At 44.6% G+C, this 144,179-nt stretch overlaps 3 protein-coding genes and 1 long non-coding RNA gene across 5 annotated transcripts in view; 2 read left to right on the top strand and 2 right to left on the bottom strand.

Moving 5' to 3' along the window:
* Nucleotides 1-19,249, top strand: part of LOC141091494 (myelin protein zero-like protein 1) — a 30,116-nt gene extending 10,867 nt beyond the window's left edge. Inside the window, exon 5 of the mRNA XM_073577109.1 lies at nt 19,049-19,249. The gene's annotated coding sequence lies outside the window, so the exon portion shown is untranslated. The remainder of the gene's footprint in view (nt 1-19,048) is intronic.
* On the bottom strand, nt 2,263-52,363 carry LOC141091495 (uncharacterized). Its single transcript, XR_012232525.1, has 3 exons — nt 52,235-52,363; nt 31,670-31,726; nt 2,263-3,734 (listed from the first exon to the last, which is right to left on the bottom strand). It is a non-coding gene; the product is annotated as an uncharacterized lncRNA (long non-coding RNA).
* On the top strand, nt 52,235-76,899 carry LOC141091493 (myelin protein zero-like protein 1). 2 transcript variants are annotated; one of them, XM_073577108.1, is made up of 6 exons: nt 52,235-52,386; nt 65,462-65,628; nt 65,998-66,211; nt 66,293-66,428; nt 70,711-70,825; nt 72,957-76,899. In XM_073577108.1, exons 1-6 carry the CDS (start codon nt 52,257-52,259, stop codon nt 73,056-73,058), a joined length of 864 nt encoding a protein of 287 aa, XP_073433209.1. In that variant the 5' UTR covers nt 52,235-52,256; the 3' UTR covers nt 73,059-76,899. The 2 variants fall into 2 exon arrangements, with proteins under 2 accessions (XP_073433209.1, XP_073433208.1); XM_073577107.1 differs by having other exon boundaries at nt 70,708-70,825.
* Nucleotides 76,900-81,352: 4,453 nt separating this feature from the next.
* On the bottom strand, nt 81,353-138,448 carry TMEM39A (transmembrane protein 39A). Its single transcript, XM_073577106.1, has 9 exons — nt 138,192-138,448; nt 110,790-110,975; nt 107,406-107,628; nt 105,948-106,031; nt 87,895-88,049; nt 85,206-85,554; nt 84,836-85,023; nt 84,638-84,758; nt 81,353-82,053 (listed from the first exon to the last, which is right to left on the bottom strand). The coding sequence occupies exons 2-9, from the start codon at nt 110,900-110,902 to the stop codon at nt 81,820-81,822; spliced, it is 1,467 nt and encodes a 488-aa protein (XP_073433207.1). The 5' UTR covers nt 110,903-110,975; nt 138,192-138,448; the 3' UTR covers nt 81,353-81,819.
* Between the last annotated feature and the right edge of the window lie 5,731 nt (nt 138,449-144,179).

The following is a 144,179-nucleotide window of genomic DNA, read 5'->3' as shown; positions in this document are numbered from 1 at the left end:
TATATACTATGTGGCTGTGTTATGTACCATGGGGGGGTACATTATATTCTACAGTCTGTATGTCTAATAGGAGGCCTAATAATAGGCCGACAGTCTGTATGTCTCATAAGGGGCCTAATAGGAGGCCGACAGTCTGTATGTCTTATAGGAGGCCTAATAGGAGGACGACAGTCTGTACAGTGGGGAAAAAAAGTATTTAGTCAGTCAGCAATAGTGCAAGTTCCACCACTTAAAAAGATGAGAGGCGTCTGTAATTTACATCATAGGTAGACCTCAACTATGGGAGACAAACTGAGAAAAAAAAATCCAGAAAATCACACTGTCTGTTTTTTTTTCATTTTATTTGCATATTATGGTGGAAAATTAGTATTTGGTCAGAAACAAGCAATCAAGATTTCTGGCTCTCACAGACCTGTAACTTCTTCTTTAAGAGTCTCCTCTTTCCTCCACTCATTACCTGTAGTAATGGCACCTGTTTAAACTTATCAGTATAAAAAGACACCTTTCCACACCCTCAAACAGTCTGACTCCAAACTCCACTATGGTGAAGACCAAAGAGCTGTCAAAGGACACCAGAAACAAAATTGTAGCCCTGCACCAGGCTGGGAAGACTGAATCTGCAATAGCCAACCAGCTTGGAGTGAAGAAATCAACTGTGGGAGCAATAATTAGAAAATGGAAGACATACAAGACCACTGATAATCTCCCTCGATCTGGTGCTCCACGCAAAATCCCACCCCGTGGGGTCAGAATGATCACAAGAACGGTGAGCAAAAATCTCAGAACCACGCGGGGGGACCTAGTGAATGAACTGCAGAGAGCTGGGACCAATGTAACAAGGCCTACCATAAGTAACACACTACGCCACCATGGACTCAGATCCTGCAGTGCCAGACGTGTCCCACTGCTTAAGCCTGTACATGTCCGGGCCCATCTGAAGTTTGCTAGAGAGCATTTGGATGATCCAGAGGAGTTTTGGGAGAATGTCCTATTGTCTGATGAAACCAAACTGGAACTGTTTGGTAGAAACACAACTTGTCGTGTTTGGAGGAAAAAGAATACTGAGTTGCATCCATCAAACACCATACCTACTGTAAAGCATGGTGGTGGAAACATCATGCTTTGGGGCTGTTTCTCTGCAAAGGGGCCAGGACGACTGATCCGGGTACATGAAAGAATGAATGGGGCCATGTATCGTGAGATTTTGAGTGCAAACCTCCTTCCATCAGCAAGGGCATTGAAGATGAAACGTGGCTGGGTCTTTCAACATGACAATGATCCAAAGCACACCGCCAGGGCAACGAAGGAGTGGCTTCGTAAGAAGCATTTCAAGGTCCTGGAGTGGCCTAGCCAGTCTCCAGATCTCAACCCTATAGAAAACCTTTGGAGGGAGTTGAAAGTCCGTGTTGCCAAGCGAAAAGCCAAAAACATCACTGCTCTAGAGGAGATCTGCATGGAGGAATGGGCCAACATACCAACAACAGTGTGTGGCAACCTTGTGAAGACTTACAGAAAACGTTTGACCTCTGTCATTGCCAACAAAGGATATATCACAAAGTATTGAGATGAAATTTTGTTTCTGACCAAATACTTATTTTCCACCATAATATGCAAATAAAATGAAAAAAAAAAACAGACAATGTGATTTTCTGGATTTTTTTTTCTCAGTTTGTCTCCCATAGTTGAGGTCTACCTATGATGTAAATTACAGACGCCTCTCATCTTTTTAAGTGGTGGAACTTGCACTATTGCTGACTGACTAAATACTTTTTTTCTCCACTGTATGTCTCATAGGAAACTTAATAGGAGGCCGACAGTCTGTATGTCTTATAGGGGGCCTAATAATAGGCCGACAGTCTGTATGTCTCATAAGGGGCCTAATAGGAGGCCGACAGTCTGTATGTCTTATAGGAGGCCTAATAGGAGGATGACAGTCTGTATGTCTTATAGGAAACTTAATAGGAGGCTGACAGTCTGTATGTCTTATAGGAGGCCTAATAGGAGGCCGAAACCCTGTATGTCATATACGAGGCCAATATGCCGTACATACCGCAATATCGGCATCCTATATAATGTACAGACCACACTCTCAGCCTCTTATAGAAAATATCTGTTATAGGAGGCTGAGAGTGTGGTCTGTACTATATATAGAAGGCTGAGAGTGCGGTCTTTGCGATATATAGGAGGATGAGAGTGCGGTCTGTACGATATATAGGAGAAAGGGGGGGAGTGGAAACCACTCAGAAACGACCACAGATCAGATATAGAAAAATATATATCTTTATTGGGACATACAAACAGATCCTAGACAAAACAGTGCTAAGTGCACAGATTAAATCCACGCACCATGGAAAATACCGCAGGCCTCCCTAGAGCATACAGATAATACAGTCCAATAAGGACATAAAACTCTCCTCACCAAATCGCATATACCATAGGGGCACTCTATTCCCTCTAACTGATTCATAGGTCAACCAGTCCTAATAATATAATATATACACATATCTATATAAAGTAAATAGATGAATATAAGCAAAACATATATGTGTATATACATAAACGCTAAATAAGGCAATAATGTAACAAGAACATATTGTCAAAAAGGCCGCTATAATAACGGCTAAAGGATACCATCAACATATAACACCAAATAGTGGTGTAACATCCTCATTATAATCATTACATATATTGTAAAAAAGCCTTAGCAGGGAAATACAAAAAACGTTTGAGAGAAAATCTCTCAGACCCTCACCCTCTATAACCATTGTGTGGTGACGATTGCTACCATGTTCAAAAATAGAGGCAGCAAAAAAATCGGTAATTATTACCAAAATGAATGATGGTGAGAGAGGAGTCTCAGGGGAGACCATGCGCGTACCCCGACGCGCGTTTCGGAAGCTCGTCCTTCGTCAGGGGGCGTAACAAACAGCAGAGCCAGGACGCTAAAAAAGGGCCGTGACCGGAAATGAGGAGGCGTCAACCGGAAATGACGCATCCGCCGTTATGGAAACCAGGGACGCGGAGCGGCGCCGGCGTCACCAGCACGTACCCGGCGTCAAGGTCGCCATGGCAACATACCGGAGGAGACGCCAGAAGCCGCGTTGCGGCCCCAGGCCACAACGCGCATGCGTACAGGTCAATCATCCTCCCCATTTGGCCGTACATGGATTCAATACAAAAGAATAGAACAAAACATAAAAAAATGAATGAAAAAATAGAAAAATAGAATAATCACATACCATGGGCACAATTAATAGCATAGAACATGAGAAACACCATTACATATTAATATGAAGTCTAGAGCATATTATCCAATAACATCGTGGAAAATCCTGATATACAAATTTGGACACAGACATCTCACGCATTACAGCATGAGTATACCTTTCATACTGTAAACATTAAAACCGGTAATACCACAAACCATATACAGATTATCATATGATATATATATCCAAACTCATTCGTTCATAACACATTAGATGGCACATAAGACAAATTGTTCCATGGATTGTAGATATCGCACAGTGAGTAATGCATGATAAATAGCCGTGTCCACACAGATAAACAACTTAAGATCCAATGGTTCACCCGATATGACTCCACGATGTGCAGTCTTGATATGATGGTATAGATGTCCCATGCTGTATTGGACAAATGCCCAGACTTCAAATTCAGCTAAGAATGTTCTCCAATACATGACCCAATGCTGGAATGAATATTAAATACGTGGCCTAAAGTAAAGATGTATTTGAAAAAATGATAAGTAAAACATCAATAAAAACACAAATTAAAAACAACCACGTACACGTGGAAGCAATTCAATGCACTTAACAGTACAGCCAGGAGGTGATCATAGAAACTATGTAAAATTTAAGGATTCATTAAGCCCATTAGGCTGGACCGTATTTAGGGTCCATATCCATCTTGCCTCAATTTGAGCCAAGCGTTGTGAAACTCTACCTCCCCTGATACCGGGATCCAATAAATCAATCCCTCTAACTCTGAGGGTCCTACCATCACACTGGTGGTATAATTTAAAGTGCCTAGGTATAGTCTTAAGCACTGATATATCATCTTCGCCTGCCGCAGCCTGTATACCTAAGACGTGCTCCCTGACCCTGACCTTTAACTGGCGTGTGGTCAATCCTACATAGATCAGGGAGCACGGGCAGGTGGCATAATATATCACATATTTTGATAGGCAGGTAATCCTCTTTTTGATTTTGTACACTTTAGAGCCAGATGAATCCGTGAAGGTCTCACTTCGATCAATGTTAACACAAGCCACACATTGACCACACGAGAAACACCCATACCGTTGGGCACCACCACGCAAAAATGTCAATGGTGGATTAGTCTCATAATGACTTTTGATTAAATGCCCTCGTAGGTTCTTCGCCCTTCTATACGCTATTCTTGGTTTGTTTGATAATATCTTGGCTATTATGGGATCAGTTAACAGAATAGGCCAAGACTTCTCCAAGATCTTACTTACTCTATCCGATTGAGAATGAAAAGTAGTTATAAATCTTAATTGATCCAATTTAGATGTAATGTCCTCATTCTTATACAGTAAGGCATTACGTGTACTATGTTTTGCACGATTATACGCTTTTTTAATAGATCTATGGCTATAGCCCCTTTCTCTAAAACGCTGTATTAGATCATCAGCCTGTTGTTCATAGTCAGAATCAGTCGAACAAATACGCCTTAGACGAAGGAATTGTCCTATCGGCACTGCACTAATCATATAGTTAGGATGAGAGGAGGAGGCATGCAACAGAGAATTCGTGGAGGTTGGATCATATCTCTGCCATCCCTCCTCAAAGTAACATCCAAAAATTCAATCTTGTTCACATCGTGAACAAAGGTAAGCCTGATGTTCAATGTGTTATCATTCAACTGCTGAAAAAATTGCTCCAATAGACATTCAGAACCCTGCCAGATCAAAAACACGTCATCTATGTACCGCGTCCAAGACAGGACGCGGTCCACAGATGCGTGCAGATCCGACTGGAAGAGGTCCCTCTCCCACAGGCCCAGGAACAGATTCGCATAAGAGGGCGCATAGGCCGCTCCCATGGCTGTCCCCTGGGTCTGCAGGAAAAAGGACCCCTTAAAAGTAAAAAAATTGTGCGTTAACGCAAATTCCAGAATCTCTAAAGTGAATCGTTTAAGACCCGTCGGCAAACTAGAAGTACCTAGAAAAAATTCCACTGCTCTTAAACCATCGGCATGTCGGATACTAGTATACAGTGACTCTACGTCAGCCGTCACCAGTATCGCATCTCTATCCAGAGAAAGCCCATCAACCTTCCTCAATAACTGGTTAGTATCTTTAAGAAAAGATGGCAAAACCTCCACAAATGGTTGTAATACTGAGTCAATCCATCGGCCTACATGTTCAAGATAGTTGCCCCGGCCTGAAACTATCGGCCTACCTGGTGGACATTGTATATCCTTATGGATTTTTCATAGTTGCTGGTAGCGACTGATCTATATTTAGGTCCAACACTTCAGTGGAGGCATCTAGGTGTAATTTATTATGCCAGGAATATGTCCTCCTGTCTGAGTGTGTTTATGAGTATTTTATTTTATTAGATATATAGGAGGCTGAGAGTGCGGTCTGTACGATATATAGGAGGCTGAAAGTACGGTCTGTACGATATATAGGAGTCTGAGAGTACGGTCTGTACGATATATAGGAGGCTGAGAGTGCGGTCTGTACGATATATAGGAGGCTGAGAGTGCGGTCTGTTGTGAGTTCATTTTTCCCTTCACCATTGAGGTCTGATGAACTCCCTCTTCTGGTGAAGGAAGGTAGTGAAGCTGATTACCAAACACCTGAGCAGATAGATCATGACTGGTTGGCAGGAACTGCAGACTGGATATAAGGCAGCCAACGCCCTTCTGCCTCGCTGGTGATTTTCCTGCTGGATTCTTGGAGACCAGCCTGATTCCTGCTTCTCAAAGCTAAGTTTTTTGCTCTGCGTTTGTACACTTGTTTTGGTGTTGTTTTGCTCTGTTTTTTGGAGTTCAGCCATCCCCGGCCGGGGGTGACCTGAATTCCATTTTTGTCTCTGATCTTTTTATCTCTTGCTCTGTCTTCAGAATATACCTGAGTGCTGATATAGTCTTTTGAAGTCTAGCGACTTCAGGGCCTGTTTTTCCTATCAGTCGGCTTGGTCATTTTTGATAGGGTTTTTTGCGGATTGCAGACAGCAGCTTTCCTATCCTGTCCTATTTAGTTAGCTTGGGCCCCATCATTTGCTCAACCTATCTTTTTTGTGTTAGTGTTTTCATCTTGCCTCACCGTCATTATATGTTGGGGGCTGCCTATTGCTTTGGGGTCTGCTCTGGGGCAGTTTAGTTTTCCCCTTTCTGTCTTTAGGCTATTTAGCTCTCCGGCTGTGATCGAGGGGTCTAGGGCACCGTAGGAACCCCCCACGGCTACTGCTAGTTGTTGTGATAGGTTCAGGGGTCTGCAATCCGATAGCTGCCAACCTCTCTGGTTTTTCTGGACTTAGCTAGTATTTTTGTTTTTCCTCCTTCGGTGACTCATCATAACAGCGGTCTGTACGATATATAGGAGGCTGAGAGGGCGGTCTGTACGATATATAGGAGGCTGAGAGCGCGGTCTGTACGATATATAGGAGGCTGAGAGCGTGGTCTGTACGATATATAGGAGGCTGAGAGCGCGGTCTGTACGATATATAGGAGGCTGAGAGTACGGTCTGTACGATATATAGGAGGCTGGCTGAGAGTGCGGTCTGTACTATATATAGGAGGCTAAGAGTGCGGTCTGTAGGAACCCCCAACGGCTACTACTAGTTGTTGTGATAGGATCAGGGGTCTGCAATCCGATAGCTGCCAACCTCTCTGGTTTTTCTGGACTTAGCGAGAATTTTTGTTTTTCCTCATTCGGTGACTCATCATAACAGAATCACCAGCCATACCGCAGATCCTAGGGTACTCAATAGCAGGAAAGAATTGTAAAAAAAAAAAAAAAAAGTGTGTCAGAATTTTTTTGTGTGCATATTTTTTCCTCTATATCTCTGAGGCCGAAGGAGGAATTTTTCTCTCAATGGGGATGAAGCAATTGTCTGATCGTGTGGAGCAGCTCGCTGCAGAAGTGCGGGGAATTTCCGCCTATCTTGCTCATTCACATGCTGCTGAACCAAAGATTCCTACTCCTGATGTGTTTTTTGGGGATCGGTCTATGTTTTTAAATTTGAAGAATTATTGTAAATTATTTTTTGCCTTGAAGCCTAACTCGTCAGGGAGCTCCGCGCAGCAGGTTAAAATTGTCGTCTCTTTGCTGCGCGGCGATCCCCAGGATTGGGCGTTTTCTTTGAAACCTGATGATCCTATTCTGAATAATGTGAACGCATTTTTTCAAGCCTTGAGGTTGTTGTATGATGAACCTAATGCTATTGATCAGGCTGAAAAGACCCTGTTGGCATTAAGCCAGGGTCGGGATTATGCAGAGTTGTACTGTCAAAAATTCCGAAAGTGGGCGGTCCTTACTACCTGGAATGATGGTGCCTTGGCTGCTCTCTTTCGGAAGGGTTTGTCAGAAACCGTAAAAGATACTATGGTGGGATTTCCTGTTCCCTCTGGTCTTGACGATTCTATGTCATTAGCCATTCAGGTTGATCGGCGTTTGCGTGAACGCAAAACTACACGAGAGGTGTTACCACCTGTTGAACAAATGTCTGAACCTATGCAATGTGATGGAGTTTCGTCTAGGGCGCAACGTCAGGAGTTCAGAAGGCGTAATAAGCTGTGTTTCTTCTGTGGTGATGCCTCGCATATTATTTCTCTGTCCTAAACGAGAGAAATGTTTTTCACACACGTTTTCTGTTGGTGGTGTTCAACCTAAGTTTCTTCTGGCAATTACTCTGATCTGCTCCCTGTCCACATTTTCCGCCAAGGCTTTTGTGGATTCAGGAGCAGCGCTAAACCTAATGGACTTGGATTTTGCTAAACGTTGTGGATTTCCTATGACGCCTTTGCGGACGCCTATCCCTTTGAGGGGTATTGATGCTACTCTTTTGGCGAAAAATAAACCTCAGTTTTGGACCCAGGTGGTAATGCGGGTCGCCCTAGACCATCAAGAAAATTGCAGATTCTTAGTGTTGCATAATCTGCATGATACCATTGTTCTGGGATTTCCCTGGTTGCAAATCCATAATCCAGTTTTGGATTGGAAATCTGTGTCTGTGGTGAGTTGGGGTTGTCGGTGTGCCCTTAGTGAGGCTCCGTTTTTTTCCACCTCTCCTCAGTCGCATGATGTTCCTGACTATTTGGCGGACTTTTATGATGTATTTAGTGAGAATGAGTCTGCGTCTTTGCCTCCTCATAGGAGTTATGACTGTGCAATTGTGCTGAGCCCGGGGTGTAAATTCCCCAAGGGTCGGCTCTTCAATTTATCTGTACCCGAGCACGAGGCTATGTGATCCTATATTAAGGAGGCGTTGGAGAAGGGTCATATTAGACCATCCTCTTCACCATTAGGTGCTGTTTTTTTTTCGTGGCTAAAAAGGATGGATCATTAAGGCCTTGTATTGATTATCGTGCCCTCAACAAAATTACTGTTAGATATCAGTATCCGTTACCCCTGATTTCGGATCTATTCTCTAGAGTTAGAGGTGCTTGCTGGTTTACCAAGCTTGACCTCAGTGGGGCGTATAATCTTATTCGCATTAAGCAGGGGGATGAATGGAAGACGGCGTTTAATACTCCGGAGAGACATTTTGAGTACCTGGTGATGCCTTTTGGGCTCACTAATGCCCCTTCTGTCTTCCAATTCTTCATGAACGATATATTCCAAGACTTTGTGGATAAATTTTTGATTATCTATCTGGATGATATTTTGATCTTTTCCAAGGATTGGGATTCTCATGTGGAACATGTTCGGACTGTGTTCCGGATTTTGAGGGAGAATTCCCTGTATGTCAAAGGATCGAAATGCCTTTTGGGGTACAGAGGATTTCATTTTTGGGATTTATTTTGTCTCCGTCAACTATTGAAATGGACCCGGCCAAGGTGCAGGCCATTTACGATTGGGTTTCATTTTTGCCCTTGGCCGAATTTGCTTTAAAATAATAGAGCTAGTTCTGCCACTTTGATGTCACCTTTTTTTTGTAACTTTGGGTTTCATCCTCGATTTTCTTCAGGGCAGGTGGAGCCTTCTGCCTGCCCAGGTGTTGACACTGTGGTGGAGAGAATGCACCAGATCTGGGACCAAGTGGTGGATAAGTTGTCTCTCTCCCAGGAAAAGGCCCAGCTGTTTTCCAACCGGCATAGGACCGTTGGTCCCCAGTTTAAAGTGGGTGATATGGTTTGGTTGTCATCTAAAAATATGTCTATGAAAGTGGCTTCTCCTAAGTTTAAGCCTAGATTTATTGGACCTTACAAGATTTTGGAGATTATTAACCCGGTCTCTTTTCGGTTGGCTCTTCCTGTCACATTTAAGATTCATAATGTGTTTCATAAGTCCTTGTTGAAGAGGTTTATGGAACCAGTAGTTCCAGTGGTGGCACCTCCTGACCCTGTATTGGTTGAAGGTAACATGGAATATGAGGTAGAGAAGATACTGGATTCCCGTCTGGCTAGACGGAGACTCCAGTATTTGGTTAAGTGGAAGGGTTATGGTCAGGAGGATAATCCCTGGGTCTCTGCCTCTGAGATTCATGCCGAAAGATTGGTGCGTGCCTTTCATCGGGCTCACCCTGATCGCCCGGGTGGCATGGATGAGAGTTCGGTGACCCCTCCTCAAGGGGGAGGTACTGTTGTGAGTTCATTTTTCCCTTCACCATTGAGGTCTGATGAACTCCCTCTTCTGGTGAAGGAAGGTAGTGAAGCTGATTACCAAACACCTGAGCAGATAGATCATGACTGGTTTGCAGGAACTGCAGACTGGATTTAAGGCAGCCGACGCCCTCCTGCCTCGCTGGTGATTTTCCTGCTGGATTCTTGGAGACCAGCCTGATTCCTGCTTCTCAAAGCTAAGTTTTTTGCTCTGCGTTTGTACACTTGTTTTGGTGTTGTTTTGCTCTGTTTTTTTGAGTTCAGCCATCCCCGGCCGGGGGTGAGCTGAATTCCATTTTTGTCTCTGATCTTTTTATCTCTTGCTCTGTCTTCAGAATATACCTGAGTGCTGATATAGTCTTTTGAAGTCTAGCGACTTCAGGGCCTGTTTTTCCTATCAGTCGGCTTGGTCATTTTTGATAGGGTTTTTTGCGGATTGCAGACAGCAGCTTTCCTATCCTGTCCTATTTAGTTAGCTTGGGCCCCATCATTTGCTCAACCTATCTTTCTATCTGTGTTAGTGTTTTCATCTTGCCTCACCGTCATTATATGTTGGGAGCTGCCTATTGCTTTGGGGTCTGCTCTGGGGAAGTTTAGTTTTCCCCTTTCTGTCTTTAGGCTATTTAGCTCTCCGGCTGTGATCGAGGGGTCTAGGGCACCGTAGGAACCCCCCACGGCTACTGCTAGTTGTTGTGATAGGTTCAGGGGTCTGCAATCTGATAGCTGCCAACCTCTCTGGTTTTTCTGGACTTAGCTAGTATTTTTGTTTTTCCTCCTTCGGTGACTCATCATAACAGCGGTCTGTACGATATATAGGAGGCTGAGAGCGCGGTCTGTACGATATATAGGAGGCTGAGAGCGCGGTCTGTACGATATATAGGAGGCTGAGAGCGCGGTCTGTACGATATATAGGAGGCTGAGAGCGCGGTCTGTACGATATATAGGAGGCTGAGAGTGCGGTCTGTGCGATATATAGGAGGCAGAGAGTGCGGTCTGTGCGATATATAGGAGGCAGAGAGTGCGGTCTGTGCGATATATAGGAGGCAGAGAGTGCGGTCTGTACTATATATAGGAGGCTGAGAGTGCGGTCTTTGCGATATATAGGAGGCAGAGAGTGCGGTCTGTGCGATATATAGGAGGCTAAGAGTGCGGTCTGTACGATATATAGGAGGCTGAGAGTGCGGTCTGTACGATATATAGGAGGCTGAGAGTGTGGTCTGTACGATATATAGGAGGCTGAGTGCGGTCTGTACGATATATAGGAGGCTGAGAGTGCGGTCTGTATGATATATAGGAGGCTGAGAGTGCGGTCTGTATGATATATAGGAGGCTGAGAGCGCGGTCTGTATGATATATAGGAGTCTGAGAGCGCTGTCTGTATGATATATAGGAGGCTGAGAGCGCGGTCTGTACGATATATAGGAGGCTGAGAGCGCGGTCTGTACGATATATAGGAGGCTGAGAGTACGGTCTGTACGATATATAGGAGGCTGAGAGCGCGGTCTGTACGATATATAGGAGGCTGAGAGCGCGGTCTGTACGATATAGGAGGCTGAGAGCGCGGTCTGTACGATATATAGGAGTCTGAGAGTGCGGTCTGTACGATATATAGGAGGCTGAGAGCGCGGTCTGTACGATATATAGGAGTCTGAGAGCGTTCTCTTTTGCACACTGTACAGCTTGCTATAAGGCACACGGTTTAGTGGGAGAGGCCAAAAAATGAACACGTAATAAAACAGTTTATAGTAGCCATACGGTGGGCCCCTAGAATCAATTCCCCTGGTGGGCCCTAGGCACCCCAGTCCGACCCTGTCTACCAGTATATGGTCACCATATGGCGGTAATATCAGTTGTTTTTTGTATAGTGATTTTTTTTTTCATCTGCTGAGGTTCCCTGTACCCACTATATTAGGGTGCGCCACCACAGTTGTAAACTCAGATACCTAGCTTAGGGGCGCCCTCATACTGTATGTTTCCCCAGTTATCTGTTTTGCACCCTCGCTATGACTCTGCCAATAACTGCTCTATACACAGTAGATAACACAAGATCCACTAATCACAATAAGTGATGTCACAGCTCACCTCTTCCTCCTCCTGTACGACTGATAACGTCTCTATATACAATAGATAATACAGGATCCGCCATTCACATTAGTTGATGTCACAGCTCACCTCTTCTTCCTCCTATTCAATGACTGATAACACCTCTATATACAGCAGATAACACAAGATCCACTATTCAAAATAAGTGATGCCACAGCTCACCTCCTCCTCCTCCTGTACAATGACTGATAATGTCTTTATATACAATAGATAATACAGGATCCACCATTCACATTAGTTGATGTCACAGCTTGCCTCCTCTTCCTCCTATTCAATGACTGATAACACTTCTATATACAGTAGATAACTCAAGATCCATTATTCACAATAAGTGATGTCACAACTCACCTCCTCCTCCTTAATGACTGATAACATCTCTGTTGTCAGGAACTGGGGGTGTGAGGTTGCCCCCAGTTGTCAGGGATTTATTATATCCCACCAATTGTCACAAATTTGCAATTTATTAGTGGTCGTGGGTCATATAACCACCCACAACTTTTGTTTCCACTTTCAGTTCTGGTTTTGGAACTCGCAGCTCTCTGGCGCCCCCTTACCCTCAGGTCAGTCAGGGAACTACACCTAGGATAAATAGTCGCCAGAAAGGCTGCCTTGCCGTGTACTAGCTATTGGGCATTCTACAGGGAGGGCGGTATATATGTCTCCAGCAGGTAAATCACACAGAAAACCTCCATTCCACCACTGCCAGAGTCTCCCAAATCCCCAGAACACTGTTCGGCCACCAGCTCCTCGTTCCACATTAAAATCAATATTGGGTCAGGAGCCAACTCACACAGTAGCGTAATTAGCGCAGAGGTCATGGCGGTATGTTATAGAGCAAGGAGAAACTAGTAAATTTATAGATTTACTCCAGAAAGGATAGGCAGTGTTTACAAAAATATGCAAGATGTTACAAAAAGAGACAAGATACAGAATATACAGAAAATTACAAAATAAAGTGGATTAAAATAAGAACTTATCAGTCCATGGCATTCTGTGTGGAGGAGGGGTATCTTCTCCAAGGGAAAATGGTCTATCAGCACAGCTTCCTAGCTGGCACCCCGGGCAAATGACAACTTCCTAACCGAGTATACTAGTCTTATGCCGTTCCCTGGCTGACCTCACTGGGTGGGTGGAGCTAGGGAATGTACTCCCCTTTTGAAAGTTACTAAGAAACTTCTGTGGGCCTTATCTCGGGCTGCAAGGCTCACAGAGTGATTACAGGAGTATTATAGGTTTGCTTACAGATTTCTCTTTCATTTAAGACCAATCATCCTGTATGTAGGTATTACTGGGAGGCAGATACCCGTTTCTCGATTTTTGGTGAGCACACAAGCTTCCAAATCCATCTGTGGATAGTTCTAACCATGCAGTTTCCAAAAAATATAAGTTTCCTGCCTTTATCATTATCCTGTATTATTATAATCGAGTTTGAATGAACAAAGGAACTTTCAAATCCATGTGCTACAGAACTGCTTTTAGCTAGTCAGGGTCATAAAAGGATCCTGTGTTGCCGTGCTGGGCATACCATGGTCTAACATGGAGACACAGATTAGGTATTAGAAAAAACTTTTTGACAGTGAGGGTGATCAATGAGTGGAACAGGCTGCCACGAGAGGTGGTGAGCTCTCCTTCCATGGAAGTCTTCAAACTGAGGCCGGATAGACATCTGTCTGGGATGATTTAGTTAATCCTGCTTTGAGCAGAGGGTTGGACCAGATGATCCAGGAGGTCCCTTCCAACTCTACGATTCTATGAACATTACACCAGCTTGTATAGCTAGTCCCAGGGACTAGCGGCGGACTGCCAGCAATGACACGGCCTCCACCGCTAGTCCCTGGGACCAGGGACTAGCGGCAGAGGCCGTGTCATTGCTGGCACTCGCACTGCGCACATCATACCGATTAACGGCCACAAGCAGCCTGCTCAGCTTCTGATGGCTTTTTTGCCTATATATTGAAAGCTCACAGTGCATCATAGGGTACATTGATGAAGGTCATACAGACCGAAACGTCATTGTATGTACTGTACCTTATTAAATCACCATTTTTGCATTTGAAATCACATGTGTGTGCCAAGTTTCTATACACAAGTTCCATGAAACTTATACTTTTATTAATCAAATGAGTTTCCAAATGAATTTAAAATCTAGTCCAAATATTGACAAGGTTAAAAAAAAAAAGATTTTTATTTGAAATAATAATTTTCTCCTTCAAACTTCGCTTTCGTCACAGAATGCTCCTTTGCAGCAATTCCAGCATTGCAGACCTTTGGCATTCTAGCAGTTAATTTGCGGAGGTAATCTGGAGAAATTTCACCCCATGCTTCCAGAAGCCCCTCCCACAAGTTGGTTTGGCTTGATGGGCACTTTTTGCGTACCATACGGTCACGCTGCTCCCACAACAGCTCAATGGGTTTAAGATCTGGTGACTGCGCTGGCCACTCCATTACAGATAGAATGCCATCTGCCTGCTTCTTCCCTAAATAGTTCTTGCATAATTTGGAGGTGTGCTTTGGGTCATTGTCATATTGTAGGATGAAATTGGCTCCAATCAAGCGCTGTCCACAGGGTATGGCATGGCGTTGCAAAATGGAGTGATAGCCTTCCTTATTCAAAATCCCTTTTACCTTGTACAAATCTCCCACTTTACCAGCACCAAGGCAACCCCAGAACATCACATTACCTCCACCATGCTTGACAGATGGCATCAGGCTCTCTTCCAGCATCTTTTCAGTTGTTCTGCATCTCACAAATGTTCTTCTGTGTGATCCAAACACCTCAAAGTTGGATTCGTCTGTCCATAACACTTTTTTCCAGTCTTCCTCTGTCCAATGTCTGTGTTCTTTTGCCCATATTAACCCCTTAACGACCGCCGATACGCCTTTTAACGGCGGTAATTAAGGGTACTTAAACCACAGCGCCGTTAATTACGGCGCTGTGATTTAAGTGAATAGCGCCCCCCAGTGTCGGATTTTCTCCGGGGTCTCGGCTGCCAGGGGTAGCCGAGACCCCAGAGAACATGAATCGGTCGGTTTTTACCGACCCCCGCTTTTGCGATCGCCGTTATTAACCCTATAACGGCGACCGCAAAAAAAAAAAAAAGCCGCGATTTTACATTTAATTTCTCTTTCCTCTGATGTGATCGCACATCAGAGGATAGAGAAATAGGGTCCCCGATCCCCCCGGTCCCCTCCCAGTACCTCTCCCTTGTCCTCCGTCCCCTCCCGGTGGTCCCGCACCCGCCGGTGTCATCCGATGGGCGCCGCCATCTTGAAAATGGCGGGCGCATGCGCAGTGCGCCCGCCGGGAATCTGCTGGCTCCGGCTGGCAGATTCCATTCATTATTTTGATCACTATGATAAACGATCATAGTGATCAAAATAATAAAAATAGTACATAACCCCCCCGTTTATCACCCCCTTATTCTGGCACACATAATGAAATAAAAAAAATATTTTTTTTTTCAGTTTTCCATAAGGGTTAGGGTTAGGCTAGGGTTAGGGTTAGGCTAGGGTTAGGGTTAGGCTAGGGTTAGGCTAGGGTTAGGGCTAGGCTAGGCTTAGGGTTGGGCTAGGGTTAAGGGTTAGGGTTGGGCTAGGGTTAGGGTTGGGCTAGGGTTAAGGGTTAGGGTTGGGCTAGGGTTAAGGGCGAACTAGGATTAGGGATTAGGGTTGGGATTAGGGTTAGGGTGTGTTGGGGTTAGGGTTGGAGCAAGAATTGAGGGGTTTCCACTATTTACCAACTTTGGGGGTCTAAAAATTGGGGTCTAAAAAATCACTTTTGTGGAAATAAAAAAGACTTTTTATTTTCACGGCTCTGCGTTTATAAACTTCTGTGACGCGCTTGGGGGTTCAAAGTGCTCACCACACATCTAGATAAGTTCCTTAGGGGGTCTAATTTCCAAAATGGGGTCACTTGTGGGGGGTGTCCACTGTTTAGGCCCATCAGGGGCTCTGCAAACGCAACATGATGCCCGCAGACCATTCCATCAAAGTCTGCATTCCAAAATGGCACTCCTTCCCTTCCGAGCTCTCCCATGCGCCCAAACAGTGGTTCCCCCCCACATATGGGGTATCAGTGTACTCAGGACAAATTGCATAATAACTGTGGGGGTATGATTTCTCCTGTTACCCTTGTAAAAATAAAAATTTGGGCGCGAAAAGATCATTTTTGTGGAAAAAAAATGTATTTCTTATTTTCACGGCTCTGCGTTTATAAACTTCTGTGAAGCACTTGAAGGTTCAAAGTGCTCACCACACATCTAGATAAGTTCCTTCATGGGTCTAGTTTCCAAAATGGGGTCACTTGTTGGGAGTTTCCACTGTTTAGGCCCATCAGGGGCTCTGCAAACGCAACATGATGCCCGCAGACCATTCCATCAAAGTCTGCATTCCAAAATGGCACTCCTTCCCTTCCGAGCTCTCCCATGCGCCCAAACAGTGGTTCCTCCCCACATATGGGGTATCAGCGTACTCAGGACAAATCGCATAATAACTGTGGGGGTATGATTTCTCCTGTTACCCTTGTAAAAATAAAAATTTGGGGGTGAAAAGATCATTTTTGTGGAAAAAAAATGGATTTCTTATTTTCACGGCTCTACGTTATAAACTTCTGTGAAGCACTTGAAGGTTCAAAGTGCTCACCACACATCTAGATAAGTTCCTTAATGGGTCTAGTTTCCAAAATGGGGTCACTTGTTGGAGTTTTCCACTGTTTAGGCACATTAAGGGCTCTCCGAACGCAACATGGCATCCGATCTTAATTCCAGCCAATTCTGCGTTGAAAAAGTCAAACGGTGCTCCATCCCTTGCGAGCTCTGCCGTGTGCTGAAAAAGGGGTTTACCCCCACATATGGTGTATCGGCGTATTCAGGAGAAATTGTACAACAAATTTTGTGGTTGATTTTCTCTTTTAACACTTGTGAAAATAAAAAAAATTGGTTCTGAAGTAATTTTTTTCCAAAAAAAAGTTAAATGTTAATTTTTTCCATCCACATTGCTTTCGTTCCTGTGACGCACTTAAAGGGTTAATAAACTTCTTGAATGTGGTTTTGAGCACCTTGAGGGGTCTAGTTTTTAGAATGGTGCCACTTTTGGGTATTTTCTGTCATGTACACCCCTCAAAATGACTTTAAATATGATGTGGTCCCTAAAAAAAATGGCTTTGTAAATTTTGTTGTAAAAATGAGAAATAGCTGGTCAACTTTTAACCCTTATAACTTCCTAACAAAAAAAAAATTTGGATCCAAAATTGTGCTGATGTAAAGTAGACATGTGGGAAATGTTATTTATTAAGAAATTTATGTGACACATCTCTCTGATTTAAGGGCATAAAAATTTAAAGTTTTAAAATTGCAAAATTTTAAAATTTTTTGCCATATTTCTGTTTTTTTCATAAATAAACACAAGACTTATCGAAGAAATTTTACCACTAACATGAAGCACAATATGTCACGAAAAAACAATCTCAGAATCAGCAGGATCCATTAAAGCGTTCCAGAGTTATAACCTCATAAAGGGACAGTGGTCAGAATTGTAAAAATTGGCCTAGTCATTAAGCTGCAAACTGGCTCTGTCGCTAAGGGGTTAATCTTTTCCTTTTATTAGCCAGTCTTAGATATGGCTTTTTCTTTGCCACTCTGCCCTGAAAGCCAGCATCCCGGAGTCGCCTCTACACTGTAGACATTGACACTGGCGTTTTGCATGTACTATTTAATGAAGCTGCCAGTTGAGAACCTGTGAGGCGTCGATTTCTCAAACTACAGACTCTAATGTACTTGTCTTGTGGCTCAGTTGTGCAGCGGGGCCTCCCACTTCTCTTTCTACTCTGGTTAGAGCCTGTTTGTGCTCTCCTCTGAAGGGAGTAGTACACACCGTTGTAGGAAATCTTCAGTTTCTTGGCAGTTTCTCGCGTGGAATAGCCTTCATTTCTAAGAACAAGAATAGACTGTCGAGTTTCACATGAAAGTTCTTTTTTTCTGGCCATTTTGGGAGTTTAATGGAACCAACAAATGTAATGGTCCAGATTCTCAACTAGCTCAAAGGAAGGTCAGGTTTATAGCTTCTTTAATCAGCAAAACTGTTTTCAGCTGTGCTAACATACTTGCACAAGGGTTTTCAAGGGTATTCTAGCCATCCATTATCCTTCTTACACAGCAAACACAAAGTACCATAAGAACACTGGAGTGATGGTTGTTGGAAATGAGCCTCTATACACCTATGAACATATTGCATTACAAACCACACGTTTGCAGCTAGACTAGCCATTTACCACAATAACAATGTATAGAGTGTATTTCTGTATCATTTAATGTTAGCTTCATTGGAAAAAAATGTGTTTTTCTTCCAAAAATAAGGGAATTTCTAAGTGATCCTAAACTTTTGAACGTTAGTGTACAGTAGATAACACAGGATCTATCATTCACAATAGGTGATGTCACAGCTCACCTCCTCCCCTTCCTGCACAATGACATTTGCACACACTTATTAGATGCTTCTTTACAAATTATACGTCCAGAGTCTGTGCAATGCTGTACATGTGCAAATAACAAAAAATTAGAGTCTAAAAAATCCTATTGGCTCATTTTCCGTTTTTATGCTTTTATTATCTTCCTTCTCTTTTTCCAAGAGCCACAATTTTTTTTTCCGTCATCAGGTTAGATCAGTACAGTGACATCGATACCAATCTTGTATACTTTGTTAAAAAAAATTGAATTTTTTTTTAGAAATTTATAAAAAAAAAATATGTATATTTTCCGACACCCAAAATGTTCTAATTTTTACACTGCCAGAGCTGTGTTAGAGCTTTTTTTTCCATGGCAAGCAGACTTTTTTTATTGTTTCGATCACCTGATACTGCATTTTTTGGTGGAATTGTGGAGGCTGAGAAAAAAACCCCTAAATTCTGGCCAACTCCAAACACAGTGACTTGACACAGGACGGACTATTATGTCTTATGTTGGGAAGGGGTTAATAGAGATTGTGATGTGGGAAAAAAAATTGTCAGAAATAAAAAAAAAATATAAAGACTTAACACAGAAACCTGATATAAACATTAAGTCATTTTCTGATAATTGTTTCCCTTTAGTGACTAAAATTAAAATATTCTACGTGTTTCTTATCTTTTTTTAAGAATACAAAAGGAAGAAGAGGAAATAGGAATAGGCAAACGGAGAATATTGTATCCACATTATCCATGTGTTGTCAAAATTCATGATATTCCGCTGCTACATCGCACCTTAATATAAGTGCATTCTGTTCACATGGCGAGTTTTGTGTTGGACCAAAGTCGCCTTGTTGCCACAGTTATTGAATAAAGTTTATTCAAATTTTTTATACTGTTTTTTTGTTTGTTACATCCTGTTGCTGTCACGACACAGCTGTCGGGTGACTCAGGACCAGAGGCTCTTTTCCTGTCCCTAACACTAGGGGGCGGCCTAGCTCACCCTACTCCCTGGGATACTTCTGAATGTGAAGATGCCGGGGCCTCCACCCTTGCTTTATCTCATAAGTTAGCCCTCCGTCTGTTCTCTTCCCCCACCCAGGGAAGAGGAGGCGCTACTATGCACCATAGTACACCAACCTGACAAACAAGACAACACAGACAAGGGTTAACAGAACACTCCAGGCATACAGAATATTCACTCACATATAACAGAGGAATGCACTGGGGCGTGGAGGCAAGGGAATAAACCAAAATACAGAAGGATATGGAATTACTACTCATACAATCCAAGCAATAGTCAATGATAACTCCTCCAACACTCATCATATGAACTCCTCTCCCACCGTTAGCCATGCAGCAAATGCTAGCTCTGACAAGGATTTGTATCAGAGCCCAGATTAGAAAGGGAAAAGGAGTGGTTAACCGAGCTCAGCTGTGAGCACAGGGATTTCCAACATGGCTGATTAACCCCTGTTCTCCCAGAAGTAGTAAACACCATTAAAATGAAGAAGTGCTTCTTTTCAGCACCGGAGTAGGAGCAATCAGATGCTGCGATCTTCTGTCTCCACACTGTCGCGGTAACCCCGTGACAGTTGCTCTCTCTTTATAGAGTGCTAGGGTGGTCCTCTCTCCAAATTAGAAGTTTCTAGGATTAAAAGATATAGTGAGCGCAGAAGAAGTATATAGGTATGTGATTTCTAACAGTCTCCAGAGGGTTACGGAGTGTTCGTATATGTACAGGCTTCATGAATAATAGATTTACATACATAAATTTAGGTAGTTCATCCTTGATTTCAAATAACAGAATTCATTACTGGACAAGGTAAACTCCACCTCCATAGAAGGTGCAAAAAGAAGAATCCAGCTTCCGGACACCCTACACCAAAGTTCATAGCATTTAGAAAATTTGATGGAAAATTGGCCTGAAACGAAAATTCTGTTCAGAAAATGACTGATTGTGTGCATGATGTTCTTATATTAAATCACTAACTAAAAAATAAATATTAGTCCTAATATTAAAGATTTCAGTTCTGTTTGGAAGAATTTTCAGCAATCTCATTATCATCAGAGGCAGGATGCCAATGACAGGTAACAACCTCTATATACAGCTGATGACACAGCATCAGTCCACCACAGGTGATGTCACAGCTCACCTCCTCCTCCTCTACAATGACTGAAAACACCTCTATATACAGTGGGTATGGAAAGCATTCAGACCCCTTTAAATTTTTCACTCTTTGTTTCATTTCATTTGGTAAATTCAAAAAAGTTCATTTTTCTCATTAATGTACACTCTGCACTCTTGACTCTGAAAAACTACAGAAATGTAGAAATTTTTGCAAATTTATAAAAAAAGAAAACCTGAAATATCACATGGTCATAAGTATTCAGCCCCTTTGCTCAGGCACTCATATGTAAGTCACATGCTGTCCATCTCCTCGTGATCCTCCTTGAGATGGTTCTACTCCTTCATTGGAGTTCAACTGTGTGTAATTACACTGATAGGACTTGATTTGTAATGGCGCACACCTGTCTATATAAGACCTCACAGCTCACAGTGCATGTCAGACCAAAGGAGCATCATGAGGCCAAAGGAACTGGCCAAGGAGCTCAGAGACAGAATTGTGGCAAGGCACAGATCTGACCAAGGTTACAAAAGAATTTCTGCAGCACTCAAGGTTCCTAAGAGCACAGTGGCCTCCATAATCCTTAAATGGAAGAAGTCTGGGACCATCAGAAGTCTTCCTAGACCTGGCTGTCCAGCCAAACTGAGCAATCGTGGGAGAAGAGCCTTGGTGAGAGAGGTAAAGAAGAACCCCAAGATCACTGTGGCTGAGCTCCACAGATGCAGTAGGGAGATGGGAGAAAGTTCCACAAAGTCAACTATCACTGCAGCCCTCCACCAGTTTTTCTTTTTTAATAAATTTGCAAAAATTTCTACATTTCTGTTTCTTTCCATCAAGATGGGGTGCAGAGTGTACATTAATGAGAAAAAAATGAACTTTTTTGAATTTACCAAATGGCTGCAAAGAAACAAAGAGTGAAAAATTTAAAGGGGTCCAAATACTTTCCATACCCACTGTATGTTATTGTACATAGGGGCAGTATTATAGTAGTTATATTCTTGTACATAGGAGCAGCATTATAGTAGTTATATTCTTGTACATAGGAGCAGCATTATAGTGGTTATATTCTTGTACATAGGAGCAGCATTATAGTGGTTATATTCTTGTACATAAGGGCAGTATTATAGTAGTTATATTCTTGTACATAGGAGCAGCATTATAGTAGTTATATTCTTGAACGTAGGAGCAGCATTATAGTGGTTATATTCTTGTACATAGGAGCAGTATTATAGTAGTTATATTCTTGTACATAGGAGCAGCATTATAGTAGTTATATTCTTGTACATAGGAGCAGTAGTATAGTAGTTATATTCTTGTACATAGGAGCAGTAGTATAGTAGTTATATTCTTGTACATAGGAGCAGTAGTATAGTAGTTATATTCTTGTACATAGGAGCAGTAGTATAGTAGTTATATTCTTGTACATAGGAGCAGTATTATAGTAGTTATATTCTTGTACATAGGAGCTGCATTATAGTAGTTATATTCTTGTACATAAGGGCAGTATTATAGTGGTTATATTCTTGTACATAGGAGCAGCATTATAGTAGTTATATTCTTGTACATAGGAGCTGCATTATAGTAGTTATATTCTTGTACATAGGAGCAGTAGTATAGTAGTTATATTCTTGTACATAGGAGCAGCATTATAGTAGTTATATTCTTGTACATAGGAGCTGCATTATAGTAGTTATATTCTTGTACATAAGGGCAGTATTATAGTGGTTATATTCTTGTACATAGGGGCAATATTATAGTAGTTATATTCTTGTACATAGGAGCAGCATTATAGTAGTTATATTCTTGTACATAGGGGCAGTATTATAGTTATATTCTTGTACATAGGGGGCAGTATTATAGTAGTTATATTGTATATAGGGGCAGTATTATAGTAGTAGTTATATTCTTGTACATAGGGGTAGTATTTTGGAGTTACAGTGGGGCAAAAAAGTATTTAGTCAGTCAGCAATAGTGCAAGTTCCACCACTTAAAAAGATGAGAGGCGTCTGTAATTTACATCATTGGTAGACCTCAACTATGGGAGACAAACTGAGAAAAAAAAATCCAGAAAATCACATTGTCTGTTTTTTTTTCATTTTATTTGCATATTATGGTGGAAAATAAGTATTTGGTCAGAAACAAAATTTCATCTCAATACTTTGTGATATATCCTTTGTTGGCAATGACAGAGGTCAAACATTTTCTGTAAGTCTTCACAAGGTTGCCACACACTGTTGTTGGTATGTTGGCCCATTCCTCCATGCAGATCTCCTCTAGAGCAGTGATGTTTTTGGCTTTTCGCTTGGCAACACGGACTTTCAACTCCCTCCAAAGGTTTTCTATAGGGTTGAGATCTGGAGACTGGCTTGGCCACTCCAGGACCTTGAAATGCTTCTTACGAAGCCACTCCTTCGTTGTCCTGGCGGTGTGCTTTGGATCATTGTCATGTTGAAAGACCCAGCCACGTTTCATCTTCAATGCCCTTGCTGATGGAAGGAGGTTTGCACTCAAAATCTCACGATACATGGCCCCATTCATTCTTTTATGTACCCGAATCAGTCGTCCTGGCCCCTTTGCAGAGAAACAGCCCCAAAGCATGATGTTTCCACCACCATGCTTTACAGTAGGTATGGTGTTTGATGGCTGCAACTCAGTATCCTTTTTCCTCCAAACACGACAAGTTGTGTTTCTACCAAACAGTTCCAGTTTGGTTTCATCAGACCATAGGACATTCTCCCAAAACTCCTCTAGATCATCCAAATGCTCTCTAGCAAACTTCAGACGGGCCCGGACATGTACAGGCTTAAGCAGTGGGACACGTCTGGCACTGCAGGATCTGAGTCCATGGTGGCGTAGTGTGTTACTTATGGTAGGCCTTGTTACATTGGTCCCAGCTCTCTGCAGTTCATTCACTAGGTCCCCCCGCGTGGTTCTGGGATTTTTGCTCACCGTTCTTGTGATCATTCTGACCCCACGGGGTGGGATTTTGCGTGGAGCACCAGATCGAGGGAGATTATCAGTGGTCTTGTATGTCTTCCATTTTCTAATTATTGCTCCCACAGTTGATTTCTTCACTCCAAGCTGGTTGGCTATTGCAGATTCAGTCTTCCCAGCCTGGTGCAGGGCTACAATTTTGTTTCTGGTGTCCTTTGACAGCTCTTTGGTCTTCACCATAGTGGAGTTTGGAGTCAGACTGTTTGAGGGTGTGCACAGGTGTCTTTTTATACTGATAACAAGTTTAAACAGGTGCCATTACTACAGGTAATGAGTGGAGGAAAGAGGAGACTCTTAAAGAAGAAGTTACAGGTCTGTGAGAGCCAGAAATCTTGATTGCTTGTTTCTGACCAAATACTTATTTTCCACCATAATATGCAAATAGAATGAAAAAAAAACAGACAATGTGATTTTATGGATTTTTTTTTCTCAGTTTGTCTCCCATAGTTGAGGTCTACCTATGATGTAAATTACAGACGCCTCTCATCTTTTTAAGTGGTGGAACTTGCACTATTGCTGACTGACTAAATACTTTTTTGCCCCACTGTATATTCTTGTACATAGGGGGCAGTATTATAGTAGTTATATTCTTGTACATAGGGGCAGTATTATAGTAGTTATATTCTTGTACATAGGGGCAGTATTATAGTAGTTATATTCTTGCACATAGGAGTAGTATTATAGTAGTTATATTCTTGTACATACCAGTATTATAGTAGTTCTATAGTACTGCCCCTATGTACAAGAATATAACTCCTATAGTACTGCCATAGGGGGCAGTATTATAGTAGTTATATTCTTGTACATAGGGGTAGTATTATAGTAGTTATATTTTTGTACATAGGGGCAGTATTATAGTAGTTGTATTCTTGTACATAGGGGCAGTATTATAGTGGTTATATTCTTGTACATAAGGGCAGTATTATAGTAGTTATATTCTGGTACATAGGAGCTGCATTATAGTAGTTATATTCTTGTACATAGGGGGCAGTGTTATAGTAGTTATATTCTTGTACATGGGGGCAGTGTTATAGTAGTTATATTCTTGTACATAGGAGCAGTATTATAGTAGTTGTATTCTTGTACATAGGGGCAGTATTATTGTAGTTATATTCTTGTACATAGGAGCAGTATTATAGTAGCTATATTCTTGTACATAGGGGCAGTATTATAGTTATATTCTTGTACATAGGGGGCAGTATTATAGTAGTTATATTGTATATAGGGGCAGTATTATAGTAGTTATATTCTTGTACATAGGGGCAGTATTATAGTAGTTATATTCTTGTACATAGGGGCAGTATTATAGTAGTTATATTCTTGCACATAGGAGTAGTATTATAGTAGTTATATTCTTGTACATAGCAGTATTATAGTAGTTCTATAGTACTGCCCCTATGTACAAGAATATAACTCCTATAGTACTGCCATAGGGGGCAGTATTATAGTAGTTATATTCTTGTACATAGGGGTAGTATTATAGTAGTTATATTCTTGTACATAGGGGCAGTATTATAGTAGTTATATTCTTGTACATAGGTGGCAGTATTATAGTAGTTATATTCTTGCACATAGGGGCAGTATTATAGTAGTTATATTCTTGTACATAGGGGCAGTATTATAGTAATTATATTCTTGTACATATGGGCAGTATTATAGTAGTTATATTCTTGTACACAGGGGGCTGTTGTGAGTTCATGCTCTGGTTCACCAGTTGTGAGTTCCCCTTCTGGACTCCCTCTGGTGGTGACGGGAGGTGGTGCGGCTGGTTTGATCGGTGGAGATCTGCCACCTGAGAATGAGGATGATGATTGGATCTCAGGATTCTCAGATTGGATTTAAGACAGCCGATGCCCTATTCAGTTGCTGGTGATTCCTTCTGGCTTGTCAGCTTTTGGTTTTCAGCTCTGTTCCAGTCATCTAAAGCTAAGTTTTTCTGCTAATGTTCACACTTGATTTTGTTGGTCTATTCAGTTCTTTGTGTGGTCTGCCAGCCCCGGCAGGGGGCTGAGCTGAATTTCCACTCTTATTTATCAGTATTTTCCCAATTGGCTTTTTGTCCCTTACTAGTTTGGTCTCTTTTTGCTCTGTCTCAGAATATTTCAGAGTGCTGATATAGTGGGAGAAGTCTAGTGACTTCAGGGTTAATTTTGCTACCAGAAGTGTTGGACATTATTTTTGTAGGTTTTTTTGCAGGTTGCAGACAGTGTCTTCCCTTTCCTTTCCTGTCTAGTTAGTTTGGGCCCATCATTTGCTCAGCCTATTTTCCTGCCTGTGTTTGTGCCTTCATCTTGTTTCACCGTCAATACATGTGTGGGGGCTATCTAGTCATTTGGGGTCTGCTCTGGGGCAGTTAGTTTTCCCTTTTCTTGCTTTAGGCTTATGTAGTCCTCCGGCTGTGACGAGGCGTCTAGGTTCATCGTAGGAACGCTCCACGGCTACTGCTAGTTGTGTGGTAGGATCAGGGATCTGCAATCTGCATAGTTACCAACCTCTCTAGTTTTCTGTGGCTTAGCTTGTTTTGCTTTTTTCTCCTTGGTGACCCATTCATAACAGGGGGCTGTATTATAGTAGTTATATTCTTGTACATAGGAGCAGTATTATAGTAGTTATATTCTTGTTCATAGGAGCAGTATTATAGTAGTTATATTCTTGTACCTAGGGAGCAGTATTATAGTAGTTATATTCCTGTACATAGGGGGCAGTATTATAGTAGTTATATTCTTGTACATAGGGGCAGTATTATAGTAGTTATATTCTTGTTCATAGGAGCAGTATTATAGTAGTTATATTCTTGTACATAGGGAGCAGTATTATAGTAGTTATATTCTTGTACATAGGGAGCAGTATTATAGTAGTTATATTCTTGTACATAGGGAGCAGTATTATAGTAGTTATATTCCTGTACATAGGGGGCAGTATTATAGTAGTTATATTCTTGTACATAGGGGGCAGTATTATAGTAGTTATATTCTTGTACATAGGGGGCAGTATTATAGTAGTTATATTCCTGTACATAGGGGGCAGTATTATAGTAGTTATATTCTTGTACATAGGGAGCAGTATTATAGTAGTTATATTCCTGTACATTGTACATAGGGGGCAGTATTATAGTAGTTATATTCTTGTACATAGGAGCTGTATTATAGTAGTTATATTCTTGTACATAGGGGGCAGTATTATAGTAGTTATATTCTTGTACATAGGGGGCAGTATTATAGTAGTTATATTCCTGTACATAGGGGGCAGTATTATAGTAGTTATATTCTTGTACATAGGGAGCAGTATTATTGTAGTTATATTCCTGTACATAGAGGGCAGTATTATAGTAGTTATATTCTTGTACATAGGGGCAGTATTATAGTAGTTATATTCTTGTACATAGGGGGCAGTATTATAGTAGTTATATTCTTGTACATAGGGGCAGTATTATAGTAGTTATATTCTTGTACATAGGGGGAAGTATTATAGTAGATATATTCTTGGACATAGGGGGCAGTATTATAGTAGTTATTTTCTTGTACATAGGAGCAGTATTATAGTAGTTATATTGTTGTACATACGAGCAGTATTATAGTAGTTATATTCTTGTACATAGGAGCAGTATCATAGTAGTTATTTTCTTGTACATAGGAGCAGTATTATAGTAGTTATATTGTTGTACATAGGAGCAGTTATTATAGTAGTTATATTCTTGTACATAGGAGCAGTATTATAGTAGTTATATTCTTGTACAGGGGGCAGTATTATAGTAGTTATATTCTTGTACATAGGAGCAGTATTCTAGTAGTTATTTTCTTGTACATGGGTCAGTATTATAGTAGTTATATTCTTGTACATAGGAGCAGTATTATAGTAGTTATATTCTTGTACAGGGGGCAGTATTATAGTAGTTATATTCTTGTACATAGGGGCAGTATTATAGTAGTTATATTCTTGTAGTATTATTTATATCTCGTAGCATTGACAGTTTGTTAGTGGTCAGATTCCAGTCTCTTATGTTCATCTGATTGGAGGTCAGTGTCAATGATGATTAATATATTTAGAGGACTCATATCTATTTGTGAAATATATAATTTAGTGACTCTCAATTTGTTTTACAAACTCCTGTTTTGTGTTTTATGCATTTTTTTTTTTTAATTCAGTGAGTGATTTGTGGGTGTTGTGTTGAAATCAGGAACATCTGGTCTCTAATGTCTGGTTGTAATAAGCATTGCTGGTGTCATTGGCCTCATCTTCCTGGTATGAGGAGAAAACTTTCCAAAGTTGTGAAATCACATACTTGAGATGTACAGTATACGGTATGAAGATTTTTGCTTCTGCATCACTACCCTCATTACTGTAAATAGAAAGATTAAACTCTGACTGTATGGAGTATAAATGGTGCGTCTTTATGGCTAGGGATTAGTTTTGTGCTGAAAAACCCTATTTAATTCCTGCCAGTGATTTAAGACCACTTGCTAAAATTTCCGCCCACTGAAATCTCCAGAGATACGTGGTAAAATTCTGTCTGCAGCCACCACTAGGGGGAGCTCCCTGTATACAGAGATACATGATAAGATCCTGTCTGCAGCCACCACTAGGGGGAGCTCCCTGTATACAGAGATACATGATGAGATCCTGTCTGCAGCCACCACTAGGGGGAGCTCCCTGTATACAGAGATACATGATGAGATCCTGTCTGCAGTCACCACTAGGGGGAGCTCCCTGTATACAGAGATACATGATAAGATCCTGTCTGCGGTCACCACTAGGGGTAGCTCCCTGTATACAGAGATACAGTACAGACCAAAAGTTTGGACACACCTTCTCATTCAGAGAGTTTTCTTTATTTTCATGACTATGAAAATTGTAGATTCACTCTGAAGGCATCAAAACTATGAATTAACACATGTGGAATTATATAATTAACAAAAAAGTGGGAAATAACTGAAAATATGTGTTATATTCTAGGTTCTTCAAAGTAGCCACCTTTTGCTTTCATTACTGCTTTGCACACTCTTGGCATTCTCTTGATGAGCTTCAAGAGGTAGTCACCGGAAATGGTTTTCACTTCACAGGTGTGCCCTGTCAGGTTTAATAAGTGGGATTTCTCGCCTTATAAATGAGGTTGGGACCATCAGTTGTGTTGTGCAGAAGTCTGGTGGATACACAGCTGATAGTCCTACTGAATAGACTGTTAGTATTTGTATTATGGCAAGAAAAAAGCAGCTAAGAAAAACGAGTGGCCATCATTACTTTAAGAAATGGAGGTCAGTCAGTCCGAAAAATTGGGAAAACTTTGAAAGTGTCCCCAAGTGCAGTGGCAAAAACCATCAAGCGCTACAAAGAAACTGGCTCACATGAGGACCGCCCCAGGAAAGGAAGACCAAGAGTCACCTCTGCTGCGAAGGATAAGTTCATCCGAGTCACCAGCCTCAGAAATCGCAGGTTAACAGCAGCTCAGATTAGAGACCAGGTCAATGCCACACAGAGTTCTAGCAGCAGACACATCTCTACAACAACTGTTAAGAGGAGACTTTGTGCAGCAGGCCTTCATGGTAAAGTAGCTGCTAGGAAACCACTGCTAAGGACAGGCGACAAGCAGAAGAGACTTGTTTGGGCTAAAGAACCCAAGGAATGGACATTAGACCAGTGGAAATCTGTGCTTTGGTCTGATGAGTCCAAATTTGAGATCTTTGGTTCCAACCACCGTGTCTTTGTGCGACGCAGGAAAGGTGAACGGATGGACTCTACATGCCTGGTCCCCACCGTGAAGCATGGAGGAGGTGTGATGGTGTGGGGGTGCTTTGCTGGTGACACTGTTGGGGATTTATTCAAAATTGAAGGCATACTGAACCAGCATGGCTACCACAGCATCTTGCAGCGGCATGCTATTCCATCCGGTTTGCGTTTAGTTGGACCATCATTTATTTTTCAACAGGACAATGACCCCAAACACACCTCCAGGCTGTGTAAGGGCTATCTGACCAAGAAGGAGAGTGATGGGGTGCTACGCCAGATGACCTGGCCTCCACAGTCACCAGACCTGAACCCAATCGAGATGGTCTGGGGTGAGCTGGACCACAGAGTGAAGGCAAAAGGGCCAACAAGTGCTAAGCATCTCTGGGAACTCCTTCAAGACTGTTGGAAGACCATTTCCGGTGACTACCTCTTGAAGCTCCTCAAGAGAATGCCAAGAGTGTGCAAAGCAATAATCAAAGCTAAAGATGGCTACTTTGAAGAACCTAGAATATAAGACATATTTTCAGTTGTTTCCCACTTTTTTGTTAATTATATAATTCCACATGTGTTAATTCATAGTTTTGATGCCTTCAGAGTGAATCTACAATTTTCATAGTCATGAAAATAAAGAAAACTCTTGGAATAAGAAGGTGTGTCCAAACTTTTTGTCTGTACTGTACATAATATGCTGTCTGCAGGCACCACTAGGGGGAGCTCCCTGTATACAGAGATACATAAGATTCTGTCTGCAGCCACCACTAGGGGGAGCTCCCTGTATACAGAGATACATGATAAGATCCTGTCTGCAGCCACCACTAGGGCCACCTTCCTGTATACAGAGATACATGATAAGATTCTGTCTGCAGTCACCACTAGGGGGAGCGCCCTGTATACAGAGATACATGATAAGATCCTGTCTGCAGCCACCACTAGGGGGAGCTCCCTGTATACAGAGATACATGATAAGAGCCTGTCTGCAGCCACCACTAGGGGGAGTTCCCTGTATACAGAGACACATGATAAGATCATGTCTGCAGCCACCACTAGGGGGAGCTCCCTGTATACAGAAATACATGATAAGATCCTCTCTGCAGCCTCCACTAGGGGGAGCTCCCTGTATACAGAGATACATGATACGATTCTGTCTGCAGTCACCACTAGGGGGAGCTCCCTGTATACAGAGATACATGAGATTCTGTCTGCAGTCATCACTAGGGGGAGCTCCCTGTATACAAAGATACATGATAAGAGCCTGTCTGCATTCACCACTAGGGGGAGTTCCCTGTATACAGAGACACATGATAAGATCATGTCTGCAGCCACCACTAGGGGGAGCTCCCTGTATAGAGATACATGATAAGATTCTGTCTGCAGCCACCACTAGGGGGAGCTCCCTGTATACAGAGATACATGATACGATTCTGTCTGCAGCCACCACTAGGGGGAGCTCCCTGTATAGAGATACATGATAAGATTCTGTCTGCAGCCACCACTAGGGGGAGCTCCCAGTATACAGAGATACATGATAAGATGCTGTCTGCAGTCACCACTAGGGGGAGCTCCCAGTATACAGAGATACATGATAAGATGCTGTCTGCAGTCACCACTAGGGGGAGCTCCCAGTATACAGAGATACATGATAAGATGCTGTCTGCAGCCACCACTAGGGGGAGCTCCCTGTATAGAGATACATGATAAGATTCTGTCTGCAGCCACCACTAGGGGGAGCTCCCTGTATACAGAGATACATGATGAGATTCTGTCTGCAGTCATCACTAGGGGGAGCTCCCAGTATACAGAGATACATGATAAGATGCTGTCTGCAGTCACCACTAGGGGGAGCTCCCAGTATACAGAGATACATGATAAGATGCTGTCTGCAGTCACCACTAGGGGGAGCTCCCTGTATACAGAGATACATGATAAGATGCTGTCTGCAGTCACCACTAGGGGGAGCTCCCTGTATACAGAGATACATGATAAGATCCTGTCTGCAGTCACCACAAGGGAGAGCTCCATGTATACAGAGATACATGATGAAATTCTGTCTGCAGCCACCTCCAGGGGGCACTCTTTTATGGATGTCTAGCTAATGTTATCCTTAAAGGGAAGTGTAAAAATCTCCGTGTAGTGATCTGTTACCAATGTTGGCTGCAAACAAAAACTGCAAGGAGTAGGAGAAGTTCAGTTCTGGGTCACTTCTCAAATTATTGGCCCTTAGAAAATCATAAAATTTGCTTCATCAAAAGTGTAATAGCTTCACCTGCCCATAGGATATTAGGATGTCAATATTTGCTGTGGTGCTACCTCTCCTTTATGTCCAACCTTCACATGGATGTATGAGTCGGATCACCATCCCCATGTAGCACAGGTTTAGAAGTAGCAGCATCAGAAAGGTTTGTGTTATACTGCATTACTTTTCAGTGTAACTGTAAATCCAGCTATAAAGTGATAAAACACTTACTACAAAGAAGCAGCATGGAGGACTTTATACATTACTACCGTGCAGTGCAATCCAGCCCTGGGGTGAGAGAAAAAAACATTTAATTGAACATTATACAGTAGTACTGAGTAGTATATCTCTGAACAAACACTAGGCTGTGATAAAACAGTTACTAGAAAGAAGCACAGATGCTCAGTTGTGAGCAGTGTGGTTTAGCAGATCTGTGCGATAAAACACTTATTAGAAAGAAGCAGCATAGAGGACATTATAGAGAGGTACTTTTTAAATGTGAATCCACCACTGGTGTGAGATAAAACATTTACCTGAAAGAAACAGCATAGAGGATGTTATCCAGCAATACTAAATAATGTAGCTGTGAATGCAACAGTGGGGTGAGATAAAACACTTACTAGAAATAAGTATGGTGGCTCAGTAGTGAACACTGTTGTTTTGCAATGCTGGGGTCCTGAGTTCAAATTTTCAGGGCAATATCTGAAAGGAGTTTGTATGTTTTTTGCATCGCTTTCCTCCCACACTCCAAAGACATAGTGATAGTTAAGTTAGATTTTTGAGTCTCAACGGGGACAGTGATGATGATGTCTGTAAAGCGTGGTGCAATTAACGGCACTGTATAAGCAAGTAAAATGAAGCAGCATGGAGCACATTATTCAGCTGCATTGAGCAGTGTATCTGTGAATTCAGCTCTGAGGTGAGATAAAACACTTATATGAAAGCTGTAGCAGCATGTAGGCTATTATAGAACAATTGTCAGCATTGTAGCTGTAAATCCATCACTAAGGTGAGATGAAACATCTGCTAAAAAGAAGCGGCATGGTTTGTGTGTGTATCTGCGACTCCTACCCCTTCCACTGTCCATAGACTTCAAAAGGAAGCTGTAATCTGATTCCTCAGTGAATTGGCATTTTGTCTGGTTTTGAGTAAGACTGATGTTAAAGACGTTTTCAAAGTGAATAATGGGTTAAAGAGGTGGGAGGAGAGAAATGGCTCCTAAGTGGAGAAAGAAGCTGATTTCTCTGATAAGATGTATTACAAAGTTTCTTATATTCGCTTGTACTATTGATTTATGCAAAGTTTCTACATCAACCATTTATAACTTCACGGGGCGACGTCGTTACATGACCAAAGGAGCAATGGATGGACTCTGTATGATCGGAAGCTGTCATTACAGTCCGAGCAGGAGTGGATGCAAATGTAACGATCCTGCAGCTGTGAGAAGTATTATACATCTGTGGCCGGAAAGAAGCATGTTCCTATTCACTGACAGTAAGCAGAGAACGGTGAGAATAGAGGAATGAGTCTATAAAGTGGGGGATTAAGAGGGACGAGCCAGTTCCCCTGCCGTCTGCGCTCCCCCGATGTCACGTGTATATATGTATACTCGGAGTAGTGCGTTACAGTCGTCCCGTGGAATTCGCGTCCCGTGGAATTCGCGTCCCGTGGAATTCGCGTCCCGTCGGCCACGTGTGCTTTTTGCGCCGCGTCCAGGAAGCAGATTGTTTGTGAGGTTTTCCGCTGGCTCCTGATCTGCTCCCAGGAGGGGGATGTGCAGCAAGTGACAGAACATCTGCAGCGAAAAGTGTAAAAAACAAACACAGTGTCCGACTATTAAAGGCACAGAACCCGTGATTTGTAAAAATGCAAGAAAATGGCAAAGGGGAAGTCAAGAGCCAGGGACCTGGAGACAATGCCCCGATATTGTATTATCACAACTCTTAAAAAGTTACAAAAAGGGAAAAAAAAATCTAAAATAGTTGAAATTCTTCTTCTACTTGCAGCTGTAGTGTAGACGGACGGGCGGACGAGCATAGTCACTGGTACTATAGCTATAATGTGGTCAGATCTCAGGGGGGCACTGCTGAGTAACGGGGGGGCACTCTCGTTACTGTAACGCTGGGGCTGGCATCATTATGGGGGCTCTGTAGTTATCTCTGGGACGGGGGGCTCTGTAGTTATCTCTGGGACGGGGGGGCTCTGCAGTTATCTCTGGTACGGGGGGGCTCTGTAGTTATCTCTGGTACGGGGGGGCTCTGTAGTTATCTCTGGTACGGGGGGGCTCTGTAGTTATCTCTGGGACGGGGGGCTCTGTAGTTATCTCTGGGACGGGGGGCTCTGTAGTTATCTCTGGGACGGGGGGCTCTGTAGTTATCTCTGGGACGGGGGGGGCTCTGTAGTTATCTCTGGTACGGGGGGCTCTGTAGTTATCTCTGGTATGGGGGGGCTCTGTAGTTATCTCTGGTACGGGGGGCTCTGTAGTTATCTCTGGTACGGGGGGCTCTGTAGTTATCTCTGGTATGGGGGGGCTCTGTAGTTATCTCTGGTATGGGGGGGCTCTGTAGTTATCTCTGGTATGGGGGGGCTCTGTAGTTATCTCTGGTACGGGGGGCTCTGTAGTTATATCTGGTACGGGGGGCTCTGTAGTTATATCTGGTACGGGGGGCTCTGTAGTTATATCTGGTACGGGGGGCTCTGTAGTTATATCTGGTACGGGGGGCTCTGTAGTTATATCTGGTACGGGGGGCTCTGTAGTTATATCTGGTACGGGGGGCTCTGTAGTTATATCTGGTACGGGGGGCTCTGTAGTTATATCTGGTACGGGGGGCTCTGTAGTTATATCTGGTACGGGGGGCTCTGTAGTTATATCTGGTACGGGGGGCTCTGTAGTTATATCTGGTACGGGGGGCTCTGTAGTTATATCTGGTACGGGGGGCTCTGTAGTTATATCTGGTACGGGGGGCTCTGTAGTTATATCTGGTACGGGGGGCTCTGTAGTTATATCTGGTACGGGGGGCTCTGTAGTTATATCTGGTACGGGGGGCTCTGTAGTTATATCTGGTACGGGGGGCTCTGTAGTTATATCTGGTACGGGGGGCTCTGTAGTTATATCTGGTACGGGGGGCTCTGTAGTTATATCTGGTACGGGGGGCTCTGTAGTTATCTCTGGGACGGGGGGGCTCTGTAGTTATCTCTGGTACGGGGGGCTCTGTAGTTATCTCTGGTATGGGGGGGCTCTGTAGTTATCTCTGGTACGGGGGGCTCTGTAGTTATATCTGGTACGGGGGGCTCTGTAGTTATATCTGGTACGGGGGGCTCTGTAGTTATCTCTGGTATGGGGGGGCTCTGTAGTTATCTCTGGGACGGGGGGCTCTGTAGTTATATCTGGTACGGGGGGCTCTGTAGTTATATCTGGTACGGGGGGCTCTGTAGTTATCTCTGGTACGGGGGGGCTCTGTAGTTATCTCTGGTATGGGGGGGCTCTGTAGTTATCTCTGGTATGGGGGGGCTCTGTAGTTATCTCTGGTACGGGGGGGCTCTGTAGTTATATCTGGTACGGGGGGCTCTGTAGTTATATCTGGTACGGGGGGCTCTGTAGTTATATCTGGTACGGGGGGCTCTGTAGTTATATCTGGTACGGGGGGCTCTGTAGTTATATCTGGTACGGGGGGCTCTGTAGTTATATCTGGTACGGGGGGCTCTGTACTTCTCTCTGACATGGGGGGCTCTGTAGTTATATCTGGTACGGGGGGCTCTGTACTTCTCTCTGACATGGGGGGCTCTGTTTTGAGCTCTACCATTGAGTGCTTGCAGTGATGACATTGTAGCAGTAGGATTTGCCATTTGTGTCCTGATTGGTCAGATACAGACCCAGAACGCGATCCTCCTAGCTTTTGGATGATCCACTTTCATATTGTTAGACGGCGCAGAAATCAGAGATTCCTCCAGGACGAGTTGTGGTCGCTCCGCTTTCCTGCCAGACATGGAGGTGGTCGTTTTTTTCTTCCTAGTCCTGATCTGCGGCCAGATCCCTCGTCACCATTATTGCCAGCACTGTCCCATCGTGTCATTAGTGAACAGGATTAGGGGTATTACAACCCTATTATTAAATCTTTAATTCTCCACTTTGGTGAATCAATCCCTATTTTCTTGACTACAAGGTAATCACAACGTGCTCCCAGCTGAGACCCCAGTGATCCGCTGTAATATGTGAGAAATCCTGCTAGTAAGTGCTCAATTTTCCTGCAGCGCCCCCACTGGATAACTGAAACATTACACAGTGTCCATTCACTGATCATTCGATCGCTCTGGATCCTGCACCCAGAATCCCTGGCAGAGATCTGATTTAGTCAGGGAAGCCTATCTTTTTCCTAGCAGCTACCCCTACAGGGGACATGTGGCATTACAGGTGACTTATGAGTATATCCCTTTAAAGTAAATTAAGTAGTATAATGACGTTATGACTACCCTAGTGAGTCAGATGGGAGGAGATATTAGGATCTCCTGACACTTAGGGGAGTGGTTTCATAATAAAAAAAAAAAAGTAACTGGGTGTGGCTTGATACAATGTATTTCTTAAAGAGATAGTACTCTCCTAAAAAGCAACCATGTGATTAGTTGATCGCCTTTTGTCCTGCTGATACTCAGGAACCCCTTTATATGACGTCCTTCCTTCTAGCAGGACACATGGACTGGAATTGCTGCATTTTCTGGGAGCAACAAGGATGAAGCAATAGTAATGACGGGGTCCCATCGTCAGCCCCTGAAAAGTGGAAATAAGCGTCCATTCAAGTCCTGTCCTCACATAACTCAGCCACCAACCCTCCCCCAACTAAATAAGGAAAACAAGATTCTTAGGAAAGTACCTGGCGTCCACACACGGCCACTATGAGGAACAAGAAAAACAAGCTGGCTGCTTCCTTCCAGAAAGAGCGCCACACCTGTCCACAGGTTGTCGGTGGTATTTCACATAGACCAGACCCGTAACTAAATACAGACCCCAGAACATACTTCTGTAAGGACAGACCCCCCCAAGCAAAAACTAACTATGAACAGATGGAAATTCTTTATCAACAACTTTTATTTAATATAAAAGGTTCTATAAAGTTTTAATATTCACTAGAGTGATCCTGTATTGATTATATATACACTTGGATTAGTAAATCCGACCTATTCTGCTAGTTATTCCCAACACACACTGGTAGAGGGCTATCGTAGCCACCACGACTGCAGTCCATGGCTTAACATAAACTTATCATGAATCGGATTGTCGATGATACATACAAGATTTTCACTAGAGCAACTGAAAAAAAATCCATAACCACACCAGCAAGTTTCGCCTTGACAGGCTTCCTCAGGGGGCTGGGGCTATATAGAGATTTGAAAGAATACGTTGGACCTTTAAAAGCTTTTGCTCTATTCTCGTTCGTCCTCACTTAGGCCAATGAGATATCTCCTAATAAATGACCAATACAGATCATATACCCCAATGGCCAGTCTTAGTGAATGTAACTAATCTGACCTCCTATCATTGGTCATTTATAGATATATATCCACCTCCTTCCCGACCCCGTCAGGAATCTAAAAAAATGGAAGGACCAATAGCCCTATATGGCGTCACACGCCGTTCGAATTGTCACTGCATCTAATTATAATATCAACTACCAGCTAATCAATAGGCAAGCTGTGGAGACACAGGGGTCAATACTCTCATCCGCTGGCCCGGGACAGCAGACGAGATCAGCCACCGACCCTCATATCTCCACACTTGGTGGCAGCGGTGGGATGAGATTAACGCTCATTGTTTGAGTATTTAATCAGTCTGCATAGTTCATCCTCCACTGCTTCAAACAGAAAGATACCAAAATTTAAAATAACCAATAAATTTTGTTCCACTTCACAATTGTGTCTCACTTGTTGTTGATTCTTCACCAAAAATTTGCATTTGGTATCTTTATGTTTGAAGCATGATGTGTGGGAAAAGGTTGAAAAGTTCCATGGGGGCCAAATACTTTCGCACGGCACTATATCCATTTTTCTTCCTCTTTCATGAAGAGCCTATCCAGATTTCACCTTCTCGGTCCAAGGTTCATTTTTCTAATACACCAAAACGCAAGGTCCAAAGGTCTTGCTGCGTGGACTCCTCTCATATGACGAGACAACGGAGTATCGGCTTCAGAACCCCCAACCACACGCCGCATCACACCGACCCCAGAGCAGAACCCTTAAAAATATACAGACCCAGAGCAGCCTTCCTAAATAGATACAAACCCCGGACGAAGCCCCCTAAATAAATACAGGTTGCAGAACATGCGTCTCTATTAACAGACCCCAAACAAGATCCCCAAATATTATACACCTCAGACCAAAAGCCTAACCAAACCAGCCCCCACAACAGACCCCCGAAATGTACATATACGTGCGTCTCACTAAATTAGAATCTCATCAAAAAGTGAATTTATTTCAGTTCTTTATTACAAACAGTGACTCTCCTCTATTCTATAGAGTCATTACACACAGAGTGATCTATGTCACGGGTTTATTTCTGGTAATGTTGATGATTATGGCTTACAGCCAATGAAAACCCAAAAGTCATTATCTCAGTACATTAGAATACTTTATAACACCAGTTTGTAAAATCCGGAATGTTGTCCTCCTGAAATGTATGATCAGTAAATGCACTCAATACTTGGTCGGGCTCCTTTGGCATCAATTCCTGCATCAATGCGGCGTGGCATGGAGGCGATCAATACCCCACTATTTTTATGTATTTTGTGCACTATATTTTTCAGGGTGCAGGCAAGCCCAGCACGTTTCATCTTCTATACAAGGGTGTTCACAATGGGATGCATTGAGAGAGAGCTACCAGCCCACCTAATCGAATAGTAGGGGCGTGACTGATAGGCTGAGAGCCCTATGCATTACCTTTATGCGAACAGCACCCTATACAGGCCTTTATTGTGCAAATGTATACTAAGCACTCACCCCCTCCATGAATGTGTAGGTGGTGAGTGGCTGCCTATTTAGTATTTTGCACCTGTGTTGCCCACATCTTGCTATATAGGCTGGCTGCATCCTGTAGTGCATTTGTTCAAAGACCAGGGCAGGTAAGCGATGCACCAGACTCAACAATGTAGACGAGCTGAAGGCTGCTATCAAAGCAACCTGGGCTTCCATAGCCCCTCAGCAGCGCCACAGGCTGATCGCCTCCAAGCCACGCCGCATTGATGCAGTAATTAATGCCAAAGGAGCCCGACCAAGTATCGAGGGCATTTACTGATCATACATTTCAGATTTTACAATCATTTTTCAAGCTGGTGTTATAAAGTATTCTAATTTACTGAGATAATGACTTTTGAGTTTTCATTGGCTGTAAGCCATAATCATCAACATTACCAGAAATAAACCCGTGACATAGAAGACTCTGTGTGTAATGACTCTATAGAATATAGGAGAGTCACTGTTTGTATTGAAGAACTGAAATAAATTGACGTTGTGATGATATTCTAATTTTGTGAGAAGCCCCTGTATATACCATCCACTAAATATATCCAGACTCTAGACCAGACAAGGTCAATGACAATATTTTCCTTTTAAGATGTTGACAAAAAACACTGTTTCCAGTAGTGATCCTGAGTTACATCCTGTATTATACTCCAGAGCTGCACTCACTATTCTGCTGGTGCAGTCACTGTGTATATACATTACATTACTGATCCTGAGTTACATCCTGTATTATACTCCAGAGCTGCACTCACTATTCTGCTGGTGCAGTCAATGTGTATATACATTACATTACTGATCCTGAGTTACATCCTGTATTATACTCCAGAGCTGCACTCACTATTCTGCTGGTGCAGTCACTGTGTACATACATTACATTACTGATCCTTACATCCTGTATTATACTCCAGAGCTGCACTCACTATTCTGCTGGTGCAGTCACTGTGTACATACATTACATTACTGATCCTTACATCCTGTATTATACTCCGGAGCTGCACTCACTATTCTGCTGGTGCAGTCACTGTGTACATACATTACATTACTGATCCTGAGTTACATCCTGTATTATACCCCAGAGCTGCACTCACTATTCTGCTGGTGCAGTCACTGTGTACATTACATTACTGATCCTGAGTTACATCCTGTATTATACTCCAGAGCTGCACTCACTATTCTGCTGGTGCAGTCACTGTGTACATACATTACATTACTGATCCTGAGTTACATCCTGTATTATACTCCAGAGCTGCACTCACTATTCTGCTGGTGCAGTCACTGCGTACATACATTACATTATTGATCCTGAGTTACATCCTGTATTATACTCCAGAGCTGCACTCACTATTCTGCTGGTGCAGTGACTGTGTACATACATTACTGATCCTGAGTTACATCCTGTATTATACTCCAGAGCTGCACTCACTATTCTGCTGGTGCAGTCACTGTGTACATACATTACTGATCCTGAGTTACATCCTGTATTATACCCCAGAGCTGCACTCACTATTCTGCTGGTGTAGTCACTGTGTACATACATTACTGATCCTGAGTTACATCCTGTATTATACCCCAGAGCTGCACTCACTATTCTGCTGGTGCAGTCACTGTGTACATACATTACATTACTGATCCTGAGTTACATCCTGTATTATACTCCAGAGCTGCACTCACTATTCTGCTGGTGCAGTCACTGTGTACATACATTACTGATCCTGAGTTACATCCTGTATTATAACTCCAGAGATGCACTCACTATTCTGCTGGTGCAGTCACTGTGTACATACATTACATTACTGATCCTGAGTTACATCCTGTATTATACCCGAGAGCTGCACTCACTATTCTGCTGGTGCAGTCACTGTGTACATACATTACATTACTGATCCTGAGTTACATCCTGTATTTATACCCCAGAGCTGCACTCACTATTCTGCTGGTGCAGTCACTGTGTACATACATTACATTACTGATCCTGAGTTACATCCTGTATTATACCCCAGAGCTGCACTCACTATTCTGCTGGTGCAGTCACTGTGTACACACATTACATTACTGATCCTGAGTGACATCCTGTATTATACTGCAGAGCTGCACTCACTATTCTGCTGGTGCAGTCACTGTGTACATACATTACATTACTGATCCTGAGTTACATCCTGTATTATACTCCAGAGCTGCACTCACTATTCTGCTGGTGCAGTCACTGTGTACATACATTACAGTAGTGATCCTGAGTTACATCCTGTATTATACTCCAGAGCTGCACTCACTATTCTGCTGGTGCAGTCACTGTGTACATACATTACATTACTGATCCTGAGTCACATCCTGTATTATACTCCAGAGCTGCACTCACTATTCTGCTGGTGCAGTCACTGTGTACATACATTACTGATCCTGAGTTACATCCTGTATTATACCCCAGAGCTGCACTCACTATTCTGCTGGTGCAGTCACTGTGTACATACATTACATTACTGATCCTGAGTTACATCCTGTATTATGCTCCAGAGCTGCACTCACTATTCTGCTGGTGCAGTCACTGTGTACATACATTACTGATCCTGAGTTACATCCTGTATTATACCCCAGAGCTGCACTCACTATTCTGCTGGTGCAGTCACTGTGTACATACATTACATTACTGATCCCGAGTTGCATCCTATATTATACCCCAGAGCTGCACTCACTATTCTGCTGGTGCAGTCGCTGTGTACATACATTACATTACTGATCCTGAGTTACATCCTGTATTATACCCCAGAGCTGCACTCACTATTCTGCTGGTGCAGTCGCTGTGTACATACATTACATTACTGATCCTGAGTTACATCCTGTATTATACCCCAGAGCTGCGCTCACTATTCTGCTGGTGGAGTCGCTGTGTACATACATTACATTACTGATCCTGAGTTACATCCTGTATTATACTCTAGAGCTGCACTCACTATTCTGCTGGTGCAGTCACTGTGTACATACATTATATTACTGATCCTGAGTTACATCCTGTATTATACCCCAGAGCTGCGCTCACTATTCTGCTGGTGGAGTCACTGTGTACATACATTATATTACTGATCCTGAGTTACATCCTGTATTATACCCCAGAGCTGCACTCACTATTCTGCTGGTGCAGTCGCTGTGTACATACATTACATTACTGATCCTGAGTTACCGCCTGTATTATACTCCAGAGCTGCACTCACTATTCTGCTGGTGCAGTCGCTGTGTACATACATTACATTACTGATCCTGAGTTACATCCTGTATTATACTCCAGAGCTGCACTCACTATTCTGCTGGTGCAGTCACTGTGTACATACATTACATTACTGATCCTGAGTTACGTCCTGTATTATACTCCAGAGCTGCACTCACTATTCTGCTGGTGTAGTCACTGTGTACATACATTACTGATCCTGAGTTACATCCTGTATTATACTCCAGAGCTGCACTCACTATTCTGCTGGTACAGTCACTGTGTACATACATTACATTACTGATCCTGAGTTACATCCTGTATTATACCCCAGAGCTGCACTCACTATTCTGCTGGTGCAGTCACTGTGTACATACATTACATTACTGATCCTGAGTTACATCCTGTATTATGCTCCAGAGCTGCACTCACTATTCTGCTGGTGCAGTCACTGTGTACATACATTACTGATCCTGAGTTACATCCTGTATTATACCCCAGAGCTGCACTCACTATTCTGCTGGTGCAGTCACTGTGTACATACATTACATTACTGATCCCGAGTTGCATCCTATATTATACCCCAGAGCTGCACTCACTATTCTGCTGGTGCAGTCGCTGTGTACATACATTACATTACTGATCCTGAGTTACATCCTGTATTATACCCCAGAGCTGCACTCACTATTCTGCTGGTGCAGTCGCTGTGTACATACATTACATTACTGATCCTGAGTTACATCCTGTATTATACCCCAGAGCTGCGCTCACTATTCTGCTGGTGGAGTCGCTGTGTACATACATTACATTACTGATCCTGAGTTACATCCTGTATTATACTCTAGAGCTGCACTCACTATTCTGCTGGTGCAGTCACTGTGTACATACATTATATTACTGATCCTGAGTTACATCCTGTATTATACCCCAGAGCTGCGCTCACTATTCTGCTGGTGGAGTCACTGTGTACATACATTATATTACTGATCCTGAGTTACATCCTGTATTATACCCCAGAGCTGCACTCACTATTCTGCTGGTGCAGTCGCTGTGTACATACATTACATTACTGATCCTGAGTTACCGCCTGTATTATACTCCAGAGCTGCACTCACTATTCTGCTGGTGCAGTCGCTGTGTACATACATTACATTACTGATCCTGAGTTACATCCTGTATTATACTCCAGAGCTGCACTCACTATTCTGCTGGTGCAGTCACTGTGTACATACATTACATTACTGATCCTGAGTTACGTCCTGTATTATACTCCAGAGCTGCACTCACTATTCTGCTGGTGTAGTCACTGTGTACATACATTACTGATCCTGAGTTACATCCTGTATTATACTCCAGAGCTGCACTCAGTATTCTGCTGGTACAGTCACTGTGTACATACATTACATTACTGATCCTGAGTTACATCCTGTATTATACCCCAGAGCTGCACTCACTATTCTGCTGGTGCAGTCACTGTGTACATACATTACATTACTGATCCTGAGTTACATCCTGTATTATGCTCCAGAGCTGCACTCACTATTCTGCTGGTGCAGTCACTGTGTACATACATTACTGATCCTGAGTTACATCCTGTATTATACCCCAGAGCTGCACTCACTATTCTGCTGGTGCAGTCACTGTGTACATACATTACATTACTGATCCTGAGTTACATCCTATATTATACCCCAGAGCTGCACTCACTATTCTGCTGGTGCAGTCGCTGTGTACATACATTACATTACTGATCCTGAGTTACATCCTGTATTATACCCCAGAGCTGCACTCACTATTCTGCTGGTGCAGTGACTGTGTACATACATTACATTACTGATCCTGAGTTACATCCTGTATTATACCCCAGAGCTGCGCTCACTATTCTGCTGGTGGAGTCGCTGTGTACATACATTACATTACTGATCCTCAGTTACATCCTGTATTATACTCCAGAGCTGCACTCACTATTCTGCTGGTGCAGTCACTGTGTACATACATTATATTACTGATCCTGAGTTACATCCTGTATTATACCCCAGAGCTGCGCTCACTATTCTGCTGGTGGAGTCACTGTGTACATACATTACATTACTGATCCTGAGTTACATCCTGTATTATACTCCAGAGCTGCATGCACTATTCTGCTGGTGCAGTCACTGTGTACATACATTATATTACTGATCCTGAGTTACATCCTGTATTATACCCCAGAGCTGCGCTCACTATTCTGCTGGTGGAGTCACTGTGTACATACATTACATTACTGATCCTCAGTTACATCCTGTATTATACTCCAGAGCTGCACTCACTATTCTGCTGGTGCAGTCACTGTGTACATACATTATATTACTGATCCTGAGTTACATCCTGTATTATACCCCAGAGCTGCGCTCACTATTCTGCTGGTGCAGTCACTGTGTACATACATTACATTACTGATCCTGAGTTACCTCCTGTATTATACCCCAGAGCTGCGCTCACTATTCTGCTGGTGCAGTCACTGTGTACATACATTACATTACTGATCCTGAGTTACATCCTGTATTATACCCCAGAGCTGCGCTCACTATTCTGCTGGTGCAGTCACTGTGTACATACATTATATTACTGATCCTGAGTTACATCCTGTATTATACCCCAGAGCTGCACTCACTATTCTGCTGGTGCAGTCGCTGTGTACATACATTACATTACTGATCCTGAGTTACCGCCTGTATTATACTCCAGAGCTGCACTCACTATTCTGCTGGTGCAGTCGCTGTGTACATACATTACATTACTGATCCTGAGTTACATCCTGTATTATACTCCAGAGCTGCACTCACTATTCTGCTGGTGCAGTCACTGTGTACATACATTACATTACTGATCCTGAGTTACGTCCTGTATTATACTCCAGAGCTGCACTCACTATTCTGCTGGTGCAGTCACTGTGTACATACATTACTGATACTGAGTTACATCCTGTATTATACCCCAGAGCTGCACTCACTATTCTGCTGGTGCAGTCACTGTGTACATACATTACTGATCCTGAATTACATCCTGTATTATACCCCAGAGCTGCACTCACTATTCTGCTGGTGCAGTCACTGTGTACATACATTACTGATCCTGAGTTACGTCCTGTATTATACTCCAGAGCTGCACTCACTATTCTGCTGGTGCAGTCACTGTGTACATACATTACTGATACTGAGTTACATCCTGTATTATACCCCAGAGCTGCACTCACTATTCTGCTGGTGCAGTCACTGTGTACATACATTACATTACTGATACTGAGTTACATCCTGTATTATACCCCAGAGCTGCACTCACTATTCTGCTGGTGCAGTCACTGTGTACATACATTACTGATACTGAGTTACATCCTGTATTATACTCCAGAGCTGCACTCACTATTCTGCTGGTGCAGTCACTGTGTACATACATTACTGATCCTGAGTTACGTCCTGTATTATACTCCAGAGCTGCACTCACTATTCTGCTGGTGCAGTCACTGTGTACATACATTACATTACTGATACTGAGTTACATCCTGTATTATACCCCAGAGCTGCACTCACTATTCTGCTGGTGCAGTCACTGTGTACATACATTACTGATACTGAGTTACATCCTGTATTATACTCCAGAGCTGCACTCACTATTCTGCTGGTGCAGTCACTGTGTACATACATTACTGATCCTGAGTTACGTCCTGTATTATACTCCAGAGCTGCACTCACTATTCTGCTGGTGCAGTCACTGTGTACATACATTACATTACTGATACTGAGTTACATCCTGTATTATACCCCAGAGCTGCACTCACTATTCTGCTGGTGCAGTCACTGTGTATATACATTATATTACTGATCCTGAGTTACATCCTGTATTATACCCCAGAGCTGCACTCACTATTCTGCTGGTGCAGTCACTGTGTACATACATTACATTACTGATCCTGAGTTACATCCTGTATTATACCCCAGAGCTGCACTCACTATTCTGCTGGTGCAGTCACTGTGTACATACATTACATTACTGATACTGAGTTACATCCTGTATTATACCCCAGAGCTGCACTCACTATTCTGCTGGTGCAGTCACTGTGTACATACATTATATTACTGATCCTGAGTTACATCCTGTATTATACCCCAGAGCTGCGCTCACTATTCTGCTGGTGGAGTCACTGTGTACATACATTATATTACTGATCCTGAGTTACATCCTGTATTATACCCCAGAGCTGCACTCACTATTCTGCTGGTGCAGTCACTGTGTACATACATTACATTACTGATACTGAGTTACATCCTGTATTATACCCCAGAGCTGCACTCACTATTCTGCTGGTGCAGTCACTGTGTACATACATTACATTACTGATACTGAGTTACATCCTGTATTATACCCCAGAGCTGCACTCACTATTCTGCTGGTGCAGTCACTGTGTACATACATTATATTACTGATCCTGAGTTACATCCTGTATTATACCCCAGAGCTGCGCTCACTACTCTGCTGGTGCAGTCACTGTGTATATACATTATATTACTGATCCTGAGTTACATCCTGTATTATACCCCAGAGCTGCACTCACTATTCTGCTGGTGCAGTCACTGTGTACATACATTACATTACTGATACTGAGTTACATCCTGTATTATACCCCAGAGCTGCACTCACTATTCTGCTGGTGCAGTCACTGTGTACATACATTATATTACTGATCCTGAGTTACATCCTGTATTATACCCCAGAGCTGCGCTCACTATTCTGCTGGTGGAGTCACTGTGTACATACATTATATTACTGATCCTGAGTTACATCCTGTATTATACCCCAGAGCTGCACTCACTATTCTGCTGGTGCAGTCACTGTGTACATACATTATATTACTGATCCTGAGTTACATCCTGTATTATACCCCAGAGCTGCACTCACTATTCTGCTGGTGCAGTCACTGTGTACATACATTACATTACTGATACTGAGTTACATCCTGTATTATACCCCAGAGCTGCACTCACTATTCTGCTGGTGGAGTCACTGTGTACATACATTATATTACTGATCCTGAGTTACATCCTGTATTATACCCCAGAGCTGCACTCACTATTCTGCTGGTGAAGTCACTGTGTACATACATTACATTACTGATCCTGAGTTACATCCTGTATTATACCCCAGGGCTGCACTCTCTATTCTGCTGGTGAAGTCACTGTGTACATACATTACATTACTGATCCTGAGTTACATCCTGTATTATACCCCAGAGCTGCACTCACTATTCTGCTGGTGCAGTCACTGTGTACATACATTACATTACTGATCCTGAGTTACATCCTGTATTATGCTCCAGAGCTGCACTCACTATTCTGCTGGTGCAGTCACTGTGTACATACATTACTGATCCTGAGTTACATCCTGTATTATACCCCAGAGCTGCACTCACTATTCTGCTGGTGCAGTCACTGTGTACATACATTACATTACTGATCCCGAGTTGCATCCTATATTATACCCCAGAGCTGCACTCACTATTCTGCTGGTGCAGTCGCTGTGTACATACATTACATTACTGATCCTGAGTTACATCCTGTATTATACCCCAGAGCTGCACTCACTATTCTGCTGGTGCAGTCGCTGTGTACATACATTACATTACTGATCCTGAGTTACATCCTGTATTATACCCCAGAGCTGCGCTCACTATTCTGCTGGTGGAGTCGCTGTGTACATACATTACATTACTGATCCTGAGTTACATCCTGTATTATACTCTAGAGCTGCACTCACTATTCTGCTGGTGCAGTCACTGTGTACATACATTATATTACTGATCCTGAGTTACATCCTGTATTATACCCCAGAGCTGCGCTCACTATTCTGCTGGTGGAGTCACTGTGTACATACATTATATTACTGATCCTGAGTTACATCCTGTATTATACCCCAGAGCTGCACTCACTATTCTGCTGGTGCAGTCGCTGTGTACATACATTACATTACTGATCCTGAGTTACCGCCTGTATTATACTCCAGAGCTGCACTCACTATTCTGCTGGTGCAGTCGCTGTGTACATACATTACATTACTGATCCTGAGTTACATCCTGTATTATACTCCAGAGCTGCACTCACTATTCTGCTGGTGCAGTCACTGTGTACATACATTACATTACTGATCCTGAGTTACGTCCTGTATTATACTCCAGAGCTGCACTCACTATTCTGCTGGTGTAGTCACTGTGTACATACATTACTGATCCTGAGTTACATCCTGTATTATACTCCAGAGCTGCACTCAGTATTCTGCTGGTACAGTCACTGTGTACATACATTACATTACTGATCCTGAGTTACATCCTGTATTATACCCCAGAGCTGCACTCACTATTCTGCTGGTGCAGTCACTGTGTACATACATTACATTACTGATCCTGAGTTACATCCTGTATTATGCTCCAGAGCTGCACTCACTATTCTGCTGGTGCAGTCACTGTGTACATACATTACTGATCCTGAGTTACATCCTGTATTATACCCCAGAGCTGCACTCACTATTCTGCTGGTGCAGTCACTGTGTACATACATTACATTACTGATCCTGAGTTACATCCTATATTATACCCCAGAGCTGCACTCACTATTCTGCTGGTGCAGTCGCTGTGTACATACATTACATTACTGATCCTGAGTTACATCCTGTATTATACCCCAGAGCTGCACTCACTATTCTGCTGGTGCAGTGACTGTGTACATACATTACATTACTGATCCCGAGTTACATCCTGTATTATACCCCAGAGCTGCGCTCACTATTCTGCTGGTGGAGTCGCTGTGTACATACATTACATTACTGATCCTCAGTTACATCCTGTATTATACTCCAGAGCTGCACTCACTATTCTGCTGGTGCAGTCACTGTGTACATACATTATATTACTGATCCTGAGTTACATCCTGTATTATACCCCAGAGCTGCGCTCACTATTCTGCTGGTGGAGTCACTGTGTACATACATTACATTACTGATCCTGAGTTACATCCTGTATTATACTCCAGAGCTGCATGCACTATTCTGCTGGTGCAGTCACTGTGTACATACATTATATTACTGATCCTGAGTTACATCCTGTATTATACCCCAGAGCTGCGCTCACTATTCTGCTGGTGGAGTCACTGTGTACATACATTACATTACTGATCCTCAGTTACATCCTGTATTATACTCCAGAGCTGCACTCACTATTCTGCTGGTGCAGTCACTGTGTACATACATTATATTACTGATCCTGAGTTACATCCTGTATTATACCCCAGAGCTGCGCTCACTATTCTGCTGGTGCAGTCACTGTGTACATACATTACATTACTGATCCTGAGTTACCTCCTGTATTATACCCCAGAGCTGCGCTCACTATTCTGCTGGTGCAGTCACTGTGTACATACATTACATTACTGATCCTGAGTTACATCCTGTATTATACCCCAGAGCTGCGCTCACTATTCTGCTGGTGCAGTCACTGTGTACATACATTATATTACTGATCCTGAGTTACATCCTGTATTATACCCCAGAGCTGCACTCACTATTCTGCTGGTGCAGTCGCTGTGTACATACATTACATTACTGATCCTGAGTTACCGCCTGTATTATACTCCAGAGCTGCACTCACTATTCTGCTGATGCAGTCGCTGTGTACATACATTACATTACTGATCCTGAGTTACATCCTGTATTATACTCCAGAGCTGCACTCACTATTCTGCTGGTGCAGTCACTGTGTACATACATTACATTACTGATCCTGAGTTACGTCCTGTATTATACTCCAGAGCTGCACTCACTATTCTGCTGGTGCAGTCACTATGTACATACATTACTGATACTGAGTTACATCCTGTATTATACCCCAGAGCTGCACTCACTATTCTGCTGGTGCAGTCACTGTGTACATACATTACTGATCCTGAATTACATCCTGTATTATACCCCAGAGCTGCACTCACTATTCTGCTGGTGCAGTCACTGTGTACATACATTACTGATCCTGAGTTACGTCCTGTATTATACTCCAGAGCTGCACTCACTATTCTGCTGGTGCAGTCACTGTGTACATACATTACTGATACTGAGTTACATCCTGTATTATACCCCAGAGCTGCACTCACTATTCTGCTGGTGCAGTCACTGTGTACATACATTACTGATACTGAGTTACATCCTGTATTATACCCCAGAGCTGCACTCACTATTCTGCTGGTGCAGTCACTGTGTACATACATTACTGATACTGAGTTACATCCTGTATTATACTCCAGAGCTGCACTCACTATTCTGCTGGTGCAGTCACTGTGTACATACATTACTGATCCTGAGTTACGTCCTGTATTATACTCCAGAGCTGCACTCACTATTCTGCTGGTGCAGTCACTGTGTACATACATTACATTACTGATACTGAGTTACATCCTGTATTATACCCCAGAGCTGCACTCACTATTCTGCTGGTGCAGTCACTGTGTACATACATTACTGATACTGAGTTACATCCTGTATTATACTCCAGAGCTGCACTCACTATTCTGCTGGTGCAGTCACTGTGTACATACATTACTGATCCTGAGTTACGTCCTGTATTATACTCCAGAGCTGCACTCACTATTCTGCTGGTGCAGTCACTGTGTACATACATTACATTACTGATACTGAGTTACATCCTGTATTATACCCCAGAGCTGCACTCACTATTCTGCTGGTGCAGTCACTGTGTATATACATTATATTACTGATCCTGAGTTACATCCTGTATTATACCCCAGAGCTGCACTCACTATTCTGCTGGTGCAGTCACTGTGTACATACATTACATTACTGATCCTGAGTTACATCCTGTATTATACCCCAGAGCTGCACTCACTATTCTGCTGGTGCAGTCACTGTGTACATACATTACATTACTGATACTGAGTTACATCCTGTATTATACCCCAGAGCTGCACTCACTATTCTGCTGGTGCAGTCACTGTGTACATACATTATATTACTGATCCTGAGTTACATCCTGTATTATACCCCAGAGCTGCGCTCACTATTCTGCTGGTGGAGTCACTGTGTACATACATTATATTACTGATCCTGAGTTACATCCTGTATTATACCCCAGAGCTGCACTCACTATTCTGCTGGTGCAGTCACTGTGTACATACATTACATTACTGATACTGAGTTACATCCTGTATTATACCCCAGAGCTGCACTCACTATTCTGCTGGTGCAGTCACTGTGTACATACATTACATTACTGATACTGAGTTACATCCTGTATTATACCCCAGAGCTGCACTCACTATTCTGCTGGTGCAGTCACTGTGTACATACATTATATTACTGATCCTGAGTTACATCCTGTATTATACCCCAGAGCTGCGCTCACTACTCTGCTGGTGCAGTCACTGTGTATATACATTATATTACTGATCCTGAGTTACATCCTGTATTATACCCCAGAGCTGCACTCACTATTCTGCTGGTGCAGTCACTGTGTACATACATTACATTACTGATACTGAGTTACATCCTGTATTATACCCCAGAGCTGCACTCACTATTCTGCTGGTGCAGTCACTGTGTACATACATTATATTACTGATCCTGAGTTACATCCTGTATTATACCCCAGAGCTGCGCTCACTATTCTGCTGGTGGAGTCACTGTGTACATACATTATATTACTGATCCTGAGTTACATCCTGTATTATACCCCAGAGCTGCACTCACTATTCTGCTGGTGCAGTCACTGTGTACATACATTATATTACTGATCCTGAGTTACATCCTGTATTATACCCCAGAGCTGCACTCACTATTCTGCTGGTGCAGTCACTGTGTACATACATTACATTACTGATACTGAGTTACATCCTGTATTATACCCCAGAGCTGCACTCACTATTCTGCTGGTGGAGTCACTGTGTACATACATTATATTACTGATCCTGAGTTACATCCTGTATTATACCCCAGAGCTGCACTCACTATTCTGCTGGTGAAGTCACTGTGTACATACATTACATTACTGATCCTGAGTTACATCCTGTATTATACCCCAGGGCTGCACTCTCTATTCTGCTGGTGAAGTCACTGTGTACATACATTACATTACTGATCCTGAGTTACATCCTGTATTATACCCCAGAGCTGCACTCACTATTCTGCTGGTGCAGTCACTGTGTACATACATTACATTACTGATCCTGAGTTACATCCTGTATTATACTCCAGAGCTGCACTCAGTATTCTGCAGGCACCAGAGACAAGATCTGAGACAACGCTACTAAACCCTCCATGTTGTTGCTCCCGGGCTCCGGCGCACACCTTCTCCTCCTCCCGCCGCTGCCGATATACCGGACGACAAAATCACAGCACACTGCACAGCAGGAATCGCCCCTCCCACGTGGTCTGTAACCCCTCCTAACTGACGTCGCCTCAAACCAACCAATCAGCGCTTCTCACGCTGTAGCCAATCAAACGCGGCTTTGTCTTCCTATGATGAACATTGCTCCCAACCAATAGAATTCCTCAATGCTGACCTGAGGGGCGTTTTCCTGGCCAATGGGGAGTCTTGTCGGTGCGAAGAGGGCGGGTCTCCGACATTGGCAGAGAAGCGGCCGTCCTGAGGCAATGGCTGCGGTTCGGGTGTCGGTTCCTCGGTGTCTTCTGCTGGTCGCGGTGCTGTGTACGGGTGAGTATCGCTGTGCGGCTCCTGCTGACGGCGGCCTCAGTCAGTGCTGCGGCTGAGGTAATATGGCCACCTTTGTCGGGCTGCTGCCTTCCCTGGGCACGTATGGCTGGTGTGAATGGGGCTGCGCTCTGTGTGAGGAGGGCTCTTGCTTTTATCATGTTTCCCTTTTATTCATGTCTGTGGCCCCTGGGGGCTCATTAATTCGGTCTGCAGTCCCAGCTGCCTGTCTCACTGGCTCATCTGGGTGCTGCTGCAACAAACCCTCAGCTGTGAGAAGAGCTGCTTTGGATTTGGGGGGGGGGAATGTTTCCATTTCCTGACAACAAGCAGAGATCTTCCGCCTGGCCAGAAAACGACACCCAGGATGTTCCGGATCCCTGGGAGGATTTGCGCCAAATTTTATTTACAGGGACGTTATTTCTTTACTGGCTGTATTAATCAGCCTGGAATGGGGAGACCACACCCACTTGGCAAAAAAGAAGTTACTTTATGCCTAGAATAGAAGGCACAGGAAAAGTCTAATAGAAAATAGTGGAAACTTCCATAATGTGGTATGCAATATTATATTTTTTTTTTAGTGTTTGTTTTTGCACCTGATGGAGCAGTGATGCTTACTATGACCCTTATGCCTTTGGTCACGTGACCGGGTGTGAATCCTGCCGCCTCGCTGTCCTTGGGCCGGGCGTTATCAGTGGTAATAGTCTGCAGATCGTGCTGTGTGATCCTCTGCGGCAGGCAGGACTCCTGCGCCGCGCTCTACTTTTCTGTTTTGTTTTTTTGTGTCATATTTGGTATTACCCAGGGGTTACTGTCCGTCAGAGCTGTTTTATCCTTTCCTATCCATGTTGGACGCTCTCTCTTTATTTTCCTTTGCTGCTGCACCTTCAGCCAGGCTGGAGTGTCTGGAGTTGGATCGACACCGATTATAGAGGGGTGAACTGAGCGGACATGTCAGTATTCATCCCCAGCACCACTTGTGATATGTAGGGTCGGCGCAACGTTGTGTGTGTGCATGCGCGCGTCATGGTGCTGCAAAGCCAAAAGAGGCGCCAAAGGTGTTTCAGCGGTCATGGAATTTTGAGCTGGGTCCCACTCATCTCTACTTTTGATTCAGATATTTTTTATTTATTTTTTTCAGCTTTCGCACGGTATTTGTAGAAAATTCTTTCCACTTTTTTTTTTTTTTTGCAGCAGTATGAACAGCGGTGCCGTTTTCTGAAGGAAATGAATAGGGGTCTATTTAGTTGGGATTGAAAGCGGATTTTGATGTGGATTTTGGAGCAGAATCCGTTTCAAAAACCTTGAAAAAAATCATTTTTGAACAGGTTACATACAAAGGATTCTTTCAATTATTTTTTTTCTGCATGGATTTGTGGTTTTGCGTCTTTTTGTAATTTTTATTAACAATATTCTGCTCTATAGGTTTAGAGAAATATCTGAAAAAAAGTGTACACTGGACACAAATTGAGGAAAGGAAAAAATAACCACTACAAATACATTAGAAAAACCCTTGAAACTCAAAGCATTTATTTATTTACTTTGCAAGCTTTTAAGGCCATGTGCCCATGATCGAAAATCAGCAGCGCTTTAGACGCGTTGTATATTCGCTGCGTCCAAAGCGCTACCTTCTATTGAATGTAGGGAAATCCGCAAGTGCAGATTTAACGCATTCAAAACGTTCGGTTGATTAGATTTCTGTTGCGGAGACTGGCGTCGCCACAAGAGGAATTGACATGCTGCGGTCTTGAATGACACCACGCATGGCGGTGTCCATGAGCAATCGCAGATGCATGTATTGTATCCACTATGCTGCAACATCTGGCCGCTGAGGGTTAAATACGCAGCGTCAAATCCGCAGCAATTCCTGATCGATGGCACGTGCCCTTATAGTGATGAGTGATATTTGAGCATGCACGGGTGCTATCCGAGTATCTTTCGGCGTTCTCGAGTAATATGTCAGAGTCCCCCTGTGGCTGCTTGTTTTGTAGCTATTAAAACAGCTGTAACATATGCGGAGATTGCCTAGCAAACAGGAAATCCTTGCATGTGTTGCTGCTGTCTAATAGCCGCGAGACATGCAGCTGCATTGACTCGAACATATTACTCAAGCACGCACAAGATATAATACATTATCCCAGGCCATTTGTCCATCACTATTAAAAAGTAATGTTTGGAACTTTTTTTAAAGGGGTTGTCCAGGACTTTTACACTGATGACGTATCCTAAGGCTAGGCCAATGTCTGATCGGTGGGTGTGCGACACCCAGGGTCCCTGCCAATCAGCTGTTCCTGGGGTCGGCAGGTTACGGAGCTGCACAGCTTCCTTGACTGTATAGTATGGAATATCTACCCTCTATTCAAATCAATAGGGTTTGACCCCGTTGTGACCGGTATTCTATCGATGGGGTTGTGCTGTGTAGCTCCGTACCTTTCCCATCTCCCCCGATCAGACATTTATACCCTTTCCTAAGGCTAGACCGTCAATCGCAGACAACCTCTTAAGGGTCTTTTCATCAGTGGCCACAAGTTGCATGACTGACCGCCGATCGTAACGTGGCCTTAAAATCTGCTTTTTTGGACAAGTTCTTTCTTTGGTTTGAAGGTTCTCAGATGAACAGTTAATCACAGGTTTCTCCACTGCTGTGAACAGTGTTGGACTGGGGGTGCCATTGTCCCACTGTTCAGCTGCAGCGTATATTCGCCTCTTTACTTGTGGTCCAGTCTGATCTTGCCTCCGAATGATCAGTTGTATGTACTCTGTGGGAGAATCTGGTGCCAAGTGTTCAGTTCCTCTTTAGCGCCACCACAGGGGAAATAAAGCATTACCTGGTGCCACCTTTGCTCACTAATGCCTAGCTACTTTCTTTCGTTGATCTCCTGTCCATTCTCTGTGTCTGTAATAATAAATACCATTGGACAGATGGAAATCTGCACGTTTGGGTGCAATTGGAACCGTGTGAGAAGGATAACCTCTTTTAATTGGCGAGAAGCAGCTGATTTTGGTACTTTCTAAGGATGTGACACTGGTTATATGGCGTAATGATCAAAGACGCAGAGTTTACCCAGCACTTTCAATTTTTTTTTTTTTAACTCTTAATAAATTAGTCAGACTGAAACGGCTGACAACAGGGAGCAGTAGAATGGATTTCTTGTGTTGTTGGCTATAGCCTGATTCCCCACTATGAACACTGAGGCTTTATTCTTCATGTCTGCGGTTATTCATAGCTGGTGCAGTCACTGCCTTCTGCTTTATGAATAATGAATATTAACACGACAGGGGAAAGTGAGTGCAGCTCATTATAGTCGCCGCTGTTTTGCTCTCACTTCTCAAAAACTTCCGCTTCGGTTAATTTTGTGATTATGAAACTCGCAAGGAACATCCCTGCTCCCACGGATCTCTAGAGCTATGCTGCACATAACTGGATGACAGATGTGTGTCTGTCTCACACACACAAGCCCATATTATGATTGTGGCAGAACATGGCACTGACCAATATGTGAAGTATTCATACCCCGTGTACTAACTTTCTGTATGAGGGATCGCCAGTGCTGCTGCTCTGACAATGTGGAGCTATTTCTCTGTCTTCAGAGGCCGGACAGACATCTGTCTGGGATGATTTAGTGAATCCTGCTTTGAGCAGGGGGTTGGACCAGATGACCCAGGAGGTCCCTTCCAACTCTACCATTCTATGATTCTGTGTTATGGACACCATAGTTACTGTAGAATCCCCGTACGGACCCTTTTTATTATTAGCCCCTCTAAGAAATGCATCTTGGCTCTGTAGGATGTGGCGCTACTATTAGGTATAGAGTCGAACAATACAGAGATCCCAGAAGGTGTTATTTTACTCTGGGTAAATGTGCAGATTGAGAAAGGTTTGTCCAAGTAGTGTACAACTCCTGTAAGGCTCTTTTAAGCGTCTCCGCTGCAAATACGGACAAATTGGTGGATCCTGCCCCATGCCGGAAACCAGGTGGACCCAATTGGACAATGGAGTCTTAAGTACCGCTGATATTTGGATCAGAAAACGCTGATATAAAAGAGCCTTAGGAGATATGTTCATGTGTGGTATTTTTAGCAGACCTTTCTTTTTTTTTTTTTTTGCAACAAAAATACCAGCACAGTGAAAGAGACTTCAAATATGCCATAATGAATCTTTTTAAAAAAAATCTGCAGTGTCAATTTCTGTGGAGTTTTTCACCCCCAATCTACTGTAATAAGTTTCACAGATTTCATTCATCTCGTTTTGCAGTTTCTTGCCATATCATTTTTTTTTGTTTTTTGCTGCCGGATGTCACCTATGAGAAAATCTATAAAAGTATAAAACGTGCTACAAACGATTATAGTTATTTTTTTTTTGGGATGTGGTGTTTTTTTGTTTTTTTTTATCCTTTAAAAAATGGGAAAAAAGCTGCAAAAAAACTATAGGGGGTAATGTACCAAGACTGGTATTTTATCCACCTCTTAACAAGTTCAGCACCTCTTTGGGGCGGCCCATGTGCCAGTAGAGGTTACACCAAATAGAAGCTAATGTAGATTTCCTCTATTATTGACCCCAATTCTGTTGACTAAGCCCTGACATTTTTATTTTTTAGTAAAGTGGATAAACTAGTGTAAATTTAAAAATGAATTTAAAAGTTTAACTTTATTTTTTCTGGAAGGCTATGTGAACACAATGTCTTTATCAGATGGAAACTGCCTGAAAAACTGATCCGTAAATTCCCAGAAAGAAATACGCATGTTCTTCTATGTAAAGACGCCTTGCTGTGCAGATCTTGAGGCTTTTGAGTGTCTTTTAACCACTTCCAGTTTCTTAAAACGCCAAGTTGGTGAAAGAAGTGACTGGTCCGTTCTTCTGCCGCTTTCCGTTCGGAAGATGCTCTGTACTTCTACAAATCAATGGGAATGCTCAAAAGACGCCTGGACGTGTTCTGAAACATTTTGCTTAAAGGGAACCAGTCAGGTCCCGCTTACCATTTACGAGTAAATTCCCTGCCTAACCAACCCTGTATAAAGTTTTTCTGTAAAAATGAGGTTTAAAAAAAAAAAAAAAGATTTTATATTGTCCCGGTTTCCTATGCTAATTAAGGCTTTGACTAGTCAAGGGGGCGTTAGTAGCCCCAGACTAATCAGCCCTCTTTCCATGTTAACACACCCCATTGAGTGTGATAACATAATTTGCAGGAGATGTCGTCATCGTCGGCTCCTACATATCACGCGCTCCGCACATTTTGGCAGCACCTCTGCAGCCGGTTGTGCTCCTCTCTACTTCAGAGGCGCACTGCGCATGACTGGACACCATCTTCTGAACCTCCAGTTACACGCACTCCGCCTTTGAAGCCTCAAAGCGTGCACCCAGGTGCAGTGACGCTGGCGCTGACGACTACTCCTGCAAATTATGTGATCACGTCTACAGGGGCATGATAACATGGAAAGAGGGCTGACTAGTCTGAGGCAGCTAACTTCCCATCGACTAGTCAAAGCCCTAATTAGCATAGGAAGTGGGAACACTATAAATGTGTTTGTTTTTTTTTGTTTTTTTGTTTTTAAATCCTCATTTTTGCTGAATAATGTTATGACTAGGAAACAGAACAAAAAAAAACATGAAGAAAAATGCTCAGGAAATGACACGAGGCGTCCTGAAGTGTCTTCTCCTTGAAAAACTTTGGGTTCGCCTGAGTTTAGAAGGCGTTGTGTGAGCAATCCTTGAATAGGCATTTGATTTTCAGCAAATATTATGGAAGCGTCTGCAATTTTCTGATACTCTTTAGCAATCACATAGAATTTTTCAAGGTCACTGCTTCCTCCTGTGACTGTCAGGGAATGCTGGGAGTTGTAGTTTGAGAACACCCGGAGTGCTGTCAGCCGCTGCTCTCATTTACAAGCCCTTCTTGTTTATTTCCCACATCTCTGCTTTGAGTTGATACCTAGTTGCCCGATGCTGACAAGTATTGTGGAAATAATGTTACATAATGTATGTTAGAGAATTACAGTTGCTTTTTCTTGAAACTGGAGTCCTCTTTATGCGAATCGTAGGTGTATTTTTTTTTTTTTTCTCTTCCATCCCACAGAACCTCTTCTGTGGATACTTACTGGTTCACCACCCTACGGCAATGTGCACATAGTTTTTAAGGGGTCTTTTTGTTGAGCTTTTGCTCAAAAATAAATCCTGAAAAATCACTTGAAAGACACATAAAATAAAACTTCTGGCTTCTGAAAACACCAAGTGTTCAAAAGAAGTGACCGGTCAGTAATTCTCTAAAGGAAAAGTCAATGAGAAGACTACAAAAAACACCCCCCGGAAAACGTCTGGACATCTTTTTGAGTTCCTTGTAAACATTTTTATATCTTAAAATTCTAGAGTTTTTTTATTTTTTATTAATTGCTTAAAGGATTGAAGAAAAAAAAATTATGCCTACAAAAAATGCATTAAACGCTCCCAAAAAGTTTAAAAGACATGCTATAGGGCAAGAAACCTGTCAGGAAAATCCCGCATGGGAGCGTTTTCTGATGTGGGTTCTACTTTAAAAACAATTTATTTTTTTTACTGCCTTATGTGCTCATACACAACTGTAAGTGCGATGTCTGCGGACAACCCATGGAAGTCTATAGACACAACTTTCCATTGGTCATAATTTGCCCTGTAATGCAGCATTGTGCATAGATATATATGTCTTGTACTTGCTAATGGCAGAACAGGTTCCAGTGAGGTATTTTTGGATAGGTTTCTGTGTTTTTCGAGCCTCTGGCTGTGTAACTTTCTATAGGACATTGATCACATTTCCTGGTGTCCCTTTGATGCTTTTGGATGTTTATTTCCTGCTGCTCCTGGATATGTGCAGGACACAATGAACTTGTCCCAGACATGATCTAAAGCCCACCCATTGTCAGATCTCCCCTTCCCACCTTATAGAGATACATTCCCCTATGTAAGGTTCGCTTTATGGATTCTCCTTCGTCTCTATTGTCTCATATTGGCACTTTCTGGTTCCTCGGCTGGTCTCCAGTGCACGGAATTTTCTATTTAACCCTGCAGAATTTGGAGGCTTTTTGTGTGTAAATATTTTATTTTTGGGTAGACAGATGGGTTATTTGTATGTATTACCGGTGTGAACAACGCTCGCTCTTCACATGCTGTATTTTTTGTTACCATAATATTACATAGACTGTAATTCAATGGCCTCCTTCTGCAACATTGACCTTGCAGAAAACTGCAGTATTGTTCTGTTGTAGTAATGATAATATTGGCATAAGGGTACGTGCACACACTGCGGATTTGGCCGTGCGGATTTTGTAAAATCCGCAGGTAAATCTGCAGGTCAAAAGACCTGTGGTTTTGCCTGCGGTTCTGCCCTGCGGTTTTTCATCTCCACAATGGAGGAGATGGCAAACCGCAGCGGAATCCGCAGAAAGAATTGACATGTCAATTCTTTGGTTTCAAAACCACGCTGAAAAATCTGCACCGTCTGCACTGCGGTTTTGTATTCCCATAGGGAATAATGGTGCTGTACATCGCAGCAGAATCCGCAGCGTGTGCACACACCCTAAGTCTTGCTCTTTATGTACGGTAATCCATATCCTGGGTATTTCACGCCTCCCACGGCAGCTAAACCTTCTTTCCAAGGGGCCTCACCATTGCCTGGATAATGGTATTCCTACGCAGGTACATAGACAGATTTGCTTATGTTCTTTCAATGAATGGCTAGAACATGGGACAGCTAAAGGGCAAAACGGGCGCTCCATGGTAGAGACAGGGATGAACTAAGTTCATCATGGCAATGCAGGTACGACTCGGATGAAGGGTAGTATTCCCTCTGTAGACTGCTGCTCCTCCTTCCCCCTTTTTTATTTTTTTTATTTTGACAGTGATAAATCTTATGACCAGGAGCTGTTCTCCTCTTTGGCAACTTTTACCTCTGTATTAGGGGTTGTGGTTGACTTGGCATTTCCAGCAGCTGGCCTAGCTGGACACATGGAAACCTGTTGGGTGTAGTGCCCTGTTCTATTGAATAGGATGGGAGTTTGGGTGAGCAGTAGGGAAGGAGCCCCACAGGACGAGAGGTGCTACTTCTGCCCTCAGGTGAATATATTCATGTATACGGCACCAAAAATACTTTGCTTTTGGCAAAAAAAATGGTAATATCGCTGTTACAGGTAAAAGGGGTCCGTCGGGGTGATGAAAGGCCATGTATAGCTGCCACACACTGACTTGCAAGTACTTTGTGAACTTGTGACCATAAATTACACCAGCTTATACAGTAAATGTTTCTCAGTTTTTGGCCTTTTCTGCACAATTTCTACTTTTTCTGTAGTTTTTGCCTGCAGTTTAGCTCAGGCTCGGGGCTCTTTAAGAATGAGTGAGGCTGTGACATTTTTATCTCTGGTTGTAATTACCTGCAGTTTCACTTATCACTGAGTCTCTGTTTGTTCAGTGGGACTGAAACCTCTGACTCAATTGATCCAGCATTATATATAGCAGAGTGTTATCTGCAGATTAGCTAAAAGGGTTTAGGCAGTGATCTATTGCAGTTTTTATGAAACTACCTACAACTCCCATCATATCCTGACAGTCACATGTCCGATCCTTCATGAATCGTGGAGTTTTCCTCTATTGAAATCTGTGTGTAACACTACTGCTGCTTTGGCAGGTTATTAACACATGTGGTTTTTAAGTATGTTGCTGCGAATGGTGACTCCTTCCTCTGCCTAACTGTGTAGCATTCCTATGGGCTTCTGCTGGATCGCAGCTGTCAGGCAATGACACCACATTTTTTTTTTTTTATTCACAGCTACAACTTTTCATTTTGAATAGTTTGCATAAACCGATAATATCTGTGAATATATACGTACATCTTCCCTGTCTGCAAGTTGTATGTAGGAAGGAGGGGGGATGCAGCTGCAGTTTCTCTGTCTGAGAGAAGGTGATGTGGTATCGCACAGGGCTTGTCTCATCTGAGACCTTTATGGCATATTGGTAGTCCACATTCCAAATGTCTGTTAGATACCCAACTTGTCAAGAGCGGAGAGAGGTAGTCGCATTTGGTCAGCAATTTTCAGAGCTCCTAATCCTATACAATTAAATATATAGAAAGATACACATGCACGGCCACCTCTCCAGTCCTGAGAGCATGCATCGGGCATTCTTTTTCATGATGGCTAAGGGTTCCACATAATGTGAATGTACTCTAAAAAGTGCCTTACCCTCTCCCCTTCACTTGCCTAGTCATCCGCTCCCCAAGATATCAATAGGTACAGCAGCACGCACCCCCTTAGTAATGTAAACTGAGTTGTCACTCATTCGCAACAAGCAATAAAAGCAAGATTTCCCCAGTAGTCACAGCACAACACCCCCCACCCCGTCCCGTAGCCACAGCAGGGCCACTCTTTTTTCCCCCCGCCGGGGAGCCACAGCGGGGCCACACCTTCTCCCTCCCCCCCACCAGGGAGCCACAGCGGGGCCACACCTTCTCCCTCCCCCCCACCAGGGAGCCACAGCGGGGCCACACCTTCTCCCTCCCCCCCACCAGGGAGCCACAGCGGGGCCACACCTTCTCCCTCCCCCCCACCAGGGAGCCACAGCGGGGCCACACCTTCTCCCTCCCCCCCACCAGGGAGCCACAGCGGGGCCACACCTTCTCCCTCCCCCCCACCAGGGAGCCACAGCGGGGCCACACCTTCTCCCTCCCCCCCACCAGGGAGCCACAGCGGGGCCACACCTTCTCCCTCCCCCCCCCACCAGGGAGCCACAGCGGGCTCACACCTTCTCCCTCCCCCCCCCACCAGGGAGCCACAGCGGGCTTACACCTTCTCCCTCCCCCCCCCACCAGGGAGCCACAGCGGGCTCACACCTTCTCCCTCCCCCCCCCACCAGGGAGCCACAGCGGGCCACACCTTCTCCCTCCCCCCCCCCCACCAGGGAGCCACAGCGGGGCCACACCACCTCCCCCCCCACCAGGGAGCCACAGTGGGCCACACCTTCTCCCTCCCCCCCACCAGGGAGCCACAGCGGGCCACACCTTCTCCCTCCCTCCCCCCCCACCAGGGAGCCACAGCGGGGCCACACCACCTCCCCCCCCCACCAGGGAGCCACAGTGGGCCACACCTTCTCCCTCCCCCCCACCAGGGAGCCACAGCGGGGCCACACCTTCTCCTCCCCCCCTCCCCCCACCAGGGAGCCACAGCGGGGCCACACCTTCTCCTCCCCCCTCCCCCCAACCAGGGAGCCACAGCGGGGCCACACCTTCTCCTCCCCCCCCAACCAGGGAGCCACAGCGGGGCCACACCTTCTCCCTCCCCCCCAACCAGGGAGCCACAGCGGGGCCACACCTCCCCCCCCCAGGGAGCCACAGTGGGGCCACACCTTCTCCCTCCCCCCCCCCCCAGGGAGCCACAGTGGGGCCACACCTTCTCCCTCCCCCCCCCCCCAGGGAGCCACAGCGGGGCCACACCTCCCTCCCCCCCAGGGAGCCACAGTGGGGCCACACCTTCTCCCTCAAGGGAGCCACAGCGGGGCCACACCTCCCTCCCCCCCCCTCTGCGGGGCCACACCTCCCTCCCCCCCCCTCTGCGGGGCCACACCTCCCTCCCCCCCCCCTCTGCGGGGCCACACCTCCCTCCCCCCCCCCTCTGCGGGGCCACACCTCCCTCCCCCCCCCTCTGCGGGGCCACACCTTCTCCCTCCCCCCCCCCTCTGCGGGGCCACACCTTCTCCCTCCCCCCCCCTCTGCGGGGCCACACCTTCTCCCTCCCCCCCCCTCTGCGGGGCCACACCTTCTCCCTCCCCCCCCTCTGCGGGGCCACACCTTCTCCCTCCCCCCCCCCTCTGCGGGGCCACACCTTCTCCCTCCCCCCCCCCTCTGCGGGGCCACACCTTCTCCCTCCCCCCCCTCTGCGGGGCCACACCTTCTCCCTCCCCCCCCTCTGCGGGGCCACACCTTCTCCCCCCCCCCACCGCGGGGCCACACTTTCTCACTGCCAAATAGGGTCCATCTGAGGGGCTTCTATCCACTGAAAGCATTAAGGCCGTGTGCCTGCAGAAGGCTACAGCTGAGCTCTGATTCATGCACTGTTGTGGGGCCGCTCTTTACTGGCAGCGGTGACTAATCTGCAAATGACTTACTCAAACTTTTTTTTTTTTTATTTTTTTTTTTCCTTTTAATGTTTGTATATTTCATGTAATAATTTGGTGAACGCTCGTTACCTGTCACTGGATAAGTCAGTAACGAGTTACAGCAGTGAGGCGCCAGCGTCGCTCCATCCGAAAATAAAGCATTTCTTACAGGGCATTAGTTCCTGTAACAAAACCTGACGGAGCATTTTACAGTTTACCTTGGATGATCGTGTGTGGATAAAAACACCACAATGATAATGATTTAAAAATAGATGATGATTTGTGGAAATTTGAATTCTATAGATTGTGGATGCAGTGTAAACAATGGTGGTTTCCCTTTTGGTTGCCATGGCTTCTTTTGAAGACTTGAGTTTATCTCCATTGCAGTTGTTTCTTTTATGTGTATTTTTTTTTTGCATAAATAGATAAAAAAAATTGCTTTCAAAGAATCACCCAATATATCTGTATAGAAGCAAAGAAGAGGAACCGTATACATATGTAATGGCCCTGGGTGTAGCCATGGCAACCAGAAGGAAATCCTCCATTTAGAAATAAATTATTGCATCAAAAGCTTACTATTTGGCTTGAGTGACTTTAAAGAAATACTTAAAGGCAATGTCCACCTCCACAATGTTTAAAATAATAAAACGATGCGACGTTGCAATAAGTCTTCATCATAAACTACTTACTGTTTGCTATCTACAGCTCCCATGCCTGATCTATGTGTCTCCATGGCAACAGACTACAAACAATCCCTGTGTAGTCTGACGCTGCAGTCGTGTTCTCGACTTTCTGTCCTCTAAATCTTGCTAAAGTACTGCGGGATCGGGCTACACAGAATGATTGCCCTCTGTTACCATGGAGACGTATAAGCTGCGTAGGAGCTGTAGACACCAAACTGTTGGTGATTTTTCTGTTAGCCCTTTTGCAAAGTTGCTTCATTATTGATGAACGAGCCCCTGTAACGAGCGTCTGATCGAGGCCCGGGTCGCGTTCGCTGCAGCTGTCTATATGTATGATGTTACGTTTGCACGGATGGTGCGGCCGGACTCCCACACGGAGTCTCCGCTCCCCACCGTCAAGTGTAATATAATGACTGGATATGCTCCATACCTGGAGGATTGGTGTACGGATTGGGATGGAGAGGGGATTAGTACAGTCGACCTAATATTTGCAGCCCGTCAGCCGCGTCAAGGAGGCAGATTGTGAGGTTTTGTGCTGCCATCTTGAGCTGCATGTGAACATAACGTTGGCCTCAATATGGAGACACTAGAAGATATCCTAAAATCTTAGTGGGTGCATTAACAGTCTCTGAAACCCCTTCACAGGCCAGGTCAGGGTGGGCACAGATGCTGTTATGGAACTGGCATCTGATGAATTGGCAGCCCCCATTGCTGCTGTTTCTGACAGCGACATTTTAAGGTGCACAGTCCCGGGGGTGTCCGTCACCCACCCATCGTTTTCCTTAATCGCAGGGTGCTGATGTTTAGTCCATTGCTGGCCAGTCAGTCTCCTTTTGTGAATCCCAGGTTGGGCGTCATAGGGAATTTTGATTTCAGTTATATTCTGCAAATAGAAAAAAATAAATGGAGAAAAAAAAAAAAGTATCACCGTAATCGTATTGACTTGGAGAATATGCTGCCACATCATTTGCTCCGTTAAAGCGAATGGTGTAATAACAAAATTCCCCCCCAAAATGGCAAGTCTATTCTTTCTAGCCCTGCACTATTTCTTTAAGTGTGTGCGTTCTGAATCTTCTTTCCAGCAATGTCCTATGGACTTACTTCTTACAAGGAGACAGTGTGTTTTACCTATACCTCTCGTGTACTGAAAACTACAATAATTTAGGACAAGGCACCGGGATTGTTAGAATTTCGCTGTCCATTTTTATGACTTGTTTTTAGGGAAAATGTTCTACATTTTGTGGATATTTAATTGGATGTTTCCCTTTTTCTCTTCCTTCAGTGCATTACTCGGGGGCTTTGGAAGTCTACGTACCGAGCGAATTATTCGTTGAGAACGGCACGTACGCAAAACTACCCTGCACTTTCAAGTCTACAGAGGTAACGAGCGTCACGACCTCCATCACATGGACGTATGCAGAAGAAGGCTCCACTTCAGGGGGTGTCGTGGTAAGTCCTGTCGGCGACACCTGAATGTCCTGGTGGCGGCGACGACACCTGACTGTCCTGGCGGACAGCGGGACATCATTGGTGCCGCTAACCTTCCTGTGCGGAAGATAACGGCTACGGACAACCCCTTTTGGGGCAGAAGTTAAAATCTACAGCAGAGCAATTAGTGCTGCCTGAAAGATATTGGGAAAGCAGGACAGTTCTTATGCAGCTCTAGTAGTGACTGGAGAATTCAGGACGGATCTTACGTGGCTTATTTTTCCTCATTGCAAACCCGTTCGGTTTATTTTGCAGATTTTGTCTTCTGCACATTAAAAATGAATAAGTTGTTGGTTTCTGTCTTAAAATCACCTTTTTTTTTTTTTATAGATTTTTTACTTCATCGGCGGGAAGGAGTTCCCCGGTGTTCCGCCACGTTTTAAAGATCGGGTGACCTGGGCCGGAGACATCAATAATAAGGACGTGTCTATCAAGATCGATAAGATTACCTTCAAGGACAACGGCACCTACAGCTGTGCTGTCATGAATCCCCCGGATATTCTCAGTACCCCCAAGCAGATAAAGCTGCGGGTTGTGGAGAAAGGTGAGCGGGTTTTTCCCTGCAGACTTGCTAGCATATGATAAATTTGCTCGTCTCTTTAAGGATGTGTCTCTTGTCTTCCAGATAACCTCCCTGCATCCAATGTTCCCTTCTTGGTCGGCATGATCTGCGCGGCTATCGGCGGATTACTAGTCATCGCCATCATTGTGTTTGCAGTGGTTATAACCAAAAAGAAAAGGTCTAAACAGAATTACACCGGGTGAGTTCTTGTCGATGCCTGTGTGTATGATGTATACGATGTGCATTTACTAATATGTATACTATTGAGCTGTTTCTACAGTACACAAGGTTTTGCCTCCCTATAAGGACATAGCCATGTTCCCGGGGTGTAAACATGTTCTATACCAGCTCCATTAGGGGTAAAGATAAGCCTATTGCCTGGCAGTGCTTTGTGTGGTTTTTTTTTTTTGTTTTTTTGCAGAAGTGTTTTGCATGTTAAGTTTGCAGTGTCATTTTGACCTTCTGTATTGTTTAGTGTCAGTTACAGGAAACCGGCAAAGGAGGGAGAGTAATGGTAAGAAAAACATCGCTAGGATGTGCCATCACTTGCCCATCTTGCGGGCATGTTTCCTGCACAGAGACACTCCCATTCAGGTGCTATGGAAGGAGTTGTAGTAACTGCCAGGCAATTGGTCGGGAGTGGCACCATTCTGGGAAAATGTACAGAATGAACCTTGGTATTTCACGTGGCACTGTGCCTGCTTTCATCTAGCAACACAGCAAGATGGCACATCCTGGAGATCACTTATAGGAACTATTTTAAAGGGCTTGTCCCATTAAGATATGTGCACAGGATGTTTTAATATGGGGTTGTATGACCACTGGAACCTCACTGATCCCGAGAGAGGTGGTCCCAAATTCTCTAGAGCAGTAGTGAGCATGTGTATCGTCTGTAGTAGAGATGGTCGCACACGCTCCCTACCGCCCTATTCACTGTCTATAGGAGTGGCGGTCGCACATGCTCAATACTGCTCCATTCAACCGTTCTTGGGATCAACGGGGGTCTCTGGTTGCTGCGGGATCCCGCTGCCGCCATACATTTATCCTTTTAATAACAATTGATATTTCCTTTTAAAAGGGATCATGCCGTTATCTGGTGACGTCCAGAAGCAGCGCCGATGATGTTACGACTCGCACGTTTGTCGAGACTCGTGCACGATCGGCAGGTATTGTTACATGGGTCCTAGCCTAAGAAACAGGTCACATGCACGATACCTGATGATCGTGCATACTCTGTCAGCAGGTGTGCGGGTCCCCAACGTCATCGGTTGTTGCTCACTTCTGGTAGTTTTCCTCATAACGCAAACTATGTAGGGTGACCCTATAAGTCCAGCCCCAAAAACAAGAGTGAAATCTACTTCATATGGTCTTTTTTGGGCATACCTTTTTATAGACGAGTTCTCTATCAGAGAACCTCTTATGTGCCAAAGTGTCACAGCTGATCGCTGGGGGGTTTTAGAAGCTGACCCTACTGCGATCAACTGATCCCTGGCCGAGCTTATAGGGGTTGTTCAGAATTAGAAAAAAATATGGCCTTTTTTTTTGCTTCCAAAACTGGAATAAAGTACTTGTTTTTCAAATGTGTGTTTTTTTTTTGTTTTTTTTTTTGACAACCCCATAAGACCAATTTTTGTGGTCGTAAAAGTTGCATATCTCCTGGCTAATCGGCACCATGGTAGTAGCAATGTGATGCACTGGGCCGGACTCCTGCAGGCGGCAAGGACATCAGATATAGCCATCTGCAGTGACCCGAATGTGTACCATGCATGAACAGATGCTCGCATTAATCTGGGAGGGGGTGTGTGATTTGCATGGCTTGGTGATTTGGTGGGCTTTTACTTCTTTCTTCCATAATAAACCACTAAACAAGACTGAAACTTGATTCTGCAGGATTGTGCATGGTCTCTAAACCCTTCTTCCTCCTCCTCCATCTCCACACAATGCCAGTCTCTCGATCTCCCTTACAGAGCCCCTATACGATGTAGACGGTGGATTAAGGCCTTATAGCCGGTGTATTTGACTCCTCCGCTCTTGAGGCTGGTACTTATATATTCTGTGTGTTTTGCTTAACCGTTAACCGCTTCCTGTCCCCGGTGTGCTGCTCTTATCTCAGCGTGTCTTCTTTCCACCTGCTTCCTGCTGTGCATCTAGTACATCTCAGTAGTGATAAGCATTGGCCGCAGGAGGCTTTGGGGCGAGATCGCTGATTTTGTGACGCATCAGCGATCTCGCTGTGTGTGGCACGCATCAGCGACCGGCCCCCCGCAGGGTATCACTGGGCCATTTTTTGATCGTTGGTCTCCCGCTGGCCAGCACGCATCGCTGCGTGTGGCATCGGGAGACCAACGATCAGCGAGCTCCCAGCGCTGTAAGCAGACGCTGGGAGCAGGTATCCAAGGTAAACAGCGGGTAACTAAGTGCCGCGCGCGCTTTGTTACCCGATATTTACCGTTGATACCAGCATCCTCTCTGGTCATGATCGCTGGTGTGTCTGCTTGTTTGGCAGCTCACCAGCGATCATGTAGCGATGCATCAGCGATCTTGACCAGGTTGTATCTTTGTCGGGAACACTGGTGCATCGTTTGGTGTGACGGGACCCTTGGGCAGCGAGGATCCCAATCTACTGGTCATGGGCAGCATCTGAGAAGCTCTTTACTTATCATGTGATTTGCTCAGAAGTTGCTGATGATGCGTAGACTCTGCTCTGACCATAATTCACAATGGACACATAGAAGAGGGGAACACCCAGACGTGACGGGACTTCCCGTAAAATAGTTATTTACATAAATAAAAAGGAAATTTAAATATCCTATAAAGTCTGTAATGGAGCCCGTCAGCAAGCAGTGTGCAGTAAAGCAATAATCCTGCCTGACAGACTACATTTGCTCACCTTGATTTGTGCCAATTATGCTCCAGTCACATCCAGAGCTATCGTTGTAGTTTTGCTAAAATCTAAGGCTTGTGTACACACGTTGCAGCAGATTATTTTTTGCAGGAGAAACGCTGCGCGTAATACTTGTTTTTTGTCGCCTTTTTCCCCCCCATTGATTTGAGGTACTGCAGATTTGAAGAAAAAAAACTCTGGGTCAAATCTGCAAGGTAAAGAAAAATGCTGAGTGCTTGAGACTTCAGCGAACTAATTGGTTTTGTTGGTAATGTAAAACCCTTTTTTTTTTTTTTTTTTTTTTTTCTGCCATGGTAAAAAAAAAAAACTGGAGGAAGAAAGCAAAAAAATGCAGTTTGTGAACAAGCCCTAAAGATATGTGCATGTGTTTTTCTTGTGGTTTTTTTTTTCACCAAAACCACAAGCTTTCCAGTGGATACTGCTCCAGAAAATACTCCTCCTTTTGAGGGGTTTTTGGGCAAGTTTTTTTTTTTTTTAAGCAGTTTTGAAAGTGATATTTTTCTTTAATATTTGAAGCAGGCTTTTTATTTTTATTGAAGTAGTTTGAAAGTGGTTTTTTTTTTATTTAAATGCTTGAAGCAGGTTTTCTTTTTATTGTGAAAAGTTGAAAAAAAAAAAATTGTGGATGCAGGATGTGACAATATTGTTCCTGGGCTCGTGATTTCCTGCTGTGCCGCATTATAGGGTAACATACTGTCTGCCAGGAAAATTGCCTGTCAGCAGAATTTTGAATGCAGCTCTTGATGTGACTGGAGTATGATACATGCAAGGTAACAAGGTAGATGCGGTTTCTCCATTGCAGACGTTTTCACAGTCTGAGTACGGATTGCCTTGTCTGGACGGGGCTGCAGATCTCACCCCGAACGCACAGCTTCCTATATCCCAAGGACGCGTTGACTCCGTACTCCCTGCTGCCCATTTTCGCTGCTTCCTGTGACGTGCAACCAGGAAAATTGTGAATGCAGCTCTGGGAGTGACTAGAGTACATGCGACAGTATAATATTCAGTTTCGATTTAGTGGTTGCAATGGAAATCTCCCTTAAAGGGGCAGCTCAGGATAAGAAAAAAACATGGCTGCTTTGTTCCAAAAAAGGTGTCTGTCGAGTTCCAGTAGGAGATAATTCCCTTGGTCAGTGGCGTCACTGATTATGCAGCCAGCCATGCTTCCTCACCCTGGACAACCACTAGAACCCTCAGTCACTGGTCATTCTGCTTCCTCCTAGACGTTACCAGGGGCCCTGCCTGGGGGCCCCACTGTGCCTCTGTGTAGTGCTTGCATCGTCCTCCATATCCGGTGTTGAAGTGCATCCCTGTGTTGTGTTTTACACCCCCCTCAGTCCTGTTAGATGCCATTTTTTTGTGATTTGTGTGTTTTTTTTGTTAGACATTCCTCATTATTTCATCATTTGTTTTGTGTTTTGTCTTTTTTTTTTTCTTTTTCTTTCTTTCTTTCTTTCTATTTTTCTTTTAATATATTTTTGTCTCCGTCATTTCTACCATTCTGCCATCTTTTTTTTTTATTGTCCGGCTTCATTTGCACCTGTGTACGTTCCACCATCCCTTCGCTTGCTAGCAGCGGCGGTGACGGCGGCCAGACGGAAAGCTTGATGTCCCCCGTTAAGCAGCCGCCACGCCGGTCTCCCTCTGATACTGAGGCTTTGGTAACCAGCGCACCCTCTGGAACCGTGCAGGTAAATGCTGAGTGTCTGCCGCTTTAGTTTGCTTTAGCTTTGAGTTTTCCTACTGTAAGGGATTGGCCACCATGGACAAATCGTGAAGTTTGCCGACAGAAATGGACCCTGGGACCCCCGTGCAACATACGGTACATTTGCTCAATCCATGGACCTGTCAGTGCTTTACAGTGGGAGAGGCGGACTTTACTGCATTAACTATGGAGACTGGTGGGCGTCCGACAGCTGAGCTCTCCGAGCCGATCGTCCTTGCAAGGCCGGGATCACACATGTGAGAAACACGGCCGAGTCTCGCATGTTAATACCCGGCACTCGGGAGTGGCACATGGGGCTCCATGTATTTCTATGCGGCCGCACACTCCGATCGAAGTGCCGGGTATTAACATGCGAGACTCGGCCGTGTTTCTCTCGTGTGATCCCGGCCTAAATGGCACCGCCATCAGAGCTGCAGAGGCTGCTGTTTATTCTTGGGTTGAGCTAAAAAAAAAAAAAAAAAAAATTACAAGTAATGGCAAAATTATTACCAGTTACTGAGTCAAGCTGCCGCGACATTAGTGCGATCCGAAGATACGAGAGGAATAATCCATCGTCTGCTCCCACTGTAAGAAGACCACCACGAGGGAGCCATTATAGGGGTCGTTAATCCCTTGTGTGGAAGCATGTGCGTGCAGGAGGGGACGACATGCCTTAGTCAGATGCCCACTCCCCAAAGTGTGGTCACCCTCATCCTTAGCATTGCAGACATATATACAGTGCCTTGAAAAAAGTATTCTTATCCCCTGACGTTTTTCACATTACATCCACAAACCTAATTTTATAGGGATTTTATGTGACACCAACACTAGAAGGTTTCTTTTTCGTTGATTTGAGTCCTGCAGATCCAATTGTTATAGTACCTTAAAAAAAAGTCTTCATACCCTGTGAACTATTCCACATTTTTTTCCCCGTTACACCCATAAACTTAAATGTATTTTATTTGGATATTATCTGATACAAACACAAAGTAGTATTTGTGACATGTAAATGAAATGATACAGGGTTTGATAATTATTTTAAAAATATAAATCTGAACATTGTAATGTGCATTTGTATTCAACCCCTGAGTCATTACTTTGTAGGACCAACTTTCGCTGCTATTACTGCTGCAGTCTTTTGGGGTCTGTCTCTCCAGCTTTGCGCATCTAGGGTTGACATTTTGCCCCTTTTGTACACTTGCTCCCGCTCAGTGAGCTTGGATGGAGACGTCTGTGATCAGCAATTTTCACATCTTGTCACAGATTCTTTGGGATTTGAGTCTGGACTGATTGGGCCATTTATGCACATGATCTAAACCCTCCATTGTAGCTCTGGCAGGATGTTGAGGGTCGCTGTCCTGCTGGAAGGTGAACTGATGCCCCAGTCTGAAGACTTTCGCAGCCTCTTACAGGTTTTCCTCTAAGATTGCTTTCCATTTAACTCCATCCATATTCCCATCGCCTCTGCTGAAGAAAAGCCTCCCCACAGCATGATACTGCCACCACCATGTGTGACAGTGGGGATGGTGTTTTCAGGGTGATGTACAGTGAATTGGTCACTCAGAATTTTATTTAGTGGTATCTGACTACAGGGGGCTGAATACTAATGCACCTCACAATGTTCAAACTTGTGAAGTGGAAAGGATACAGGGTTTTTTAATCGTGTTGGTAGCACATACAACCATAAATTTTATTTGATTTAGATTTTAACGGGGGGGGGGGGAAAAGTAGAAAACTTCACAGGGTATGAAGACATTTTTAAAGCACTATAACAATTGGATCTGCGTGACTCAATTCAATGAAAAATGAAACCTTCTAGAAGCTCAATTGTCAAGCTGATCTTGCCGGTGGAGGGAGGTTTCTGTTCTGCGCCGGGACGTTCCTGGACGGTGTTGTAGATCTGTTGGGATCGGACGCAGCTTCTCTGTACAGTGGGGAGCGCTGCTGTGAAGGAGATGCTGCGTTACAACCCCTTCATAATCACTGGATCACTACGAAGGGAGTGCGCCTTTAGGTCCTGCACCTTGGATAAGGGAACAGTAGCGAGAGTCGCCCCCCCCCCCCGATACGACGGGCATCGATGTCTCAGAAGTAACCTCGCTCTCTTGTTTTCTCAGGGACCAGTAATATACGCTCAGCTGGATCACTCGGGAAAAGCCGGCAACCAGATCAACAAATCCGAAACCGTGGTTTACGCCGACATCCGGAAAAACTGCTGACTTTTCCGCCTTGGACTTATAGATGTATATTCCATAAGCAACTTTTTTTTTTTTTTTTCCAATTTCCGTAAGACTTTTACGCGACACGCCATGATTGTCGCTCACACTCAAGTGAGCGCCACCCGGGAGCAATGCATGTAACTATAGAGATGTGTATCGTGTATGTAACGTACAGCAGGGTCTACGGCGGAGAAAGGTTCACCGGACCCTCGAATGTACAGCATCGGTTCTAGGTGCCTTCACCTACGTCGCCTGTGGATCCTGCAGCCGTGAGTTATGTGTCCGCTGGTGTCTTGTCGGGTTTATTCACATATCTGAGGATTATTCTCCCCCTTCACCTCATCCTGCAGATCCAACATGAACATACATGTGTATCTGAGCCGGAGGGTCTGCTCCATCTGCAGCCGATAGTCTGTAGTCCGGGGGCTTTATCTTTACTGGTGCTGTCCTAAAGTGTCATCCAGGGGTTTCTACATGTTGTGGATGTAGCAGAGCCAAGTGTGTCTTGCTTGCCCTGCATAGGATTGCTCTGCTGTGTCGCCTCCCTTAGCACTCATGGTGCCGTTCCTCCTGGAAATAATAGCCTATAAGGGATGATGCAGTTGGCAAATAGTCTTTCATTCGTTACGTTTTTATTTCCAGGAGGAATAATAGGATTAGGATCTAGTCACTAGATACTACAAAGAAGAGCAAACGGGGTAAAGTAAGGAGTTCCTGAAGTTGCAGATCTTGTATATTAATCGCACGCTCGGGTCTGCTGCATCTGGACGTTCACTCCCAGATATGTGCAGTTAGTGTCTGACACGAGGCACTGCAGATGCTGCCTGTTACTAGTGCATGGGATTTTTTTTTTTGTTCTGCATCCTCATTTCATATTTATTTTGTATTATACTTTGTTTTTGAAGTTTTTACCCTCCAAAAAATAAACAAACTGCCCCCCCTCAACCCTCTTCAAAGCATTAAAACAAAACTGGATGGGCAGTGACATCACTAACCCTCCATAGAAAACGCTGCCCACTCACTCTGTGACATCACAACCCCACCCTCTTGCTTTACACTGCATCTGTACTCTAATCATTGAGCATTAATCGTGGCTGTAAAGCGAGATTCTTTTTTTTTTTTTTTTTTTACTCTTTTTATAATTTATTTTAAACAAAACACAACGAACCCACTGCCAAAAACAATGGTGTCCTCTTTCAAGGCAGAACTCTGCACCAATAACACTCCACCTGCAGAGCCTTACTCTTTGGTATTGCCGAAGGTGCGGCTGCCGGGTCTGTTAACATTAAAAAACAAACATATTTTACCAGCGTATGTTTTGCGTCCTTAGCTACAATCACATCCAATTCTGCAATTTTTGGGGTACTATAGTGCTCTCCTTAAGCCATGGTGAATGATTGCAGAATTCCGAATGCAGCTCTGGGCGCGACTGGAGAAGAAAATAACTTATCGAGCGGTTTAATCCTAAAAAGCAATTTACTCCTATCTAGAAATGTCCTATTAATCCTCCGTCTGCATTAACCTGCGAGCACTAGAATAATGTACATATTTTATTTAATGTCACTCTGAGCTCCGGAGCTGCATGCCTCAGCGTGGTTTGGCCATATTTTTTTTTATATTTAATAGAAAAAAAGTAAAAATAATTTAAAAAAAAAAAAAAAAAAGATGAAAACGTAAAACTGTTCCGAAAGTAATTTTTAGACACCGCCCTGAAAATGGAGGGGATGTGTAGGAGAGACGTGAGACGGACGCCTGAGCGCGTCGCGGTTTAACACTAAGGGACCGAGGCCGGCAGGCGTCATGGGAAACTAATCGTACTTGTGGTTGGTGTACAAAGATGTCCGCTTTTCTTCCTCTCGGCCCGTTATTAGATGTTGTGTTTGCAGTTATTTGCCGGTGATCGTTCGTCAGCCGTTTCCGCGTTGCTTGCCAATAATTCCGCCTGCCAAGAAACTTGTGTATGTTCATCATCTACTCTTTTATAGCAGCGTTTCATGGTTACTTGGGCAAGCTTAAAGCGTATCGATCTGTTCACATGAACCTCCTGGGGGAAAAAAAGAAATCTCATGCAGTGTAAAAAAAAAAAAAATAAATTAAAAAAAAATGGTAAATTGAAAAGGAGGGAGATGCAGCTGCAGCTTTTTTATTAATTTTCTTACTGTCTCAGGATGCAATACAATGGGAGCTGAGCCGCAGTCTGCACATTACACCTGTGTGCAGCGGCCAAAGGAGAGATTGGGTACGCTTTAATGGGGCTCTTTATCATCAGCAGTGGCAGCTGAAGCAAAACCATAGGTCACCAATGAATGTTTTATACAGCCGTACCCACAAAGGGAATGCAAGAGTCAAGCAAAAGTAAAGCACCAGATCTGCGCAAAGTGGCAGAAGAGGGGTCTATTTAAGAAGTTAGGCTAGCAGTGGATTTAAAGGATGCATCTAAATCAGTTCAGGGTGTTTTAATTACGCATTAATAAGAATCATTCAGTTTATGGCTGCCCTTAAAGAGCCTAATCATGTTGTGAAACTTTTTAATCACCATTTGACACTTCATGTATCATGTTTTACTCCAGAGCTGCACTCACTTTGTACATACATTACCTTACTGATCCTGAGTTACATCCTGTATTATACTGCAGAGCTGCACTCACTGTTCTGCTGGTGCAGTCACTGTGTACATACATTACTGATCCTGAGTTACATCCTGTATTATACTCTAGAGCTGCACTCACTATTCTGCTGGTGCAGTCACTGTGTACATGCATTACATTACTGATCCTGAGATACATCCTGTATTATACCCCAGAGCTGCACTCACTATTCTGCTGGTGTAATGTGCACACACCGTATCGCTTCCATTTTTTTTAATAGGTTTTAGTATGTCACTTACTGTACTGAAGCGATCACTTATCTCACAATCATCACAGACAGAATTACAATAAGAGGAATATAACTAACAAGGGATCATAAAATTAAACTAGAGAAAATGTGAATCCATTTCTTAAATTAAATATTAAGAATATATTGTAGACGATCCCTTTAATTTGAAATTCTGTACAGTAGAAGCTCCTGACACAGACCTGTGCCTCCAACCAGCTGATTAAGGGCGGCCATACACGAGCAGTCACACTCGGGCAGATGTAAGGGCGGCCATACACGAGCAGTCACACTCGGGCAGATGTAAGGGCGGCCATACACGAGCAGTCACACTCGGGCAGATGTAAGGGCGGCCATACACGAGCAGTCACACACGGGCAGATGTAAGGGCGGCCATACTCGGGCAGATGTAAGGGCGGCCATACTCGGGCAGCCATACTTGGGCAGATGTAAGGGCGGCCATTGGGCTTTTTATCATCTGTTCATCCTTTTTTAAAAAAAAAAAAAAAAAAGGAAAAATATCTGAAAATGTCTGCTCTCCATGGATGCTTCCTATTGTGAGATCCTCCCCATCACTTATTAGTAGGGGGTCATTATGAGAGGGGCGTCTGCTCATGGGGTAGATGTCAGGGCAGACTCTCCCCCTGGCGCCACCGTCACAGGAGGCCGCTGATACTTTATAACATTCCTGGTGAATATTTGCTCTTGTTTCGTAATCGCTGCGTTACTTTGTTTCTTTTTTTTCTTTGACTTGTAAACTGGAATTGTATTTTTCATGCCTCGGATTGCATTCAGATGTTATCTGCTGTAAGGTGCCAGGAACGGAGGTGGGGTCCCCTGTCCCCCCCACAACCACCACCGGCTCCTGAACATCCTGCGGATTTCATATCAATGCAATTGTCAAAATTATATTTTCTGTATTTTTTACAGTTAATTATACTGGAATAAAGTTATTTTGAAAAACTGAGACGTCGTCCAGATTGGGGTCGTCTTTAATTTACCGCCGTTCAGTTGGGGTCGCCGGATGTCGGCGCTCTCGCTCACTGCTGAATGAGTTTGACAACTTTTGGGACCCACAAATGTGCTCAGCAGTTGTCACTTGCTCTTCATTTACTTACAAGGTGAGAAAGCTCCAACCAAGACGATGAAAAATCGCCAATGGCGCATCCTGCGGGTCGATGCGAGGGGGCATCAGAAGTTTCTCTAAACTTTTTGATGCTGTTTCTTCTTTGCTGTCACTGATCTTAAAGGACCAGTTGGTAAAACAAGTCACTTGATAATGATGGACTCCTCCAGACATGTCACCAAGCAACAGCCCAAATACGAGGGACGTCAGCCCCCCGAGTGACAGATCTGGCTTTGTCCTCGCGCTGGGATGGAAGTCTGCATTTATAGGCAGCACCAGACGCAAAGCAGAATGTTGGCGGGTCCCACAGCTTAACCCTTGATGTGGTTGTCTTTATATTTTTAAGCGTCCTCATGCTTTCTGAGGAGTGGCACGCTCCTGCCAGTGGAGCATGGGCTGATCCGCTACCAACAGAGGCCACTTGGCATTTTTGTCACAGAGCAGCACTTACAAGCTCTTTGCTGTAGAGCTTGTAAGTAGTGATCAATGAACCTTAACTGCAGAGTTTGGGGTTGGTACCTAGTGTCCGATGCTGAACTCTGAACACGGACTTATCCCAGAAGTCTGTTTTTACAGTTTGTGAGTTCGGAGAGGAGAGAGATTTTCCAGCTCCAAAGTTTGGGTCCACATTGAATTCTATGGGGTTCGGGTGCAGTTTGGGCTAAGGGTGTGTGCACACGTTGCGGATTCTGCTGTGGATTTTTCTGCGCAGAATCCGCAGGTCAAATGACCTGCGGTTTGACACCTGTCATGGAGCAGGTGCCAAACTGCTGCGGAATCTGCACAAAGAATTGACATGCTGCGGATTTAAATCCGTGCGGAAAATTCCGCACCGTGTGCACAGCGGTTTTTTTATTTACATAGACTAAAAGGGTACTGTACAACGCAGCAGAATCCGCAACGTGTGCACACAGCCTTAAGCTCCGTTGATCCAGAACTACTGCAGGTCAGCTCATTGCTGCTTGTAGGCGCTGCACTCCTTGCCTAGGAGACCGGCCCCCAATAGACTGTATCGGTGGTCAATAATGTAGGCAATGAGCATTTCACCATCAAATTAAAAATTTTCATGAATTTGCTTACATTTTACCTATTTGACAAGATGAGAAAATTCCCCTTAAGGTGATGTGAACGGAAACACACGTATCAATTCCAGTGTGAGTTAAGTCTAATTGTGGGGGTAAATGGCCAAAATGTGTCCATATGCCATCCATTAAAAAAATGGTGTGTGTGTGAATGAGTCCTGCATGGTCGGCATGTAATCCTTCTAGGATGTTAATAAACATCATAACATGTTACCTGATTCTCTAACAATCACAAACCCGAGGTCCGTTATTACCAGGGAGAATAGGGCAGAGTGAGATGATAAAATTGTGTTTGCTAGATGCTTTGTCATAGCTTTCAGCTTTTTACCAGTATGCTCCCCCTAGTGGTGGCTGCAGACAGAATCTTACCATGTATCTCTGTATACAGGGAGCTCCCCCTAGCGGTGGCTGCAGACAGGATCTTGCCATGTATCTCTGTATACAGGGAGCTCCCCCCTAGTGGTGGCTGTAGCACCACAGTGCTCAAGATGTGAATGTTAATATAGAATATGACTTTGCTCAGCTCCAGCTGGAGGATATAAGGATTTGGGCAATGCTGTGCAAAAGTCGGGGTTGGAGACAGACACACACACACACACGCGCCCCCCCCCCCCCCTTGTCCTCCCTCTTGAGTGAGAAGTGGCATCAAGCTGCCATAAATCTCCCCAGGTGTTTGGCACAAGGAGAAGGAAGCATGTGAAGAATGTCAGGGATTCATTATGGGATCACCTTATCTCACAGACGCCTGCACTCCTCCATGCTCTCCTGGCCTGGAAACCCTCACTCTGCACAGGGCAGCAACTGCTTAGTAGGAATCCTTACATGCGAGACCCTTCTTCCCCCAGAAAAAAAAAATGTTCTGTATCCCACGCTGATGCTCCCCCCCCCCCCCCCCCCCACCCAGTCTTTAAAAATTGTGTATAAAGGATATAAGTATCAAGAGTCAACAAGAGCCTTCTGCCCGACTGCACAACCCCATACTCTGCAAACCGCAATGCTCCGTGTTCCGACTCCTTCAGCTGCCATACTCCGCTCAACTGTGATGCTCTGCCTACCCTTCGTCCCCTCTAGCAGAGCCTTGAGGCTGTGTGCACACGCTGCGGATTCTGCTGCGGTGTACAGTACCATTATTACCTATGGGAAATGGAAGCCGCAGTGCAGATGCTGCGGAATTTTCCGCAGTTTCTAAAGCGCTGAAAGAATTGACATGTCAATTCTTTCTGCGGATTCCGCATTGGTTTACCATCGCCTCCATTGTGGAGATGGTAAAACCGCAGGATAATCCGCAGCGTGTGCACACAGCCCGAGACTTCTCTGCCCCTACTGATGCCCCCTAGCACAGCCGCTGCACCCTGCATAATGAAGCAATGTTTTACTGCTCCTGAGTCGCCACTTGTCTCTTGCTCCAGTCACTGCCGAAGCTGTTCCGAGCCTGATGGCTCCGTTACCACCAGCGAGAACGACGTTGGACCCTCACGAACGTAGACCGTGCTGATATTGACTGATGGACGGCAGGAGCGGCATCTTGTAAGCATATTTGGATGAGAATGAAGAAAAATGAAATACGTTTTTTTTATGCAATATAAGAATTTATAAGGAAAACGTAAACAAATAAAAAGCTTTATTGTTGCTTTATGAACTAAAAAGAAAAACAACTGACATTGCAATTTATATATAATATATGGAGCGGAAATACGGAGGACAGCGGAATCTGACTACACAGGGTCTGTAGTCTGGAGACACATAGATCTGCAGCAGCGCTGAAGCCATAAAAGCAGGAATGTGATGATCCATCTATTGTGTATCCTGGGCGCCACCTAGTGGACAGTCTGAGAAGACACGTTTCTCATTCCTGGTAGATGTGTAATAACTGGCGCCAGCATTTTCAGCGGTGGCGACGCTCCTGTAACTTAAATATCTGCTAATTGTTATTCTTGCGGAGAACCCAAAACCTATAGTTTTTTTTTTTGTGTATGGGGAGGGAAACATTGCAATAGCAGTTTATCACACATTAATGGCATATCCTATCTGTTCATCTGTACCTGGCACCAGTGCTGTAAATATTCGGATGGCAGCGAGGGGTTAACGACTGATTCTCATCTCTCCAGCTGCGCCACCTAGTGCTCATCTGTAATTAATGCCGGTCTCAGGATTACAGCAAGTCACAAACATCAGAAAATGACATCTCAACCAGAATCCTATGGGCGCCTTTCTATCTTCCATGTATTGGACGCGGTGAATCCGCACGGTTCAGTGACCTCATGCGGATTCGCCTGCGTTCAATAGGCGGCAGCTCTTTGGACACAGCGGACCTGCGCCGCTAGTTCCGGATCGTGGGCAGTCGGCCTTAAAATGTTTCTGCAAATTTTGCAACATTTTATTGGAATGTGCAAGGGATTTTTTTTTTTCTGCTTCTAAAAAGGTGCAAAAAAAAAATTAATTTTTTGATATCGTGCAAAATTCATGGTGCACGTGCCGGATTTAAGAATTTGGTGCAAAAAAAATAAATAAAAATCAACTTAATTTCACAAGTAAAAAGAAAATGCTGAATTGGGTCTTAGTGCACAGAAGGATCAGGGGAGGGTTTGTCCAGTCCTAACAGTCTAACCAAGGGACACACGGCGCTCCATTAACTGCCATAAGGAAGTGTTCAATTTCCCTGCAGCGCCACCTCTAGACAGATAAAGTATTGCACCGAAATATATGGACTCTGCACACTCTTTAGAGCTCCTCAGGGTAACAGACGATTGCTGCTCTGAAATTGTTCCGTGTATGAACGTTCTGCCATGGAGATGAATCATCACGGCGCTGGACGTCATGGAGTAAATTGCAAGATGAAGACGCAGCATTAATGACGGCTGCTCCTCCATAGATGCCATGAGTGCGATGTTGGCTGGTCCCGTTTTGGCATCGCGCCATCCATCCATCCAATCCTCCTCTTTTTCAATTTCTTCCCATCACTTTGGACTTGTCTCTTTCCGATAACATAGCAAGTTACCCCTTTCTCCATGGGGTAATCACTTATTGCCGGGGGTCCGCAATCCTCAGAACAGGGCTCAAGCGCAGTCCCGTACATTCAACCTAATCTCCAATCATTGTCTATGGGACTGATGGAAACATCCACTTTCTCCTGCAGCCCCACACACTCCACTCACGGGACCCCACAATTAATGACCCTCTCCCCCTTACAAAAGACAACACAATTATGAAAATGAAGGTTGTTTTTTTTTTTATTCTTATTATTTTCTTTTTCAATACTATTAAGCTCTGCGATAACACAGGCAAGTGGCACTGAAATCTGCTGAACACTGGGAGGGCCTCCGGGGGGCGCTGATAACACCCGCGGGGTGGACGCCCCTTCTCACATAATACACGGGAGCGGTACCGCTCTCTTTGGGACATGCGCGTCGATAGAGAATTCCTGCATTTTCTGGTTTTCCCCGGCGACAGCTTTTTCCCGACAAAGTGAACACAAAAAAAGAAAACAAAATTGTATACAAAATATAAAATATCTTAAATATTTATAAACATTGGCAGAAAAAAATAGACGTGTATGAAAATATTTTTAGTTTTTTCTCCTCCTTGCGCATCTCTTCCACCGCACTTGCTCGCTTCTCCTCTGCTGCCCCCCAGTCTGTCCACTATGGCGTGGCCGTGCAGTCGGCGGTGGCGTCGGCCGTCAGTGGGGTTTGAGTCCGTAGCTGTTTAGTGGGTGAGAATACGCTTTCCCCAATACTATTCTGTCCCGGAGGAGTTTAAACAAGACGTAATAGTTGCAGAAAAGGATGAGCGCCATAGACAGGGTGTGGTTCCACTTCTCGGCGCGGAGCAGGGAGTACAGCTGATACATCACCAGGCTGCCCTCCAGCACCACCAGGACGTTCAGTAGTCGTAATGGCCGGTGGAACAGGAACTGCCGCACAGAAAAGCAACAGAGACATCATCAGAGAAACTTTCATCATGGGTCACATAAATATTAAAACTGGCATAATTCAGACATTTACTCTGTATACAGGGAGCTCCCCCTAGTGGTGACTGCAGACAGAATCTTATGTATATCTGTATACAGGGACCTCCCCCTAGTGGTGGTTGCAGACAGGACCTTAGCATGCATCTCTGTATACAGGGAGCTCCTCCTAGTGGTGACTGCAGACAGAATCTTATGTATCTCTGTATACAGGGACCTCCCCCTAGTGGTGGCTGCAGACAGGATCTTATCATGTATCTGTATACAGGGAGCTCCTCCTAGTGGTGGCTGCAGACAGGATCTTATCATGTATCTCTGTATACAGGGACCTCCCCCCTAGTGGTGACTGCAGACAGGATCTTATCCTGTATCTCTGTATACATGCAGCTCCCCCTAGTGGAGGCTGCAGACAGGATCTTATCATGTATCTCTGTAAACAGGGAGCTCCCCCTAGTGGTGGCTACAGACAGGATCTTATGTATCTCTGTATACAGGGCGCTCCCCCTAGTGGTAGCTGCAGACAGGATCTTATCATGTATCTCTGTAAACAGGGAGCTCCCCCTAGTGGTGACTGCAGACAGGATCTTATGTGTCTCTGTATATAGGGAGCTCCCCCTAGTGGTGGCTGCAGACAGGATCTTATGTATCTTTGTATACAGGGAGCTCCCCCTAGTGGTGGCTGCAGACCGGATCTTATCATGTATCTGTATACAGGGCGCTCCCCCTAGTGGTGGCTGCAGACAGGATCTTATCATGTACAGTCATATGTTAAAGTTTGGGCACCCCTATTAATGTTAACCTTTTTTCTTTATAACAATTTTGGTTTTTGCAACAGCTATTTCAGTTTCATATATCTAATAACTGATGGACTCAGTTAAATTTCTGGATTCAAATGAGGTTTATTGTACTAACAGAAAATGTGCAATCTGCATTTAAACAAAATTTGACCGGTGCAAAAGTATGGGCAGCCTTATCATTTTCTTGATTTGAACACTCCTAACTACTTTTTACTGACTTCCTGAAGCACTAAATTGGTTTTGTAACCTCCTTGAGCTTTGAACTCCATAGCCAGGTGTATCAACTCATGAGAAAAGGTATTTAAGGTGGCCACTTGCAAGTAATTCTCCTATTTGATTCTCCTATGAAGAGTGGCATCATGGGCTCCTCAAAACAACTCTCAAATGATCTGAAAACAAAGATTATTCAACATAGCTTTTCAGTGGAAGGATACAAAAAGTTGTCTCAGAAATTTAACCTGTCAGTTTCCACTGTGAGGAACATAGTAAGGAAATGGAAGAACACAGGTACAGTTCTTGTTAAGCCCAGAAGTGGCAGGCCAAGAAAAATATCAGAAAGGCAGAGAAGAAGAATGGTGAGAACAGTCAAGGACAATCCACAGACCACCTCCAAAGACCTGCAGCCTCATCTTGATTGAGTTGTTTGGTCATACAAAAAGGTGTTATCCATAGAGGCTAAAAAACACAGCATTCCAAGAAAAACACTTGCTACCCACAGTAAAATTTGGTGGAGGTTCCATCATGCTTTGGGGCTGTGTGGCCAATGCCGGCACCGGTAATCTTGTCAAAGTTGAGGGTCGCATGGATTCAACTCAGTATCAGCAGATTCTTGACAATAATGTGCAAGAATCAGTGACAAAGTTGAAGTTACGCAGGGGATGGATATTTCAGCAAGACAATGATCCAAAACACCGCTCCAAATCTACTCAGGCATTCATGCAGAGGAACAATTGCAATGTTCTGGAATGGCCATCCCAGTCCCCAGACCTGAATATCATTGAACATCTGTGGGATGATTTGAAGCGGGCTGTCCATGCTCGGCGACCATCAAACTTAACTGAACTGGAATTGTTTTGTAAACAGGAATGGTCACAAATACCTTCATCCAGGATCCGGGAACTCATTAATAGCTACAGGAAGCGACTAGAAGCTGTTATTTTTGCAAAAGGAGGATCTACGAACTATTAATGTCACTTTTATGTTGAGGTGCCCATACTTTTGCACCGGTCAAATTTTGTTTAAATGGAGATTGCACATTTTATGTTAGTACAATAAACCTCATTTGAATCCAGAAATATAACTGAGTCCATCAGTTATTAGATATATGAAACTGAAATAGCTGTTGCAAAAACCAAAATTGTTATAAAGAAAAAAGGTTAACATTAATAGGGGTGCCCAAACTTTAACATATGACTATCTGTATACAGGGAGCTCCCCCTAGTGGTGGCTGCAGACACGATCTTATCATGTATCTCTGTATACAGGGAGCTCCCCCTAGTGGTGGCTGCAGACAGGATCTTATCATGTATCTCTGTATACAGGGAGCTCCCCCTAGTGGTGGCTGCAGACAGACAGCCCAAGAAATTAATTATCTAATTCTGTGTGAAAGAGAACAGTGGATTTGGAGCTCTGTATCAGGAAATTTAAGTCCCAGTAAAATTATTTTAGGAAGTGGAAAGACTGGTCATCAATGGAAATAAAAACTAACTGATGTTCAGACTGGATTTACTCACATAAAATCTGGCGTGTGAGATATCTGAAGGCACTGCTACATTATATGGCCCCACCGCTTTATATAAACTCCGGCTGTGCCGTACGAGGACGCCCTGCGGCCATACTGTGTTGTCTGTCCAGCTGTGAATGGAGAGAGGACTCGTTAGACGCAGATATAACAGGAGGCACGCACGATGCACACGCGGCGCTTCACTCACATATGTTGCGGTGCGTTGCTGTACGAGCCGGGCTCTAATTTCTGCCACCGGCCGAGATGTGACGCAGACCTGTGCAGCAAGTCGCAATATCTTGGCGGCAGCAGCTGCGTGGTCAACATGACGAAGGCATTGATCCACACCATGATCAGGTGCTCACACGACCAGCGCATGTCGTAATACTGAGTGCTCTGCAAAAGAAGACAACGGCTAAAAGGACAACGCCACCTCTTCTAGAAACCGCTTCACTTCTCATGCCGTGAAAGAGCTCAGATGTGAGACTCTTGCTGCAGCTTGGGGGGTGTTTGGAGCAATAGGAGGTAGGACTAGAGGAATGGTCAGATATAATTATCTATACATTACAGGAACTTACTTTTACGAAGCACAGCGGCAGAAAAGCCACGTAGTAGGCACTGAATAAAGAGTTGAAGAGAACCTCCTTGATCCTGCGATTGAAGTCCGCTTTTAAGCACTCTACTTCGTTACGTATGAGGTCCGGAGACAGCGGACAGCTGTGAGAGGGGATGGTAGGGGGCGAATTAAACTGCTCCCTCAAAGACTCGCGTAGGAGAGAGAGGAAGTCTTTGGGTCTGACGAGGGTAGCCACGCCATTAGCACCGTCCTCCACCAACGAGTCTTGAACGAGGTATCCACAGTCTGTGGGCAATGGCTGCGATCGGTTGTCTTGGTGAAAGCAGCAGAGAGGTACATAAACACCGAACCTGGGGGGGACAATAAACAAGATAATCAAATCTATAAGGACAAGTCAGATGATTTTGGACGCTGTATAATCTAAATTTAGAGAGCTCCCCCTAGTGGAGGCTGTATAAATCTGTATATAATAAGCTCCCCCTAGCGGAGGCTGTATAAATCTGTATATAATGAGCTCCCCCTAGTGGAGGCTGTATAAATCTGTAGGTAGTGAGCTCCCCCTAGTGGTGGCCGAATAAATCTGTATATAATGAGCTCCCTCTAGTGGTGGGTATATAAATCTGTAAGTAGTGAGCTCCCCCTAGTGGTGGCCGAATAAATCTGTATATAATGAGCTCCCCCTAGTGGAGGCTGTATGAATATGTATGTAGTAACTCCCCCTAGTGGTGGCTGTATGAATCTGTATGTAGTGAGCTCCCCCTAGTGGTGGCCGTATAAATCTGTAGATAGTGAGCTCCCCCTAGTGGTGGCTGTATAAATCTTTATGTATTGAGCTCCCCCTAATGGTGGCTGTACACCATGTTCCAAATTATTATGCAAATTGTTTTTAAGTGTAATAGCCGTTTTTTTTTGTTTAATGAATCCCATTGATGGTATTGCGTCTCAGGGTTCTTTGGATCACTGAAATCAATCTCAGATACCTGTGATAATTAGTTTGCCATGTGAGCCCAATAAAAGGAAAACTGGATATTCCACACTATTGAGCAGGTCACAGTTTTCAACTAACATGGGAAAGAAAAAGGGCCTCTCTGCTGCTAAAAAGCATCAAATAGTGCAATTCCTTGGTCAAGGGATGAGAACATTAGATATTTCCTGAAAACTAAAGAAGCGTGATCATCGTACAGTTGATTTGTGGCTGATTCTGAGCACAGACATGTTTGTGCAGATAAAGGCAGAATGAGGAAGGTTTCTGCCAGGCAAGGTCATAGGATTAAGAGAGCAGCTGCTAAAAAGCCATTACAAACAAGCAAACAGATATTTGAAGCTGCTGGTGCCTCTGGAGTCCCTCGAACCTCAAGGTCTAGGATCCTTCAAAGGCTTGCTGTGGTGCATAAACCTACTATTCGGCCGCCCCTAAACAGTGCTCACAAGCAGAAACGGTTGCAGTGGGCCCAGACATACATGAAGACTAATTTTCAAACAGTCTTGTTTACTGATGAGTGTCGAGCAACCCTGGATGGTCCAGATGGCTGGAGTAGTGGATGGTTGGTGGATGGCCACCATGTCCCAACAAGGCTGCGACGTCAGCAAGGAGATGAGGAGTCATGGGGAAACAGCTGGTAGGGCCAATTAAGGTTCCTGAAGGTGTGAAAATGACCTCTGCAAAGTATATCGAGTTTCTGCCTGACACGTTTCTTCCATGGTATAAAAAGCAGAAATGTGCCTTCAGGAGCAAAATCCTCTTCATGCACGACACTGCACCATCTCATGCTGCAAAGAATACCTCTGAGTCATTGACTGCTATGGGCATAAAAGGAGATAAACTCATGGTGTGGCCACCATCCTCCCCTGACCTCAACCCTATAGAGAACCTTTGGAGTATCATCAAGCCAAAGATCTATGAGGGTGGAAGGCCGGTCACATCAAAACAGCAGCTCTGGGAGGCTATTCCGACTTCATGCAAAGAAATCCAAGCAGAAACTCTCCAAAAACTCCCAAGTTCAATGGATGCAAGAATTGTGAAGGTGATGTCACAGAAGGGTTCCTATGTTACCATGTAACTTGGCCTGTTAGGATGTATTGGAGTTGAATAGCTTTTTTGCTCAGTGAGTGTGACCTCCTAATGCTGCCAATTCCACAAATGAGCATTTCCAGTTCTTTACAACTTATCAAATGTTTCGAAGTTCTCCTGGGCCCAATCATTTGGAGCCTTGTGAGGTTTCATTCATCGTGGAGATTATACTGTTATCATCGGGAGGCGTCTTCAATAAAATTCCATGTACCCTCTACCGGGAGACGACTTTTATTAGACCGACTGTCATTGGCACTGACCATTTAGGAAAATCAGAGAACAATAATATCATTTGCACAATAATTTAGAACATGGTGTATAAAGTGAGTGCTTTATTTCAGATTCACTGGCACCAATTTTTAGAGAAGAAATTCAATAAGCAGAAAGAACAGAGGACACTTACGGGTAAGAAAGAACAGAGGACACTTACGGGTAAGAAAGAACAGAGGACACTTACGGGTAAGAAAGAACAGAGGACACTTACGGGTAAGAAAGAACAGAGGACACTTACGGGTAAGAAAGAACAGAGGACACTTACGGGTAAGAAAGAACAGAGGACACTTACGGGTAAGAAAGAACAGAGGACACTTACGGGTAAGAAAGAACAGAGGACACTTACGGGTAGCCCAGGAAGAGCAGGTTTAGAACTGAATGGTGGCGGAACAGATTAACCAGGGTCCAGCAGAAAACCCACCCGCACAGTGTGAGCAGGACCAGGCGGGCGGTGATAAGGGCGCTGTACTGTACCATGGACGCTGATCCTACCTGAGAGGCCTAAAGGAGAGATGTTCAAGGGACCGGCCATCAGAAATCTCTTATACGGAATGGTAAACGATTCCTGTCCAATCAAAAACCTCAATAATGCAAGTCATATAGGTCAGCAATTTGTGGGCATAGATAAAGGTAATAGCGCCACACCTGCCCACAGGTTGTGTCTGGTACTGCAGCTCCGATAAGTTGCAGTACCACTCAATAACGTGGCTAGTTGTGGTTTTGGGAAGCGAGTAGCCATGTTTTTCTAACTTGACAACCCCTTTAAAATCACCCCTCAAAGTTTTCACTTTCAGGATAATGCATTCAAAAGTTAATCAAGAAAGTTTCTCTTAATAAAAATATTTTTTTTTTCCGATTTAGGCTATGTGCCCACGATACGATTTTTAATCGCTTTTGCCGTGATTTTCGGTGCGAAAACGTTTAAAAATCGTGTACAGAACGCCCCCCATGCATTCCTATGGCATTCCGCACATGCTGTGCTAATGCTGCGCTTTTTTCCGCGGCGGAATCGCATCGCGAAAAAAAAAAAAAAAAAAAAAAAAAAAAAAAATCGCAGCATGCTCATTCTTTTGTGCGGAATCGCAAAGAATTGCCGCGATTCCGCACCCATAGGAATGCATGAGAATCGCTTACTTCCCGCATGTGGCTATGCCCACCATGCGGGAAGTTAAGTGTCTCAAGTGCGGTTGGTACCCACGGTGTGGAGGAGAGGAGACTGTCCTCCAGGCCCTGGGTACCATACCCCTGTAAAAAAAAGAATAAAAAATAAAAAATCGGGGTATATTTACCTTCCGGCGTCACGCTCTGCATTCACGGCCTCAGCGTTCCCAGTAATGCCTTGCGGCAAGGTCCTGTGATGACGTAGTCTCGCGAGATCGCTATAGTAACGTGAGACCAACATCATCACAGGTCTCGCAAGGCATCGCTGGGAACGCTGAGGCCGGGAATGCAGCGCGGGACGTCGGAAGGTAAATATACCCCGATTATTTTTATTTTTTTTAGCATTTTAACATTCTTTTACTATTGATGCTGCATAGGCGGCCTCAGTAGTAAAAAGCTGCTCACACTTGTCAAACACTATGTTTGACGAGTGTGACCAACCTGTCAATCACTTTCCAAGCGATGCTTCAAATCACTTGGAAAGTGCTTGAATATCGCACGCGAAAATCGCTGCGAAATCGCGAGGAAACAAACGCGCAATTTCTGGGAAGGAGTCCGGTTTTTAGTGTCCGGAATAAAACGCTACGTGGGCACAGCCTCAAGAAGTTTATTAACCCTTCAGGTGCGTCACAGGAATTTGGAATGTTAAAAAAAATAAATAAATAAATAAATAATGAACATTTAACTTTTTTTCCACAAAAAATTTACTACAGATCCAAATTGTTTTATTTTCACAAGGGTAACAGGAGAAATTGAACCCCAAAAGTTATTGTGCAATTTGTCCTGAGTACGCTGATACCCCAAATGTGGGGGTAAACCACTGATTGGGCGCATGGCAGAGCTCGGAAGGGAAGCAGCGCCAGATTTTACTGTTATGGTTTGCAGGTGCCATGACCCACTGGGAGAGCCCATGAGGTGCCTAAACAGCAGTGACCCCATTTTACATCTCTCACTGAATTCATCTAGGGGTGCAGTGATCATATTTACACCATGAGTGCGTCACAGAATTTTATACCATTGGGCAAAGACGACAAAATCAGGGCTGTGGAGTCGGAATAAAATGGACCGACTCCGACTCCTAAAATATATAATAAATTGGGTACAGTAATTCAATGCAGAATGTGCTGAATATTTTTTCCATAGGAATTTGGGAAAGTTATGAAATGTCCTATAAATGGCTGTTATATTCCTGATCTAAGGCTACATTCACACACAGCGTTTTTCCTGCGTTTTTTGAGGATACGTTTCTCAGTTGCAAAAGCAGATCAGCTTTTTAAAAAACCGCATCACCTGAAAGGTTTTTGAGCTCATAGATAATGTTTTCAATAGCAAAAGCAGATTAGAAATCTGCTCTATATATCCATTTATCCATATCTGTCTATCCATATCATATCTGTCTATCCATATCATATCTGTACCAAAAAGAATGAAAGCCGGATAACACACAGACTAACACTCCTTTTTTTTTTAGCAACAGTCAGGTACACCTCATATCGGCCCAAAAGGACGCCAAGGACAGGCATTGCTCGCCTTCAGCAACACATCAACATCAACTGATAGTTGGAATAAATAGACTGCAATCATCACATCTTCTTAAGGCGCAGGCTTTATTTTCAAGTGTAGGGGTGTGCAGTATGAGGTTCTGCAGCAGCTGAGGTGTGCAGTATGAGGTTCTGCGGAACAGTATGAGGTTCTGCCCCCCCAGGTTTGATCCTGGCTACGCCCATGGTGTGAATGTAGCCTGAGGATCTAGGCTTTATCTTAGCTGAGATAAGTCATAGTGAATATATATATATATATATATATATATATATATATATATATATATATATATATATATATATATATATATATATATATATATATATATATATATAAATATTCACTATGACTTATCTCAGCTAAGATAAAGCCTAGATCCTCAGGCTACATTCACACCATGGGCATAGCCAGGATCAAACCTGGGGGGGCAGAACCTCATACTGTTCCGCAGAACCTCATACTGCACACCTCAGCTGCTGCAGAACCTCATACTGCACACCCCTACACTTGAAATATATATATATATATATATATATATATATATACACACATACACACACACAGTACAGACCAAAAGTTTGGAGACACCTTCTCATTCAAAGAGTTTTCATTATTTTCATTACTATGAAAATTGTAGATTCACTCTGAAGGCATCAAAACTATGAATTAACAAATGTGGAATTATATAATTAACAAAAAAGTGTGAAACAACTGAAAATATGTCTTATATTCTAGGTTCTTCAAAGTAGCCACCTTTTGCTTGATTACTGCTTTGCACACTCTTGGCATTCTCTTGATGAGCTTCAAGAGGTAGTCACCGGGAATGGCTTTCACCTCACAGGTGTGCCCTGTCAGGTATAATACGTGGGATTTCTTGCCTTATAAATGGGGTTGGGACCATCAGTTGTGTTGTGCAGAAGTCTGGTGGATACACAGCTGATAGTCCTACTGTTAGAATTTGTATTATGGCAAGAAAAAAGCAGCTAAGAAAAATGAGTGGGCATCATTACTTTAAGAAATGAAGGTCAGTCAGCCCGAATAATTGGGAAAACTTTGAAAGTGTCCCCAAGTGCAGTGGCAAAAACCATCAAGCGCTACAAAGAAACTGGCTCACATGAGGACAGCCCCAGGAAAGGAAGACCAAGAGTCACCTCTGCTGCGGAGGATAAGTTCATCCGAGTCATCAGCCTCAGAAATCGCAGGTTAACAGCAGCTCAGATTAGAGACCAGGTCAATGCCACACAGAGTTCTAGCAGCAGACACATCTCTACAACAACTGTTAAGAGGAGACTTTGTGCAGCAGACCTTCATGATAAAATAGCTGCTAGGAAACCACTGCTAAGGACAGGCAACAAGCAGAAGAGACTTGTTTGGGCTAAAGAACACAAGGAATGGACATTAGACCAGTGGAAATCTGTGCTTTGGTCTGATGAGTCCAAATTTGAGATCTTTGGTTCCAACCACCGTGTCTTTGTGTGATGCAGAAAAGGTGAACGGATGGACTCTACATGGCTGGTTCCCACCGTGAAGCATGGAGGAGGAGGTGTGATGGTGTGGGGGGGCTTTGCTGGTGACACTGTTGGGGATTTATTCAAAATTGAAGGCATACTGAACCAGCATGGCTACCACAGCATCTTGCAGCGGCATGCTATTCCATCCGATTTGCGTTTAGTTGGACCATCATTTATTTTTCAACAGGACAATGACCCCAAACACACCTCCAGGCTGTGTAAGGGCTATCTGACCAAGAAGGAGAGTGATGGGGTGCTATGCCAGATGACCTGGCCTCCACAGTCACCAGACCTGAACCCAATCGAGATGGTTTGGGGTGAGCTGGATCGCAGAGTGAAGGCAAAAGGGCCAACAAGTGCTAAGCATCTCTGGGAACTCCTTCAAGACTGTTGGAAGACCATTTCCGGTGACTACCTCTTGAAGCTCATCAAGAGAATGCCAAGAGTGTGCAAAGCAGTAATCAAAGCAAAAGGTGGCTACTTTGAAGAACCTAGAATATAAGACATATTTTCAGTTGTTTCACACTTTTTTGTTAATTATATAATTCCACATGTGATAATTCATAGTTTTGAGGCCTTCAGAGTGAATCTACAATTTTCATAGTCATGAAAATAAAGAAAACTCTTGGAATAAGAAGGTGTGTCCAAACTTTTGGTCTGTACTGTATACATGTATACAGTGTATTACATATTTACAATTTATTACAGTTTTTTGTGTTCTAAAGTTGTATTCTAATAAATAGATATTCTGTTCTAAATATCTTCATTATTGTATGATAGAAATGATTACATGTCTGATGTTCACATTGTACTACAATAAATTTTTCACTTAAATATAAGCAATATGTGTGGGAGTCAGTGTAAGCAGCGTCGGACTGGCCCACCGGAGAGCCGGAGGATTCTCCGGTGGGCCCTGGCATCTGGTGGGCCCTGGCACCTGCTGGCATACAGGGCCAGCAGTTGCCTAGGGCCCCCGCTGCTCCAGGGGCCCCCAGCCAGTCGTGTGTCGCACACCATGCAGCTGCTATGGGGGCCCCTGCCAGCGGAGCAGCAGCGGGTGTCAGGAGGCAGGAGCCCCTGTCCCCGCTGCTAAAGAGAAATGAATATTCACTGCGAAGCAGGTCTCCACCCCCAGAGGCCCCGCCCCCAGCCCAGTAAGCCGCTCTGCAGACGACAGCTGTAAATCAGGGCCGGCGCCGCCCTCAGTCCTCTCTGCTCCTGACTCACAGCCAGTGAGTGATGACGTCACTACATCGCGCACCCGCTGTGTGTCTGGCAGAGGGGGCAGCTCCTGACACTGAAGCCGGGATCAGCGTGGGAGCGAGGAGGAGAGGTGAGTATTGTGGTTTGTTTGTTTTTTTTTATATCTCTCTCGCTCTCTCTATCTATCTATCTCTCTTATATCTATCTATATCTATTATCTATATCTATCTATCTCTATATCTACAGTATCTCTATCTCTATCGCTCTATCTTTATATCTATCTATCTCTACATCTTTCTATATATATCTCTATATCTATTATGTCTATCTATCTTACTCTATCTCTATATCTATTATCTCTATATCTTTTCTCTGTATCTATCTATCTCTATATCTATATCTCTCGCTATCTATCGCTCTCTCTATATCTATCTCTCTATATCTATCTCTCTATATCTATCTCTCTATATCTATCTCTCTCTATCTATCTCTCTATCTATCTCTCTATCTATCTCTCTATCTATCTCTCTATCTATCTCTCTATCTATCTCTCTATCTATCTCTCTATCTATCTCTATCTATCTCTATCTATCTCTACATCTTTATATCTATCTCTATATCTATAACTACTTCTCTCTCTCTGTATATCTATCTATCGCTCTATCTCTATATCTATCGCTCTATCTCTATCTTTCTATATCTATTTATCTCTATATCTATCTATCTCTATATATCTATTATCTCTATATCTATCTATTTCTCTCTATATCTATCTATCTCTATATCTATCTCTCTGTATATCTATCTATCTTTCTATCTCTATATCTATCTCTATATCTATCTCTATATCTATCTTTCCATCTCTACATCTATCTCTATATCTATCTATTATGTCTATCTATCTAGCTATCTCTATTATCTATATCTACCTATCTCTATATTTCTATCTTACTCTATCTCTATATCTATCTGTTATCTCTATATTTATTATCTATCTTTATCTATCTATCTCTATCTATTATCTATATCTATCTCTCTATCTATTTATCGATCTCTGTATCTATCTCTCTCTATCTACCGCTCTCTCTATCTATCTTTATATCTATATCTATCTATCTCTATCTATCTATTATCTCTATATCTATCTACCTATCTATCTCTATATCTGTTTCTCTCTATATCTATCTCTATATCTCTCTCTCTATAGCTATCTATATATTATCTCTATATCTATCTATCTCTATCTATCTCTATATCCATATCTATCTCTATATCCATATCTATCTCTATATCCATATCTATCTCTATATCCATATCTATCTCTATATCCATATCTATCTTTCTATCTAACACTATATCTCATTATCTCTATCTCTCTCTTTATCTATCTATCTATTGATCTATCATCTATCTCTATATCTATCTCTATATCTATCTCTATTATCTATATCTATCTATCCATCTATCTCTATATCTCTCTCTATATCTATCTTTCTAACTCTATATCTATCTATCTATATACATATCTCGATATCTAGCTATTATCTCTATATCTATCTCTATATCTATCTGTCTCTATATCTATCTATCTCTATATCTATTATCTCTATATCTATCTATCTCTATATATATCTCTATATCTATTTTTATTTATAGCCATCTATCTATATATATTTATCTATATATCTATCTATATATGTCTATATTATTATTATTATTATTTTTTTTTTTTATTTTATTTTTTTTTTTATTATTATTATTATATCTGTATATCTCTATCTCTATCTATCTATCTATCTATCTATCTATAGCTATCTATCCATTATCTATTTTCTATCTATCTCTATATCTATCTACCTATCTATCTTTCTATATCTATCTTTATATCTATCTCTATGAATCTTTCTATCTATATCTATCCATTATCTACTATCTATCTCTACATCTATCTATTTCTACATCTATCTTTCTATCTATATCTATCTAACTATATCTATATAGCATTATACCCTATGAGGAGGCAGCATTATTCCCTATGAGGGGGGCAGCATTATACCCTATGAGGGGGGCAGTATTATACCCTATGAGGGGGGCAGTATTATACCCTATGAGGGGGGCAGTATTATACCCTATGAGGGGGGCAGTATTATACCCTATGAGGGAGGCAGTATTATACCCTATGAGGGAGGCAGTATTATACCCTATGAGGGGGCAGCATTATACCCTATGAGGGGGGCAGTATTATACCCTATGAGGGGGGCAGTATTATACCCTATGAGGGGGCAGCATTATACCCTATGAGGGGGGCAGTATTATACCCTATGAGGGGGGCAGTATTATACCCTATGAGGGGGGCAGTATTATACCCTATGAGGGGGGCAGTATTATACTCTATGAGGGAGGCAGTATTATACCCTATGAGGGGGGCAGTATTATACCCTATGAGGGGGGCAGTATTATACCCTATGAGGGGGGCAGTATTATACCCTATGAGGGAGGCAGTATTATACCCTATGAGGGGGGCAGTATTATACCCTATGAGGGGGCAGCATTATACCCTATGAGGGGGGCAGTATTATACCCTATGAGGGGGGCAGCATTATACCCTATGAGGGGGGCAGTATTATACCCTATGAGGGGGGCAGTATTATACCCTATGAGGGGGCAGCATTATACCCTATGAGGGGGGCAGTATTATACCCTATGAGGGGGGCAGTATTATACCCTATGAGGGGGGCAGTATTATACCCGATGAGGGGGGCAGTATTATACCCTATGAGGGAGGCAGTATTATACCCTATGAGGGGGCAGCATTATACCCTATGAGGGGGGCAGTATTATACCCTATGAGGGGGGCAGTATTATACCCTATGAGGGGGGCAGTATTATACCCTATGAGGGGGGCAGCATTATACCCTATGAGGGGGGCAGCATTATACCCTATGAGGGGGCAGCATTATACCTTATGAGGGGGCAGCATTATTCCCTATGAGGGGGTGCATTATACCCTATGAGGGGGCAGTATTATACCCTATGAGGGGGCAGCATTATTCCCTATGAGGGGGGCAGTATTATACCCTATGAGGGGGTGCATTATTCCCTATGAGGGGGCAGTATTATACCCTATGAGGGGGCAGCATTATTCCCTATGAGGGGGGCAGTATTATACCCTATGAGGGGGGCAGTATTATACCCTATGAGGGGGCAGCATTATTCCCTATGAGGGGGCAGTATTATACCCTATGAGGGGGTGCATTATTCCCTATGAGGGGGTGCATTATACCCTATGAGGGGGCAGCATTATTCCCTATGAGGGGGCAGTATTATTCCCTATGAGGGGGCAGCATTATTCCCTATGAGGGGGCAGCATTATTCCCTATGAGGGGGCAGCATTATTCCCTATGAGGGGGCAGTATTATTCCCTATGAGGGGGCAGTATTATACCCTATGAGGGGGCAGCATTATACCCTATGAGGGGGGCAGCATTATACCCTATGAGGGGGCAGCATTATTCCCTATGAGGGGGCAGCATTATTCCCTATGAGGGGGCAGTATTATACCCTATGAGGGGGTGCATTATTCCCTATGAGGGGGTGCATTATACCCTATGAGGGGGCAGCATTATACCCTATGAGGGGGCAGTATTATACCCTATGAGGGGGCAGCATTATTCCCTATGAGGGGGGCAGTATTATAGCCTATGAGGGGGGCAGTATTATACCCTATGAGGGGGTGCATTATTCCCTATGAGGGGGCAGCATTATTCCCTATGAGGGGGGCAGTATTATACCCTATGAGGGGGGCAGTATTATACCCTATGAGGGGGGCAGTATTATACCCTATGAGGGGGTGCATTATTCCCTATGAGGGGGTGCATTATTCCCTATGAGGGGGGCAGTATTATACCCTATGAGGGGGTGCATTATTCTCTATGAGGGGGGCAGTATTATACCCTATGAGGGGATGCATTATTCCCTATGAGGGGGGCAGTATTATACCCTATGAGGGGGGCAGTATTATATTCTATGAGATGGCTGCATTATATTCTATGAGATGGCTGCATTATACTATGTGAGGGGGCTGCATTATATTCTATGAGGGGGCTGCTTTATATTCTATGAGGGGGCTACCCCAACTCCTGCTACATAATTAAGACATGTACAACCTTATATTATACCCGGATATTAGCGTGTTTTACCGCATAATTGGTGGTCTGGTATTTAACTCTATGCAGCTACATAGTGGGCCCCAAGAATGATTTTCTCTGGTGGGCCCAAGGTGTTCCAGTCCGACGCTGGGTGTAAGGGAAATTGAGGAGTCGGAGTCGCAGGTTTGGCTTACCGACTCCACAGCCCAGGACAAAATAACTACATTTTTACCACCAACATTTTGTTTTAGCCAAAGATTTTACATTTTCACACAAGTGGGTAAAAATGGCAACAAAATTTGTCCCACAATTTCTACTGAACGTGGCAATACCCCATATGTGGCCGTACAGTACTGCTTAGCCGCGCACAGAGACTCAGGAGGAACGGAGCAGCTATTTGCCTATTCAAGTGAATGGGTCTGTGCACATGTCAGTGTGTTTCCACAGACCATGTTTCCGTGGGCAAAACACGCTGAAATGTCCGTTTTTTAATGTCAGCACGGCCACAAAACATCCAGCACATGTGAATACGCATAACACACATGGATGTCATCTGTGTGACACGCATCGGCACCGGGGAAGAAGCGTTACAGTAAGCGCTGTTCCCCGGCGCCGGCTGCTGAACACGGCTCTCATCATTCTTCCCTGCTCTCCCGGCGATCAGCGCAAGCAGGGGAGAATGATGAGAGTTACATTAAAGTAATAAAAGAGACAGCAGGCAGCGGTGGATGATTGGACAATTACTCCCATCAGCCTACCCCTGCTGCTGCTAATAACAGTGACAGCCAGAGTGGCTGATAGGGGTGTTTATCACCCGCCACCTGCGCTATAAGGGAAAAAACGGCATGGGGTTCCCCTGTATTTTCTATAACCAGCCAGGCAAAACTCACAGCTGGGGGCTGTAACCCTCAGCTGTCAGCAAGGCAGGTTATAAAGAATAGAGGGGTCCCCACGCTCTTTTATTTTTTTTTAATTAAACAATTTAAAAAAACAGCATGGGGTCCCCCCCCAGCTGGGGACTGGTATTCTCAGGCTGGTAAGGGGCCATGAATATTGACCTAGCGGTGGCAAGTGGGTTTGATGTCACCTTTGTACTGTCAGGTGACATCAAGCCCATGGCTTATTAATGGAGAGGCATCTATAAGACAACTATCCAATACTAATCCTATAGTTGTATTGTAAAGACACAGTCAGAATAAAGTCCTTTAATTGAAAAAAATGATACAGACTTCTTTAATATTCTTAATTAAACCATACTTACAACCAGGCCCTCGATCTTCTGTAAACAAAGTAAAAGAAAACATATATGTAAATATACCATACCTGTCCGTCGTTGTGTCCCAAAACGTAATCCATGTGAGGGGGATAATTAGTTTTCAACCTGGACGGTGCCAAGATGAGACCGTCTCGGCTGATAACCACTGGTGAATGAGCTGCTGGGAGCGCAGCGTCAGTGACCGGGGGTGACGTCATAGAGGTTACATCCAGTCACTGGGCTCTGCTACGTGAGCTCACAGCGCTAGCAGGGATGTTACCGAAGTCATCGCAAGTTCAGCCCGGAGGGGAACGGAGCCTCAGTGACCGGATGTAACCTCTATGATGTTGCCACCGGTCTCTGAGGCTGCGCTCGCAGCAGCTCATTTCACCAGTGGTTTTCAGCCGGGACGGTCACATCTTGGCACCGACTAGGTTGAAAACTAATTATCCCCCCAGACATGGATTACGGTGTGGGACACAACAACGGACAGGTATGGTATATTATTGTTTTTTTTTTATTTTACTTTTATTACAGGAGATCGAGAGCTTCAGTGGAATTTAATGGGGTTTAATTAAGATTATAAAAGGAATGTCATTTTTTTTCAAATAAAGGACTTTATTCTGGCTGCGTCTCTATTTACAATACAACTATAGGATTAGTAATGGACAGGTGTCTTACAGTCGCCTCTCCATTATCACACTGTGGGCTTGATGTCACCTGACAATACAAAGGTGACATCAACCCCACAAATATGAACCCCACTTGCCACCGCTACAAGGCAAGTGGGAAGAGCTGGGCAAAGCACCAGAAAAGGCGCATCTAATAGATGTGCCTTTTCTGAGCAGCTGCGGGCTGCTATTTGTAGGCTTGGGGGGGGGGTGTCAATATCCATGGCCCCTTACCAGCTTGAGAATAATAGCCCCCAGTTGTGAGCTTTAGCAAGGCTGGTTGTCAAAAATAGGGAGGGGGGGAGCCTGACACCATTTTCCATTTTTTAAATTATTTATTTAAATAACTATAAAAACAAAAACAACAGAGACCCATCTACTCTTGATAACCAGCCTTGCTGAAGCTGACAGCTGAGGGTTGCAGCCCCCAGCTGTGAGTTTTGCCAGGTTGGTTATAGAAAATACAGGGGAACCCACGCCTTTTTTTTTTCCCCATTTATTTATAGCACAGGTGGCGGCTGATGAATACCCCTATCAGCCACTCCTGATGTCACTGTTATTAGCAGTAGGAGTAGGCTGTTAGGAGTAATATATAACCCCAAAAGAATAGTATTCAAAATATATGTAAAAAATATCACTTTATTAATATATAAAAAACATAATTAGACAACATATAAATAAAAAACATGCGACCTTTAATAAAAATAAAAATGACAAAAAAAACCACAATGTATACAAGGGGGAGGGTATGTCAGATTAATTGGTACAAAAATCCATTAAAAAATATATGAAGGCAATATAATAAATAGTTAATTTTGTGGTTATCTATACTTACAATTTACATAATAAATAAAGAGCATATTAAAAAAAACCATACTGTATATCTCCAAGAGAATGCCAAGATAACTAATACAGTATACAAAAAATATAATTGATGAATTAAATAAACATGAGGAAAATGAATCTAATATATAAAGCTCAAGTGTGTATGTATGTGTGTATGTATGTATGTGTGTATGTATGTGTGTGTGTATGTATGTGTGTATGTCCGGGATTGGCATCCGCACCGTCGCAGCTACAGCCACAAAATTTGGCACAGTCACACGTCTGGACCCCGAGAGCGTCCTAAGCTATGTTGTGAGGCGAAATTTTAACCCCGCGCGTTCCAATTCACCAAATAATTTTGCCCCTATCTACAGAATGGGGAAAAAATGTGTATCAAGCCCCGCCCCTCATTATGATGTCATAATGGTTGACTATGGGATGGCGGATATGTATGACGGGTATATGGGCACTGAACTATGGGATGGAGGTTATGTATGATGGGTATATGGGCACGGGACTATGGGATGGAGGATGTGTATGATGGGTATATGGGCACAGGACTATAGGATGGAGGATGTGTGATGGGTATATGGGCACTGGACTATGGGATGGAGGTTATGTATGATGGGTATATGGGGCACAGGACTATGGGATGGAGGTTATGTATGATGGGTATATGGGCACAGGACTATGGGATGGAGGTTATGTATGATGGGTATATGGGCACGGGACTATGGGATGGAGGTTATGTATGATGGGTATATGGGCACGGGACTATGGGATGGAGGATATGTATGATGGGTACATGGGCACGGGACTATGGGATGGAGGATATGTATGATGGGTATATGGGCACTGGACTATGGGATGGAGGGTATGTATGACAGTTATATGGGCACGGGACTATGGGATGGAGGATGTGTGATGGGTATATGGGCACTGGACTATGGGATGGAGGATATGTATGACGGGTATATGGGCACGGGACTATGGGATGGAGGTTATGTATGATGGGTATATGGGCACGGGACTATGGGATGGAGGATATGTATGATGGGTACATGGGCACGGGACTATGGGATGGAGGATATGTATGATGGTATATGGGCACTGGACTATGGGATGGAGGGTATGTATGACAGTTATATGGGCACGGGACTATGGGATGGAGGATGTGTGATGGGTATATGGGCACTGGACTATGGGATGGAGGATATGTATGACGGGTATATGGGCACGGGACTATGGGATGGAGGTTATGTATGATGGGTATATGGGCACAGGACTATGGGATGGAGGTTATGTATGATGGGTATATGGGCACGGGACTATGGGATGGAGGTTATGTATGATGGGTATATGGGCACAGGACTATGGGATGGAGGATATGTATGATGGGTACATGGGCACGGGACTATGGGATGGAGGATATGTATGATGGGTATATGGGCACTGGACTATGGGATGGAGGGTATGTATGACAGTTATATGGGCACGGGACTATGGGATGGAGGATGTGTGATGGGTATATGGGCACTGGACTATGGGATGGAGGATATGTATGATGGGTATATGGGCACGGGACTATGGGATGGAGGATGTGTGATGGGTATATGGGCACTGGACTATGGGATGGAGGATATGTATGACGGGTACATCTCTGGACCAGATATCACCTCCCTACTAACCAGAATCCCTCAATGTCTGTCCACTATTTCATCCTTCTTCTCCGCTAGATTTCTGAAACTCAACATGGACAAAACAGAATTCATCATCTTTCCCCCATCTCACGTGGCCCCCCCCTACGAACCTATCAATTACAGTAAATGACTGCCCACTCTCCCCAGTCCCACAAGCTCGCTGTCTCGGAGTAATCCTTGACGCTGATCTCTCCTTCAAACCACATATCCAAGCCCTTTCCACTTCCTGCCGACTTCAACTCAAAAATATTTCACGAATCCGTTCATTCCTCACCCAAGAATCTGCAAAAACCCTAGTCCATGCCCTCATCATCTCTCGCCTTGACTACTGCAACCTCCTGCTCTGTGGCCTCCCCTCAAACACTCTCGCACCCCTCCAATCTATTCTAAACTCTGCTGCCCGACTAATCCACCAGTCCCCCCGCTATTCCCCAGCTTCTCCACTCTGTCAATCCCTTCACTGGCTCCTCATTGCCCAGAGACTCAATTACAAAACCCTAACCATGACATACAATGCCATCCACAACCTGTCTCCTCCATACATCTGTGACCTCGTCTCCCGGTACTTTCCCGCACGCAACCTCCGATCCTCACAAGATCTCCTTCTCTACTCCCCTCTTATCTCCTCTTCCCACAATCGCATACAAGATTTCTCTCGCGCATCCTCTCTACTCTGGAACTCTCTACCACAACATATCAGACTCTCACCTACCATCGAAACCTTCAAAAAGAACCTGAAGACCTACCTCTTCCGACAAGCCTACAACCTGCAGTAACCACCGATCGACCAAACCGCTGCACGACCAGCTCTACCCTCACCTACTGTATTATCACCCATCCCTTGTAGATTGTGAGCCCTCGCGGGCAGGGTCCTCTCTCCTCCTGTACCAGTTATGACTTGTATTGTTTAAGATTATTGTACTTGTTTTTATGTATACTCCTCCTTACATGTAAAGCGCCATGGAATAAATGGCGCTATAACAATAAATAATAATAATAATAGTATATGGGCACGGGACTATGAGATGAAGGTTGTGTGATGGGTATATGGGCACGGGACTATGGGATGGAGGAGAGTTATAATTTGCTACAACTAACCTCAGTTAGTTACTATGCCCGGGCAGCGCCGGGCTCTGTGTGTGTTGTGTGTTGTGTGGTGTGTGTGTGTGTGTGTGTGTGTGTGTGTGTGTGTGTGTGTGTGTGTGTGTGTGTGTGTGTGTGTATATATATATATATTTATTTTCATATGTGAATTTATAATAGAATTGAATCAAAATCTACAAAGCAAGCGCCTAGTCAAAAAAAACCTCATGATCCATGTGATAATCCACCATGTAAAAGAAAAAAGAAAATTATTCAATAAATGTCCGTGATAAAAACTACAATACCAACCAGTGTGACACACCTCTGCCCCCACACACCACTCCAGCAAGCGTTTCGCTTCCGCTTCACCAGGGAGTTTTATTTATGATATGCTGTGTAATCGTGTTTTTTATATATTAATAATTTGATATTTTTTACATATATTTTGAATACTATTCTTTTGAGGTTATATATTTTATGTATGGTATCCATTGGTAATGATTGGCGGCTATTTTTGATATTTCTTTTCTATATAGGATTTTGATGGGTTTAATAGTCCCATCAGCCGCTGCCTCTCTTATCACTTACGGCGATACGTCATTTATATAATTTTTTTATGTTTTGGCGCTTTCATACAATAAAAACTACAGTCATATGTTAAAGTTTGGGCACCCCTATTAATGTTAACCTTTTTTCTTTATAACAATTTTGTTTTTTGTAACCGCTATTTCAGTTTCATATATCTAATAACTGATGGACTCAGTTATATTTCTGGATTCAAATGTGGTTTATTGTACTAACAGAAAATGTGCAATCTGCATTTTAACAAAATTTGACCGGTGCAAAAGTATGGGCACCTCAACATAAAAGTGACATTAATATTTCATAGATCCTCCTTTTGCAACAATAACAGCCTCTAGCCGCTTCCTGTAGCTATTAATGAGTTCCTGGATCCTGGATGAAGGTATTTGTGACCATTCCTGTTTACAAAACAATTCCAGTTCAGTTAAGTTTGATGGTCGACGAGCATGCACAGCCCGCTTCAAATCATCCCACAGATGTTCAATGATATTCAGGTCTGGGGACTGGGATGGCCATTCCAGAACATTGTAATTGTTCCTCTGCATGAATGCCTGAGCAGATTTGGAGCGGTGTTTTGGATCATGGTCTTGCTGAAATATCCATCCCCTGCGTAACTTCAACTTTGTCACTGATTCTTGCACATTATTGTCAAGAATCTGCTGAACCTGAGTTGAATCCATGCGACCCTCAAGTTTAACAAGATTCCCGGTGCCGGCATTGGCCACAGCCCCAAAGCATGATGGAACCTCCACCAAATTTTACTGTGGGTAGCAAGTGTTTTTCTTGGAATGCTGTGTTTTTTAGCCTCCATGCATAACGCCTTTTTGTATGACCAAACAACTCAATCTTTGTTTCATCAGTCCACAGGACCTTCTTCCAAAATGTATCTGGCTTGTCCAAATGTGCTTTTGCAGACCTCAGGCGACTCGGTTTGTGGCGTGCTTGCAGAAACGGCTTCTTTCGCATCACTCTCCCATACAGCTTCTCCTTGTGCAAAGTGCGCTGTATTGCTGACCGATGCACAGTGACACCATCTGCAGCAAGATGATGCTGCCGGTCTTTGGAGGTGGTCTGTGGATTGTCCATGACTGTTCTCACCATTCTTCTTCTCTGCCTTTCTGATATTTTTCTTGGCCTGCCACTTCTGGGCTTAACAAGAACTGTACCTGTGTTCTTCCATTTCCTTACTATGTTCCTCACAGTGGAAACTGACAGGTTAAATCTCTGAGACAACTTTTTGTATCCTTCCCCTGAAAAGCTATGTTGAGTAATCTTTGTTTTCAGATCATTTGAGAGTTGTTTTGAGGAGCCCATGATGCCACTCTTCATAGGAGAATCAAATAGGAGAACTACTTGCAAGTGGCCACCTTAAATACCTTTTCTCATGATTTGATACACCTGGCTATGAAGTTCAAAGCTCAATGAGGTTACAAAACCAATTTAGTGCTTCAGGAAGTCAGTAAAAAATAGTTAGGAGTGTTCAAATCAAGAAAATGATAAGGGTGCCCATACTTTTGCACCGGTCAAATTTTGTTTAAATGCAGATTGCACATTTTCTGTTAGTACAATAAACCTCATTTGAATCCAGAAATATAACTGAGTCCATCAGTTATTAGATATATGAAACTGAAATAGCTGTTGCAAAAACCAAAATAATTGCTATAAAGAAAAAAGGTTAACATTAATAGGGGTGCCCAAACTTTAACATATGACTGTATTTTATATAAAAAATAATTGTTTTTGCATCGCTTTATTCTGAGAGCTATAACTTATTTTTCCACTGATGGAGCTATATGGCTGTTTCTTTTTTGCGGGACAAGATGAAGTTTTCGGCGGTATCACAATTATTTAAATCCGTCTTTTTGATCGCGCGTTATTGCACTTTTTGTTCGGCGGTACGATGATAAAGCATTGTTTTTTGCCTTGGGATTTTTTTTTTTAATGGTGTTCACTAAAGGGGTTAACTAGTGGGACAGTTCTATAGGTCAGGTCATTATGGACGCGGCGATACCAAATATGTGTACTTTTATTGTTGTTGTTTTTTTTTTTTGTTTTTTTTTTAAGAAATTTATTTAGTGATGGAATATTTATTTTTTAAACAATTTTTTTTTTTTTTGTTTTTACTTTTTCCTAACTTTTTTACTTAGTCCCACAATGGGACAATCAATTTTTTGCAGGCTGATTGCTTCTATAGCATACAGATGAAGCAGCACCTGAGCTGTCAGCGCTGCACTGACACATAGGCTTGCTGATCACGCACGGCGCATGATCAACAAGATTGCTAGGTCTGGTGACCCAGAAATCATCATGATGACATCGGGTCACCATGGCAACAATCGGGCCCCCGCGTCATGCTGCGGGGTCTCCGATCCAAAGGTAGAGGGTCTGTCAGCCCTGTGCCAGCTTCTGGAATGATGCGATCGTACTCGATCATAGCATTTCGGGGGTTAAAGTGCCGGGAGCGGTCTGTGACCGCTCGTAGCACCTAGTGCCGGATGTCAGCTGTCAGAATCCATGTGCCTGGCCAATCGCGATGACATAATATACCATCCATGGTCAAATTGGCCCAGGTCATATGGACGGAATATTACATCAGATGTCAGAAAGGGGTTAAAGGGAGGTGTCCAACTCCAGAGCCATTCCCCTATACCTGACCGTTTTCCTTGCAGTGCACCTACAGGAGAAATGCAGCACTGCATAAAAGCCGAGGAGCACCTACCTGTGAAATGAGGGCCCAGACCAGGCGCCGGGCTAACATTACTGTGATAAAAGCTGCCAGGTGATAGTCAATAAGGTGGAAATTCTGCAAGACAAAAGAGTCAGTGTCATCCGTCTGGACCTCAAATACCCAGGGACAAAGCGGCGGGTATAAAATAAGAGGACAATGTAATTTTCTCCCAGTTGAAGTTTTGTTACAATTGCATCAGTCTATATGGCACAAACACAGCAGTAGCACAAATGTAGCCGCCCGTCACCACCATCATCAGTAGCGAGTGACCGCCCTTCACCACCATAATCATCAGTAGCGAGTGACCGCCCTTCACCACCATCATCATCAGTAGCGAGTGACCGCCCTTCACCACCATCATCATCAGTAGCGAGTGACCGCCCTTCACCACCATCATCATCAGTAGCGAGTGACCGCCCTTCACCACCATCATCATCAGTAGCGAGTGACCGCCCTTCACCACCATCATCATCAGTAGCGAGTGACCGCCCTTCACCACCATCATCATCAGTAGCGAGTGACCGCCCTTCACCACCATCATCATCAGTAGCGAGTGACCGCCCTTCACCACCATCATCATCAGTAGCGAGTGACCGCCCTTCACCACCATCATCATCAGTAGCGAGTGACCGCCCTTCACCACCATCATCATCAGTAGCAAGTGACCGCCCTTCACCACCATCATCATCAGTAGCGAGTGACCGCCCTTCACCACCATCATCATCAGTAGCGAGTGACCGCCCTTCACCACCATCATCATCAGTAGCGAGTGACCGCCCTTCACCACCATCATCATCAGTAGCGAGTGACCGCCCTTCACCACCATCATCATCAGTAGCGAGTGACCGCCCTTCACCACCATCATCATCAGTAGCGAGTGACCACCCTTCACCACCATCATCATCAGTAGCGAGTGACCGCCCTTCACCACCATCATCATCAGTAGCGAGTGACCGCTCTTCACCACCATCATCAGTAGCGAGTGACCGCCCTTCACCACCATCATCAGTAGCGAGTGACCGCCCTTCACCACCATCATCAGTAGCGAGTGACCGCCCTTCACCACCATCATCAGTAGCGAGTGACCGCTCTTCACCACCATAACTGGTATCAGATACGGATGGGATTTATATTTTTCTTATCTTCATTTATTCTGCATTATGTTAATTGGTAAAAAATAAACTTAAATTTATTGTATTCTTACTTTGTAGCACTTTTTCTATACCTGCCTAAAACTTTTACCCAGTACCGTATCTGTATATAGTCACACAATTACAGTTTCCATTTACTGACACTAAACTGTGATCTTGAGAATGCGTCTACTGCCAGTCTTCTGGTCTCACGCAGTGTAGTTGCCGCCTCCGCTTTCATTACCTGCCTGGACTCTGGGCAGGGACGGCGTGAATGGGCCCTGCACGTGGCAGACATTCTGCAGAGTCTCTCACTCACCAAGGAAGTGCAGGAGGCCGGGTGATTGTACGGATACCACCAAACAGTCTTGTATATGTTTATGTACTGGATGAAGAGCGACACGAGAAGGTAGATGAAAAAGAGGAACTCGAACAGAAGACTCCCGTCCAGCGGCAGGTCAGGAATACGGCAGTGACGCACCGGCTCTGGGGTGATCAAGGCAGTGATCGGAGGGGCAGAGAGGCCAACGGCACTGCAATTCCTACAAGGGAGGGAGAGAACAAGGGTCAGGGTTCTTATCAAGCAGGAAAGATATACATCTTTGTACTGTGTAAGGCTAGTTTCACACTAGCGTATCTTCACGCAGCGCACGGTGCCGCTAAGCCCCGCCCCCTGCCCACACCCTCCGGTCATCTCCCTACTATCGCACAGCGTGGCATGCTATCTGCGCACCCTATCTTTAGCATAGGGTGCGCAGACCGTGCGCCAGTAGGATTCTTGTGTGCGCTGCGCACTTTTGCAGGTGCGCCGAACGCACCATGTTGCATTTTGCTGCACTCGGCGCACCTTCAAAAGTGCGCAGCGCACGCAAAAATCCTACTAGCGCATGGCCAGCGCACGGTCTGCGCACCCTATGCTAAACATAGGGTGCGCAGATCGCATACAGCGCTGTGCGATAGTAGGGAGATGACCGGAGGGGGCGGGCAGGGGGCGTGGCTTAGCGACGCCGTGCGCTACGTAAAGATACGCTAGTGTGAAACTAGCCTTAGCCAGTAGATAGAAAAATATTCAGAATTGAGAGTCCTCAGTGGCTGATACCATTTTAATGGCTATCAACCACTGAGGACTCTCAGTTCCAAATATTTTTCTATCAAACATAGAAGCCGAACCCGAGAGAGAGCAGCCAAGACGCCGAACCCGAGAGAGAGCAGCCAAGACGCCGAACCCGAGCGAGAGCAGCCAAGACGCCGAACCCGAGCGAGAGCAGCCAAGACGCCGAACCCGAGAGAGAGCAGCCAAGACGACGAACCCGAGAGAGAGCAGCGAAGACGACAAACCCGAGAGAGAGCAGCGAAGACGACAAACCCGAGAGAGAGCAGCGAAGACGACAAACCCGAGAGAGAGCAGCGAAGACGACAAACCCGAGAGAGAGCAGCGAAGACGACAAACCCGAGAGAGAGCAGCGAAGACGACAAACCCGAGAGAGAGCAGCGAAGACGACAAACCCGAGAGAGAGCAGCGAAGACGACAAACCCGAGAGAGAGCAGCGAAGACGACAAACCCGAGAGAAAGCAGCGAAGACGACAAACCCGAGAGAGAGCAGCGAAGACGACAAACCCGAGAGAGAGCAGCGAAGACGACAAACCCGAGAGAGAGCAGCGAAGACGACAAACCCGAGAGAGAGCAGCGAAGACGACAAACCCGAGAGAGAGCAGCGAAGACGACAAACCCGAGAGAGAACAGCGAAGACGACAAACCCGAGAGAGAGCAGCGAAGACGACAAACCCGAGAGAGAGCAGCGAAGACGACAAACCCGAGAGAGAGCAGCGAAGACGACAAACCCGAGAGAGAGCAGCGAAGACGACAAACCCGAGAGAGAGCAGCGAAGACGACAAACCCGAGAGAGAGCAGCGAAGACGACAAACCCGAGAGAGAGCAGCGAAGACGACAAACCCGAGAGAGAGCAGCGAAGACGACAAACCCGAGAGAGAGCAGCGAAGACGACAAACCCGAGAGAGAGCAGCGAAGACGACAAACCCGAGAGAGAGCAGCGAAGACGACAAACCCGAGAGAGAGCAGCGAAGACGACAAACCCGAGAGAGAGCAGCGAAGACGACAAACCCGAGAGAGAGCAGCGAAGACGACAAACCCGAGAGAGAGCAGCGAAGACGACAAACCCGAGAGAGAGCAGCGAAGACGACAAACCCGAGAGAGAGCAGCGAAGACGACAAACCCGAGAGAGAGCAGCGAAGACGACAAACCCGAGAGAGAGCAGCGAAGACGACAAACCCGAGAGAGAGCAGCGAAGACGACAAACCCGAGAGAGAGCAGCGAAGACGACAAACCCGAGAGAGAGCAGCGAAGACGACAAACCCGAGAGAGAGCAGCGAAGACGACAAACCCGAGAGAGAGCAGCGAAGACGACAAACCCAAGAGAGCAATCGTCAAATGAATGGGTCTGGTATTTAAAAAAAAAAAAACACAACAGCACTGAGAATTGTCTCTTTTATTTAAAGCTGTTTGATGGGTAAGAAAAGTTTGTAAAAATAGCTTTATATTTACATATGAGAAAAAAACAGGTGGTAAAGACGGACATAAAGCTAATGACATTTGGTACATTTATTCGCATACGCAGGAAGAAACCTTTCTGAATAAGGCCAAAGATCAGCAAGTAAATAGAAGCAAAAAAACAAAAAAAACAAGAAAAGTTCATGTGAGAAACAATAAACATAGAAGTGCTAAACAATAGGAGCATAAACGAGAAGAGAGCGCACAAGCGAGGAAGAGCAGAAAAACTTACAGAAAGCGTGACATAAGCAGGAGAGAATGAGAAAAAAAGTGACCACAGAAACAAGAGTGCGCTAAGCAAACAAAAAGAAGATATCGATGGAGAGAAAAAGTGGAAGTGAGCAAGCGCGGGAAAAAAAAGAAAACAAGAGCTGTGATATGGCGAAGGTAAAAGAAGAACATGTAAAAACAAAAAATTGTAAATGAGCAAGAAGTGAACGAACACAAAAGTGAGAAGATAAAAGCGTGCGGAGCGAGCAACAAGAAAGGCAACAATGATAGAAGAGGAAAAATGAAAGTGCGCAAGCATGGAAGACAACGGCAAATAAGAGCCGTGATACTCAGAGCAACAGCGAAGGTAAAAGAGCAAGACAACAAGGAAACAGAAAAGAGTAAACGAGCGAGAAGCGAACAAGCGCAAAAGCGAGAAGACATGAGCTTAAAAAAGTAAAAACAGATGCACAAAGGTAGGTGAGCAACAGGGAACAAACGGGTGAAAAAGTGAGCAAAAAAGCAGCTAGCGAAATGTGCAAGAGAGCGGTCGGAAAGAGAGGAGGCAGCAAGAATGTTGTGTAAAAACATAGTTAATAGTGGAACATTTTTTTTGTTGCTTGGTTATTTAGGAACTGAAAACTTTTATCCGCTCGCTGCGGATCACTCGTGCCATTTAACAAGCAAAAATAGGAAACTCCCGTTTGGCTTTAATGACGATCCGCAGTGGCCGAGGCTATGCTTTCAGTTCCTAAACGACTAAGCAACAAAATTCCTATAAATCAGGCAGATGAGGATCATTTAGGTGATCTCTGATCGTTCAGCTGATGTGATGCACAATGGCACCACCTAGTGGCACCTGAACGTTATTTGCCTTAACATTCCCCCCCCCCCCCCCCCCCAAGGGTCATTTAAGGCCCTGACCTGTTTCTCAGCCCTGTGCCATTGCCACAAGTCCCACCAACCAAAGTTTGCAGTGAGGGTAAAGCGGAACGGCTCAATTGCTGCCGGCTAGGACCCCTTCTTCCGCCGGGCATGACAAGGTACCGGTACACATCCAACAGTCAGCTCCACTCCGAGGCCTACAAGACAGCGAGCGGGAACTTTCAGCTGTTAGATAAAGAGGAAAAAAAAAAAAAAAAGAGAAAAAAGAGAAAATTAGAAGATTTATATAACCCTGCGGAGAGCGGCTTACGATTGTACAGAAACATTATCAGAGGAGAGGAGGAGGCCGATAAAGTGCAGAGGGGTGAGGTGACCTCGTTATCAAGGGGCAAACAGACTGTAGACTTCCCGACAATCATCTCACTGAAAATCACGGCATTCTGCCGCTGATAGCAGAAAAAAAAAAAAATAGCCGTCAATCCCCTCACAGCGAACAGAGGTGGTCCTTACAACCTGCTCTGATGTCACTGCACGAAGGGCGGAGCTCACAGTTACCGCCGGTGATGTAACTGCACGAAGGGCGGGGCTCACAATAACCGCCGGTGATGTCACTGAACGAAGGGCGGAGCTCACAATAACCGCCGGTGAGGTCACTGCCCCAAAGGGCGGAGCTCACAGTTACCGCCGGTGATGTCACTGCACGAAGCGTGGAGCTCAGTTACTCAAAATGTAAAGTGTGGTTTTTTTTTGGCACAGCTGGTGAAGTCACTGCTCGTGTCATGTTCTCTCCTGCCTTCTCTTCTCAGCCGGAGCGAGATCTTTACTTTTACTGGAACATGACGTGCAGTGACATCACTGTTCACACTGCTGCGCTCCACCCTTCACCCTGTAACGTCACAAGATGCATCTCGGTGCTCCACATTGTGACTCGGCCAGCTGCGCCAAGCTGAGCACCAGCCCTTTCTAAAGGGCTCCATCCCCTCCATCATGGGTGAGCCCAGATAACTACATCTACTAATTCTGGTCTGTTCACGCTTATGGGTGAAACTATGTCTGAGGCAGGGGTCTGCAAGTCTGGAGGGAACTCGGGGCCAGGGATGTTAATAGCGTGGGGATTTGTGAAAAATGCAGTTTCACCACACCCCCTCTTATTGGGGGGTGGGGGGCGTGACAACATTTTTGGAGGCAAGCAGTCATGTTTTTCCAATTCTGGGAAACTTCTTTTATGTTTCTACAAATTATAAGGGTGCCGTTAAAATTCACAGCAAGATGTAATGCGAGAGGTTTTCAGTTTAGTTTGCAGTGTCCTTGTTTGGCCACTAGAGGACACCACAGGCAAAACAGGCTTCTATACTTGGCACAAAGACATCCAAATGCATCGGTGCTTCCCAGACAAGCGTGGATGCTTTACTTTCCATGACGGTGAAGAACGCGCATAGCGCGAAAGGAGAAGGAAGAAAAGCTGGAAGCCGACCAAGGAGAAGTCTCCGACATCCTCAGCTCAACTCAAGAACTTTGTGCCTTCAGCACGCCATCATGTACAGTTGTGGCCAAAAGTATTGACACCCCTGCAATTCTGTCAGATAATACTCAGTTTCTTCCTGAAAATGATTGCAAACACAAATTCTTTGGTATTATTATCTTCATTTAATTTGTCTTAAATGAAAAAACACAAAAAGAATTGTCCTAAAGCCAAATTGGATATAATTCCACACCAAACATAAAAAAGAGGGTGGACAAAAGTATTGGCACTGTTCGAAAAATCATGTGATGCTTCTCTAATTTGTGTAATTAACAGCACCTGTAACTTACCTGTGGCACCTAACAGGGGTTGGCAATAACTAAATCACACTTGCAGCCAGTTGACATGGATTAAAGTTGACTCAACCTCTGTCCTGTGTCCTTGTGTGTACCACATTGAGCATGGAGAAAAGAAAGAAGACCAAAGAACTGTCTGAGGACTTGAGAAACCAAATTGTGAGGAAGCATGAGCAATCTCAAGGCTACAAGTCCATCTCCAAAGACCTGAATGTTCCTGTGTCTACCGTGCGCAGTGTCATCAAGAAGTGTAAAGCCCATGGCACTGTGGCTAACCTCCCTAGATGTGGACAGAAAAGAAAAAATGACAAGAGATTTCAACGCAAGATTGTGCGGATGTTGGATCAAGAACCTCCACTAACATCCAAACAAGTTCAAGCTGCCCTGCAGTCCGAGGGTACAACAGTGTCAACCCGTACTATCCGTCGGCGTCTGAATGAAAAGGGACTGTATGGTAGGAGACCCAGGAAGACCCCACTTCTTACCCCGAGACATAAAGCCAGGCTGGAGTTTGCCAAAACTTACCTGAAAAAGCCTAAAACATTTTGGAAGAATGTTCTCTGGTCAGATGAGACAAAAGTAGAGCTTTTTGGGCAAAGGCATCAACATAGAGTTAACAGGAGAAAAAAAAAAAAAAAAAAAAAGGAGGCATTCAAAGAAAAGAACACGGTCCCTACAGTCAAACATGGCGGAGGTTCCCTGATGTTTTGGGGTTGCTTTGCTGCCTCTGGCACTAGACTGCTTGACCGTGTGCATGGCATAATGAAGTCAGAAGGCTACCAACAAATTTTGCAGCATAATGTAGGGCCCAGTGTGAGAAAGCTGGGTCTCCCTCAGAGGTCATGGGTCTTCCACCAGGACAATGACCCAAAACACACTTCAAAAAGCACTAGAAAATGGTTTGAGAGAAAGCACTGGAGACTTCTAAGGTGGCCAGCAATGAGTCCAGACCTGAATCCCATAGAACACCTGTGGAGAGATCTAAAAAATGGCAGTTTGGAGAAGGCACCCTTCTAATATCAGGGACCTGGAGCAGTTTGCCAAAGAAGAATGGTCTAAAATTCTAGTAGAACATTGTAAGAAACTCACTGATGGTTACCGGAAGCGGTTGGTCGCAGTTATTTTGGCTAAAGGTTGTGCAACCAAGTATTAGGCTGAGGGTGCCAATACTTTTGTCTGGCCCATTTTTGGAGTTGTGTGTGAAATGATCAATGTTTTGCTTTTTGCTTCATTCTCTTTTGTGTTTTTTCATTTAAGACAAATTAAATGAAGATAATACTAAAGAATTTGTGTTTGCAATCATTTTCAGGAAGAAACTGAGTATTATCTGACAGAATTGCAGGAGTGTCAATACTTTTGGCCCCAACTGTAGGTAGGAATGGCCAATCAGCCCCAAAATAATGGGTGAAATGGTTGGAAAATGAGACAGGAGCTCAATAAGACGGGAGAAAATCTGAGATTCCCAGGATAGAGGGCACCAGCTCATCTGCAAGCTGTTAGCGGCCACCCAGCCACCAGAAAAGTGAATTTCCAAAAATGTCTGTCTGGAGGTGAACAATAAAATGGACTTCAAATTTCTGTGTCTTTTCTTAGTCTTTCCTGACGTTCCGGGGAGTTGTCAATATCCAAAAAGTGGACAACCCTTTTCATGCAGTTAAGGCTCAGGATTTCAGTAATATTGACACTTATTTAAGGTTGAGAAGTTAGCTACTTCCTCCCCTACTCAACGATTATACAGAAAAGAGATACATTTCCAATGAAATCTAGGTAGGAGAACTTGGCTACTTCCTCTTCTACTACTTTCACCAGTGGATTACATGGCCCACTTACAGATTACTTGTCACATTTCCTACTGCTGTCTCCAGCTTCCAGCTATATTAATTCTGTATTATGACATGCATAGGTGGAGAAGTTAGCTACGTCCTGATTATTAGTTTTAGCAGATTGAGATTACACAACTGTAGGTAGGAGACGTTAGCTGCCCTCCTCTTCCTTTCTGACCTCTTAAGTTTCCTGAATTTATGTCTCATCATTCAAATTTTGATACTTATGCAGGTGGAGAAGTTAGCTACTTCCTTACGTAGTCTTGTTCCCAGAGCGCAGGTAGATTTCTGTTGAATCGTAGGTAGAAGTTGGCGATTTCCCATTTTACTCACAAACTGCATGCCCCGGTTACAGAGTCCTTGCCTTGTTTTTTTTGCAGTTCTGTCTCAGGCCTCCGACTGCACTGATGTGCATTTATGTGTACATTTAGGTGGAGAAGTTGGCTACTTCCTGTTCCTCTGCCTCCAGTGTCCTGCACGTGTCAGCGATCAATCCTTTTTCATTTCTTGATACGCTGTCTAAACCTCCAGCTGTATTGATGTGTACAATGTAGATATTTAGCTACAGTACTTCCTAATTTCCTCTGTGTCACACACACAGGTGGAGAAGTTAGCTACTTCCTACCTCAGATTCAATCAAGCATATCTCTGCTCAGTGAGATGAATTGGAGGGAAGAGCGATCTCTGACTTCCGAGGAAGAAGAAAAAAAAAAAAAAAAAAAAAAAGGAAGTGAATCCCTAGGAGGGCTATTCTGGTGCACAGTAATAGCCATCATACTGCTACGTCCTGTCCCAAACATTTGGTGCCTAGCTCTATGATATACTTATGCCCCAATTATCCACACAAGAAAGCCCCTTTAACTACATCTTTTCCTTAGCTGTCTACTGGAACTCCATTGCTCGGTTATCAGGTATTTCAAATTGGGAGAGTCTGACATGTATACCCCTCCCTTCCTGCAACCACCAGTGTTTTCCTGGACACTAGTATGAATAGTTACCACCAAAGTGCAGGAATCATCCAATAAGAATATCAGATAGGGAGGGAAATTAGTGCTGTCGTGGAAGGTTCCTAGAAACCAAATTACCGGTAAGTCTAATTCTATTTTCTCTAGTCACCTTCCACGACAGCTACATCGGAGTAATACCAACAGCTAATTTCTCTAGGGGGGGAATCACGGCCTGCAGCACTCGTCTGCCAAATGTTACATCCCCATTGAAATTTAGCCTGTAACGCCTGGTGAACGTGCGGATGGACGACCAGGGGCGGTTCTGCATATCCGTTCTGACGAAGCACTCCCCTTTTTTGCTCATCATGTTGCTATTGCATGGGTAGAATGTGCCCTCAGTGAGGCGGGTGGAGCCAGCTTCTGTGATGCTTAAGTCACGCAGATAGATTGTGTGATCCAATTCGCGATCGTGTTCTTTGACGCCTTCCTGACTTATTTCGTCCTGAGAACTGGATGAATAAATTCTGGTGAATCCGCTAGGCTTCACTCTATTGTCAGTAGACAGGACCACTCTGCAAATGTTGAAAGTGTGGAGGGTCTCTTCCTTAGGGTTGGAAGAGCTTGGGCCGAATGAGGACAGTACAATGTCCTGATCCCTATGAAATTTTGAGTAGAAAGGCGTGATCTAATCTCAAGATAATAACTATAATGATTGCAAGGTAAGCTTCTTGAATTGACAGGTCCTGCAATTCTCCTATACGTCTAGCCGCAGTAATTGCGACTAAGAGGACGGTTAAAGGGTTAGGTTTCCGTGGTCAAGGAATCTAGAGGCTCAAAATGGATCTTAGGTTTGAGCACGGTGTTGAGATCCAAAGAAGGCCCCTGACTGCGGAGTATAGGACGAATCCCGGCTGCCGAAGCCATAAACCGTAGGATACAGCAGTGGCTGGCCAGGTCAAGATCAAAAAAGGTGCCAAGAGCTGATAGTTATACCTTTAGTGTGCTGGGGATAAGGCTCTGTTCCAGACCTTTTGTAAACATCTAGGGTCTGTGCTGCACTGAGATCGAAGGGATCTGGGGTGCCTGGAGAGCACCCGGGCGTAAACCTTTCTCAGACCTTGGCATAGATTGCCTTGGTTATTGGTTTTTGGCTTTCCTGAAGGGTTTGGATTACCCTATCCGAGAGCCATTTGGCTCTTAGGAATTCGGCCTCAATAACCATGCTGCCAGGTTCCCTTTGCCTACATCCGGGTGTAGTAGAGGACCTTGGTGAAGGAGGTCACCCTTTTTGGGGCAGAAGCCAGGACCTTCCTGGGCCATGGCAGGTAGGGCACTGTTCCACTTCTTCCGGTCCACAGTGGGGCGATTAGTATTGTGGGAATTCGGTCCGTCTGGATTTCCTGAGATGTTTTTTTTATTTTTTTTTTGCCTGCATCAGTATGGGTGGGCAGGTATATGCGAGGTTGGAATCCCACCATTGGGTGAAGGGCACCTATTCCTTGCACTCCGTCCATGTGGTTGAGGGAGACGAATACCCCCGTCTTCGCATTTTGCCTGTTGGAGACTAGGTCCACCTCCGCTCCATCTTGAGGCTAGGGACATTAATACCGTCTGGTCCAGGCACCACTCCTCCGGACGAACGTCTTCTCGACTGAGGAAATCTGCCTGGGTGTTGTCTGATCCTTTCAGACGCACTGACCAGGAGAAGATCCTTGCTGCTATTGCCTTCAGGCCGGCGTACTTCGTACCCCCTTGGCAGGAGATAGACCACTGTGGTCATGTTGTCTGAGCAGATGCAGACGTGGCGATTTTGGATTAGCGATAATGACGTCTTTTACCGCTTTCCCTACCGCCTTCAGTTCTCTCAGATTTGAGGAACTGGTGCTGATGCTCGGCAGCCATCGCCCCTGAAAATAGGATCTCTCTACTACTGCGCCCCAGCCTCGTTGGCTGGTATCTGAGCGGAGTATTTTCAGGGGAAGCTGAATCCGGCTGACTCCCTTCTGAAGATTTCGGTAGTTCAACCACCACCTCAGGGCCGGTTTAACCTGACCAGGGAGGGGGAATCATTCAGACAATTGAATTTGTAGCCACGTAGGCCAGGCGGATCCTGGAATGTAAAAGCACGTGGCTTTGTGGGCCTGAGCCCAAGAAACCGCCTGGTGCATGTGGTCCGAGATCCTAGAGCATATATGGACTCTGAGGGTCAGTGCCCGTTAGTCCTGAACCAGGTCCTTGGTGGACAAGGTCGACCTGACAAACCATAGGTAGGAAAGATGTCTTTCCCCTTGAGTCCTAGAGAACTCCCAGAAGCTTCCTTCTCGTGGAGGGATAGACCAGGTTCGGTATCAAACCCAGGGATCTTAATATCCCCGGGGTCTTTCCTACGTCCATCTTCTGACATGAGATAGATGGTATAGAGAAGAGGAAGTCGTCCAGATATGGGATAATGCCTATCCCCTGGCGCCGGATGAAATTCACTGCTTCCACCATGATCTTGGAGAGATACGTGGTCGGATGGATTGACACATAGTAATATGCACCCTTCAGCTCTACCGTTGCCATTACCCAGCTCTGTCCGATGAGCGGGACTGCCCCTGATTGACTCCATTTTGAATTGCCTGTACCGGACCGATTCGTTTAATGGCTTCAGGTTTATGATGATTCGGTTCTTCTCTGATGGTTAACTCCTCACCAGGAAGGGACATGCGTAATGGCCGTGTCCTTCTCCCGCTTTGGCAACCGCGCGTTCTACCAGAGCAGATCTTTGGTAAGGAGCCCTGAAGGAGTGGAGGCTGCAGGGAGGTTACCCCCAAGCATTACGGGGAAGGACTCTCAAACCCAATTTTTTAGTCCATCTCATATGGTACGATGGACCCACTGATTTGTGGAGATGGACTGCCAGCGGGTAAAAAAGAGCGAGAGACGACCCCCAACCTGGCGTCATTGCTTATCTGGGGTCTGTTGATGGTTAAGGATAAGGATGTTCCTGCCCTTGCCCTCCTATACTCTTCCTGAGTATGTCAACAGGACCAGGGATTCCCAGCCAGTCTCTCATTCCGGTACTGGCCCAGCCTCAAGCTGCTTAGCAGCAGTGATCTGATGAGGGCATGCAAATTCAGCTTAGATTAGCTGTTGACAGAGGTTTGGTCACGGGAGGGACGAAAAATCCGTCTCCTAGGATTTCTATGTTTTGGAAGAGATCCTTTTGTCTGAAGCTGTGTCCAGGATGTTATCCAGGACAGGCTTGAACCCATAGTGGCCCTGGAAGGGGATGGCGCACCATTTGGAGATAAGTCGCCTCCCTTAGGATTTTAACAAGGGCACTCCTCTAGAGGAGTTAGAAAGGACGGCCGCTTTTGCGGCTACCCGGACCTGACGAGAGCAGTCACGCTCAGCCTAGAAGAGCCGGTGCATTAAAGAATTACCCGAGACCTGCGAATTACAGGCTGGTCTTCCTGGTCCTGACCTGGTCTCAAGTTGCCTAGCGACCGCCAGCGGAAGCATCGGCTAGGAACCTCGTTGCTTTCTGCAGTAGGGGTAGGGCGTCAGGTATCTTTCCCCCTAAGGTGCCCCGAGTCTGTGCGTAATCACAGACACAGGGCATGTGAAAGCCATATTAGCTTCTAGCAGATTTGTAGAGGTGTCCCAGGACTTCCTTGATAAGCTCTGAAATATATATATAGTTTTCCTCGATCCATTGGATCTTTGAGCTGGGAGGAGCCCTCAAAGGGATAGGCTTTTATTTTTTTTTATATGGAGGCCTCCTTTTATGGAGGATCAGATTCTGTATGTTCTTGTGTACAGGACACCTTCTTTGGGCTTCAGCCCAACATCTCGTCCTGTACCGTGTATTTAACTCCTTCCTCCTCCACCCCTATGGTGCTCTTAACCATACTGATTAGCTCACCCACATTCTCGGAACCAAGTGATATTTCTTGTTCCCTGGTTCTAGGGGTGGACGTGGAAGAGGAACCCTCAATCTCCCGAGCGTCCTCAGAATCTGAGGACTGAATTCGTCTGAGTCAGATCCTATCGGAGCTTTCTTCCTCCTCCTAGAGGGAGGGGGTCTGGGAGAAGGGAGCCATGGAGGAGTGAACCTCCTGTATTATGAGGGATTTGATGCCATCCAGGAGAGAGGGCTGCTCAGCGCGAAGGACCTCTCCGTACAGGACGGGCAGGGCTTTCCCCGTATGTCGAGGGAGTCTGGCAGCACACATTTTACACTTGTGGCTGGTCTCATAGGGTCAGAGACCTTTTCTCCCCATATTAGAGAGGGAGAGGTATGCTACGCCATTTTAGTAAATAATGCAGGATAGCCAGGGCCGACGCCTGCTACTTACAGTAGGAGGGGGTACGCTGGGCTCTGCCGACGCAGAGAGAGAGGGCTTGTCACCGTCCATGCCATCTACAGTCAGTGTCAGACAGGTCTTACCTGGTGATCTCCTCACCCGGACCTTGAAAGATCGAGGGTCCAGCGTTGTTTGTGCACCTCCTCCTCCCTTTGTCCCAATGGGGGGAACCACATGAGGACGCCCCAGAATGTGACCGCCGGTCCCAGGAGTAACGCGCCCCCCGGCGTGCGCTCCGTGGACCGCACAGGGACAGACCAGAAGCGACGTGCGCCACAGTGGAAAGCCCAGTAATGCCCGAAGTGGAGGAACGCCACCCTCGGCCAGCGTGAGCCCCCAGGAACCGGCAGCACGGAGGAGGAGGAAGCCGGGGAGCTATCTGGAGGACCACGGCGCGCACATCACCGTCTCGCTTTACCCCCGAAGGAGGCGCAGGAGAGGCGGGAGAGTCCCGAGTCCCACCATGTAGGCGGAGACGGGAGCAGCCACCGGAGGAGGAGAGCAAGGCCCCCGACCTCGGCTGACCAGCATCTGACAGGTATCCCAGCTGATACTGGGCGTGGGGTGCTCTCGATCGCTGGCCACGGCAGCACGATCGTAGACCTCTTCATGACCCATAGGGGACAGGAAAACACTGGTGGTTGCAGGAATGGGAGGGGTATTTAACCTCTTCCTGTTCCTGTCCCCTATTAGGGCGGGGAAGACATCCTCCGATGTAGCTGTCGTGGAAGGTGACTAGAGAAAGGAAGAGTTCCAGAAAGTACAGTTGTGGCCAAATTAATTGACACCCCTGCAATTCCATCAGATAATACTCAGTTTCTTCCTGAAAATGATTGCAAACACAAATTCTTTGTTATTATTATCTTCATTTAATTTGTCTTAAATGAAAAAACACAAAAAGAATTGTCGTAAAGCCAAATTGGATATAATTCCGCACCAAACATAAAAAAAGAGGGTGGACAAAAGTATTGGCACTGTTCGAAAAATCATGTGATGCTTCTCTAATTTGTGTAATTAACAGCACCTGTAACTTACCTGTGGCACCTAACAGGTGTTGGCAATAACTAAATCACACTTGCAGCCAGTTGACATGGATTAAAGTTGACTCAACCTCTGTCCTGTGTCCTTGTGTGTACCACACTGAGCATGGAGAAAAGAAAGAAGACCAAAGAACTGTCTGAGGACTTGAGAAACCAAATTGTGAGGAAGCATGAGCAATCTCAAGGCTACAAGTCCATCTCCAAAGATCTGAATGTTCATGTGTCTACCGTGCGCAGTGTCATCAAGAAGTTTAAAGCCCATGGCACTGTGGCTAACCTCCCTAGATGTGGACGGAAAAGAAAAATTGACAAGAGATTTCAACGCAAGATTGTGCGGATGTTGGATAAAGAACCTCGACTAACATCCAAACAAGTTCAAGCTGCCCTGCAGTCCGAGGGTACAACAGTGTCAACCCGTACTATCCGTCGGCGTCTGAATGAAAAGGGACTGTATGGTAGGAGACCCAGGAAGACCCCACTTCTTACCCCGAGACATAAAAAAGCCAGGCTGGAGTTTGCCAAAACTTACCTGAAAAAGCCTAAAACGTTTTGGAAGAATGTTCTCTGGTCAGATGAGACAAAAGTAGAGCTTTCTGGGCAAAGGCATCAACAGATTTTACAGGAGAAAAAGAGGCATTCAAAGAAAAGAACACGGTCCCTACAGTCAAACATGGTGGAGGTTCCCTGATGTTTTGGGGTTGCTTTGCTGCCACTGGACTGCTTGACCGTGTGCATGGCTTATTATGAAGTCTGAAGACTACCAACAAATTTTGCAAGATAATGTAGGGCCCAGTGTGAGAAAGCTGGGTCTCCCTCAGAGGTCATGGGTCTTCCACCAGGACAATGACCCAAAACACACTTCAAAAAGCACTAGAAAATGGTTTGAGAGAAAGCAATGGAGACTTCTATGGGATTCAGGTCTGGACTCATTGCTGGCCACCTTAGAACAACTGTGGAGAGATCTAAAAATAGCAGTTTGGAGAAGGCACCCTTCTAATATCAGGGACCTGGAGCAGTTTGCCAAAGGAGAATGGTCTAAAATTCCAACAGAGCATTGTAAGAAACTCATTGATGGTTACCGTAAGCGGTTGGTCGCAGTTATTTTGGCTAAAGGTTGTGCAACCAAGTATTAGGCTGAGGGTGCCAATACTTTTGTCTGGCCCATTTTTGGAGTTTTGTGTGAAATGCTCAATGTTTTGCTTCATTCTCTTGTGTTTTTTTTCATTTAAGACAAATTAAATGAAGATAATAATACCGAAGAATTTGTGTTTGCAATCATTTTCAGGAAGAAACTGAGTATTATCTGACAGAACTGCAGGGGCGTCAATACTTTTGGCCACAACTGTAAAAGAGAAATACCTGTCACTGAAGATAAGACACAAAGTTATCTTCAGTGCTGAGAACCTCCAGAGACAATTACTGAGAAAGTGAGACTGAAAGCAGAAACTGCTGAAGAAGCTGTAGAAAACAGGTAAAGAATACAGAGATCTCTGACATCTATTAGTCAAGATGGATACAGATGTCACAATACTGGGAGTTGTAGTTTCAATATCTGGAGAGCCACAGAGTGCAGAACTATGCTCTGCAGGCACACGGTGACCCCACCAGCAGAATTGTGAGTGCAGCTCTGGGGTATAATACAGGATGTAACTCAGGATCAGTAATGTAATGTATGCACACAGTGACTGCACCTGCAGAATAGTGAGTGCAGCTCTGGAGTATAATACAGGATGTAACTCAGGATCAGTAATGTAATGTATGTACACAGTGACTGCACCAGCAGAATAGTGAGTGCAGCTCTGGAGTATAATACAGGATGTAACTCAGGATCAGTAATGTAATGTATGTACACAGTGACTGCACCAGCAGAATAGTGAGTGCAGCTCTGGAGTATAATACAGGATGTAACTCAGGATCAGTAATGTAATGTATGCACACAGTGACTGCACCAGCAGAATAGTGAGTGCAGCTCTGGGGTATAATACAGGATGTAACTCAGGATCAGTAATGTAATGTATGCACACAGTGACTGCACCTGCAGAATCGTGAGTGCAGCTCTTGAGTATAATACAGGATGTAACTCAGGATCAGTAATGTAATGTATGTACACAGTGACTGCACCAGCAGAATAGTGAGTGCAGCTCTGGAGTATAATACAGGATGTAACTCAGGATCAGTAATGTAATGTATGTACACAGTGACTGCACCAGCAGAATAGTGAGTGCAGCTCTGGAGTATAATACAGGATGTAACTCAGGATCAGTAATGTAATGTATGTACACAGTGACTGCACCAGCAGAATTGTGAGTGCAGCTCTGGAGTATAATACAGGATGTAACTCAGGATCAGTAATGTAATGTATGTACACAGTGACTGCACCAGCAGAATAGTGAGTGCAGCTCTGGAGTATAATACAGGATGTAACTCAGGATCAGTAATGTAATGTATGTACACAGTGACTGCACCTGCAGAATTGTGAGTGCAGCTCTGGAGTATAATACAGGATGTAACTCAGGATCAGTAATGTAATGTATGTACACAGTGACTGCACCAGCAGAATAGTGAGTGCAGCTCTGGAGTATAATACAGGATGTAACTCAGGATCAGTAATGTAATGTATGTACACAGTGACTGCACCAGCAGAATAGTGAGTGCAGCTCTGGAGTATAATACAGGATGTAACTCAGGATCAGTAATGTAATGTATGCACACAGTGACTGCACCTGCAGAATCGTGAGTGCAGCTCTGGAGTATAATACAGGATGTAACTCAGGATCAGTAATGTAATGTATGTACACAGTGACTGCACCAGCAGAATAGTGAGTGCAGCTCTGGAGTATAATACAGGATGTAACTCAGGATCAGTAATGTAATGTACACAGTGACTACACCAGCAGAATAGTGAGTGCAGCTCTGGGGTATAATACAGGATATAACTCAGGATCAGTAATGTAATGTATGTACACAGTGACTGCACCAGCAGAATAGTGAGTGCAGCTCTGGAGTATAATACAGGATGTAACTCAGGATCAGTAATGTAATGTACACAGTGACTACACCAGCAGAATAGTGAGTGCAGCTCTGGGGTATAATACAGGAGGTAACTCAGGATCAGTAATGTACATACACAGTGACTGCACCAGCAGAATAGTGAGTGCAGCTCTGGAGTATAATACAGGAGGTAACTCAGGATCAGTAATGTAATGTATTTACACAGTGACTGCGCCAGCAGAATAGTGAGTGCAGCTCTGGAGTATAACACAGGAGGTAAATCAGGATCAGTAATGTATGTACACAGTGACTGCGCCAACAGAATAGTGAGTGCAGCTCTGGGGTATAATACAGGATGTAATTGAGGATCAGTAATGTAATGTATGTACACAGTGACTGCAAGAGCAGAATAGTGAGTGCAGCTCTGGGGTATAATACAGGATGTAACTCAGGATCAGTAATGTAATGTATGTACACAGTGACTGCACCAGCAGAATAGTGAGTGCAGCTCTGGGGTTTAATACAGGATGTAACTCAGGATCAGTAATGTAATGTATGTACACAGTGACTGCGCCAGAAGAATAGTGAGTGCAGCTCTGGGGTATAATACAGGATGTAACTCAGGATCAGTAATGTAATGTACGTACACAGTGACTGCACCAGCAGAATAGTGAGTGCAGCTCTGGGCTATAATACAGAATGTAACTCAGGATCACTAATGTAATGTATGTACACAGTGACTGCACCAGCAGAATAGTGAGTGCAGCTCTGGAGTATAATACAGGATGTAACTCAGGATCAGTAATGTAATGTATGTACACAGTGACTGCACCAGCAGAATAGTGAGTGCAGCTCTGGGGTATAATACAGAATGTAACTCAGGATCAGTAATGTAATGTATTTACACAGTGACTGCACCAGCAGAATAGTGAGTGCAGCTCTGGGGTATAATACAGGATGTAACTCGGGATCAGTAATGTAACGTATGTACACAGTGACTGCACCAGCAGAATAGTGAGTGCAGCTCTGGGGTATAATACAGAATGTAACTCAGGATCAGTAATGTAATGTATGTACACAGTGACTGCACCAGCAGAATAGTGAGTGCAGCTCTGGGGTATAATACAGGATGTAACTCAGGATCAGTAATGTAACGTATGTACACAGTGAGTGCACTAGCAGAATAGTGAGTGCAGCTCTGGAGTATTGTGATGGTGTGATATGCAATGTGGATATCCTTTTGTGTAGATTTCTCTTTCACTGATTTTCATAGTGTTTTTCTTGTTGCCTGGTATGTCTACAGCCTGACTGTATCTGTCGTTTGATGAATGGGAGGAGACACAGATTAGATATTAGAAAAAACTTTTTGACAGTTAGAGTGATCAATGAGTGGAACAGGCTGCCACGAGAAGTGGTGAGTTCTCCTTCAATGTAAGTCTTCAAACAGAGGCTGGACAGACATCTGACTGGGATGATTTAGCGAATCCTGCTTTGAGCAGGGGGTTGGACCAGATGGCCCAGGAGGTCCCTTCCAACTCTACGATTCTATGATGACCCCCTGTGGTTCCTTAATCCCCAAGGCTCCTTTGTCTCCTCAACCTGTCTGACTACCCCTGGACATAAGGAGGGGGCTGGGGAGGACAGGAGCTGGTCAAGTCAGTTCCTGTGTGGAGAGCTTCGTGAAGACTGCACCCCAGAGAGAAGGACCCATTTTATCCTCTGGTGCTAGAGTTTTGGAATCTCGTCTTCCTGGACGGCATTCTTGTTCTGGACTATTGCATCCTCAGTGTGGTGGACTGAATATGGACCTCTCTAATTTTGCCTGTAATAAAGGTCTTGGGATTGTTCACCCTTCCCTCGCTCTGTTGATTGTGTGGTATCGGAGAAGGACCCCGTGACAACTGGTGGCAGCGGTGGGATCAACAGAGCGTAACCCAATGGAGAACCACCCACAGAGTGAGTACAGAAATTGGACTGTATGCAGTTTACAGGAGAGAGCCAGAGACCTGGGCCTGAACTGCCAGGGACTGACTAAAGAGGCCTTAATCGATCTACTGGTGGACGCTAGCCCGGCCACCTCCTCCCAGATGTCTGAAGGACGAGCACTGGAGACAGGGATCCCCATCCAGAAAAGCCAGTGGTTGGTGTGGTATGAAGAAGAGATGGCGGTTCTGGGCCCCGGCGTCTCTCAGGAGTACAAGGAGGAGGCTGCCCGCCGGGCACAGCGGAGACAGGAAGCAATGGAGCTTGAAAGAGGGAGTAACGCAATGTGGAGTGTAACCCCAACAATCCGGGAGCCTGTACGGATCACCCGGACAGAGTTTATCCCCTTACCTACAATTGACGTAATATTCCGTCCATGTGACCATGGACCTAATTACCATGGACGGAATATTACGTCATCGCGATCAGCGGCGCCCATGTGGTGAGCGCCGCTGATCGCGGCCGAGTGTCAGCTAATTATCATAGCTGACACCCGGCACAATGTGTCAGGGGCGGTCACGGACCGCCCCCGACACGTTAACCCCTTGCACACCGCGATCAAACACGATCGCGGTGTACCGGGGGTTAAAGGGAAGCATCGGCAGGGAGGGGGCTCCCTCCGTGCTTCCCTGAGCCCCCCACGGCAGCGCAATGTGCAGCGCTGCTGCGGGGGGCTCCTTTCCTGCAGGTCCCCGGATCCAATATGGCGATGGGGGCCTTCAGGAAGCTGGCTTCCTCAGTGCCTGCAAAGCGCAGGCATAAGGAAGCCTTCGGCACTGCCTGTGACAGATCGCTGATCTGTCACAGTGATCTGTGATGTGACAGATCAGCGATCTGTCACAGGACAGTTATGTCCCCCCTGGGACATTGTAATAAATTAAAAAAAAGTGTAAAAATAATTAAAAAAAAGAAATCGCTAAATAAATTCAAAAAAATAAAATATTCCCCAATAAATTAATTTTTTGGAAATAAAAAAAAAACAAAAAAACAAAAAAAAAAACAATAAAAGTACACATCTTTGGTATCGCCGCGTCCGTAACGACCCGCCCTATAAAACTGTCCCAATAGTTAACCCCTTAAGCGAACCCCTTAAAAAATAAAAAACGAAGCAAAAAAATAATGATTTATTATCCTACCGCCGAACAAAAAGTGCAATAACGCGCGATCAAAAAGACGCATATAAATATCCATGGTACCGCTGAAAATGTCATCTTGTCCCGCAAAAAACGAGCAGCCATACAGCATCATCAGCGAAAAAATAAAAAATTTATAGCTTGCAGAATAAAGTGATGCAAAAATAATTATTTTTTATATAAAATTGTTTTCATTGCATAAAAGCGCCAAAACATAAAAAAAGACCTAAATGAGGTATCGCTGTAACCATACTGACCCGAAGAATAAAACCGCCTTATAAATTTTACCGCACCCGGAACAGCGTAAACGCACCACCCAAAAGAAATTCATGAAACGCTGGTTTTTGTTCATTCTGCGTCCCAAAAAACGAAATAAAAAGCGATCAAAAAATGTCACATGCCCGAACATGATACCAATAAAAGCGTCAACTCGTCCCGCAAAAAATAAGACCTCACATGACTCAGTGGGTCAAAATATGGAAAAATTATAGCTCTCAATATGTGGTGATGCAAAAACTATTTTTACAATAAAAAGTGTCTTTTAGCGTGCGATAGCGCCAAACATAAAAACCGCCATAAATAGTAAATCAAACCCCCCGTTATCACCCCCTTAGTTAGGGAAAAATAATAAAATTAAAAAAATGTATTTATTTCCATTTTCCCATTAGGGTTAGGGCTAGGGTTAGGGCTAGGGCTAGAATTGGGGGTTTCCACTGTTTGGGCACATCAGGTGCTCTCCAAACGCAACATGGCGTCTGATCTCAATTCCAGCCAATTCTGCGTTGAAAAAGTCAAATGGTGCTCCTTCCCTTCCAAGCCCTGCCATGCACCCAAACAGTGTTTTACCCCCTCATATGGGTTATCAGCCTACTCAGGACAATTTGCAAAACAACTTTTGGGGTCCTATTTCTCCTGTTGCCCTTAGGAAAATAAAAATTTTGGGGCAAAAATATCATTTTTGTGGAAAAAAATGTTTTTGTTATTTTCACGCCTGGGCGTTATAAACTTCTGTGAAGCACTTGGGGGTTCAAAGTTCTCACCACACATCTAGATAAGTTCCTTGGGGGGTCTAGTTTCCAAAATGGTGTCATTTGTGGGGGGTTTCCACTGTTTTGGTGCATCAGGGGCTTTCCAAACGCGACATGGTGTCCGATCTCAATTCCAGCCAAAAAAGTCAAATGGCGCTGCTTGCCTTCCGAGCTCTGCCATGTGCCCAAATAGTCATTTACACCCACATATGGGGTATCAGCGTACTCAGGACAAATTGCACAATAACTTTTAGGGTCCTGTTACCCTTGGGAAAATAAAAATTGGGGGTGAAAAGATCATTTTGTGGAAAAAATATGATTTTTTTAATTGTACCGCTGTACATTATAAACTTCTGTGAAGCCCTTGTGGGTTCAAAGTTCTCACCACATATCTAGATAAGTTCCTTAGGGGGTCTAGTTTCAAAAATGGGGTCACTTGTGGGGGGTTTCCACTGTTTAGGTACATCAGGGGCTCTCCAAACGCGACATGGCGTCCAATCAGAATTCCAGCCAATTTTGCATTGAAAAAGTCAAACGGCGCTCCTTCCCTACTGAGCTCTGCCATGCGCCGAAACAGTGGTTCCCCCCCACATATCAGGTATCAGCGTGCTCAGGACAAATTGCACAATAATTTTTGCAGTCCAATTTCTCCTGTTACACTTGGTAAAATAAAAAAAATTGAACCTGAAGTAATTTTTTTTGTGAAAAAAAGTTAAATGTTAATTTTTTTTAAATATTCAAAAAATTCCTGTGACGCACCTGAAGGGTTAATAAACTCCTTGAATGTGGTTTTAAGCACCTTAAGGGGTTCAGTTTTTAGAATGGTGTCACTTTTGGGTATTTTCTATCATATAGACCCCTCAAAGTGGCTTCAAATGTGATGTGGTCTGTAAAAATAAAATGGTGTTGCAAAAATGAGAGATCGCTGGTCAACTTTTAACCCTTATATCTTACTAAAAAATAAAAATTTTGGTTCCAAAATTGTGCTGATGTAAAGTAAACATGTGGCAAATGTTACTTATTAACTTTTTTTGTGTGCCATATCTCTGTGATTTAAGGGCATAAAAATTCAAAGTTGGAAAATTGCGGAATTTTCAAAATTTTCACCAAATTTCCGTTTTTCTCACAAATAAACGCAAGTTATATGAATGAAATTTTATCACTAACATGAAGGACAATTTGTCACGAGAAAACAATGTCAGAATCACCGGGATCCATGGAAGCGTTTCAGAGTTATGACCTCATAAAGGGACAGTGGTCAGAATTGTAAAAATTGGCCCGGTAGTTAACGTGCAAACCACCCTTGGTAGTGAAGGGGTTAAGCCATTTGATGAGGCTTCTGGAGATGTGGAGGGGTTCTTCAAAGACTTTGAGCAGCAGTGTGCTGTGATGGAGGTGCCCCACTCTAGCTGGATGCGTTTGTTAGTGGGGCTCCTGAACGGAAGCTTGGCGGAGGCTTACCGAACCATTGATGCACTGCGGAATCGGGATTATAACATTGTAAAGCGGACTATCCTGGATTACCATGCTATCACCCCAGACTCATATAGGGCCAAGTTCCGAGACCTCCCATGCACCACGGGGGGATCGTTTAGGATGTATGCACATAAGATGTCCGAGGCATGTCGGAGATGGCTGGAAGCAGAAAACGCCTTTACAGTGGAAGATGTTATACAGGCGTTCCTTATAGAACAATTTCTTGCCAAGTGCCCTGCAGAGGTACGGGAATGGGTCCGGGAGCGCACGCCGTGTACCATGGAGAGAGCTGCAGCCCTGGCCGATGAAGCCCTTACTATCTGGCCGCAATGGAGGAGGCTTCTGGACAATGAACCACGGCCTGCTCCCGCTCCCCGTCCCCCTCCAATTATATCTGCTCTTCCACCTAGTCGCAAGCCGATGACAATCACGCCTCACAATCCTAGGCCCCAACAGTTCCGACCACGACCTGGGGGTATCACAGAGAGGAGGTGTTATGGGTGTGGGCAACCTGGACATTTGCAGTCTGGCTGTCCCTCCAGGATTCGGAGGGAGCCCCACGCAGCCCCACCTCGTCCAGTGCATCTTGTACATTCCACCACACCTGAGGAAGAGCTACCACCACCCCCACCAGAGTGGACCACCGACCACGGCACCATAGATACCCCTCCTGGAGTGTACGGACTCCGGCCTCTGTCCTTTAGCTACTCAGAGCAACGGCAACGCCACTTGCAGGATGTCTTTATTGATGGATACAAAGTGTCAGGATTTAGAGACACGGGGGCATTCTTGACTATCGCTGACCCCCGTGTGGTTCGACCCGAGGCAATTTACCAGGGTCCGGGAATTCCCATTGTCCTGGCGGGGGGTGCCCCCAAATATATACAGCGAGCTTCTGTGCGTTTGGATTATGGTTGTGGAGAAAAACTGTGTTGGATTGGAGTTATGGGAGGACTTCCTGCAGATATCCTCCTTGGGAACGACATTGGGGAGTTACAGTGCCAATTTGTGGGAGCAGTCACCCGACTACAGGCCCTTCAAGCACTACGTCATCCGGACCTCACCGGGGAGCAACCACCACGAACCGCAACAGAGTCGCACCTTGGCCAAGCCCCTAACCGACCTGACCCACAAGAACATGCCTAGGAATGTGACGTGGACGACGGCATGCGAGGATGCCTTTTCAGCATTAAAGACTGCCCTCGTCACTGCTCCTGTCTTGGCTGCCCCGGATTATAAACGCAGGTTCCTCGTGCAGACAGATGCATCCACCTTTGGGATTGGGGCAGTACTTAGCCAAGTGAACGCCGCCGGAGAAGAACATCCTGTTGCTTTTGCCAGTCGGAAACTACTGGCTCGGGAAGTTGCCTATGCCACTATTGAAAAGGAGTGCCTTGCCATCGTATGGGCACTAAAAAAAAATTGCAGCCCTACTTGTATGGCAGAGACTTCACAATTGTTACAGACCACAACCCCCTCACATGGCTGAATCGCGTATCAGGGGACAATGGAAGATTGCTGCGGTGGAGCTTGTCCTTACAACCCTACAGCTTCTCCATTCAACACAAGCGGGGAAGCCAACACCAGAACACCGATGGTCTGTCTCGACAAGAAGAACCATAGACTCCCCAGGCCGACCTACCCCTGCCACTGTACAAGGAACTATAAATGACTGAGCAATGTGGACTAAAGTGAGCAGGCCAGAGGTCTGTGTAGACCTCATGGCGTGCTCACTTATTATGGGGGGGAGAGGTTGTGATGGTGTGATAGGTTATGTGGATGTCATTTTGTGTATATTTCTATTTCACTGATTTTCATAGTGTTTTCTTGTTGCCTTGTGCGTCTGTAGCCTGACTGTATCTGTCTCTTGAGGACCCCCTGCAGTTCCTTAATCCCCAAGGCTCCTTTGTCTCCTCAACCTGTCTGACTACCCCTGGACATAAGGAGGGGGCTGGGGAGGACAGGAGCTGTACACAAGGAAGAGGGTGGGGAGGACAAGTCAGTTCCTGTGTGGAGAGGATCGTGTACAGACAGCACTTCAGAGAGAAGGACCCATTTTATCCTCTGGTGTTAGAGTTTTGGAATCTCGCCTCCCTGGACATTATATCCTGTTACTGGACTGCATTCTTGTTCTGAACTATTGCATCCTCAGTGTGGTGGAATCTTAATGGACCTTCTAATTTTGCCTGTAATAAAGGTCTTGTTCACCCTTCCCTCGCTCTGTTGATTGTGTGGTATCGAAGAAGGACCCCGTGACAAGTATAATACAGGATGCAACTCAGGATGTATGTATGTATGTAATGTATGTACACAGTGACCGCACCAGCAGAATAGTGAGTGCAGCTCTGGGGTATAATACAGGATGTAACTCAGGATCAGTAATGTAATGTATGTACACAGTGACTGCACCAGCAGAATAGTGAGTGCAGCTCTGGGGTAGAATACAGGATGTAACTCAGGATCAGTAATGTATGTACACAGTGACTGCACCAGCAGAATAGTGAGTGCAGCTCTGGGGTAGAATACAGGATGTAACTCAGGATCAGTAATGTAATGTATGTACACAGTGACTGCACCAGCAGAATAGTGTGTGCAGCTCTGGGGTAGAATACAGGATGTAACTCAGGATCAGTACAGGATCAGTAATGCATGTATGTTGAAAATCCAGATCAGCGCAGTGAAACTTTCAGCTAATCAGGACAAATTACAAGTCTGGTTGGGGATGATTACGTGCTAATAGCTGCGTAGGAAAGAACCTGCAGTGAGATCCACATTCAGTGCTGTGTAGAAGTGATCCCGGGAATACAGAACTGGCGTTCTGCTATAAACCAATCAGGACACAAGTAATAAGGTCAGCGCTCCTCTTCTTAAGGGGATTTTACCATCTGCAGCTCCGGCAGTGAGTACAGTATAGACACCATGTAACAATATGAAGATGTGCGTCCCGTATCCTGTGACTAATTGCAGATTATTTATGAAGTGAACGCTCCGGTCGCTGAGATCATAATCCGTAATAACTGGATAATTCCCTTTTAAGTCGGGAGAAGAGGGAAATCCATGAGGTCACAAGTGACTCCCAAAGAAATATCCATTGTGTGTGAATAAGAGGAGTATTGTGAGATGATGGGCACGGCAGCGGCGAGGGGGAGACCTGCAGGTCCTCTCATTGGCCCTGTATTAGTGGGGTCGACACAGCCCACCCCCAAAATACTTGGCATATATGAGAAAAGGAAATGCTCTGCTTCCTGGAGGGAAGAGCAAGAATTGTATTTTAGCTTTAGATGAAGGAGAAGGAGATGCTGGAGGAGGAGAAGGAGAAGGAGAAGGAGATGCTGGAGGAGGAGAAGGAGAAGGAGAAGGAGATGCTGGAGGAGGAGAAGGAGAAGGAGAAGGAGATGCTGGAGGAGGAGAAGGAGAAGGAGATGCTGGAGGAGGAGAAGGAGAAGGAGATGCTGGAGGAGGAGAAGGAGAAGGAGATGCTGGAGGAGGAGAAGGAGAAGGAGATGCTGGAGGAGGAGAAGGAGAAGGAGATGCTGGAGGAGGAGAAGGAGAAGGAGATGCTGGAGGAGGAGATGCTGGAGGAGGAGATGCTGGAGGAGGAGGAGAAGGAGATGCTGGAGGAGATGCTGGAGGAGGAGGAGAAGGAGGAGATGCTGGAGGAGGAGGAGAAGGAGGAGATGCTGGAGGAGGAGGAGAAGGAGGAGAAGGAGGAGATGCTGGAGGAGGAGGAGAAGGAGGAGAAGGAGGAGATGCTGGAGGAGGAGGAGATGGATGATGATGATGATGATGGAGGAGGAGGAGAAGGAGGAGATGCTGGAGGAGGAGGAGGAGGATGGAGGAGGAGGAGATGAGGATGGAGAAGGAGGAGGAGGAGATGAGGATGGAGGAGGAGGAGGAGATGATGATGATGGAGGAGGAGATGATGATGATGGAGGAGGAGATGATGATGATGGAGGAGGAGGAGGAGGAGGAGATGATGATGATGATGATGGAGGAGGAGGAGGAGGAGGAGGAGGAGATGATGATGATGATGGAGGAGGAGGAGGAGATGATGGAGGAGGAGGAGGAGGAGGAGGAGATGATGATGGAGGAGGAGGAGGAGATGATGGAGGAGGAGGAGGAGGAGGAGGAGGAGGAGGAGGAGGAGGAGATGATGGAGGAGGAGGAGGAGGAGATGATGATGGAGGAGGAGGAGGAGATGATGGAGGAGGAGGAGGAGGAGGAGATGATGATGGAGGAGGAGGAGGAGGAGGAGGAGGAGGAGGAGGAGGAGATGATGGAGGAGGAGGAGGAGGAGATGATGATGATGGAGGAGGAGGAGATGATGATGATGATGATGGAGGAGGAGGAGATGATGATGGAGGAGGAGGAGGAGGAGGAGATGATGATGATGGAGGAGGAGATGATGATGATGGAGGAGGAGGAGATGATGATGATGGAGGAGGAGGAGGAGGAGGAGGAGATGATGATGGAGGAGGAGGAGGTGATGATGATGGAGGAGGAGGAGGTGATGATGATGGAGGAGGAGGAGGTGATGATGATGGAGGAGGAGGTGATGATGATGGAGGAGGAGGAGGAGGAGGAGGAGATGATGATGATGATGATGATGGAGGAGGAGATGATGATGATGATGGAGGAGGAGGAGGAGATGATGATGATGGAGGAGATGATGATGATGATGGAGGAGGAGGAGGAGATGATGATGATGGAGGAGATGATGATGATGATGATGATGATGGAGGAGGAGGAGATGATGATGATGGAGGAGGAGGAGATGATGATGATGATGATGGAGGAGGAGGAGGAGATGATGATGATGGAGGAGGAGGAGATGATGATGATGATGATGGAGGAGGAGGAGATGATGATGATGGAGGAGGAGATGATGATGATGATGATGGAGGAGGAGGAGATGATGATGATGATGATGATGGAGGAGGAGATGATGATGATGGAGGAGGAGGAGATGATGATGATGATGATGATGGAGGAGGAGGAGATGATGATGATGGAGGAGGAGATGATGATGATGATGATGGAGGAGGAGATGATGATGATGATGATGGAGGAGGAGGAGATGATGATGATGATGATGATGATGATGATGATGGAGGAGGAGATGATGATGATGATGATGATGATGGAGGAGGAGATGATGATGATGATGATGATGATGATGGAGGAGGAGATGATGATGATGATGATGATGATGATGGAGGAGGAGGAGATGATGATGATGATGATGATGGAGGAGGAGATGATGATGATGATGATGATGATGGAGGAGGAGATGATGATGATGATGATGATGGAGGAGGAGGAGGAGGAGATGATGATGATGATGGAGGAGGAGGAGATGGAGGAGGAGAAGGAGGAGATGGAGGAGAAGGAGGAGGAGGAGATGGAGGAGAAGGAGGAGGAGGAGATGGAGGAGGAGGAGATGGAGGAGGAGGAGATGGAGAAGGAGGAGGAGGAGATGGAGAAGGAGGAGGAGGAGATGGAGAAGGAGGAGGAGGAGATGGAGATGGAGGAGGAGGAGGAGATGTAGGAGGAGGAGGAGGAGATGGAGATGAAGGAGGAGATGGAGATGGAGAAGGAGGAGGAGATGGAGAAGGAGGAGGAGATGGAGAAGGAGGAGGAGATGGAGAAGGAGGAGGAGATGGAGAAGGAGGAGGAGATGGAGAAGGAGGAGGAGATGGAGAAGGAGGAGGAGATGGAGAAGGAGGAGGAGATGGAGAAGGAGGAGGAGGAGGAGGAGATGGAGAAGGAGGAGGAGGAGGAGAAGATGGAGAAGGAGATGGAGAAGATGGAGAAGGAGGAGGAGGAGATGGAGATGGAGGAGATGGAGAAGGAGATGGAGATGGAGGAGGAGGAGATGGAGGAGGAGGAGATGGAGGAGGAGGAGATGGAGGAGGAGGAGATGGAGAAGGAGGAGATGGAGAAGGAGGAGATGGAGAAGGAGGAGATGGAGAAGGAGGAGATGGAGAAGGAGGAGATGGAGAAGGAGGAGATGGAGAAGGAGGAGATGGAGAAGGAGGAGGAGGAGGAGATGGAGGAGGAGATGATGATGATGATGGAGGAGGAGATGATGATGATGATGAAGGAGGAGGAGATGATGATGATGATGATGGAGGAGGAGGAGATGATGATGATGATGGAGGAGGAGGAGATGCTGACGATGGAGGAGGAGGAGGAGATGCTGACGATGGAGGAGGAGGAGGAGATGCTGACGATGGAGGAGGAGGAGGAGATGCTGACGATGGAGGAGGAGATGATGATGATGATGGAGGAGGAGATGATGATGATGATGGAGGAGGAGGAGATGATGATGATGATGGAGGAGGAGGAGATGATGATGATGGAGGAGGAGATGATGATGATGATGGAGGAGATTATGATGATGGAGGAGATTATGATGATGGAGGAGATTATGATGATGGAGATGATGATGATGATGATGGAGAAGGAGTATTTAACCCCTTCAATGCCAGTCCATTATTTGTTTTGGACTCTCCTCCCAAACCCCCCCCCGAGCTAATTTTTTTTGGTTATCGACACCATTCATTTTACCATATAAAGGATTGCAAAACGGTGAAGCGGAACAATAAAAAAAAAAAAAATAAAAAAAAGCAGTTTTGTCATTTTCAATTTATATTTTTTGTACTGTGGACTTTTATGGCAACAACAATAATAAATGTTTTTTTTTTTAATTTTTGGATTGAGGGAATAAAAAGGAGAGCGGGTGAAGCATTTAGATTTTTTTCTTATTTCTAAAAAAACATTAATTTTCGAGTCTCAATTTGATCACTTGGACTATATACCGCAATACCATGGTAAGCGCCATTTACAGGATCGATCGTCGGACCCCCAGCGATCGGATACTTATCACTCGTCCTGTGGATACGTTTTGATTACGGGATAACCCCTTTAAGAGGCAATTTTTTTTAAAAATATTTTAAACTTATTTTTTAACTTATCCTGGATCACTGCCCTTTAATCAATACAATTGTAGCTGCCTGACGTCACCACTAGGGGGAGCTCTCTGCAGACATCAGTTCAGCAAGATTGAAATTCAGAACAATGACTAGCACAGAAAAAAAAAAAAAAAGGTGGCAATCTGAAAACCATCAGCAAGCAGGCTGACGGCTATAATACTCTGTGTAATCAGCTGGTCGGTCATTACGACTGGTGGCCATACTTGTGCTTTATGATTCATGATCGGGGAAAGGCCGAATCCTTGGAAATCTCTGCATCTTAGTGATAATCACGTGTTGTCAGATGGTAGATCTCTGTCTAGGCTGTTTGCTATCGAGGAGCTTCCAGCGTGAGATCGGTTCTCAGCACATCACTATTTGGAAGCATCAGCTCTGTTCATCCAGTGCCTCCTGATTCATGAATAGAATGCAAGAAGTGTGGTGAAGACCTGAATTCCGGAATCGGTTCATTATTATCTAAGGAACTGCCTTTTAAGCAATGTAAAGTGTTAGTTTTGTGAGTGATTGTGCCCGGACGGGATGTCTGCCCGGCTTATATGGCTGCAGGGGCGGCTTGGGTTCAGGGTTTATTTGCTTGGCACGCAGGGCACCATGCCACAAGCCTTGTCAAACAAAGGGAAAAAGTCACAGAAAATAGATCAATTCTTTCCTGGCATTTAACCCCTTCCCTCCGCAGCCAATTTAGAATTTTTGCCTTCAAACCTGATTTATTGTAAGATTTCTGCTTGCTGTCAGTGAATGCACAGCAGGGAGGACACAACCTCATCAGAGGAAGAAAACGAAGGTAGAAAGTCCCACGTGCGAGCGCTGATCTCATGCCTGCGCTGTAGCCACCACCGGAGCAGAAATCACTGTTCAGCTCAGAACGCGACGTCCTCCAGCAGCGGCAGCGATTAGTTTAGATGGGACGCACCGGAGGGCGAGTTTAAGGATCTAAAAATGAAGTAACGTGACAAAAGATTAAAAAGAAAAAGCCGTCAGCACTACAACTCCCAGCAATTCCTCACACTGCTCAATAGGAATCTGAATCTGGGAATGCGATTGTAGAGCAGCGCTCATCCTGAGCCACCTAGTTCATGAAGACTGACTCATGTTACAGGTATTACTTGGGGGTCGATGGAGACTCGCACGACGTCATGACATGCTGAGACTTGTAGTCCTACAAGAACCAGATGGCCTCATGCTGTGTAATACTGCTGCTCGTCGTTGCATCCCTCTGCTATAATACACCATATGTGAGTGTCCTGTGGTACTGCAACTCCCAGCATGCCCACACAGGCGGCAGGAGGTGTAATCATGAGTTTTATTGCTCTGTCGTGTGCAGGCGTATATGTGTATGAACTACAACTCCCAGCACGATCAGTTTGCAGCTTTAGGCGCATACAGGGATCTCAGATACATTGTGTTCATGAACTACAACTCCCAGCATGCCCTGACAGCTTGCAGTTGAAGCTACACGATAATAATGGCATGCACATACGCATGCATTCTGCAACCCAACCATAGCAGCACTACAACTCCCAGCATGTCCTCACAATCTGCAGCCAGGACAGCTGGGAAACTATAACTCCCATCGCGCCCTGAGTAAAGGGGATTGAACGTGTGATCTGCAGTCCGACCGCTGTAGAACTACAACTCCCAGCAGATGACACCGTGTATACAGCGGGGGTACTGTGTGCGCATAGAGGGGTATACAGGAGTAAGCTGCTACCTGTGGCTGCACAGCTGCTGTGAAACTACAAGTCCCAGCATGCCCCGGCTGGTGAAGGGTGTGAGTGCATGCTGGGAGTTGTAGTTCCGCAGCAGGTTGCAGCTCTCTGTGGTGACACATTGCGGCGGCGCGGCTGTTACTCACACATGGAAGGGCAGCGGCTGCGGCTCAGTCATCGGTCGGGGCTCGTCTCTGGCACGGGGCTGCCTGCCGCATAGTGAGCCCATGCAGGGTGCACGTCCTGGGGGAGGGTTGCAGGGGAGCGGGACACCCCTCTTCCTGCAGCCTCTGCCTCCCCAGCTCTCTTCTTCCCTTTACTCTCCGCAGCTGCCCAGGAGAGACGTGGCAGAGCGAATCGATGGCGTCATCACCGAGCGACGCTTTGGCGCATGCTCCGTGAGCAGGAGATGCTCCGCTGCGCTGCGGCCGTAAAGCGAGAGGGGAATTCCGGCGGCCATGTTGGTGGTGGCACAGCTGGATGAGGGTCATAAAACCTATAAATGTGATAAAATATATTATTTATTTTCTTTTTTACATTTTTTTTAATTAAAAATCATTCACAAACACAAAGATAAAAAATAATCTCTCCATCTATACAGCAATATACAGAGAGAGCTGCGCCAATCTCCCAACGTGTATTTGCTTCAGTCCAAATATAAAACAAATGTTATATCCTCCTGAGGTCCGTGTGGTCATGTGAGGGGTGACAGTCGTCACTAACGACGATGATGTGCGTCGCCCTCATGTGGCCGCGTGAGAACCGAAGCGGAGGGTCGGGAGCCGCAGCGGAGGAGGCTAATTGGGGGTCTCCCCATCTCCAAGATCCTATCCCAATAGGTAGAAGGTGTAATAATAATAATATTAGAAATATAGTATAGTTCTTCTGATTCGCTATGTCTCTTACCCCATGTGTAGGACCTTAGGTATCCACGGTTACGACCACTAACAAATAACTGTCACTACATGAGTGGTTGAGACCATGGATACCTAAGGTCCTGCACATGGGGTGAGACATAGCTAATCAGAAGAACTATACTACATTTCTAATTGGAGGTATTTGCCAATATTATTATTATTACACCTACTACATATTGGGATAGGACCCTGACCCTTTACACCTGCATTTTACTGGCAGAAAATTCGGGTTATTCCTGGCAAATGCTGGACTGTTGGAAAATATTTTTTCCAGGAACGTTTTCAGAAAAATATTATTTTTTGTATATATATATTATTTATGTTAGGGGTAAAAAGAGAAGTGATGTGAACTTTTAGAATTTTTCAAACTATTTTTTATTTATATTTATTTTTTTTAATATCCTGGAAAACCCCCCAAGATTTAACCATAAATATCACTAAACCAAAAACCACAAACTTTTCACACAACAGTGACTCCTGCTGGTAAGACCACAAAAATACAGCCGCTATTGGCCATAGTTTAAAAGAAAAATACAGTGACCCCTAGTGGTGAAGATGCAATAATACAAACACCATAAACTAGAAGTTCTAATGAAGCAGTGGTCAATCTAGAACATGCAGGTATTGTCTTACAGTGTGAAGAGAGGCTGCAAGTTTGTGTGTTAAGTAATAGTTGCATTGGAAAGGAATTTTGGAAGTATCCTTATGCCTTTCAACTATGGAAATGAGAACTATATCATGAACAAGAGTTATCACAGCTGCTCACATTATGGATCATAGAATGGTAGAGTTGGAAGGGACCTCCTGGGCCATCTGGTCCAACCCCCTGCTCAAAGCAGGATTCGCTAAATCATCCCAGATAGATGTCTGTCCGGCCTCTGTTTGAGGACTTCCATGGATGGATGTAACCACTCCCTGCATGGGCTCCTAGGAGTGATACCATTTGTTTTCTCCTGGTAGTGTATCACCTGCAGATTAACCCTATAGCTGCAACATAATAGCATATTTGCAGATGACAAGAAAAGATTGTAACTTTTTTTTTAACTTTTTTTGGAGGGGGGGCTGGGACTTTTCCTTCTGCTTTTATTGATGCAATTACAACTATAGGATTTTTTTCAAGCACAAAGTCCTAAAAAATAGACACATTGCTTCTGTTGCCAAATATAAAAAAAATAAACATATAAAAAACCGCATCATTTGCTGTCTCATTGAAATGATTAAGTGACTTATTCGTATAATAATACATTTTATTTCTATAGAGCGCTGACATATTCCGCAGCACTTTACATTTCAGAGGGGATTTGTACAGACAATAGACATTACAGCATAACAATAATCACATAGATCATAACAGATACCAAGAGGAGTGAGGGCCCTGCTCGCAAGCTTACAGTCTATGAGGAAAGAGGGAGACACGAAAGGTGGGTGGTAACAGTTGCCCTGATTGTATGGACCAGCCATAATGTTAGGTGTGTGACAGTACAGACACAGAGGGCTAATGGATGCATAAAGCATGTGGGAACATGATGCGGGGAATCTGGTTATGGTAAAACTTTTGGCTGTGCCACACAGGGATAGATTAGGTTAATGTGTTGAGGCGATAGGCCAGTCTGAATAAATGCGTTTTCAGGGCACGCTTAAAATTATGGGGATTGGGGACTAATCGTATTGACCTGGGAAGTGCATTCCAAAGAATTGGCGCAGCACGTGTAAAGTCTTGGAGACGGAAGTGGGAGGTTCTGATTATTGAGGATACTAACCTCAGGTCATAAGCAGAACGGAGGGCGTGGGTAGGGTGGTATACTGAAACAAGGGAGGAGATGTAGGGTGGTGCAGAGCCATGGAGGGCTTTGTGGGTGAGGGTAATAAGTTTGTACTGGATTCTGGAGTGGATGGGTAGCCAGTGTAAGGACTGGCACAAGGTAGAGGCATCGGTCTAACGATTGGCGAGTAATATTGGATACATTTTTTCATGTTTTTTTTTCAGAATTTAGGACACATCTAAATGAAGGAAATGTAGGGTGGTGCTGAACCGTGGAGAGCTTTGTAGGTGAAAGTGATGAGTTTCTACTGGACTCTGTAGTGAATGGGCAACCAGTGCAATAGCTGGCACAGGGTGGAGGCACCAGTGTAACTGCTGGACAGAAATATGATCCTGGCTGCCTCATTCAGGATGGATTGGAGGAGACAGGTAAGAGGGAGATTGATTAGTAGAGAGTTGCAATAGTCCAGATGAGAATGAATGAGAGTAAAAGTCAGAGTTTGTACAGCGTAAAAGGTTGAATTCTAGAGATGTTTTTAAGATGCGAGTGAAGGGAAGAGTCAAATATGACCCCAAGACAGCGAGCATGTTGCTGGGGATTAATGGCGGAACCACACATGGAGATGGCAATGTCGGGTATAGGAAGGTTAGTGGAGGGAGGAAATAAAAGGAGTTCAGTTTGAGAAAGATTCAGTTTTAGATAGAGGGAGGACATGATGTTAGAGACAACAGACAGTCACTGGTATTGTGTAGTAATCTCACTTGGGGTGAGGGTCCTACACCTGCCCCTTGAGAAAGCAAAAAAAAAAATCCACGCAAAACGTGCGTTGGGGTCTGAAGCACACGGTCTGTGCACTGCACGACACTGTCCTCCCCCACAGCGTAAGATGATTTTACTCTTGTTGTTTTGAGCACTTAACTTCTGATAGCGCTGCAGTCAGAAAACTGATACAAATGGTCTTTTTATGACCTAACTAAGCACATGGCACTTTACGGATATGCTGACCAACGTTATCCATACTTGTATTTATATTCACCTACACAGCAAACAAACCCCAGTGGGAAACATTTGGATTATTGTGCATCGTGTCTGTTTGTCCTTTTGTTGCATCATAAAATCTTTTTAATATTGTTGTCACCCTTTTCTGGTAATTAAATAAAAGTTTAACTTCTATAAACCTATTACTCCCATTTCTCTTGTTTCAAAAACTGGTAGAGAAGCGGAATGTTAATATGACCTTACTACCGCCACATCAATTAGATCTAGAGCGGGGGGGGGGGGGGGGGGGGAATCTTTTTCGGCCAAGGGCCATTTGGATATTTATACCATCCTTCGGGGGCCGTACAAACTCCGCCCACAAAGTACATCCTGCCTCTGGCACCGGTCTCATGACTTAATCTTTCATTGCATGCCCTTAAATGTTCAGTAGTGAACACTGCGTGTGTGCTAACCGAGCAAGAAGAAACTAATGAGCTTGTGGCAAACAAAATACAGCTCCCTGCCCAAGAATGATGTCCCTGAGAATCTGCTCGGGGGCCTGATAAAAGGTCATCGAGGGCCGAAAATGGCCCTGGGGCCTGATGTTCCCCACCCCTGATCTAGAGTCTTCCTTACAGCAGATTCCTGGTTCAATGACGCCTCTGGGCAGAGAAGGGGGTGACATTTTTTGCAGTGGGAGGCATAGACCCAGGTGGTCTTCCATTTTGACTTGAGTAACCTGTGTACCTGGCAAGCTCCTTCCCAGTTTCCTTTTAACCACCTCCTAACCACCAGAAATCGGCAGAGTTGACTCCCTTACTGGATCACAGGACCAAGACCTCATGGGGGTTAATGACGGTGGACTCCGGATGTGGCTGCTGGACTGCCTGCTCCTTAACTTTGCCCCTATTCTTACCTTTGGACTGGCCCCATTTTTTAGCGCAGCCCACTACTGTCAAAAGGGTCCGTGATCCGCTGAAAGGAAGACGGGGGAGACTGTCCTCAGAAGGACTGCCGGGTCTGAGTGAGACCCACTTTAAGTTAAAAAAAAAAAAGTCCCCCAAAGATGGACAACCCCCATATGGGGAACTTATCTGCTTGTCGTTTATACCTACAAGTAGTGGTATGGCTGTGGAGGCGCTTGTCCCCTAATATAAATGATTCCTTTCTTTTTTTAATGGAGATCCGACGTACCAGTCCTGAGATATCGAGTGTACAAGCCGTATGCAAATCAGGCTAGAAGTGCGCAGGGGGCGTGTCTATGTACCGGGAAGAAGCTGTCCCAGTGCAATGACACATTAGCGACACATCAATGTACAGGACTTTTAAGTGGCTAGAATATATCAAAAGATTTAAAGGGATTGTCCAGAATGTTAAACAAAAACCCCACAAATCAGCCATTTAAAAAAAAATTAATAATAATAATGATAATTAAATTATAAGGTTCTTTAACACTAGAACTACTGATGGAGTCATTTTGACTCCTTTCGTTTTTTATTTCTCTTCTGTGACTACATTTTTCAGAATTCCGGCTTGAAACTCGGTGACTTTTCCTCAAATATGATGTGAAAAAAGATTTTGTGAGAATAAATAATTTTGGTGAAAAATTTGCGCGTTTTTTTCAAAATTTACCAAGAACTACTGAAGGGAGTCATTTTGACTCCCTACTATATTTTGAGGTCCTTTTGTCACTAAATGTTGCTATAAAGTTTTGTGCATAATTTTTTCACTCTGTCTTATTTACCCTGATGTTCATATAGATGTAGTTCAATTTACATGTCAACTTTTCACATTTTCCTTGTGTTTTACCTGCTTGTATTACTGTGTAATACTGAACAAAATAGCTTGTTTACTCTAGGCTCTTATCTTATCAGATTTGATGAGAAATCTACTTGATCGGAGAGACTGCAAACGGACAAGTTTGCTCTATTTTCTACTGTGTGGGACAGGTTTATTGAAAATTGTATTGCGTGTTACAAACCTGGCCCATACATAACGGTGGATGAGCAACTTTTCCCAAGCAAAACTAGGTGTCCATTCACGCAGTACATGCCTTCCAAACCAGATAAATATGGCCACAAATATTGGCTAGCTATTGATAAGGAGAGCAAATATCTGGCAAATGGCTTCCCTTATCTAGGCAAAAGATGACACACGCCGTGCTGAGGACCGTTTAGCTGACCATGTGGTAATGAAGTTATTGGACCCGTTTTTGAAAAAAGGTCGCAATGTTACAACCGATAATTATTTTACTTCAGTAAAATTAGCTAAACAGCTAAAAAGCAAAGGAACAACCATCGTGGGAACACTGAACAAGATAAGGCGAGAAGTGCCTAAAGAAATAAAATCCATGAAAGAGGAATTGTACAACACTAAAGTGTTTAGAAATGAAGACAATTTTACACTTACAGTATATCAAGGAAAGCCCAACAAAAATGTTGTCATTTTGAGTTCCGTCCATCCAGATGTTATTGTT

The sequence above is a fragment of the Dendrobates tinctorius genome, unplaced genomic scaffold, assembly GCF_039654945.1.
Source record: "Dendrobates tinctorius isolate UK_male_01 unplaced genomic scaffold, ASM3965494v1 ptg000054l, whole genome shotgun sequence".
Lineage (NCBI taxonomy): Eukaryota > Metazoa > Chordata > Amphibia > Anura > Dendrobatidae > Dendrobates > Dendrobates tinctorius.
Note: the sequence above shows the minus strand (reverse complement) of the source record. Positions and strands in the feature narration are given on the sequence as shown.

Excerpts from the sequence above, each read along its gene's own strand:
- LOC141091493 (XM_073577107.1), top strand. The coding sequence starts at position 52,257 with ATGGGGAGTCTTGTCGGTGCGAAGAGGGCGGGTCTCCGACATTGGCAG. Across the intron at positions 66,212-66,292 it reads GCTGCGGGTTGTGGAGAAAG|ATAACCTCCCTGCATCCAAT; the intron begins GTGAGCGGGTTT and ends CTTGTCTTCCAG. Across the intron at positions 66,429-70,707 it reads TCTAAACAGAATTACACCGG|CAGCGGCGGTGACGGCGGCC; the intron begins GTGAGTTCTTGT and ends TTCGCTTGCTAG.
- TMEM39A (XM_073577106.1), bottom strand. The coding sequence starts at position 110,902 with ATGCCCGGCGGAAGAAGGGGTCCTAGCCGGCAGCAATTGAGCCGTTCC. Across the intron at positions 106,032-107,405 it reads CGGCCTCCTGCACTTCCTTG|AATTTCCACCTTATTGACTA; the intron begins GTGAGTGAGAGA and ends TTTGTCTTGCAG. Across the intron at positions 88,050-105,947 it reads TCTGGGCCCTCATTTCACAG|GCCTCTCAGGTAGGATCAGC; the intron begins GTAGGTGCTCCT and ends TCTCTCCTTTAG.